Consider the following 144179-nt stretch of genomic DNA (forward strand, 5'->3'; position numbering starts at 1 on the left):
ACCAAACCTAGTTACATTTTCTAACAGGCGTTAGGGTCTATTATAGTGAGCCAAAAAAACTCAGATGAAAGAAACAAGGCTGAAGTATTTTAGAAGGTCATTGATTTGACTGATGTACTACCTAAAACCATTTTATCATGTCAACAAGGAGGCATACTTGGATCATTGAAACATACCCTATTTGTTTAATAAGATCACCTCATCAACAAGGAGAAGGCATGAAAGATACTTTGTCTTTACTAACAAGATCATGAGTCTAAGCCTCTATGACTAAGGCTGAGGAGTCTTTGGAAGTAGCCAAAAAGAAGTTCGAAATTATCTTTGTCTATTTTTAATCATTGGTCTGTGGAAGATACTGTACATATGAAAAAATGTTGATGTTTTAGCATCAATGACAAGGTTGGGGTATTTCATGTAACTTATGCTTCTATCTACCAGGTTCGATAAGATACATATCATATTGTTTAAAGGACTTTGTTAGCACATTATAGTGAGGAGATGTAGACCTATAAAGAGATCAACAAAAGCAGTTTGATGTTTGAATGAAAGGTATGTAGCATCAATGATTTTTGTTTGAAATCAAAGTTCCTTGGCCAAAATTCTTGAAGACTATGCCATTTCATCACCTATCAACGTATTTGTCAATGAGGACCTAATTTAGATCTAAGTATATAGTATGACTTGTATCAAAGTTTTTGGAGTTGTTGACTTCTAGTCCAATAAAGTAAGGTTGAATCTTAGCATGCCTTGAAGGTTGAAAAATCATTTATGCAAAATGTATCATGTAAGACTAAAACAATGATTGTAATCTACTTCTTAGTCAGATCATAGGATTACGACAGTGATTTGTTCTGTTGCCTTGCAAAAACTACGAAGGAATTCTTGAAGATAAACAATTATAATAGTTATGAATGTTGGAGTACTTTCACCTACAAGTCCGGTGATAAAATTCATAAGTGATATTCAATCATGTTCTTATTGTTAGATACACCTCTAATTTGAAGTATAAAAGTCATTTCAAGAAGTAATTCATATTGTGGCTTAAAGTAAGTCAAAGCCACATAAGGGAAACATGTGATCTATACACATGTTGAACATTTAAAGTGTGATATAATGAACTCGTGTTTTTTCTTTGGAGATGTTGCATTGTATCTCAAATGTGTTCAGAAGCAAGATATTTTGAAAGCTCTTGAAGTATTGATGTCAATTGTTGTGATAATAATAGGGTATTTGAGTACTAAAGGATGGGACCTATTTTATGAAATAGGGATGCTCAAGATCACTGTCACTAATATGAAGAAAGCACACCTTGATGGGGCAAGTTTTCTCTTGACATGACAAACTTACAATAAAGAAGAAGTCAAGTCTCCTTCAAGTTTGGAGACCAAAATTCTCTCAAGAAAGATGAGTCATGTATAGAACTTGATGTGTCCTTATTATTACTACTATGATGAAGTATAAACTACTTAGGTTCAAAGTCAATGCCTAGCTAAGAATACATGGCTGCTAGAATAACATTACTAGTAATTCTAAAGCATTATCTAAGTACGTTATGAGTCTGCCATATTTATCTCTTGATAATGACATCTCTTTGGAAGACCCCTGACCTTAACACATTTGCTTAATTTAATATCAAAATGGAATATCCTTGATTGTTTACTGAGGCATTAAGACTCTATGGTTTTTGGACATTTGGATATGGAAATGAGAATTGGCACATTACAAAGTTTGTTGGACTTGCAAGAGGTGTAAAATGGAACTAGGGTTTATCCGAGAAGACTAAAAGTCTTGGATGTAAAAATCCTAGGTTTGTAGATAAAACCCTAGATCTGGATTAACGTTTTCGATAAAAGAAGAAACCCTAGCTCATGCAAGGAGGTAATGACATGATGAGGAAAAGGTTGATAAATTTGCAAGATGAATGCAAGAAGGCTAAGATCAAGAGGGAGCTAACAAATTCCCGTGTATCCTCAAAAGATAAGTATATTATATCTCTCTTCCTTAATTATTATTGTTATTGTTTTACTATTAGTTAGCCTCGTGTATTTGTATCCTCTGCTTCGTTATATTTGTTCTTCCATGACCTCCTAGTGAGGATTGCATGTACATAGTGAAGGATGCCAAACCTTTGGCAACAAATGGAAGTAGTGGAAGAATGAATCAAATCTTCTGACAAGTGGAATTTCCCAGAATCAGTGATGTGTGTTGAGAGATACTCTACTAGATGAGATCCGAGCTCAGAGGGAGTAGGCAAATCAACACGTTTGGAGTATCCCTTGATTGTGTCGAAGAGAAGTCAATGGTGAATTCCAAATGGATCTACAAGATCTAGCATGTAGTAAATGGAAACATAGACAAGTACAAAGTGAGATTTGAAGGTTCTCCCATAAAGAGCGAGAGGATCATGAAAATACATTTTCTCTAGTTGATAGGATTTCAGTGGCATGAAGGAGTCTCTTGCTTGCAAAAAGTTATACCTCAAACTTTTATTGATGGATCAAGTTTGATCCTATATGATTTGTTTTTGACAAAAGCAAAAGGATTCATGTGTTGAAAGGAGCAACATTGGTAGAAAGATTTGTTTTCATAACAGAGGGATCAGTTAGGGATTCCTTACGAAACCTTATTCTAGCTTAAGAGGGAGTTGATCTCTGAGTTTGAGATAAAGGAACTAGATTTCATGCATTACCTCCTTGGAGAATAATACTAATATCCCTCATATATTTTTGGGATGATGGATTTCCATTGAGATTGTCAAGCTAGATAGTTGATATGCTACAATAACAAGAAATTTGCAGTGGCAAACGGAGCAGTCGAGATTGTTACAACATGATCTATTTCAGAAAGAGCACCTAGTTAGGGTAACCAGAAAGTAGTCGATCAGTTTATGGTTGATCCAAGGCATGTGGCTCGACATGTGTTGAAGTACCAACATGGTACAGTTGGTTATGGCACAACCAATTTTGGTTTGAGTTATGTCTCAAACAGTGAATTATAGCTGCAAGGATTCACAAATTCAGATTGGGCAGAGCGTGCAAACGACAAAAAGTTTGTTGGGACATTGCTTTAGTTTGGGCTCCGTTATGATTTATTGGATGAACAAGAAGAAGGCATCTGTTACACTCAATACTGCAGAGGCCGAGTATATTGCAACTTGATTGGAAAGTTGTGAAGCAGTATGGCTTCAGAAACTACTTACATGATTATTTGATCAAGTGCAGATGATGACCATGATAGGTTAAATAATAGTGAGGTCTAGTACAAAGACGTGGTACAAAATGGATCATTATGGCTCCAATATTATTCTATAGACAAGTAGATTGTCCCATAATGAAGTCTGTATACTTCTAGGACAAGCTTGGAATGATTAAGCATGTCTCAGCAAGAGGGAGTGATGAAATTGCAACATCAAGGGTAGTCATTTGGATAAGATTGACTAAGAGAATGGTCCAAAGTGTTGATGTGATAGCATCATGGACAAACATTCTCCCCGAGTCAAATATGTTGACCAAAATTAGGGAAAATGGTTCAACATAGGATAAACATACTTCTTATGTCAATTATATTGATTGCAATTAGGAAGAATGGTCCTAGAGGCCCAAAGTCACTCAACTGAGTGGGTGCCTCTCAGCATCAAGGTCATAACTCTCCAGATAGGTTGAGTGAGTTCATTTTGCACCATGCCATAATAAGTCATGTAGAGTGTGGCCTTTGGAGATTCACCATGTGTTAAAGATATTGATTGAAATGACGGTGAACCAAGAGTAGTTTGTATATCATGTGTTAGAGGGACCAAAATTATGGTGACTAGATGATGCTAATGATGTACCACGTGTCAGGATTAGTGACCAGGATTTTGGTGCACCATTTTTCAGAGGTATTGATCGAAATTATGGTAACTAGTTGATGTTGTTGATTTACCATGAGTCAAAGTTGTTGACCAAGTATTTAAATGATGATGATGTTGATGATGAATTGTTATAAAGTTTTCCTAGAGAAATTTTTCAACAAGAGAACATCTAGATAATCATTATGAATACCTCCCTAGCTAAGAGGGAGTGTTGAATTTTGTAGCTATGGTCGATCTTCATAATTCATATTTTGGCCCTTGATGTATATGTAATAATGTATATTGGACATGCTCTTCGTGTTGATTTTAAAAAGAAAAAAATTGAATTCTAAATTTAAAATTTTAGCCCCAAGAAATTTAAGTGGGCCCTCCAAGTCAACCTGCCCCTTGCCACAACTATTCATTCTCCAAAATCACTATATATATGCCTTTTGACTTCCTCCTCTTGGGAAATTCAAATCACCATATAACAAAGTATCTTTTGTGATGGAGACAAGGAATAGAAGACTGAATTTGACTAGAAGAAGACCAAGTTATCTCTCTCTCAACCTCGCAAGTATGGAATTCCTCTCTACTACTGAATTCGAATGTGTGACAAAAAGGGTGAATTTATGGGCATCATTAAGCAATAGGTCTGAGTTTCTATGGTACAAAAGTAGGATGAAATTCAACCCTAGCAAATCATACCAGGCTGAGTTTATTGGGAAAAAGTTTGACTTAACAATTGGGGAGGTTGACCAAGACTTTCTTATTGGTTAGTTTTATATTCCTTTTCACTAGAAGGATTAGATGTATCTCTATTGAATTGAATGATTTCTCTAAGGAAAAGGTTGTTGGGTTTTTCCCCCTTCCTAAGGTAAAATACTTGTGTTCTTGTTTGGCTGTGTTTTTACGATCTTACTGGCATTTTGTTTCTACTATCGAGATCTTCCGTGTAATTGTTTTATGATGAATATGAATGCAAGAAAACATTAACTAAATAAATCACAAGAAATAATTACCAGTTTAGAAGATCCTATGAAAAATCAATAGATTGAAGAAGACCTAAATATGGACGAGGTAAAAATAGAATGCAATCTAAATAGAATGACATAAGAATTTGATAGATGACATTACATTGTAGCTTCAAAAAGAGAAGGAAGACAAGATTCAAAAATGTCACTAAAAAAATTGAAGAAGTCAAAATCGAACTTTATAATGTCAAAGTTAAATGTGATAGGATTATCTCAAAAGCAAATAATATTGAAGAACAGGCACAAAGAATAAAAGATGCCATTGTATCTAAAAATAAGATGGATGACATGGGTGTGAAAATGAAGAAAAACCATCACATGCGAAACCATATTGACACCCTTATCACTACAAAAGTTTTTAAGAAAGGCAAGGAGATTGATATCAACATTACTAAGGGAGGAGATGGGATAATCAACAATATTCATGGAATATGACATCACACAACCATTATTCGACAAAATATTGGATCTATGAATGTATTGGGGCATATGAAGGATGTTCTCCGATTCTGTAAGGAGTTATTGTGTTATTCATCTCTCATTAGGGGAATTTTGAGATAAAAAATGGGTCTTGAGGAAAATAATATGATAATAGTCAAAATAATAAAATAAGTGATAAATTTTTAAAGGAAAAATAAGAAAAACTACTTTGTTTTTCTTTAATTGTATTTTCAACTTATATCCTTGAAAGTTCACTCACATTTCAAATATGGGCACTTATTGTATCTAGAACTAGATTTTGCATCCAACGAGTAACGACCCAACATACTTTTGAGTAGATCCACATTGAAAAACTTGAAAATACATGTTTTTCCCATGCATTTTCATTTTTTCTTGGTGCGGGTCTACTCATAAGTATGCAAAGTGGGTACTTGTTGGATGCAAAATCTAATTTTACATACAACAGATGTCTACACCTAAAATTTGCAAAATCAATAAATACATTTTTTTCATGTATTTTCAATTTTTCTTAGCCTGGATCTACTCATAAGTATGCAAAGTGGGTACACGTTGGATGCAAAATAATTTTGCATCCAACGAGTGCCCATAGTTGAAATTTGAGTAAAGAAAAGTCAAAAATACATTAAAAAAATAGTTTTCTTCTTTTCCCTCCAAAAATATTTACCCATGGGGATGACATCATCATCTTGAATCGTATTGGTCCTTTTAGAGTTCATTTTCTTATTACATTTTTCATTTTGTGGTTTATTTTTGACTTTAGAATTTCCCTATGCTTATTGGTCTTAGATTTTTGCTCCGTGCTCACATTAGATGTACATGGTGTGTATTTTGGTTTATTGTGTAATCTCAAGTATTTGTTACATAACACCCAACTTCATAAGCCAAATACATGGGAACCACTCATGCAAAGAGGATGGGATATGATTAAAAAAATTATGTTCATATGTTGACCTCTTATAGAGAGTTGTAAGGATAGATTGTGACAATTAAAGTGTTGTGTTTTTGGCAAAGAACCTGCTTACCATTCTAAGACAAATCATATTGTAATGCGGCACCATTTTATTAGAGACATGGTTAAAGACAAAGGTGTTGTTGGAGAACATTGATACCTTGAAAAATGTTGTGGATTCATTAACACAATTTGTGAGTATTGAGAAGTTTTCTTGGTGCAAGTCATCTGGTGCAAGTCATCAATGGGCTTGGCTTCCCCAAACAACTATTCAGTGGTTGTGCAAGTCCTATTGCAAAATGAGTGAGAGATTGTTGGATGTGTTGTGATCTTTGCATGTATAGATTGTGCACCAAAAGAATTGGGTTGAATACTATTGTAGAATGCCTATATATTGTATTGTAAATTACTTTTACTAATACAATGAGAAAGACGTGCAACTTTGGGTTCGTTGGTTTTTTCAATTAATGATTTCTAGGATAAATTTTTGTGTATACTTTATATATGTGCCATTGTTCCTTTCTATTTTAAACTTCTGTTAACTTTCTTGAATAGGTTTATCAAACACTTCAAGGGAGCTTTGATCTACTAGAGGTAGTGGGTTTGTTATCATTGACAACGAAGAAGATAAAGTAAGAATGTACATAAAATATGCAATTTGGAGGGGGGGAGGAGAATAATAAGGTGGAAAACAAAGAATGAGCCATCATGACCAAGGCCGTGAATATACCACTGATGTCATTTGGTTGGGGGAGGGAATAAATGTCACATGCATGAGTAAACAACAAGAAGATCTAGGTTAAGAAACTATAGCGATGATTGCCATTCTTCCTCAAAACAATGCTTGTTGGTGGTAGAGTCTAAGGCAACATGAATGGGTGCATACTGTGATATCTTTACCATCTAATACCTATAATTCAAGATATTGCTCAGTTGATCACTATTGGTGAATATGTGTGCATAAGCACTATGATGTTCAAATGTGTAGTGGCCCACATGTTGACAACACTCACGTTAAATCTTGTGAAGCTACTATTATTGTGTTGTCAAGGCTCAAAAGGGTGTAGATCAAGTGTATGATGTGCTAATGAGTGGCATTTTAATGAATCCATGAGTGTATTGAGCAATACATATTACTAAAGCAGTTACATGCACCATGTACTAGAGGTGGTACAACTAGACAATGTCTCATGGTTGAAATTTGGACTAGTCATGGCTTGCCAAATGTTTCTAATGGGAGTGTGCCTAATGTTGGCTGAAGGGACAAACTGCTAAATTGGCACACATATGGATATGACAATAATTGGAATGCATGCAAAAATAGTGCTTCAACGCCATCAAAAGTGGTAAATGATGGATTTGTTCATCGCCACCAATGGAAGGTAGATCCTCAAAGTGTTCTAATGAAGAAATGAATCTTAGGCTCATTATTATGCTTAATGTTGAGAAAGTTAAAATAACTTGGCACGAATGGGATATGTAATTATTAGTTAAAAAAACTATCATACTCATGGAATTTTTATTGGGTATGTGTAATATTATTTGGATGCCTATCTCCACATGCTTTACGTTGTGCTTGCAAGGGGGTTCGTAGGGGGCCAAAATCCCCTTGCGCTTGGATTCGGGGAAGTGCCCTTGGAATTTATTTTTTTGCGTGTTTTTTTGCACCCACTTTTGTTGGTTTTTGGGACACGATTTTTTGCTAAAAGTGGTTTTGTGGCCCATGATGGTTTTGTAGTTTCATCTAAGGAACTATGGTTGTATTCTAGATTGACGGTTTATGGATGTCGCAGGATATACATTGTATTGTAACGCTGTACAAAAAAATACATTGAATAATTCTTATCAGTTTTCCCGGTTTGGGTTTCCATGATAAAATCTTTGTGTTAATATGTGTGTTTGCCATTGCATCTTTTTCTATTTTAATTAAGAATCTGTTTACAACAATTAATTGTATAGGGGTAAAACCTACTCTTTCACAACGTGCATCGTAAACTAATGCATTGAAGTAGTGATCAAAATAATGCTAGTGGGTGATGAAAATGTAAAATGTGAAATAAGGATTATAGCGGATACAACTAGCTAGTGACATGGTCACTAGGTAGCCTTAAATAGAAAATAGGAATGAGAACTTGTTAGGGCATGTCTCTAAATCTACAAAGTAGTCACGATCTGAGTACTGTTAACTCATAGGTAAGGAAAATGTATGCTTTTGTCCTAAATGATATGGCGAGCTAGAGAGACCCAAAGGGGTGACATTGTAATGGCATATATTCGACAATAAAACAATAGTATTTATGTGCACATTAGTGCACAAACACTTGTGTAGAAGGTGGTGCATTTGCTACAATAAAATGCATATTTAAGTGTAAATTTACAATGAAACATATACTTAACTAAGTGCGAATTAGGCTACATAGATTTAGCAACTAACGATTTAATTAAATGTAGAAAATAACAAAACCAATATAACCATTTTGTAATTAAAAAAGAAAAAAACACATAGTTGAAACACAAACATAATAAGTCAATAAGGTGATGCCTTAGTGGTATATCAACAACAAAAAACTATAATAATCTAACACTTGATTTTCATTCATTGAACTTCTAACATGGATTATTATGAAGTATATAAAAAACTAGTACAAGTGCAAAATAAAAATAAAAATACAAAAGAAACTTACAATGAATAAGATTAAATAATTTGAGTGGCATTTGATCTCCGTTAATACATAGGGTTGATTATGGTGAGATGTTGAACCCCTCCTAACCATCAAGACATTAAAGTCTTAGAACATGCCTGCTATTTTTTTTTGTAAACTTGGTAGGACTACATCTTCATCATGTCCAATATATCACCTTGATTGGGACGAGGAATTGCGGAGAATTAAACTAATAACTTCACATTAAAGAATGCCTTAACAATACACCCGATCACCGTCTATCCAAGACCCCATATACAAAACATGCTTATCGTTAATTACATACAAATAAAACCATTAAACCTCACCTATAAACATATGCTTGATTATTCCTAAATTTCTAATAACCTATCTGGGAATATATATATATATATATTTTTGGATATAGAATACTGGTATAAAGCACCGAAAAATACTAAAACGAACTATATCAATACTTACAATCCCATCATTACGACTACACACTAACGTTCATACACGACAATTATATTGCAAACACGAAATAAATCTATGAAAAAAGTTTATTTCATTAGAAAGATAATTCTCTCACTGCAATTAGACACTCCTGTAAATCGAGATTATTAAACTGTTCACTAAAAGGGCAGTACTTATGTTTTTAGTTTCGAAATCCCTTTCCTAGTTACTGAAAATTCAGGTAGGTAATGACAGTGTGGAGTATGGGTGTTACACTATTTTCTCAGACGCCATCCTCGATTGCATGCCAATTCAGTGTAAACTGCGAACCTATCCCACGCCTTCAAACAAGAAGCATCGGCGTCAAGGTTGGGGATTCGAGGAGGGGCTGGGGAATTAAAAAGAGTTTGGTCACTCGATTCTCAGCTACCGGCAATGTCGCGCAAGCGCAAACGCAAGCGCAGTCGACTGCAGAGCAGCTTAAAGCCCAACTGGATGCTCTTCAAAGGGAAGCCGAGGAAGCAAGAGCCAGAGGTACTTCAATTTCTTAACAATTGAGAAACAGTTCACCGCTAATACCCTTTTTAATATCAGAATTCTAATACCCTTTAACGCTTGTCACTACCTGTCGTAGGTTCAATAAGTGTGTATTGGAATTTGAGTTCTCTCACTCCTTGGTAAAAATTTCAAACATAAATACCACCACCCATCTCACTCTTTTCATTCCTTGATTGTCTGAAGAAGTCCTTAAGAATTTCCTATATTCTGGATTGACTCTTTACTGCAGACGCCATTGAATTCATATTGGCCTTCTGATGAACAGACACTATTACTTATCTACTTTTTGTTGCCCACCTTGTGGGTTAGTCAAAAGCTAAGCAAGACATAACTAAGCTGGTCTGAACTCTAAGACATGTAGTCAATGTGTCTTTGGGTCGAAAGCAACTGGTACAGGGGAGTCGACTTCTTCTACTGACAATAAGCCAAGGCTACCATCCTTATCCTGTAAAATGGCAAGAAACCCACTGAGGATGGGCGTTGATGTGCTCCACTGCTACGATGATGACCTGAACAGGGCCGACTTAAGACGAAAATGGTATACCTGACATCGTGATCAAACATTCCAGTTAGGAAAAGTGCCGTTGTCTGCTTGAATAGCTTGTCAAAGAGCATGGGAGGGATTTGGGTCAGTTTCGAGTAGGTGACAGGCGTCTTCTCAATGGACCTTCTCACCTGAATTTGGTAGGGTGGAAACTTTGCACAAGTAGGAAGGAGAGAGACGAGCATGATAGTCTTTGAGTTGTCAGATGTCATGCCAACGTTAGTCCATTGCTTGCCAATCATCCGAAGGTAATTTGCTTAGAGCAGACGGGATTCACAGAGGACAATTCATTCTGGACAATGTTATAATTGTGTGCGAAGGCATGGAGTGGGCCTAGGCCTTAACACTTTCTTCATCAAGATTGACTTTTTGAGAAAGTTTATGACTTCATCAAGATTGATTTTTTGAGAAAGTTTATGACAAGGTAGAATGACCATTTATTCTCGTCATGCTTAAGGTATTGGATTTTGGACAATTCTTCCTCAGAGCTATCAAGACACGCTTCTCAGAGGCCTCTAATTGTTTTTGCATTAATAGATGTAAATGGGAGGTGGGGCTATTCAAATCCAACCGACAAGGGTGTCCTCCAGCCCCTACCCTATATATAATGGTGGTAGAGGCTCTGGACTATCTCATGTATCATAGAGAGGGCCAAGGCTTAATCAAAGGCATTCACCTCATTGATCAAGGTGATAGGCAGTTGGTTAATGGGCACTTTGCAAATGATTCATTCATCACGACCCTTGAGGACCAGAAATTGCTGGATAACACTAGACTACCTCGCGATTTTCTATGACACCTTAGGCTGTAGAATCTACTAGGCTGAAATGCAATGTTACAAGTAGAGGTTGCAAGACTCACCTGTCTGGCTGGTAGATCAAGGATGAGGATGAATCCAACCTGGCCAAATCTCCTTGTTCCTTGGTATCCTCTTTGCATTCTAAAGTTAACCTAAAGAACTTTGGAATGTGGTCATTTAGAGAGTCGAAAATAGATTGATAAATGAATGAAAAAGCCTATGGTGTTCGTTGCCAAATTTTAGATATGCATGATGGTGTTAGCAACCAATCATGTGTATTATACTATTATTCCTTTGATGGGTACCTTCTACTAGAGCATAACAGAGGAATGAAAATCTTCGCATAGCTTTCTCTGGGTTAACAATGAAGGAGGCAGAGGATTTCATTGAGTTAACTGGGATTTGTGTTGCAACCCTAGGGATTCGGATGTTATGGCCCTCATTCAAGTGCTACATGCTAAATGGGTGGTTTAAGTCCTAGAAGGGATTGAAGCCTAGAAGGGGATTCTAAGAATCTGCACTTGATCTGGAGGCTCCCTCAAAAAAAAATGTCATGGTGGTGCCTCAATCTTCAAACGCTTGTTATGACCCCGACCCAACTGAAAGTTAAAAGGCCCTTTGTTGCTCAAAGTATTTGGAAAGCTAGGGAGGCTGTAAAATCCAAGATAATATGGGCTATCATTTAATGATGACTTGTAGTAGCTGTTTCCAGTCTTGTTGCTTGAAGAGAATGCGGGCCCTTGGCACTTACATTTTTTGGACAAGGTCTCAACTCTATCTGAGACATTTTGATGCTCAGACCACAGATTGGGTATCTTGGTCTGATGAACTGAAGGAAAACCGAGATTGATTGTTTCTTGATCAGATTAAGGATATTCATGCCAACTCAGTTTATAAAGCTTGGTCACCAGGCCCTTCAAGTTTGGTGGAAAGGCTGTAAATGAAATCACACAAAGGCTTTCAAAAATATAATTTTGTTGATGACAGATGGTTCTGTCATAAATTCATCCTCGATGGTTGTTTGGATAAGATCTGGAGATCAAATTCTGAGCAAACAATGTTGTTGTTTCAGCTTCACATTGTCTGGAAGTTGCTTGTTGAGCCCAAGAAGGCTTTTTTATGCATGGTCTCTTATTTTGGGTCATTTGGCTCTTGGCAATAGATTGAATCACCTAGGTATTCCTTAGCTTAAATGTTCTCTATATGATAGACCTGAAAATGCCAAACATGTCTTCTGGTATTGTGCTAAGTCTGCCAGGGAATGGGGCACTAAGTTTTGTGGTTAATGCCTCTCTTCCTCCATTACCTAGAAAGCGACTGTCCTAGGAGATAAACTTACTCACACGGTATAGTTACGTGTAACATGGCAGGTTATGAGAATTGAAGTACTTATCCTCATGTGGTACAAAAGAAAATAATGCTATGGTTAATAAAACCAACTTGTTTAGGAGGTTTCCTAATATGATAGCCAGTAATATGTGCCAATCTATACATGTAGATTGTTGTTCAGGTCCAAAGGTTGAATTGGATGTGGTGCCTGTGCAACTCTTAGATTACTGGGGGGCACACCTTGCACCATGAGCAGGGAGTCACCTGCTGTCTCTCTAGCTCACTTGGCCTATTCCAAGCAGTCCCAACAAGTGGACTGAAGGCCCCACCACTGATCTGGCCAGGTTTTTCATGAGTGAAGGGAGCTCTGCCACAGTTGGTCTCTGTTAAAATTGGCAACTAGGGCCAAATTCCACTTTGGACAGCTCCTTTGGGGAAGATAATTACGACATTAAATTCCTCTTTTCGAAAGGGCCAAAATCGACCTAAAGATCATTGAATCTGGTTAAGGAGAAGTGTGATTTTGAATTTATAAAATTAACAAGGTCGGCCTCCTATATGTCGGCTCAATAAACCCAACAGTCACGTCTATTCAACCACATCGAATTGTATATATAGAGGAGCTTTCTCCCTGATTTTGGACACATCAACTTGCTGGAAAATATGTCTGAGGCAACCGTGGTCTTGGAGGAGGTCGAAAGATTGTTTGTGGGTTATCTTTTGCACTAGGGCTGAGTCTCTCCAAGTAGGACAGTCACAGCATATGAAGGTCAGGGCCGAGTCTCTCCAAGTAGGACAGTCGCAGCATATGAAGGTCAGGGCCGAGGTAACAAGAGGTGTTTGGAAGTCTGTTTGTGGGTCTGAAGTACAGCAGAGGCAGGCCGAGTCACATCTGGTCAAATCGGTGGATGGTTTGGGTTGTGTTCTCCCTGTTTAGATAGGCCGCAAGCCCTGAGATTATTGGAGGAGCACCGCAGGCCTGTTCTGGGCTAGTTGGAAGGGATGTTAGGCCTTATTCTCATAACAAAAGTCAAGCTACAGGCAGCCGGGGCAGGCAACAAGAAGGAGGCTAGCCACAGTGATTTAAGGCACTGTTGAAGGAAATTGAATGGGCTGATGTTGTCTACAATCAAGCCCTAATCAGGTTCCAGATCCACGGTTGTTTCATCATCATGTTAACCTGATTTGACTTTTGTGTTGGGGTTCATTATACTCAGTAAAGAAGGCCACACTAACTGGATTAGGACCGGGGTCCTTTTCAAACATTCTTTGTAGCTGCTTTGTCTGCTGTTGATCTCTGGTTTGGGCAGAATTTGTCAGCTATTGTTTAAATGGAAGATTCGCCTGGGCGGCGTCTTTGTCATTTGTATTTTTCTCTCTCTCCTTCTTTGTTGAACATTTGATATCAATAACAGGAAGATTTGATCAAGGATTTCCCCCATCTTGGGGTTTTTCCCTGGCTTGAGCCAATTCCTGTGTTCTCTTGTCTTGACTTGTCTCCTGCATTTATCGTTCATGTTCTTTCCTCAGTCACTATCATTACTATCATGTGATAATATTTTAGGAGATTGCTTAAGGAAATGGATTAAATTGAAATCAAGCTAACATGAAGTAACTGTTGTATGCAAAGAACATGTCAATCTAAAAATTAACATGGTATCAGAGCAAGGTTAGGACAAGCCCAAGCAAGAGATAATGCAATACTGCTGAGAAGCGTGATATTCTGCTTTGAAAGAATGACTCATCAGGTATTTAGCTGGAGTGAGAGATAGCACAGGAAATGTTTTCCTCCGAGATCCTTGCATTGACTCTGGAATTTTTTGAGGTTTCACTGTGACATGATTTTGCATAAGATAATTTGAGTATAAGAGTCTAGCAGTGATTTATATGTCAGAATAAGGGGCAACTCGAATTTTAAGCGGATTTGAGTTCGTCGAAGACTGACCTAATCGATCAAGAGGCCTAGTATTGACTTGATTCTTATATGCTGAAAAACAGTAAGGAGTATTGCTGGAATTGTTGTAATACCACTGTAAGAATGAAATGCTAAACCTGCCCGCAGTCCTGAAGCAATCATTCGGACCTCCTTAAGGACAAAAGTTTGTTTGTTTTTTATTTTTATTGTTTTATTGTTTTATCTTGGATTCTTCATTTTGAGCGCCTATCATTTCAAGTGGATATGCTCTAAAATAATTCGACCTGTGAAGAAGTAATAGTCCTATTATGATATAAGATTTGTTGCATACATGCAAGTGTATTAAAGACTCTAGGGGCTCTATCTACATACATTTCTTGACAACTATTTGACATCTACATGAGTCTCGACTATACGATGAGGAGACTTCAGCTCAAGCTGATCCGAGTTTCAAAGCTTGCAAGTAATTCTTATATGAGTTTTTTAATGGAAGATTACAGATCTAGGTATATAAATTCTTCTGTCCGAGATTGAGGACTCATTCAATCACCTTCTTCTGCCCTAGATCAGATCGACCTGTCCTGTGGATTGTACACTTGAAACAACCTCAGTACAGTCCGATATTCATCAGGCCTGCATTCTCTTGAATCTGATTTGAAGTTCTGAACCAGATTACAGTTTGTTGTTGTTTAAGGTTCTCATAAGCAGTTTTTGGAAATCTGTGGCCTCTCCTGTACACTCTGAACAAGGTATATATATGGTTTCAACCTAATTATTTGACAGACCCTAATTTGGTTATTTTAACACCTTGTTCTGTGCCCTAACCAGAGATCCAAGAGATAACAGAATTCTGATATCTGTGTATCTTGTTTTAAGTGTTACTCAAGTTTTGATGCTCATTACAAATCTGGTTTGAGGCATAATGAGTATAGCCATTTTGACCCTGTGGTAGGGCATTCCTTGGCAGACTATTAAACAGAAGTATGATAGTTTCATGCATGAAGATTTCACTGTTTGAAAGGCTAGTTGTCTAAGCATACATCCGATGTAGAATGAGAAGACTCCTCTGGTCCAAAGGTTTTTCAACAGACATCTTGATCTAGACTCAGTTCCCAGTAAGGCCATCTCAAATTTTAGCTCTCCCAGGACATGAATTGTGAGCAGTAACATCTCCAGAACTTTGATCTTCATAGTGACAAGGCAGAAAGCATACATCTTCAGGACATCAGCTTAGTTTGATTTCTGTATTTTCTTAGTTGAAGGAATTGTTATCAGTTGAAGCAAGTGTGTGGCTTCATCATTACCAATTTCTTTATTAGACGGTAGAATGACTTTATTGCAACGGTTGAGACAGTGTAAGGATGAGTACAGGTCAGAATTGTGACATCCAAGTCACAGATCCATTTCAAGAAAAAAAGTATCACATTCATTCTCATTACAGGACATTCATCCTATAAAAGGCAGAAAAGCTAAGATATTGAACAGCTTTCAAATCCCATCATGACTGTTACAATCTAGTTAATGATCTCTCCTTCAGAATTTGTAGGGTTTCTGAAGCAGCACATTTGGTTCTGAAAAGAGCAGCCTGCAAAGTAGTGATAGCAGCACCTTCAGCATCATGGGTATTTACTATTATTACAATAAGAGAACTGAAGATTGTGTAAGTCTGCAACGGAAGCACCCTTATTCAAGATTTTCTATGAATCAAGCACTCATGATCCTTAAAGCAAATATGAGGCAGAAACACCTTGTGATTCGAATCAATATTTGTTGTGGCTAGTTAGCAGAGGAGTTCAGAATGATTGTACTACATAACTTGGAAGTGTCTCTTGCTTAATGACAACTTCATGAACAGAATTGTATTTACAGAAGATGAATGTATTCATTGGTATGGAGAAACCTTGCATGGCTTGATATAGATGGCAGTAATATTCAATCTTGTAATCCTGTCTTGATGTCCTATATCATATGGTCTGTTAGTTGAACGGGCAGACCACGTAAGAGAGACTGCCCATGCATGCGATTTGAAGTTTGCTGCTTAATAAATCTTAAAGATGAGGAGCAGATTTATGAAGGCCAGGTTTCCAATTGGAGTAAGACTTCAGAGGGAGGCCTAGACACTTCTTGCCTGATGTTGTCATGGCAGCTGATTGACACATGGAACAAGGATCCATGGCAGTAAAAGTGTCAGGTTTCAGGTGACTCGTCGATTATATTCTAGCAAGATCACTTTCCCTACATTCAGAGGGAGTTATGGACAAGACATGATGATTATTGATGTTGTCTGTTTGATGACCCTCTCGTTTGGGTGTTGGCTTTCAAAGTCTAGATCAAGACCTAGCTCAAGGTCTGATAAGATTGTGAAGCTGGTGGTCTGAATATGTGTATCTTGTGGGATCCCTGGTAATCTTGATTGGATAGCTGCTTATTAAGATATCTCTGTAATACACTGCTGGAATCTAAGATTCCATGATTTTGATGCTGGATAGGTTGGTAGCAATGTTATTGGAACTGAACTGGTCATCGAACCAAAAAACCTTGTGCACTGGGAACCGGTCGGAACCCGAAAAAGAGGGGAAAAAACCAAATTACCCAGAACACATAAAATATTCATATTTTAAAGAAAAAACAGATATATTCATGTACATCCATATGAATCCAAATCATTTATACACAAATATGCAAAAGTTCTCATTTATATAGTAAGTAATAGTGCATATAACCAAAATAGCACTTAGTGCAAAACATCATTGAACCAAAAATGTTACAAATATCAAGAAGCAGGCTCTAAAAGGCCTTTATAGTCCAAAATAACATGCTAGATCATAGTATTATACTACAACCTACAATACTACAAGCTACAACTATAGCAAATCAATGATTGAATCATCAATCATCATCAGAATCATCATCCTTCTCATCCTCCTCTTCCTCATCTGAAGAATGAGTAGCATCCAAGTCTGCAACGGGATTATGGCTTGATTCCCTTGGCCTTGAAGTTGTTACTTATGCTTTTGATATACTGCCTCTGCATCCTGTGGAGGTGGGTCCAAGTCCAACCAAGAAAGGTCTTCATTGTCAAATGTTGGTGCTTGACTTTCCACAACCCATTCTAATGTTGGATCAAAGTCACCCAAGACAATGTTGCGTGTTTCAGGGGTTTTATTCAGCAATTGATTGCACCTCAATCCAAGGTTGTACTAAACAAAAACCATGTCATCCAACTGCTTTTGCTCCAAACAGTTCCTCTTCTTAGTGTGTATACGTTCAAACACATTCCAATTTCGCTTACACCCTGAAGCACTACATGTCTGGCTCAAAATTCTAATTGCGATTTTTTTGCAATTGAGGGCATTCACTACCAAATTGTTGCCACCAATAGGCTACAAAAAGAGGAAGGAAAAAAAGTATTAGCAAAAGAATTTGAAAGTTGAAAGTGGAAACTTAGACTCCACAATTGCAAAATTCAAATTGAAATCAAATGAGTAAATTACTAGGTTGCACGAAACGGGGAAACGGGTACGAGTTTCCGAAACGGGAAGCGATACGAAACGCGACCTCCCCAAATTTTGGAAACGGGGAAATGCGAATATATATATATATATATATGTGCAATCATAAAGCATTAATGATACATTATAATTTATTACATTTAAACATTAAGATTAAATTTACATCACATTTACTCATGAATGATCATATAATGAAAATAAAAATATAGGAAGATCCAAAAGCAACCTTTATTATATATCCAAAGACAAAATCTCAAAATCAGCCTTTATTTATATTAATATATGAGGCTGCAAGTACAATAAAGGCTATAACGCTGCAAGAACTATAGAGACAAAAGACTAATCCTCATCAAAAATAGAAGCAGCACAATGCTCAACAGTGGATGGTGGTGCTGAAGAAGATGATGCACCAATTCCACTTCCAGACTCGGCCTCAATATTCAGGGCAGCAAGAGAGAGCTCCAAATCAGGATTTTCTGCATCCACATCCCATTCTTTAGAAGGACCAGTGTTGTATTCTGGACCCCTACGAGATGCAAGGCGAAGGTTGGAGTGCACATAAACAAGATCCTCTGCCTTCTGTGAGCCCAACCTATTGTGCTTCACAGAATGAATAAAACCATAAGTGCTCCAATTCCTTTCTGCTGATGAAGAGCTTACCACTTGTGAAAGAATACAAATGGCAAGGTTTTGCAAATGTACACCATTTGCTCCATGACAAATCCACCACTTAACTGGATTCATGGTGCTTCTCTCCTCGAAAGATGATATATCTGCATAATCATCTATTCCTGCAGCAAAACTGGCAAATTCCTCCTTTACCTCCCTGTGTAGATGAGAAGGAAACATTCTCATAAGGGCTTTTTTCACCCCATTAGCCACCTCTCTATCCTTATGGGGTGCCTTCCTCTTCCCATTGCTTTGAGCAATAAGCTCCTCATCATAAAATTTGGGGTTCAAAGCATGTGCTAAAGTGTGCAATGGAGTGTTGAAATTGTTCCACCTATCAACAATGATTTTCTTGATCAAACCAGCAAAATGATCATCAACAAACAAAAGTTGTGGAGACTCTTGCGAAATGATTTCCATAGTTTTCTCAACCATGGAATCCATGCCATCATATACCTCTCCTAAGAAAGGTTGGTCAGTGTCAGCACTCCGGAGAAGCTCAAATGCAGGGGTTGTGAACTTTAGCAAGAAATCTACCTTGCTCCACCAATCCTCATCAAGGCACAATCTACGCACCATAGATCCCCGCTCTGAATCTGCTTGTCTCCACTCAATCCAAAGTTGACTCACCACCATAGAAACTAATGCATGCTTAACCTCAACAAGGCGGCACAACATCAGGAAGTTTGAGGCATATCTTGTCTCAGCAACTTTTAACAACTCCAATTTGGAGTACTCTCGAAATATGGCCTGAGATTGGTGGTGGTTGGTGATGAATTTGACAATCTCCCTTGCTTCCCCTGTGAGTTCCTTTATCCAGGAAACTTTGTTGTCAATCTCCTCTAAGATCAGATTCAGATTATGGACAATGCATGGTGTCCAAAAGATGTGGTCATACCTCCCCTCTATAATTAAACCTGCAGCTTTGCAAACAGTGCATTATCCGTGATAACTTGCACCACCTTGTTAGGCCCTATTCGTTCAATAGCTTTTATAATAACATCAACAATGAACCGTGCATCTTTCACCTCTCTTGAGCAGTCTTCTGCCTTGATAAACATTGCTCCTTTGGGGGAAGTGGCAATGATATTTATAAATGGTCTGCGCCTTATATTTGTCCAACCATCTGAGACTATGGTAACCCTAGAGCTACTCCAGGAAGAACGAATTGGAGCTAAAATTTCCTCCACAAGGTCCTTCTCATTTTTGAGAAGCTAGGTTCTGACATTCTCATAGTTGGGCCCCTTGTACCCTTGAGGAGCTTTGTTAACTGCCCTTATCATATCTTGCCAGTAAGGAGAGCGAACAACATTGAATGGGATACCACATGCATAAATGCACCTATCCACTCTGGAATCAGTTTCTTCTCTTGCTTGCACATTCACCAATTTAGCAATTCTGCTATCCTGAACTGAAGGGGATGCCCCTGGGCCTCTGGTATTTTTGGGTGTTGGTTGTTCATCTTGTTGAGTGGGACTGGCTCTCCTCTTTCTTGCTTCAACTACAATCCTTGGCTCAATGTTAGATGGAGCTTGAGTAAGGTCATCATGCCTTCTCTTATTACCATCCGCCTCATCTTACTCTCTCTGATATGCCCTCCTTGCCAATGGATCTGCTGTTTTTGTGCAACCTGAAATCCCCTGTCCTCCTCCATGCAATAGATGTGCCTTCACTCTTGGGTAGAGCCCTTGTATGAATTATTGCAAGGATTGCATCGCCATTCCCATCAGCCACCACCTCCACATTTTTGAATCTTCGTCACATGCCTCCAAAGAGGATAATATTTAGCCCTTGGTTTGGCCCTAGGGCTTGAACTTGCAGCTGCACTTTGGCTGGAAGCCATTGCTGCAAAAATAAATTTAAAAAACAAATCTGTAAATAAAAAACGTTTTTCATATTTTTGGCAGCATAAACCCTAGAAAAATTGAAGAAATAGTAGGAAAAAACTAACAAAATGAATGTAGCCGAAGCTACCCTAAAATGCTAAAAAAGAGGAGAAATATGGCTGTAGCTGAGCCAAATCTGCTGCAAAAATAAATTTAAAAAACAAATCTATAAATAAAAAACGTTTTTCATATTTTTGGCAGCATAAACCCTAGAAAAATTGAAGAAATAGTAGGAAAAAACTAACAAAATGAATGTTGCTTACCCAAATTAATTTTCTGTAGCTGAAGCTACCCCAAAATGCCAGAAAAGAGAAGAGAAATATGGCTGTAGCTGAGCCAAATCTGCTGCTGAAATCTCTTTCTCTTGCTGCTGAAATCTCTTGCTCCTGCTGTTGAAATATACTTTGCTCACTGCTCAAAACACCCTAGTTGAAACAACTGCCAGTCTCCAAGAGAAATGACTTGCTGAATAGTGTGATGAGAGAATGAGACAAACTTATCTTTTATAAGTTTAGATAGGCTTCTAGAAGCAGCTAGAAGTCACTAGATAACCTTAAAAATAAATTAAAAAACAAATTTAAAAATAAAAATAAAAAAAACACAAGTTAATTGGGAAATGTGGGTCGTACGGCCGTGAGACACATTTCCGGCCATACTGTCCACGTTTCCGTTTTGGGAAACGTGGCAATATGGCCGGAAACGCATTTCACGGCCGTATCAAACGCGTTTCCGAGTTTCGTACTAGTTTCCGTACGGAAACGAACCTTTGTACCACGTTTCCTGCAACATAGGTAAATTATTAATATAAGAATTTGCAAATTTTAATAATTTTTACATGGGGGACTCTTTGCTCTATTTCTTATAGCCATAGAAATTCCAAAGGTACCAAGACTCTCACTAAAATTCAAGAGCTTGTTATGAATTTGATCTTGAGTCTTGGAATTTGGGACCATGCGCTCAATGCATTTATACAATCCCCCTAAAACCTCCCCATCAACCTCAAAATTTGTAGTGTAATGGTACCTTCAAAATTTAGAAAACAAAAACATATTCATCAAGTCAACAAAACTAAAAGCTAAAAGCTAAAACTTGTAACTTATAAGCAATGAGAATTGAAATCCAAAATTACATACCTTGGATTTAAGTAGTAGCCGATTGCATGTAAAGGTCTATGCAGTTGTTTGTTCCATCTTTCATCAATGATTCTCCATAGAGGAATGTACTTTTGTCTTTTATCTCCATATGCTGCCTTGGCCTGATCCATGGCCTCATAAACAAAACCCATAGCAGATTTATCACTATCCACAATCCGCAAAACTTTGACAAGAGGCTCACTAAATAACACAATCTCCTCTGCCTTTGACCAAAATCTTTTGTCAAATACTTGGTTAACCATCTGTTTCCCTTCTGCCTTTTTGCTCCACTGAGATGAATTAAAACATCTTCCTCAAGTTTCCTTTTTGTTGAACAAGGGATTGCAACGAAAAGAAGTTGGTTGCAAATCGTGTGATGGTTGATCGAATAAGCTCTTTACCCCCTTGTGTGCTTTCTTGTAAGGTTCAAAACCCTAGAGTGGTTGTAGATGTACCTGGTTATGGATTTTGCATCTTCCACACACTTCTTCACCCACTCAATTTTGCCAATATCCTCAAGCACGAGGTCCAAACAATGGGCTACACATGGAGACCACCAAATGGTGGGGTGTTTTTCCTCCAACATCTTATGTACATGTGATTGCTACTCTGTGGAATATAATAAGAAAAAGAAGTAAACTGTTATAAGCATAGAACATACCATAACTTAACATAGTGTCAAAGTTGAGGTGAAGACAAAGCCCGAGCAAGAACAAGAGTAATCACCGAAGAGAAGATTGGCAAGGCTATCCTAAAAGAACTATGGGGTCCTCAACACTCTTTCCTGCCGAAGACAAGCTCCGTGAGAAGGCTGACTATCACGGATGGAAGATGTCTATTGATCTAACCATAGTTGCGGGGGAGCGCCCCCCCCCGAACCCGCTCCCGAATCGCGCTCCGGGCGGGAGTGGCTCGGGAGTGCGCTCCCAAAAAAAAATTTGCGTTCCTTGCCATTTTCGGGAGCGTTGCAGGGAGCGGTAGCTCCGTCGCTCTCGGAGCGATTTTTAACGCCCGGGAGCGATCGCTCCTGGGCATTAAAAAATTGCTCCGGGGAAAAAAAAATCCAATTTTTTATTTTATTTTTATTTTTTTATTTTTTTTGTTTGTTTGTTTTAAAAGCCCAATGGGCCTAAAAAAATTTCATTATCACTCCATTGAGCAAGAGCAAGAGCAAGAGCAAAGGAGCAAGAAGAAGCGAGGAGCAAGTGCTGAGGAGCGAGGAGCAAGTGCCGAGGAGCGAGGAGCAAGCCTGCAAAGGTAAGTAACTTAGTAATTTAGTTAGTTTAATTTAGTTAGGTAGTAATTTAGTTAATTTAATTTAGTTTATTGAGTTTAAAAATCATGAATTTAAATTAAATTAATAAATTAAATTAACTAATCCCAATAAATTAAATTAATTTGCAGATTCAAGAATCAAAACCCTACAAACATCAAACACCATGGACCTGACTATATTTCTTGGCATTTTCCTCTTCCTGGTGCCTTTTATGGTTATTATGGTGCTGGAGAGTAGGAAACGGAGGGGCCAAACTGAAGAGGGGGATGAAGAAGCTGGAGAAAGTCAAATTGGTGAAAACCCCGGTGAGGAGGAGTTGGAGGAGGGTGAACATGACCCTCAAAAAACTAAACAAGACCAAATTCCATTGTGGAAATATGTTAATAGGGCTGAAACAGGGAGAGGGGGTGGAACCACTAAATTTCATTGCCTCCATTGCAACACTGATTACACAGGTTCATACACCCGTGCTAGAAGACACCTTTGCTGCAAAAGGCCATGGGATGGAGACAAACAAATAGGAATCAAAACTTGTACAGCGGTGTCAGCAGCGGATAGAGCCAAATACATAAGGGAAGAGGAGTAAGCCCAATACAGATCAAAAAAATCAAGGGGTTTCTTTGAACCAAGCTCACAATCACAAAGAACTCCTTCAGCATCCTCCCAAGGCAGTGGATATGGAGGCACAGGGTCATCATCTTTAAGGCGTAGAACCATATCAGATTTCCTTGATGAGGGGTGTAGGAATGATGTGGATTCAAAGGTTTACATGTTTCTCTATGCATGTGGGATACCATTCAATGTTCTTCGCTCACCTTATTGGCAAGAAATGGTTTCTGCCATAAATGATGCCCCTAAAGGATACAAGAGCCCTGGGTATGACAAGGCAAGAACCGTTGGCCTTGATCATGAAAAAGCAAAAATATCACATTCTTTGAATAGAATGACAAGTTCTTGGACTGACCATGGGTTGTCCATTGTATTTGATGGATGGACAAATGTAAAAGGCAAGCCATTGATAAGTGTTCTTCCTGTGTCTGTTAGTGGTCCCATCTTTCTAACTGCACATGATTACTCAGACAAGTTCAAGACCGCCATCAACATTGCAGAAGCATTACTTGAAACGATTGAGCGTATTGGCCCATACAATGTCATGCAAGTCATCACTGATAATGCTCCTAATTGTAAGGCAGCGAGAGCAATTATTGAGGATAAATAACCCAACATATTTTGGTCTGGATGTTTGGTTCACACATTGAACCTTCTGTTGCATGATATTGTCAAGAACAAAAATGAACAATACCAATGGATTGGTGATTTGTACAAGAAAGGCAAACAAATGATAAAATTTATTACAAATCATAGCAATACCCATGGCCTTTTCCGCAGTCACTCGAGATTGGAGTTGTTGAAGATTGCGAAGACCAGATTTGGTAGCTATTACCTCACCTTCAGGTGCCTTTTGAAGGTAAGAGAGGCATTAGCTAACATGGTACCAAGTCCACATTGGCAGGTATTAAAGGAAAGGGCTACAAATGCAGCTGACATGGGAGGTTTTGAAATGGTGGAGGAGGCCGCTCTTGATGGTCAGTTTTGGACAAGTGTGAGGCAAGTATTGGATTTCACCAAGCCCATTTATCACATGATTCGGTTTGCAGATACAGACAAACCAGTGATTGGCGAAGTGTATGAGCAAATGGATACCATGTTGGGGGAAATAAAAGATATTGTTCATAATAGAGATCCCAACTTGTACAAACTGATTCATGATTGTGTGTGTGAACGGTGGAATAGGCTTAATCTTCCACTACATTGCTTGGCGTATATCCTTACGCCAAAATACTACTCTACATCTTGGTTGGGCCAACCTGCAGCAGGGGGTGGGGTTAGGACCAAACCCCATTTAGATCCAGAGGTAACTAAAGGATAGTTGGAAGCATTAGAAAAGTTGGTACCTGACAGGGAGGAATGTGCAGCTGTGCGCCTTGACATAGGCAGATACTTCAGTGGCACTGGTTTGTATGGTAACTTCCATGCAATGGACGACAGAGATAGATTTGATACTCTCACATGGTGGGAAACATATGGCGGCCACGGACTTTTGCCAAAATTGGCAAAAAAAGTTCTTTCACAGGTTGTAAATACTTCTTCTGCAGAGAGGTGTTGGAGCACCTACAGCTACATACATAATGTGAAAAGAAACAGACTCAATGAAAACCGAGCAGAAAGATTGGTTTATGTGCACTACAACTTAAGGTTGTTGAGTCATTACTGTGATCGGGCTTATGAGGATCCCACATATAAAATTTGGGACAATCACCCAGAGGATGACAATTTGGAGGATGGCATTGTACATATTGAAGAACTGGAAGAGGAACTTGTAAGGGATGAAGATGAAGCAGTTGCAACAGCCATGCCACTTCCACCTCCACCTCCACCATCCAGTAGCAGTGCTCGAGGTCCGAGTCTTGTTCCTTTGCTGTCGCCACCTCCATCTACACCCTCACGTGGAGGTTCTAGTTCTGGTCATTGGTCTGTGCGGGAGACTCCTAGAAGACCACCACGACCTGCTTATACTCCTGGAGACTCTCGTGGCAAGGGCCACTTGTAGATTTACAATTTACTTTTCTTTTTTAGTTTCTATTAGACTTTAGTTTTCATAACTGTTGAGTTTTGAGTCCTTGACTCTTGACTCTTGACTCTTTCATATCATAATGATATTTTTTGTAAACAATATATCACAGTGACAATGAAAATTTGAAGTTTGAAGTTGGGCCTTGGCAATTATAACTCATTGGTAATGATGTGAATTATGAATATGATGCTTCGTGAAAGACTAAAGTTGTTTCATTTCATTTCATTATTCATGTTTCATTTTATAAATTTATAACATTTCATATCATGTTAACAGTTAGAAGTTAGGACTTAGAAATATCTTAGATATTACTTCTTGTAATGGTTAAACTTAGCTTACAAGTACAACTTTGGTGATCAATGATGATAAATGTTATTGAATTTTCCATTTTGAAAGCTTGAAGTTGAAACTTTAAGATTGAATTTGATGAATCATGATTCATGAGACTCAATATGTTGCAGTTGTAATATGTATTTTACTAACTTGTGGACATGGTTGATGACGATTATAATTTCTAGATGATTGATGTGATATGGTTCAATGATCAATCTATGTTTTTTTATGTTTTTTATGTCTAATTCATCATTCTACATGTTTTTGTTGACATATATGTATCAAAAATTAAAAAATATAAAATATATATATATTTTTAAAAAATCGCTCCCGGATTCGCTCCCAAAGCGGGAGCTTCTGAAAATGGTCGCTCCCGCTCCTGTTTTCGTTCACGCTCCCTGCTTCCACTCCCGCTCCCAAGTAACATTGGATCTAACCCTAGAAGATCAAGGAGTGTTGGACCATGTAAGAGGCAATATTGTTGAGCCTCCATCAAATGCATCCGTTGCTGCCTGGAACAAATGGAAAAACGGAGAAGTCAAAACAAAGAAGATCATCCGGGACTCTATCGACAAGCACTTGGTGGCCTACATCTCTGAACTGGACACCTCCAAGGAAATCTACGATAGACTGGTGAGTTTATTTAAAGTTAATGATGCAAATCAAGTTTTGTTTCTTAGAAATAAGCTGAGGGAAATCAAGAAGGGTAAAGATGAGAGTATGCAAGCATACTTCTTAAGAATCACCGAGATCAAGAACGATCTCCTATCTATTGGGGAGACTATTACTGACAGAGAAATGGCACTCACGACTCTTGGAGGATTACCATTCGAATGGTACATGTTCAGGACTACTCTTCTGAACAATAATGTAATTCCTGGTTTCGAGGAATTAATGGCTAGATGCATTCAAGAAGAAACAAGGGTAGAAGAGCAAGAAATGCCCTTGCCTAAAGGTCCTCCTGCTGCTTTTTCTTCTCATGCTAAGAAAATAAATAATTTTGGGACTAAATCAAAAGGAAAGGCTGGACCTAAGGGTGGAAGAAAAGGACGATGTTACATTTTCAATAAAGCAGGTCACCATGTAAGGGAAGGCCCTGATCGAAAGGACTCTCACCGTGACGATGATCAAAATCCCTCTCATGGTAATCGAAGGGATGGAAAATTCAATAGCAAAGGTAAAAGGAATGCTGGAAATCAAGGAAGAGGACAACCATTCAAGAAGGCTAGAAATTCCAGGATGTATTAAATGCACCTAACCTCCGAAAGAACCTGGTGTCCATCTCGGCAATGGAAGACAAAGGCTACAAGGTAACCTTCAGCGATGGCAAGGTACGTGTATCGAAAAATAATGTTAAAGATGCCTTTACTCTTGGGTTTCATGTTGATTCATTATATCAAGTCGATGAAAGTCAGGTAGGTGTCATGTCTTATGACACATCTCTTTAGTCCAAACTTTGGCATTGGAGGTTTGCCCACCTTCATTACAAAGATCTACCCGATGTAAGACATATGGTAACAGGGATGCCCGAATTCCAAGTAGAAAAAGAAGGTGTATGTTCGGGATGTGCCGAAGGAAAGCTCAAAAGGGGACCATTCCCCTCAAGCCTAAGCAAGACCTCCGATATATTACAGTTGGTTCACTTAGGCATACTTGAGGTTGGCATTAAGAGGGAAACTACTACACCACATACTCCAGAGTAGAATGGTGTGGCATCGTACGATTGTGGAAGCTGTCTCTACGGGTAGATGATGTAACAATACCTTATGTGGAAGAACCGATGGATCCTATTTATCCACCTAAGCCTTCCTCTTCCAGGAAGAGGCCTTCATGGCTTAGGGGGTTACTTGATGACGCTGAAAGACATGCTGCACCTCGAGGAACCTTCCGTGAAAGTAAGAAACCCAACAGGTATCAGGGATACCTGACTAGTATGAGCACAATCATACAAAATGAGCCTTCATCATTCTCAGATGCCGTCAAGCATCAAGTATGGAAGGATGCTATGACCATTATGGAGAATGATGTCTGGGAAGTAGTTCTCAGACCCCAGGACAAGACAATTGTTACTTCAAAATGGCTTTACAAGATAAAGCTGCAACAGATGGAAGTACGGAATAGTATAAGACTTGTTTTGTTGCTCGTGGTTTCTCCCAGAAGGAAGGTATAGACTATGATGTGATATTTGCACCTGTTGCCAGATATACAACCATCTGCTTGATTATAGCCCTTGCGGCTTCACAAGGATGGAACCTACATCAGATGGATGTCAAGACCGCGTTCTTGCACGGTTCAATCAAAGAAGAGGCCTACGTGGAGCAACCCGAAGGATTTGAGATTTATGATCGAAAATCCATGTATGCAGCGTGAAGAAGGCTCTCTACGGGTTGAAGCAAGCACCCCGAGCATGGTATGAGAGGATCGATAGCTACTTGATGAAGCTGGGATTCACTAGGAGTGAAGCCGATCCTAACCTTTACTTTAAGGTTGAAGATGACAAGCCTCTCATACTGGTGTTGTATGTGGATGACCTCTTTCTAACAGGTGCATACCCTCTCATTCACAAATCTAAGAGGGAGTTGGCTTCTGAATTTGAAATGAAGAACCAATGACTTGAAGTGTGGTAGAAGCCAAGGGAAATTTTCCTATCTCAAGGAAAATATGTGGTGAAGATTCTAAAAAGATTTGGTATGGTGGATTGCAAGCTTGTGACTACCTCGAGAATCTTAAATTTCAGAAGTTATATGGTAGTGATGTTGGACCAGATTTGGGAAATGCCTCTGAGTTTCAAAAAATCATTTGCATTGATGTTCTTGGTGAACCTCCGTTCGAACATATGTTTTGTAGTTAGCATTGTGAGCTCATATTTGGTTGAGCTTCGCGAGATTGGTGCCAAGAATCTTCTGAGATGTCTTCAGGACACAATCTCTCATGGATTGATATACACTGCCGGAAATATGAAATGCATGATTATTCGAATGCTGATTAGGTAGGTAGTGTGGAGGATCACTGGAGCACTTTTTAGTGTTGTTTCTCTTTGGATTCTGCTTCGATATAATGGATGAGCAGGAAGCAGAAGTCGGTTGCTATAAGCACCGCTGAGACCGGATACATTTCTACGAGTATGATCTCGTATGAAGCTGCCTGGTTGGGGAAGCTCTTCAGTGAGTTGTTTGAACACATACCACTGTGATTCTCTGTAACAACCAGAGGTGGGATTCGATTATTGAGGAATCCCGTATTTGTCGATTGCTCCAGCAGATAGACATCATCTGGGATATGGTAAGTTGATGAGCAAAGAGGCTCCATCGCATTAAGATGATGTACAGGTCGACACACCTTGTCAAAGCCCCGAGGAAAGATCTAATCTGTGATTTTCTCAAATGACTTGGAGTCGTCAAGAAACCCTTGTACAAGGGTCCTGCATGTTGCATACATTGAGCTCTGGGAGCTCTGAGGGCTTGCGATTCTTATTGGAGCAACATACGACCACAGGGTGACTCACCCTCCCCTGGTGGTGCGCACTAGAATAGGATGATTCGCTCTCTTGTGGGACAAGATGATTCGCTCTCTTGTGGAACAAGACGATTTGCTCTCCTGTGTAGCAGGATGATTAGTTCTCCTGTGAGGCCTGGATTGATGTGTTCTCCATGGCGATTGTAGTAGGATTGATGTGTTCTCCATGGCGATTGTAGCAGGATTGATGTGTTCTCTTGTGAGGCTTGGATTGATGTGTTCTCCATGGCGATTGTAGCAGGATTGATGTGTTCTCCTGTGAGAACGGGATTGATTAAGTTCTCTTGTTGAGACATCCTACCCATGCAGTCTGGGACTCATGGGAAGTACCTCTTATCTGATCAATGAGTAGGGAAATGAAGTTAGGGACCATAGTAGTACCGATGGACGCATCATTGTATCTAATGTACTTCCTACGCTAGGATGACCTCCATTGATCTGGGATCAATGATACTAGTTTGGGACTAGTGGTAGGAGTGGTACATTCTATGACACTGACTTCGGGTCGGTTGTTACTGGTTTGGGACTAGTGGTATGCACTCTGAGACTGACTTTGAGTCAGTGGAGGATGTTACTGGTCTGGGACCAGTGGTAGGAGTTGTACTCACTATGACGCTGACTTCGGGTTGGTTGAGACTGGTCTGGGACCAGTGGTACATACTCTGAGACTGACTTTGAGTCAGTATGATACATCCTCGATCATTTCTTCTTCTTCATAATTCAGACAAAAGCATACCAGAGCATAACAGAGCAGAGCCGTACAGATCAGTACAGGGCAGAACAAGTCATAGCAGAATAGGCAAATTAGAGCAAAGCAGGGCAAGGGTCAGGCTGTACAGGGCAGTGCATTTGATGAATGAATAGTAACGACCGATAGACAAATTGCAGATGAAGTTCTCCCTAGTTGAGAGGGAGTGTTAAAATTGGCAATTAAGGCCAAACTTCATGTGGGTCATCTTATTCATGGCTGATAATATTTTTATTAGATTTCTCTCGTCGAGAGGTGTAGGATTGATATAAAGATCATTTGATTCCGATAAGTATTCATGGAGATATGAATTTATTTTGATTATGGAATTATTATCAAGCCGACCTACAACTCATGTAGGCTCAGAAGCCCAACAGTCGCATCTATTCAAACATCAACATTTGTGTATAAATACAGGAGGACTTTTCCTCATTTGCACTCACTCATCTCATCACATCTCTCTCTCTCTACTGCACAGAAAAGAGTCTCTTCTCTACTGCGCAGAAAAGGGTCTCTCTCTCACACATGTGAAGCCGGAAGCTGCTGAAACTGAAGCTGCAACTGCAAATCCAAACTTTGACCAGCGTGGACCATCAAACCTCCTCTTCTGATCTGCGCTGTAGGTTCATCTGAACCTCCTCTGAAGGCTGCAACTTTTGGTGGTGGAATCAAGTCGATCCGACGGACAGTTTGTGAGATATCGACTGCCCTAGTTTGAAGGAAGCTGCTGAAACTGAAGCTGCAACTGCAGAAGTGAAGTTTGACCTGCGTGGACCAGAAGATCTCCTCATCTGAACTGCGTTGTAGGTTCATCTGAACCTCCTCTGAAGGCTGCAACTTTTGGTGGTGGAATCAAGTTGATCCGACGGACGGTTTGCGAGATATCGTCTGCCCTAGTTTTGATGATGAAGCCGCTAATGCTGATGCTGTTGATCTAGGGTTTGCTACTGCTGATATAAATCAGATTTATTGTACCATTTCTCTCTGCTAAATTATTGAAGATAAAAGAAGATTTGATCAAAGGGTTTCTCCACGCATTGTGGGGTTTGTCCTTGGCTAGCCGCCACATCTTGTGTCTCTTGTCTTGGCTTGTTTTCTGTCGATCATTTAATGTTCTATCTACACTTTACTTTATGTACATGTGATTGCTAATCTGTGGAATATAATAAGAAAAAGAAGTAAACTGCTATAAGCATAGAACATACCATAACTTAACATCAATAGAACATTAACCAATGTTAGGGACCTTTATGCAGTTATGTTCAAATTTTATGACAGCAGCAAGTTAATTTTAATTTAGAGCACTTGAGGATGCAAAGATGAAATGCATATGAGTGCAAAAATGCAAATGAGGTAGCCTAAATGCTAAACTACTTTGCCAACACCAAAATCTCAATGAATTAGATTCTTTTAGATGTCAATGCCACTGTTATGATCAGACCTTACTATGCTTACGATAGTCATCAAATTTTCAAGAAACAAGCCAAATAGTGAATGCTCAAATTGCTCAAGTGACTCATGAATATGTTAGGAAACTTGTCAATTAATTTTATGTCACTTAGATGGATATTTTATTACTAGTATCAAATGTTTAGATGGCTGTTAGCAAAACAGTGAGGGAGTGAGGGTTTGAAGAAGCAAACCACTTGGCCTTTAGGCCTAGAAGATGGCTAGAAGACTTGCCCAAAACTTCTCCAATGGAGTGAACACTTGCAACCACCAATGTTAGCTCAAAATCCAATTGAAGATCGCTGCAACCACAATATGTTATAAGCAAAAATCATCTATCAACCCAATCCAATGACTGAAAAGAGGCAATGAAGGCAAGGATGTTGATTTGGGGTATCATCGAATGTGCTCTAGCCATGAAAATTGGTGGAGAGGCTAAAGCACATGAGATCTCCAAGACCCAGAAATGGTTTGGGCAGATTCTAACCGATTTGGGAGATATTAAAATAATTGATATTTTTAATGGAGTTCCTAAGTTTAAACTTAGGAAAAATAAAATATTAATGGGTATTAATATAAAATTGGGTTAGAATGTTCCAAAAGTCATGGATCAAGCCAAATCTAATCTTAGCCGTTGATTAGAGATTTAATCTTGGTCGTTGATGGACCAACGAGAAAAGTATAAGAAGAGGCTTGAGGGTCAGTTGGAGAACACACCAGAGTGATCAATCATTCTATTCTCTAGAGCTGTGTTTGCTAAGAGAGATAGAATTAGTGATCAACAACGAGGGGCAGTGAATAAATGTTGGAAATAATACTGAGAGGGGGGGTGAATCAGTATTATCTAACTCTTTTAATAAATCTTCCTTATTTGTTCTTTGAATTATTTTGCATGTCAGTACCATAAAATAATGAACATGAACAAAGAAAACAGATAGTCACACCAAAGAACACAAGATGTAAGGTGGAAACCCAATGTGGGTGAAAACCACCTGCTGCAATATGTCTCTATCTTCTTTCAAATTAGAAACTCCTTTTACAATGGTTATGTACTGGTGCAGTCCTTTACCAGTACGCAGGCTGCAACTTGCAGAGAGCTACAACTCTCTCTCGTTTTCCAGTCTCTCCTGGAAGGGAGCTACAACCCCCTACTGGGTATTAATATAAAACTGGGTTAGAATGTTCCAAAAGTCATGGATCAAGCCAAATCTAATCTTAGCCGTTGATTAGAGATTTAATCTTGGTCGTTGATGGACCAACGAGAAAAGTATAAGAAGATGCTTGAGGGTCAGTTGGAGAACACACCAGAGTGATCAATCATTCTATTCTCTAGAGCTGTGTTTGCTAAGAGAGATAGAATTAGTGATCAACAACGAGGGGCAGTGAATAAATGTTGGAAATAATACTGAGAGGGGGGGTGAATCAGTATTATCTAACTCTTTTAATAAATCTTCCTTATTTGTTCTTTGAATTATTTTGCATGTCAGTACCATAAAATAATGAACATGAACAAAGAAAACAGATAGTCACACCAAAGAACACAAGATGTAAGGTGGAAACCCAATGTGGGTGAAAACCACCTGCTGCAATATGTCTCTATCTTCTTTCAAATTAGAAACTCCTTTTACAATGGTTATGTACTGGTGCAGTCCTTTACCAGTACGCAGGCTGCAACTTGCAGAGAGCTACAACTCTCTCTCGTTTTCCAGTCTCTCCTGGAAGGGAGCTACAACCCCCTACTTCTTTTCTTACAAGGACCACTTTTCATAAATTTTCAAACTGGATCCATAAGCATCAAATGATCATCAAGTATAAGAAAATCACCCAGTCAACTGTAGTAACCAGATCAACAATAATAGAACCAAACCCAGAACACAGCAATGATAAACAGAGATTTCAAGAGAAGTAAGCAGCTTCACCCATGTACTGCCTGCTTACAGTACGCACCCTGCTCAACTGCTCGCCTGCTTACGTACGCACCCTGCTCAACTGCTCGCCTGCTTACGTACGCACTGTACTCAACTGCTCACCTGCTTACCTACGCTCTGTGTCCATTGAACTGCCTGCGGACCTCCGCACCTGCAACCCTTCTGTGCCGGCGTACCGGCGCACCTGCAACCCTTCTGTTCCTGCGTACTGGCGCACCTGAAACGCTTCGTTCCAGCGTATATACACACTTTTCTTTCACTGTACCTGCGTACCTTCGGGCACAGGTGATTTCAAGACTTCAAGAATAACCCAGACAGTCAGATCTACAGATCTGATCATGCGCCGAAGAGATCTCAATCCATCAGTAGATTCGCCTTATTTAGATCTAGACATTACTCCCAAGAGATCATAATATTTCAGATCTAGCTCTCATAAGATGTTCAACCCAAGCACATACCCAAGCCAAATGATCTCCTTTGCTTTATATAGGAAAGCTCTTCCTCAAATCATGGATCAATACCACGGGCCGACACCATAATAACACAAATACCGTCGGCTAAATACCAAAGTTTAAACATAAGAAACCCCACGTGTGCTTTTTTTTGCCTTGAAATGTGTGCACTGGGGGTACGCACCTCCTGAACGGCTGACCTGCGTATTAGGCCGCGATCCCTTCACGGTGTACCTGCGGGTACTGATCTCCTGCGTACTTCTTAATTTTCAACATATTGAGAGCCTTGCCACGGGAGTTGCCATCAAGTACAACATCTGTAACATATAGCCATACCAGAAACATAATGCCAACAATCTCCCCCTTTGGACTTGATGGCAACCTCACAAACTTCAGCTTCATTCTCCCCCTTTGACATCAAGGGCAAAGGGTTATGCTCCCCCTAAGAACATGTTCCCCCTGAATATGAACCAGATCTGCAGCGAAAAACCATAATCCACCATGAAAGAGATAGAGACATATTGCAGCTACTTCCAAGATCTCCTTCTGCACATCCTCCATAATGCCAACAATGCATTATATGCTCCCCCTGAACCTGTACCATCAATCAGAAGAGGTTCAGCAATAAGATGATGCATCAACAACCCCCAGCTTTTGCCTGAGGTATTCAAAAGTGTCCTTGGGCAATGGTTTGGTGAGAATATCAGCAACTTGTTCCTTAGAAGGAACATACTCCAACTTGACCTTCTGTTCAAGCACTTGTTCCCGGAGAAAATGATACTTGATTGGTATGTGCTTGGTTTTTGAATGCATAACAGGATTCTTTGAGATGCTGATTGCACTTGTGTTATCACATAAGATGGGGATTGGTGGTGTACAAGTGATTTGAAAATCCTGCAAAGTCTGCATCATCCAAAGGAGTTGGGTGCAACAAGATGCAGCAGCAACATATTCCGCTTCAGCTGTAGACAAGGCAATCGAACTCTGTTTCTTGCTGAACCAAGATACCAGTCTGGAACCCATAAAGAACGCACCACCACTTGTGCTTTTCCTGTCATCCACGCTTCCGGCCCAATCTGCATCTGTATAAGCATGAAGTGTAAGATCTGTATCTCTAGGATACCATAAGCCATAATTTTGAGTCCCTTGAAGATATTTGAAAATTCTCTTTACTGCCTGAAGATGAGTCTCCTTCGGATTTGCCTGAAATCTTCCAACTATTCCAACTGCATGCATGATGTCCGGTCGGGTACCTGTCAAATAAAGTAAACTTCCAATCATAGATCTGTAGGTTGGTTGATGTACTGCTGCAGATTCATCATTTGCACTGAGGCTACATCCTGTGACCATGGGTGTACATACTGGTTTTGCATCTTCCATACCATATTTTTTCAAAATCTGTTTGAGATACTTGGTTTGAGATAAAAAGATTCCTCCTTTTTGTTGGATTTGCAAACCAAGGAAATATGTCAGTTCTCCTAGCAAGGACATTTCAAATTCTTTCTGCATGACCAAGGCAAAGCTTTGACTCATAGCTTCTTCATTGCTCCCAAAAATAATGTCATCTACATACACAACAAGTATTAGCAATTTGTCATTTTCAACTTTTATATAAAGATTGCTATCTGCTGATCCTTTTGAAAAGCCTTGTTGATGAAGATATTTGTCCAAACGGTAGTACCAAGCCCTTGGAGCTTGTTTGAGACCATAGAGAGCCTTTTTCAATCTGCATACAAGATTTGGATCATTTCCAAGAATGAACCCATCTGGCTGTTCAATGTATACTTCTTCTTCCAAGTCTCCATTCAGAAAGGCTGATTTCACGTCCATTTGAAATACTTTGAAGTTTTGAAAACTTGAGAGAGCAAGGAACATTCGGATGGCCTCAAGTCTTGCAACAGGAGCAAAGGTTTCTTCAAAGTCTATTCCTTCTTGCTGCGCATACCCTTTACAAACAAGTCTGGCTTTGTTTCTAATTACTTCTCCATTTTCATTCAATTTATTTTTGAAGACCCATTTTGTTCCGATAACATTCTTATCTTTTGGTCTAGGAACCAGCTCCCAAGTGTTGTTCTTTTCGATCTGCTCAAGTTCTTCATCCATTGCTTTCACCCAACATTCATCTTTGCATGCCTCTTTCACATTTTGTGGTTCAGTAGAGGAGAGTAATGCCAAATAGCTTGAAGCTTCTGCAACTGTTCTTCTTGTTTGTACACCTGCTTCTTTCTGCCCCATAATTTGAGATTCTGGATGATTCTTCTGAACATATCTGGATGGAGTCTTTTCTTCTATTCTTGTTTGCTCCTCTGGTTCTTCTTGAGGTTCTTCTTCTTCATCATTCTGTCGTTGGGGGTAGCCTTCATCTTCTTCGATGTCTTCATGATGTACTTGCCTAGGAATGTATCCCTTCTCATCAACCACTACATCAATGCTGTCAACAATTCTGCCAAGTCTTTTATTGTAGCATTTGTATGCTTTGCTATGTGGAGAGTAACCAAGAAGAATGCCTTCATCTGCTCTAGGTTCAAGTTTGCCAAGCTGCTCATCAGTATTCTTGATATAGCATTTGCTCCCAAAGATTTTGAAGTGCTTTACCGAAGGAGTCCTACCACTCCAGAGCTCATGAGGAGTTTGAGTGCTGTTCACCCGGACATTTGTTTTGTTGAGAATAACAACCGCAGCATGTGCAGCTTCACCCCAGAAAGTTGCGGGAGTTCCTGACTCATCAAGCATAGCACGAGCCATTTGTTGGACTGTTCTGTTCATTCTTTCCACAACTCCATTTTGCTGAGGAGTTCTTGCTGTAGAGAATTCTCTTCTTATCCCATGTTCTTCACAGAAATCGAAAAATTCATTTGAAGTAAATTCCCCACCTCTGTCGGATCTGAGGCACTTAATTTTGTGACCTGATTCATTTTCAACCAAGGCTTTGAAGGATTTGAATTTTTCGAATGCTTCATCTTTGTGCTTCATAAGTCCTAACCAGACAAACCTGGAGAAATCGTCAATGAATAATATCAAGTATTCTTCTCCTCGAGGTTTTCTTTTCCTGAAAGGACCGCATGTATCTGTATGTACTAGCTCAAGAGGCATGCTAGCTGATCCTTCTTTCTCTGGAAAGTTAGTTCTGGTTTGTTTTCCAAACTGACATGATTTGCATATGGTGTTGTCAGGAATTTTGATATCTGGAAGATCGCGAACTGCCTGATATTTGCATGCTTTCCTTATTTGTGAAAAGCTTAGATGTCCCAACCTCCGATGCCATAACCAGTGCTCATCATCCTTGCTCAGATAGCATTGTTGTTGTCCTTCTTCAAATATGTACAGATTATTTGGAGTTCTTTTGCCTTTGATCACTGTTTTACCTGTATCAAGATCACGAACAAGACATCCATTTGATCTGAATATAACCTCGGTTCTTTGATCACACATCTGGCTGACACTTAGAAGATTATGCTTCAATCCATCAACATACAAAACATTTCCAGCCTTGACCTTTTCTTTTAACTGAGCAATGCCTTTTCCTTTTATAGTTGCAGGAGTATCATTTCCAAAAGAGACTTTCTTTCCCTTTTCTAGAGCAGAATAAGACTCAAGTTTTTCTTTATCACCTGTCATATGCTTCGAACATCCACTGTCAATGTACCATAGATTTTCTTGTCCCTCTGCATAAAATGCTATCCCACATCTTTCTGTTTGAGGTTCCTTTATTCTCCATGTTTTGGTGCTTGAGGCTTGTTCCTTTTTCTGCTGAAACCTGCTCCTGCATTCAGAGTCTTCATGACCAAAGTTATTGCAAATGGAACATTCAACTTCATTTTCAAGAACCGAAAAGTTGTTATAGGTCCTTTTTGTAATCCCCGTCATACTTCTTTGTTTTTGAGCTTCCCTAGTCATGATCGTTTTATATGCAACACATTGAGCTGCTTTGTGACCAAAGTTATGGCAAGAAAAGCATTGTCCATTGAAGAAACTTCTGCGGTTATCGAATCTACCAGCCAATTGATTGTAATTTCTATTGTCATCTATTCTTGAACCAAATTGAGAAGATTTTACCTGTGGCTGGTTGTAGCTTTTGTTCACCCTTAAGATGGATTGCCCCTGATAGTTTCTGTTTGTAATTCGTCCCTGCTTTACCTGATGATCTTCATTGTGCTTTTGCTCATTTCTTCTTGCTGCATCAAGATAACTTTTTGAGGTGGATGCTTGAGAAGTTTCTCCATTATAGCCCAGACCTGTCTTGTTTAGTGGAGACCGCTGCACATTGATAATCTCATCCAAAGTTTCAGATCCTTTGACAAACTTAAGATTAATAGCTTTTGTTTTCTCAATCTCTTTTCTAAGACCAACAATTTCACCTTCTAATTTTTCAAGATGTTTTTCTTTTTCATCAATTTGAAATTGTAGAGTATCAATGATCATATTCTTTTCTTCTATACATCTCTTGAGTCTAGTAATTTCATCATAAAGGTTATCCACATCTATGGCATCCATATAATCATCATCTTCAAATGCCATTAACAACTTATATTCATTACCTCATTCATCTTCATCACTGTTTGATAGACCATCACTATCTTCATGAGTGTAGTAGCTTTTCTTATTTGCATTCTGTTTCTTGTTCCATCTAGCAGGTTCCTTTCCTTTATCCTTATAAGGACATTTTGCAGCGTAATGACCTACTCTTCCACAAGAAAAGCATTTAAAAGGTAACTTACCTCTGAACCTTCCAGAACCCCTTTGAAGATTTCTGACAAAATTTGATTCTTCTTCTTCTTCTTCTGGGACGTGGCTTGCTTCATAATAATCTCCTTTGCCTGATGCCTTGAAAGCAGCTTCTCTTCTGTCTGATGGACCTCCCTTTCTCATTTCATAAGCAGTTAGAATTCCATGTAGCTGAGACATAGTAAGGATTCGTAGATTTTCCTTTTCTTCTATTGCAGATACTTTAGATTCAAACTTGGGAGACAATGATCTTAGAACCTTTTCAACCACAATAGCCTCTTTTATTTCTTCACCCAAATTTTTCATACAATTAACAACCTCATCTACCCGAAGAAAATAGTTAGCCACACTTTCATCATTATACATCTTGAGAGTCTCATACTGAATTCTGAGAGTTTGAAGTTTAGCACGCTTTACCTGTTCATCTCCTTCATAGCTCGTGACAATTTTGTCCCATATCTCTTTTGCGGATTTATAGTGCATTACCTTCATGAATTCCGATTGGGATATACATCCTAATAGAGTACTGACTGCTTTCGCATTTGTTTCATACTTCTTTTTCTCGGCTGCATCTGTAGGAGTGGTTGAAGGAAAAGCGTAGCCTGTCTCTACGATGTCCCAAACTTCTGTACCAAGAGATTGAAGATAGGCAGTAACTCTTACCTTCCAATAATTGAAGTTTGTCTCATCAAAAACCGGTGGCCTGATTGATGCTTCTCTCTCGTAGTTGCTCATGATGAACGATCTACCTTCAAGCGATCAAGCTTTTCTGAAGGACCGGCTCTGATACCAATTGTTGGAAATAATACTGAGAGGGGGGGTGAATCAGTATTATCTAACTCTTTTAATAAATCTTCCTTATTTGTTCTTTGAATTATTTTGCATGTCAGTACCATAAAATAATGAACATGAACAAAGAAAACAGATAGTCACACCAAAGAACACAAGATGTAAGGTGGAAACCCAATGTGGGTGAAAACCACCTGCTGCAATATGTCTCTATCTTCTTTCAAATTAGAAACTCCTTTTACAATGGTTATGTACTGGTGCAGTCCTTTACCAGTACGCAGGCTGCAACTTGCAGAGAGCTACAACTCTCTCTCGTTTTCCAGTCTCTCCTGGAAGGGAGCTACAACCCCCTACTTCTTTTCTTACAAGGACCACTTTTCATAAATTTTCAAACTGGATCCATAAGCATCAAATGATCATCAAGTATAAGAAAATCACCCAGTCAACTGTAGTAACCAGATCAACAATAATAGAACCAAACCCAGAACACAGCAATGATAAATAGAGATTTCAAGAGAAGTAAGCAGCTTCACCCATGTACTGCCTGCTTACAGTACGCACCCTGCTCAACTGCTCGCCTGCTTACGTACGCACCCTGCTCAACTGCTCGCCTGCTTACGTACGCACTGTACTCAACTGCTCACCTGCTTACCTACGCTCTGTGTCCATTGAACTGCCTGCGGACCTCCGCACCTGCAACCCTTCTGTGCCTGCGTACCGGCGCACCTGCAACCCTTCTGTGCCTGCGTACTGGCGCACCTGAAACGCTTCGTTCCAGCGTATATACGCACTTTTCTTTCACTGTACCTGCGTACCTTCGGGCACAGGTGATTTCAAGACTTCAAGAATAACCCAGACAGTCAGATCTACAGATCTGATCATGCGCCGAAGAGATCTCAATCCATCAGTAGATTCGCCTTATTTAGATCTAGACATTACTCCCAAGAGATCATAATATTTCAGATCTAGCTCTCATAAGATGTTCAACCCAAGCACATACCCAAGCCAAATGATCTCCTTTGCTTTATATAGGAAAGCTCTTCCTCAAATCATGGATCAATACCACGGGCCGACACCATAATAACACAAATACCGTCGGCTAAATACCAAAGTTTAAACATAAGAAACCCCACGTGTGCTTTTCTTTGCCTTGAAATGTGTGCACTGGGGGTACGCACCTCCTGAACGGCTGACCTGCGTATTAGGCCGCGGTCCCTTCACGGTGTACCTGCGAGTACTGATCTCCTCCGTACTTCTTAATTTTCAACATATTGAGAGTCTTGCCACGGGAGTTGCCATCAAGTACAACATCTGTAACATATAGCCATACTAGAAACATAATGCCAACAATAAATAGCAGAGAGGCAGAGTTGGTACCAGAGAGACAGCGCAGAGCCCGGAGAGGTTGACATAGAGGTAGCTGGGTGCTACACAGAGGCAGCCAGGAGAGGCCAGCGTGTGAGACACAAAGGTTCTAGGCTCTGACGCAGGAGCTGACGCTGAGGCTAGCAGAGCTGACGCTGAGGCTACCAGAGTTGACGCAGGGTCAAGAGGCAGCACTGGAGGGATTTCGTGGGACAGATTGGGTGCTAGTGAGCCAGATAGGGTGACGCAGTCCCTATTAGAGTGACACAGAGCAGTGGGAGCTGCAATTGTTCCTGTGGGATCATTCATTCGGTGATTATTCAACCAAAATATTTGTCTCCGAGGAGAGGTACTACTGCCGAGGGCATTCTCTATTGGGTGAGCCATTTTTGGCACCCTGGTTGTATTCTGAAAATTGCATAATAATAAAACCCTCTGAATAGTTGCACCGGTTTTTCCGCATTGGGTTTTTCCGGGGACATTGGTCCAAAAATAACGGTGTCACTTGTGTGCTTGTTTTCTCTCAGTTGATGATCTATAGATATTGATACTGTACTTGTGTTTATTTTTAGTATTTACACGGTAAATAACTTGTTAAGTAATTAAACAAGTAGGAAGAAATAAACCAGATAGTATAGGAAGAATTTCTAACAAGTTAAACTTAGAAATTCCAACAAAGGAGAAGGCAACGCTAGGCCTAGAAGGCTAGCATTAGGGCTAAAGAGGGCTAGAAGGGCAGTTATGGAGGGATCAAGGCCTTAGGAGGCCACAGATGAGAGGGAGGAGGAATTGAGGGTTTGCGATAGGGCGAAGGGAGGCCCAATAAGGGCTGTCGCAAGGGAAAGCAAGGCCAACAGGCCTGCGACTTCAAGGAAGAGGCACCGACAGAGGGTTAGAGGCCAAATTAGGCATGTGGGAAGGGATAGGTAGCCCAAAAGGGCTTGCGACAGAGGCTAGAGGGCTTACAGTGGAGGGACAAGGCCAGCGAATGAGGCCTAAGGTATTGGGAAGGCTTGCAGCCAGCCCTAGAAGACCCTAAAGGATGACAACTAGGGTAACTAAGGCCATGACAAGGCTAAGGAGACCGAAAAGGGCTAGAGGCTCACCAAGGAAAGAGAAGAAGGCCATGGCTAGGGAGAAAGGGGGGTATGCTAGTCCTAGAAGGCCTAAAAAAAATTTATGAACCCCTGCAAAATTTCAAATTTGCTTCAGATCTTCGAAATTGCCCAAAAATTGCCACAAGACTGCTTCCAAGGGTTAGCAACTTCCTTCTTTGCTTGGACGTTGAGCTTGGAGGAGGACTAGAGGGTGGATCTTGCCTTCCTAGGCCTAGATCCACCTCTAAAAACCCCAACAATTTTTTCTAGCGGCTAGAAACCCTTGAAACCCTTCCAAAATTTCAGATTTGGCTTGATAGGTTACCTGCACAAATGAAAATAAAATCCCCCCAAAACCCCAAAATATAAAAAATTCAAAATAAACCGCAAACCAATGTTTTAAGACTCCGACTCCGACTCCGACTCGGCCGAGGATCGACTCCGACTCCGACTTCGAAACGGTAATGACTCGGCCGGCTCGATTTCAATGACTCGGTCGTTGTAAAAAATACATTAAATATTTATTTTTTTTATTGAAAAACATAATTTTAAATATTTTAAACATAATTTTAAAGATTTTCATTCATGTTTCCAAAGTCCAAACACACAGCATTATAATATAGATGGAAGACAACATATGATCAAAGTAGGCTCATGAACCAATCCATTATATCAAAATGGTACCTAATGGCAATACATAGTCAACTGTCATACATGATCAAAGACTCAAAACAAAATACAAATAACCAAGGAGGCTAGAAATGGCCTCTACAACAAAAGTAAACTGTGATAGTGACCAGACTCCAATACTAGTACTACTGCAGCACTGCTAGCAGCTACACTACTACTGGCTAGTAGCTACTGCCAGAGGAACCAAGATCATCTCGACCAATCTCTGGAGTCTGGATCATCATCATCAAAACAGTGAAAAAAATATACAGTAGCTCTAGGTGTCAAGGTAAGGGTTTCAATTTGTATTCCTTTGTGTGTTCCAAATTTCCAATGGAATTTGTTTGGGTAATTCTTTGAGTATAATTTCAGAACTTTATTGTATTTTTGATCCGTTGGCGTTGTTTTACCTTGAGTCTAGGGTTATTTTAAATTTTTATCCTTAAGATCTGTTCTCTTCCTTTTTCCCTTGTGATTCGGTTGGGATTCCTTTTCAATTGCACACCCAAAATTTTATTACAGACCTGCTCCAAAGAACTCGACATCCACTAACAATGAACTACAGGACTTATGCTTGACTGTGGATAATCATTTGCACTGAAGACTCAAGTAAAGTGTTTAGGGCTCGGACATGTGTAGTAGGGCTTGAGGAAAAGTTATATTAACTGCAGATTTTAGGCCTTATAACCAGCAGCATAGTACTGTTTAGGTCCTTTTTGCATTAATTTGTTTTGTAACTTTGAGTCTCTTAGGTATTCTGTTGAGTGCAAGAGTAGGCCCTCATCCAGGGCATCGTTTGACATTTCAATTGTAATTTGGAGTTGGACGATACCTTATATATAGAATCTAGATATCAGATTTACTAGCTGTAATAAGATCTGTACATTAAACAGATATGAAGAACCTGGGCTTATTTCAAAGGGATTGACCACTGGTATCTTCAACAATGATAGTGATATCAGCCCTTTCACTCTTCAGCTCAGAAAATCAGTGCATAACCATGTCACTCCAACAATGGACACGATCTGAAATAATTGTGGAATGAGGAAACACATACAGCAAAACTCAGCTCCCTTCACACTTGAATAGTCAACAGTGATAATAGATATATGGCAGATTTCGATTCCATATTAAAACATATGTGACTTAAACTGCATTAAACAGTTTGGAATCCTTAAATTGCATTAAACATTTGAAAAATACCAAAAAAATGAATTTTTTTTATGTCTTTTATGCCTGCCCAGCCGTCCCCTTGTGACTCGGCCGAGTCAAATCGGATCCGGCCGGGTTGACCGAGTCACACATGACTCGGTCAACCGGACCGGTTACTTGGCCGGGTCACTCCTCCAGCAATCGACTCGGTTCGACTCGGTCGTTTCGGTTTCGAAACGGCCGGTTTGTAAAACACTGCCGCAAACCCCAATTGCTGCAAAACAAGGGTTAGAAAAATATTTTACAAAATTATGTATACAAAATATTTACAAAAGTACAAGGGTTGTAATTTTATTTTTTTTGCGAGAATAATATATATTTTTTGAATAATGACAATGGATCAATATATTTTCGAAAGTTAAAGTATTAACCAGTCTTTAGCGAAGCAAGAAAATCATCTAAAAATTCCTAGAGCCCAAACAAGGTTGTCTCTTCTCCAAAGTCTATGAATTTGGAGCCCAAGGGTCAGTGTACCTGCAAATATCTATATATTTTCTCAAGCAAACTTATTAGATCATATGGTGAATTAGATCACCTAAGATAAAGCCAAAAGTTAACAATAGAATGTTCTTATACCCGACAAATGAAATAACGAGTTTTAAAATTTTTAACACAATATAGGAAAGCACATAACCAGTACGTACCACAGATCAATGGATGAAGAACACCATGAACTGAACCCCAAAGTCTTTTTATTATGACATCAAATGTTCCCTGCGGACCAACGGCTCAATACCAGCATTACAAAATTACATCATCCAGAATCATTATGATTTGAGAAGCAAAAATGACTTCTATTTTTTTTTGTAAGCTTGGTAGGACTACATCGTCATCATGTCCAACTTCTCACCCCGATCGGGGGGATAGCACAAGATTTGAACCCAAGACTTTCGGTTCTGTGAGACATCATTTCCACGACCATTGCCGATTGAGCTACCCCAAGTGGACAAAATGGCTTCTATTTATGGAGAAACCCTCCAAGTGGAAAATAATGGCTAGTTGGCTTGATTCCCGTCAAAATAATCTCAACCGTTGATAAAAATTTGATCATCTTTTAATCTCTGCCATTGCAAATATTTATTTTAAGGAAAATTTCGAATTTTTCATAAAACCCATATTTTATTAATCCAAAATTTAAATTTTTGGATTAATTTCCTCAAAATTTTGAATTTGACTCAACAACCAAGGTCTAAGGGCTTAAGTTTTCTTAAAAAATCCATTTTTGCCTTGGTGGGGGACCTCCAAAAATTGATTTTTTTTTTACCCACGATTTTTTTGGTCATTTTCCACTTGGAGGAAATTAATTTCTAAAATTATTTTTTGACTCTAAATTAATTAATTTTCTGGCTTAGGATTTAATTTAATTTTAGCAAGAAAAAATAATGAAATCGACACAAGAGGGGATTAATTATTTTTTCCACCCTCAAATATTTTAGCTATGGTGTCTAAGTATGAGGGACCATGCACTAAAATATCTTTTACATTAGATATTACAAATTCAACCCTCAAAGGGGGAATACACCTTTACGTATAGATCCTCAAAATAATTACCCATTTTTGTGACACAATATAATCTAGTAGACCAAGTGATTTGTAATAAAATAATTTAACGAAATAGGTTAAATTATTCCCAAATCATTTTTACAAAGACTTGATATAACACTAGGACTCACTTAGGATTTTGTCAATAAATCCCACCCTAGCTTTGGGGTTTAAGTTGGAGGAAAAACTCTGTTTATTATCTGTGTTTAGACACACACAACGCGGTGAGGTTAAAAAACCTCCTAGGATGAAATTCGTCGCCAACATCAAAGGCTTACCCAGGTGTTGTTACATAATTAAATGGTCATACTAGCATCATTTACATTATAACTTGCAAAAATTGGGTTGACAATGACATAACAACTGACTGGTTGATGGTTCTGATCGTTGAAAAATTTTGTACACTGCTTCCTTGCACTTGTGACAAAATGGGTGTAACAGAGTCCACATTTGTCCACTGGGTCCACAAGGTGTTAGCCTCCCCCTCCCCTTGTCCACACCTTGGGTTGGGCCTGGAACGATGCCCTAGAGGTTGATGCAACTAAAAAAAAGAAGATAAAAGCATAATTTGGCCACATACAAAAAGAAATGTACCACAAAATGCAAAAGATGGTCGGGACAATAAAATTTAGCATGTGAGCAAAAGCTAAAATGAGCTCTACCCCTCATCATTAGGCCATCACCTTGGTTCCTAGGGCCCTATGAGTGCCCCTCTCATCTGTAAGGAACCCATGATTGTCCCAACCCCTGGTGGGCAATGAACTGCCCCACCTGAGGGGGTAGTCACTGCTACGTCATACACATCATGCTCTCATCCCCCCCCTTGAGCCCCATGTAGTAAAATTAAGAAAATTCAATAAAAGACAAAGGACATATGAAGAAAGGGTGTAAAAACAAAGGCCCGAGTAACTCATGTACCGCGATTTCTCCCTCGTGCATTCATTCACCCCAGGTATGGGATTTCCCCATCATGGTTGCCCTTGTAACATGGCATGTGGCTTGGAGCCTCCCCAATTGCTCCCACTCCATTCCATCACTATTTCACATGACCCCTGCCATTTGATGGATGTACCATGGACCTGTCACCCCCTAAGAGGTTGAAACCACCTAATAGGGTCCTCCATTAACCTCTCTTGTCAAGGAAGGAAACATTTGGGCATGTCTAAAGCCCCATTTGGAAGGGCATACCACTATGTAGTGTCCACTTCTGCCCTTGATTAGTGAGCTTAGTTACTTAATTGCACGAATGAATTATTGTATTAGAAGGTAAGGAGACGAATTGGATCTTATACAGGATTGCAGGTGGGTTTTTGTCTTGGACTTGAACTCCCTATACGGGATCCAAGCCCTCCAGAGGGTCATAATGACACTTGTAGGGTGAGTGTTGAGAGCCATGGGCCTCCAACCATACAGAGCATTGATTGCCACACCATGGGATTCTTCAGCACCACCACATTGCTTGTTTGTGCCCCAGTTATACAGAGATGATGATGCACTTGGACCACATTGCCCAACCGACTACACATTGCACTCGACACTTGGCAGCTGATCCAGGGCCCAGAGGAGGTTTTGTCTTTCCTGGGGAGACATGGGAGGGCATGTGTCATCTTCTAGCCCTCATTGATGGAGCATCGACTTGATCTTGAGCCACTTGGAGACCCATGAGACCCATTTGGAGCCCAAACAAGGGTTTGGAGATGTTTTGCAGCATTTGGAGGGCATCCCCCTCTTATTCATCACTTTTGAGGCCCTCACCCTCATCCTCAGCACATAAGGCCTCAATGCTAGCATTGGAGAGCACTTTGTATGGGCTAAAGGAGAAATAAAATAATAATTAATGTTAAAGCTATCTTGGTTGGCTTGTAACCAAGGGTTTGCTACCTCATTTGACACATTAGGGGCTTGCACTTTAGAAATTCAAATTCATTAGACTTGTATAAATAAGAATGTCACTCTCCCATTTGAACTTATCACACTTGGGATTTTCGCATAAGATATTAGAGATTTCAGACTTGCAGTTTGGTGAAGGATTTGGATATGGATGCATTTTAATGTTTGGATCTATTCGCTATATTTCTTGGAGCCTCAAATGAATTGTTGATGGATGGATATACTTCACATTGTCTTGTAAGTGCTCTTTAATGATATGTTTCTGATTTTCACTATGTCTAATGCATGGAATATTGTCTCTTGATGAAGTTTTGTGCCCTAGTTATTGAATGTGGTTCTAAAATTATAATCTTGGGAAATCTTTGCATGTGTTACTCATTGATAATTTGAAAGTTTGAAACAAATGTTCCTAGTGGATATTAATTGCATTTAATCCATGAAACTCCATTAACTTGATTGAAGAGGGTAAATGCTTGAAGGGGTAGTTAGGGTTTCCTCTTTAGGCCTCCTTGAAGGGTGATTTGATCAAATCAAAGTTCCCATAAATCCAACCTCCCAATGTTCTAGGCACAAATCTGGTCCCTTGGTGGTCACCCTTAAATTTTCTCCATAAAATTCTTTTTCTTTCTCGTCCCTTAAAGATAAGGAGGCCCATCTAGGGCTTGGTGCGAAATTCTAGGGAGGAGGAATTTTTGAATTTTGTTTGGACATAATTCTTCCTTTGTGTCTCCTCTTGGAGTCTTCAAATTTTTGTGCATTTCTCGTGGTGGATTCTCCATGTATTTGATGCCCTAGTTGTCACACCAAGAGGGAACCCTAGAAGCTAATCCTTCAACTTAGGGATTTCTTTGAAGGCATTTTCTTTAGTACTTGTTGAAGTATATCTTACACAGCCTTTTCTCTTGCCTACCTTGACCTTAGATGTGCTCGTATATCGTCATATATCTCAACCCTAGGTCATGCGTAGCCTTCTATTACAAAGGGGTTTTTCGTGGAAAGCCTTACTAGCTTCTCCCAAAGCTTGCACTTTATTGAGCCTTTCCATTGAATGAGCTACCTTGCCTCACTTGAAGCTTATTTTAGAAACATCTATCACAAGTGAGGAATATTGGGACTCCTCCAGTTGGTGAAAATCAAAAGAAGAGTAGGGGACTTAAGCTGTGGTGATAGTGGGCCTCTTTTTGAGGGTGTTGTTGTGCCCTCTAGTTCTTGACTCTCTACAAGACCTGCTAGTTTGTGTAACAACATTTTTGGTGTCGTTGTCGGGGACACAAGACATCTGTCTTGTTCCTATGCTACATCATTGATATCTCTTGTAGGCGACTCTGTTGGAAGAACGAAGCCCTAGTTCTTCATACTTCAAAGACAATGCTTGTAGGGTGAAGAAACATCTATCAAGGCACCTTTGAATTCACCTTGGCGACTCCTACACAATTGCATGTGCAACCTAATAGGATGTCTTTTTTTGATGAATTCCTCGCCTTGGACATCACTACCATCCTTGGGTACCCTAATCATGTTACTTGGAACATTATACATGAGGTGCCCAAGTTTGATGGTGATCCCCTTTCTGCAATTAATCATGTAGCAAGATTTGCTGCATATGCCTCAAAGGCTGAAGTGGTTCACCACGATGTCCTCATAATGTTATTCATGAGATCCCTCCATGGTCATAATTCATGGTTACATAATTACAAACCCAGGAGCATCTCATCAATTGAAGCATTCTTTGATGGCTTTCTTAAACATTTTCATAATTGCCAAGTATTAGCTATTCAAGAGGAAGCCTTCATTGAGCATGAGGAAGATCTTGGAAAAGATGATACCACTCCCCCTTGGACATTGACATTAGTGATTACTTGCATATTGAGGAAGGGAAATGGGAAATTGATCACCATCGTTTTGACAAAGACCCTATTTATGATACCGATGATGATATTGACAGGACTTTCGTCTTGCCTTATTATCAAGATGAGGTAACTATTTCCCAGCCATATGCTAAGAATGGTGGATTGGCGATGCCTTTCCCTTTTCAATATGATCCTCATGATGAATATAATAGTTGTAATGATCTTCCTTGCCAGCCACATCCTTTTCCTTTCCATCATGACCTTAGGGCTATGAAGTGTGACATCTTTAAGAAGGACCATGATGAGGATGATATGCCTGAGGTGGCCCTTCATCGGAAGCTCATGAGCTTGATTATCGATATCTCTATCTTTTGGATTGAAGAGAGAATCCAATTTGTTGTATCCCTTTCTTTCCTCTTCATCCATAATCTTCTGTATGTGGTCACCTTATTTTCCCACCTCCCACCCATGTGACCTAACACACCAATATCATGATTGCCATGTTTAATATATCACAATGAATCATAGGGGCAAGTGTTTTTATATTCATCTCATGATATGTTTGTTGCATTGGCTATATGCTTACACTTAGCATTCACATAATGTAGCCATGCATGTTAGAGTAGGATGCATTGCATATTGATTTTTGCATTAGAATCTAATATCATGTTATATTCTCATCCTAGGTTAGGTGCATTTAGATTAAATTTGCATTCTAGAGTAGATTTTATTTCCTGTTGATTTTATGGACTAACAAAAGCATGGGTGATCAAAGGATGCCATTAAAGCATGCTGCCCCGTTAATGTTGAGATTCTCTATATGTCGTGCAAAAGTTAATGTCAATGTTGAGATTCTCTATATGGTTCAAACTTAAATGAACGAGACTCACCAAGCTCAATGTAACTTAAATTTCTATTGATTCCTTGCGAATTTCCATATCATCAGTGCTTTCCAGAAGTGATACTCCTAAAGTGAGCCACCTAAACCTCTAAAAAGCATTTTAGGCAGCTAAATCTATTATGAGCTGTAATGTCCTAGGGTAATTTTTTGCCCTTGGGGTTTCTAAAGATGGCTAGGGTTACTACTTTTCCAATGCAACAGAGGTAAATACACATTCGTACAACGGACACTCATTTCACAATAGTATGTAGGCATGAATATAATATGCAACAGCAATATAATTCTTCAATGAAATCCCACTGAGCTAGGGCCGACTACCCAATTAAACAAAGCATATATTCAGCCAAGATGCACAATATAGTTCTAACTATATTAGACAGTAATTATGTTTCTTCAACAAATCCACAGAATTTAGGATTGGCTGCCCACAACAACAAATGTATCTAAAATCCACCAGTACAACACTGCTTACGATAACCACAATTTTGGAAACTAGACCCCACTGCAACTATGCTATCAAATCAAATCCAGGTGAGCTATACTGAATCTAATATGCTATTCAGGCTTACTGCATGGTAGTCTGGCTGTCCTCAAGATAATCCACAGAATAGCTGTCTGAACTGCCTTTCCTGAAGGTACCACAACTTAGAAAAGTAGCCCGTTGAACTTGCTGTTCAGGAGGTTCGAAATAGGGTGTCGGTGCCAAACAAAAAAATTTGGCCCTGCGGCCTTATTGTGCCTTTGCTGTCCTTGGCTAAAGCCTAAGATGGATTGCCTTTTGCTGCCTTGATGGTTTGCCACAGAATTCCTTCAGTCAATTTCATTGATCAAACACACCACAGAAAATCCTGTTGTTCCTAAGACAGAGCTGTTGACCATTAAAGTGACCACAAAAAGCTTCTTTAAGTGATAAACTTGAGCTGCTCCAAAGAATATGCTGTGCCAGAACAAGAAAAACGGGTGTCTAGGTAGGGTGGGATCAACCCACTGAAACTAGACAAGGGATTAGCTAGGTTGGGATCACCTCCACAGAAACTAATCAAGAAGAAGGGGTCTTAAAACCCTCAGCTCAAGAAAACAGAGATATCCTAACCAAATCGATGATGCCAAAATGATTCCAACTCTCCTCTATTTATAGATTTTCTCATGGGGTTCACTCTAATGTGAGGGGTTGCAAGTGCAACCCTCAATTTGGGATTTTTACCCCAGCCAACCCAAAAATTTCCCAATGTTGCCCCAAACATTGGATAATTGGGTTTTCCCCCTTTATCAAGACTATATCCTACAGGGTTGGATAGGCTGCTTCGTCCTTCCGTAGGCAATTAATCTATAGGGGACATTACATGAGCTAGCTTCCATACTATGTTCTAACGAATTGCCATTGCACATTTGAGCCATCCCCTCTATTTTTGCTATATGTCAAACTCTTTGACTACGTCTACAAGCTGTTGACTTTTGTTGACTAGGGTAACTCTTGATCGAAACTGACTTGTAACACTTGAACATTATGCTGTGTACTTGTGTCTCCAATAGTAACTAGAATTCGTTCTAGAGAATATCTATGTGATCCTTTTATAATGTTTTTAGTTTGATTTGCTGAGAAAATATATGTTAACTAGATTCTGGGATGTAGCAGAAGTTAATAATGAATATTCACAATTTGGAGAACAATTGCTCCAACCTACAATGGAATAATTGAATAAGATCATTCTGCCATGTCATCTCTTTATGAGATTTCAATTTATGCTGAGCAGGTGATGGTAAACCGATAAAATAAGGAAGTGCAAATACTTCCTGTTAAAGATTTGTTAGGCAGGAAAATTGTTGGAAGTAGACCATGGATTTGATTGATCAGATAATGAAAATTTGAAATATTTGCACATGTAGTATCATGAATCCTCTTGTCAAGATTATTAATCAGAAACTGGAGGTGCTTGACCCTGTCAAAATAATATGTTGCCTTGCCATACTTCAGCAAATTGGATCTTGGACATGGTCATTGTGTATCCGTATGGAAAGGCATTGCTTATCTAATACAGAGCTTTTGGCCTAATTGTGGGACTAATGAACTAACACTCTGCTGATATTGAGAGATCCAGTATGAAGACTTTTTATACTGTGCAAACACACAACATTTTGGTAGCAAGCTCATTGAGAATAGATTACAAGTTTAAGGTATTATCTTCAATTTTAGGTTTTCTCTGAACTGTAGGGTTCAATGTACTAGCAAGCGTGGTTAAGCCACAGTCTATTGTGCTCTATATATGATATTCAGAAGAGTATAATGGATAGAACAATATTGTATATATCTTTAATGATTCACAATTATAGGACAATACCATACTTCAGAAAAACAGATTTCATTACTGTGGATGGCCATTATTTATTAGCGTGTGTATGTTTCTGAATAATTATCTACTTGTTTCTATGATATATATGTATGATTTTGCTTTCTGATTTCTAGTCTTCTATCCTATAACTAGGTTTTCGTTTCCTTCTTCCTGGATCTTTTGTCATGTTACTTTCCAACAAAGTCATCAGATTCAACTAGGGACATGACTCATTTTAGCCAGAGATTTGGGACCATAAAAAGATACAAAAAAATGTATATTTTCAAGAAAAATAATTTTTTTTTTACATTATACATGAAATATTACATTTAATATATCATATCTGCAAATACATTGAATAGATTCCAAAACACCTATTGACAAAACATAAACAAGACTTAGTTGACTGGGTTGACTTGACTTGATAACCTGGCAGGTCATTCAGACTCTGTAAGTTCAAGTAGACTCAGCTGGGTCTGGTAACTATGCTTTTCAGTACCTGCATTCCATTAGCCCATCCAGCCATCCCCATGCTTTCTGTGACGTGCATTTATAGTGGCCATTGAATTCCACAAAATGATGTTTCGCTTAGTCACTTCAATTTGCTATTTTACATGAATAATACTCAGAACTATTTATTTTCCTTATCATTTTTATACTGTGCTGATTCAGCAAACCGTGCAAGATCTCGATTTATGAGGTTAACAGAAGCTGTGGACAAACTTAAACTCCAGGCTGCTGCTAGTGTAAAGGCTGGCAAGGAATCTTCTGCAAGAGAAATGCTTCTGGAAAAAAAGAAAGTGCTGCAAGCTTTGGAGAATTGTAAAAACCGTGTGGAGCTTCTTGATGAGCTTTCGACAAAGCTTGGTGAGGTGTGCTATTTCTGAATCACTCCAATATTATTGCCTATTGCTTACATATGTGAAACATGTAGCAGCACATGTTTTCTGTTTTAAAAAAAAAATCTGGGATTCAAAATTTCCTAGCACCATCCAGATTCTGATTGAAGTTAGAACTACTTTTTTTGGATTACCTCTCTTTGTTCTAACTTCTCACAATTCAGACTATTGAAGTTTATAATCTAGTTTAGTACCCCACATGAATATTTGGTAAACTCCATTATACAATAGTAACAATTCGTGATATGGCATTTGTTTTTTATTATTATTTCTTTTGCTAATCTGGAAGAAAACAGAGAGTTTGGAAATAAGGTAAAATTTTCCATTAAGTTGGGATTGCAAGTTCTATGACCTTTTAGAAAATTTACATCCAAAACTACAATTTTCTTCTTTCTTCTCAAAGATATATAATAGGTTGGTTGAAAAGCCATACATTCCAGTCCTTTATCTTCATTTACATGCCTAGCATATAGTGTCAGACAGTTGACATTCTAATGTATAATTTATCGTGTATCTAATTTTTCTATGCTCAACATCAGTATGCATCACACACCGTTAATGTGTATAAGGGATTTGCCTTCTCAAAACCTTTGGAGAGAATATTGCCATATCATTTACGAGATGTTTTTTCCAACAGATATTATCAGATACCATCGTGCACCTCATGGTTGAATATGGATCATGGATGTGAAGATCAAGTTTATAAATCAAACTTGATCATGTTTCAGTGGGTAAAATCATTATGCTATCTTGAATTATGCATTTTAAGCAGAAAATATCTTGGAGTATTTTTTGAGCAGAAATTGATGCTCATTTTATGTCTTATGATCATGTTGCCACAAAAATCTAGTAGGCCTTGGAGAGGGGTACCCTACAAGGCTATAACTAGACGAAGTGACAACAATGGGGTAGTGGCCCCTATCACCACAACCAAAGCTCCTTGCTCTTTACAGATTTTCACCGCTGGGAGGAATCCCGGTATACATGAAGGTCACCTAATGGATATTTTGGGTTTAAGGTGACTCAATGAGGCCTTCTACAAGAAAGACACAATTTAGGCTCAAGGTCCCAATAGGAGGAAATTCACTTTCTTCATAGAGGTCTATTAGAGGAGGCACAAGACCTAGGGCTTGATTAGTAGGTTGAGTGTTGGTGTGGCGAAAGGTCAAAGCAAGAAGAAAAGGGTTTCAAACCAAGATATTCAACGAGGCCAAGGCACATGAAAACCTCAAATAAGCCCCCAAGTTGAAGCCAAAACCTAGCTAGGGTTGGCTTGGGGCTAGTAACTAGGGCAACGGAATTTATGGATGAAATTGAAGTGAATGTCTACCAAAAGAAGGGATTTTGTGGTGACCACTTTCCTCTTGGCATTTGGACTCTCCAACTCCGAAAATTCCCCTTCCCTAAGAATTCACACCAAGCCCTGGCTTGGCCTTAAAGGGTCGAATTACGGCAAAGAGAAGAAAGAGAAAAATTTATTGACAAAAGTTAAAGTGATCATCAACAAAGAATGGCTAGTGCCTTATTCTTGGGTGGATGGAGTCTATGAGTTGACTGAATGACCAAAAGTTGCTAAGGAGGAAGGAGTTTCACTGAATGACCTATGCAATGAATCAAGGAGTTTCATGGGAGAGCTAATCAAAGTTCACCACTAGGATTATCATTCACATGTTATTCAACGAGTAATGCATGCAATAATGAATACTTTTCAATAGATTTTCAACAAGTTAGGGCACAATAGCCAACCCTAGATTCAATGTATTCCATACACTAGACAAAGAAAATAATATTCAACAATAAAATTACTTACAAGATAACATGCAAAGATTCCATCAATTGATCCAAGACAATAGCTTTAAAGACAAACGATTTGCTCCAAATATCAAAATGCATTCATAGATCCAATCTCTTGTGAAAATTCGGAAACCAAATCCTATTGCAACAACTAGAAATAATTCTCCTAATTGTTAAATTAAATTTTAACAGTTTATTTACTATTTGCTATAGCAAACACTGAATCAATCACGGTGCAACCTACACAAATAAAACTACGGAAGAAATAAACGCTTGGAAGAAATACTAGCACACATACATAAATTTACATAGATATTTTTGGACCGATGTACCCAAAAAGACCCAACTTGGGAAAACCGGTGCAACGGTGAGGGTTTTATTTATTATGCAGCAGTGAAATTTGAGTACATCTATGGATGCCCAACTAGCAATCCAAATAGCAAGAAAATCTACGTAAAATACTAAAGGGAATTACCCTTCTCCCACTGGCAATCTCTTGTTGGACTTTCCCTATCAAAACTCGGCCTCCTGGAACACTCTGTTAGCCTCTGCACTTCTTTGCGTAGTTGGATGTACGACTTGCTCTAGACCGGGCTGAAATGAAGTCGTTCTGCTTCTGGATGCTGAGAAAATCGCCTCTTCGACCCTCTAGGACTCCTTCCCAGCCTCTAGAACTGAGAAAGAATTTTTCTCCTCACCAAATCGATTTGCTGACTAAAGCACTGCGTAGTCCCTCAGCGCTGCCTCTCTGGGGTAATTCGACTCGCTGCTACCTCCCCGGATCTGCAAAATCTTTCCTCCGACTCACTGTCCCTGCCCCTCAATCACTGCTTCGATCTCACTGGCTCTCTCTCCAACCACTGATTGTTGCTACTTTAGAAATCGATCTGCTCATGAAATCGAATTGCTCAAGTGATTTCTCCAAGCCCCATCGACGACTTCTTATAATCTTTTGTTGAGACGTCATCGGCCAAGATTAGATATTAATCGATGGCTAGCATTAACTTGAAGTCGATCTGTGTGAGTTTCTGGAACATTCACACCTTAACTTAATTAATTATGATTAATTAGTCATATTCCCTAAGTTTAGACTTAGGAAATATTTAAAAATTGACTAGTAATCTAATTAAGTCATTTCTAGGTAGAATTTCCAGAAATTATTTCTGGGTTTTGGAGATCTCATGTATTCTAGCCTCTCCACAAAATTTCGTGGCTAGAACACATCCGATGCTACGAAAACTAACATCTCTACCACAAGAAAAGAGGGCAGGAATTCTCTAAAGAGGCAAAAATCTCCAAGTTGTGATGATCAACGACAAGAAGCATCCCTCCTCTATTTATATGAGGAGTCCAAATTCTAATTTAGCATATTAGCCCCCTTAAATTAATAAAATAATGTGCCATAACATGCTAGGCCACAAGCCAACCTAGTAGCTCATGAAATAAACTCAAAACAACCCACATGTGTGAGTCGAAATGGTGATTATGCTGATGTCATGCTAGCGTAAGCCTCTTCTAGGCAAGCATTGAGGACTAGCAGTGCCATGAAGCGTGTAGAAGCCCTCTAAAATCATCCTCTAGGGGGTTGGCCCTTAGATCCCTGACAATCTGCCTCTGTGGACCCCAGTTTTGGTTTTGGGGCACAAAAGTTGTCTCATGGGTCTCCAGGTGGTCAAAATACTTGTCTTTGCTCCAATGTTGAGGGCTCTCAAGCTGGTGCTAGTCCTCTTGTGTTTCAAGGTATGAGATTATCCTCCTTTGTGCCTTGGAATTAGCTTCCAACCCTCATGAGTGCTAAGTCATCCAGAGGCATGCTTAGTCCAGGTGCATCATCCCATGAAAGTCATCAATGTAGGGAAAAGTGTTGGAATGCTGTGGGTGCTGGAGGTTCCCATGGCTATGTGCGATGCTCTAATGCTGCTTAGAGACCCATGTCTCTCAATGCCTCACTTGTGGATGCTAATATGCTCCTCTGAAAGAATTGAGCCCCAGTTAATTTGCCCAAACCATGCTGAAACTACCTAACAATTACACACAATATCTTGTGCTAACATCTACATTATCATGTACATTCAATCATTTTTACATCTAAGTGAACCAAGCTTGCAAGTAGTGGGAAATTTGACACTTCAAGCAAGGCTTCCTTTCCAAAATCAAAGCTTTGAACTCGAAATAGTGTTACCTCCCTAGGTAAGAGTGGTTATAGACCACCCTATTGGGTGTTTCCAGCCCCTAAGGGGAAATGACATGTCCTTGGTCCACCCTTCAATCGATAGGTGTCATGTGAATAATGATGGAACAAAGGGGGGAAGACTTCATGGCCAAGTGCCATGGTCAAAGGGATCAACTATGATGGGGGTCCTCATCTCGAGTCTATAGATGTCAAGAGGGAGCAATTGTGGATGCATGAGTGACCAACTCGGCCTTTGTTTTTCCACCCCTCTTGTGTGTCTTTTACTTTTTCTTGATTTTTCTTTGTATTACTTCTTGTATCTCAAGGGTTAGAGCTTGCTTTGTATGATGTATAGTAGTGACTACCCCCTTAAGGGTGAGGCAACTCATTGCCACCAGCAGTTGGGACATGTAAGGGTTCCTTCTCATAATATGATGAGCAACATGTGCTCAGGAACTGGGTGATGGCCATAATGAGTAAGGTAGAGCTCATGCTAGGCTTTTTGCCCACGTGCTAATGTATATGCTGCACCATCTTTTGCATTTTGATCTTCTTTTGTTTTTATTTATGGCCATCATATGCTTTTTCTTTTTCTTTTGGTTGCATCAACCTCTCGGGGCCAAGTTCCAGGCCCTACATAAGTATGAAGATTTGTGGCACAAATCCTAGAGAACCAATGGTCAGTTGAACCCAAAGAATGGAGGTGGAATATGGGGCTCATAATGTAAGATGGAAAGTTGTATGGAATAGGCAGAGATGGGACTATGCTACCTTAATCGTGGTTTCCCAAATAGTGCCCTTCCTATACCCATTGGACTGTTAGGGAAGGCCCATGTGAGTTTCTAGAACATTCACACCTTAAATTAATTAATTTTGATTAATTAGTCATATTCCCTAAGTTTAGACTTAGGAAATATTTAAAAATTGACTAGTAATCTAATTAAGTCATTTCTAGGCAGAATTTCCAGAAATGATTTCTGGGTTTTGGAGATCTCATGTATTCTAGCCCCTCCACAAAATTTCGTGGCTAGAACACATCCGATGCTACGAAAACTAACATTTCTACCACAAGAAAAGAGGGCAGGAATTCTCTAAAGAGGCAAAAACCTCCAAGTTGTGATGATCAACGACAAGAAGCATCCCTCCTCTAATAAAATAATGTGCCATAACATGCTAGGCCACAAGCCAACCTAGTAGCTCATGAAATAAACTCAAAACAACCCACACGTGTGAGTCGAAATGGTGATTATGCTGATGTCATGCTAGTGTAAGCCTCTTCTAGGCATTTATTGAGGACTAGCAGTGCCATGAAGCGTGTAGAAGCCCTCTAAAATCATCCTCTAGGGGGTTGGCCCTTAGATCTCTAATAATCTCCCTCTGTGGACCCCAGTTTTGGTTTTGGGGCACAAAAGTGATCTCATGGGTCTCCAGGTGGTCAAAATATTTGTCTTTGCTCCAATGTTGAGGGCTGTCAAGCTGGTGCTAGTCCTATTGTGTCTCAAGGTATGAGATTATCCTCCTTTGTGCCTTGGAATTAGCTTCCAACCCTCATGAGTGCTAAGTCGTCCAGAGGCATGCTTGGTCCAGGTGCATCATCCCATAAAAGTCATCAATGTAGGGCAAAGTGCTAGAATGTTGTTGGTGCTGGAGGTGCCCATGGCTATGTGCGATGCTCTAATGTTGCTTAGAGACCCATGGCTCTTAACGACTTACGTGTGGATGCCAATATGCTCCTCTGAAAGACTTGAGGCCCAGTTAATTTGCCCAAGCCATGCTGAAACCACCTAACAATTACACACAATATCTAGTGCTAGCATCTACATCATCAGGTACATTCAATCATTTTTGCATCTAAGTGGACCAAGCTTCCAAGCAAGGCTTCCTTTCCAAAATCAAAGCTTTGAACTCGAAATAGTGTTACCTCCCTAGGTAGTAGTGGTTAATAGACCACCCTATTGGGTACTTCCAGCCCCTATGGGGAAATGACATGTCCTTGGTCCACTCTTCAATCGATAGGCGTCGTGTGAATAATGATGGAACAAAGGGGAGAAGACTTCATGGCCAAGTGCCATGGTCAAAGGGACTAGCTATGATGGGGGTCCTCATCCGAAGTGTATAGATGTCAGGAGGGAGCAATCGTGGATGCATGAGTGACCAACTCGACCTTTGTTTTTCCACCCATCTTGTGCGTCTTTTATTTTTTCTTGATTTTTCTTTGTTTTACTGCTTGTATCTCAAGGGTTAGAGCTTTATTTGTATGATGTATAGTAGTGAATACCCCGTTAAAGGTGAGGCAACTCATTGCCCACCAGGGGTTGGGACATGCAAGGGTTCCTTCTCATAATATGATGAGCAACATGTGCTCAGGAACTGGGTGATGGCCATAATGAGTGAGGTAGAGCTCATGCTAGGCTTTTGCCCACGTGCTAATGTATATGCCCCAACCATCTTTTTCATTTTGATCTTCTTTTGTTTTTACTTATGGCCATCATATGCTTTTTCGTTTTCTTTTAGTTGCATCAACCTCGCAGGGCCAAGTTCCAAGCCCTACCCAAGTATGAGGATGTGTGGCACAAATCCCAAAGAACCAATGGTCAGTTGAACTGGGAGAATGGAGGTGGAATACGGGGCTCATAATGTAAGATGGAAAGTTGTATGGAATAGGCGGAGATGGGACTATGCTATCTCAATCGGGGTTTCCCAAGTAGTGCCCTTCCTATACCCATTGGGCCGTTAGGGGAGGTCCCACTGGCCTAGGATGAAAAATCAAACCCCCATTTAAGGTGAGAGAACAAAATGACAGTCAAAACCCCTCCTTTTAGGTTAACCCATAATCCATGCCAAATGCCCAAAATACAAAAAAGCATAAGCACCCGATTTCAAAATGAATAAAGCACCTTTTGATTGGAAACCCACCTTCCAACATGCGCTCTTGCCAAATGGGCGAGGGAACATGTGACTGATGTGGGTGGCGGAGATATGAATGGAACATTATCATTGACTACTAATGGCTATCAGGGGCTGCTTGTTGCCAACTAAAGAGATGATAGGAGAAAAAAATTTCCCCTATGGGGTCACCCACTTTTGTTGGGTAATAGATCATATTTAGGAAAACTGCATATCTATTTTTAGATGCACCAATGATACCCTATCCATGATGAGTTGCATGTTGACATTTGTCCCTCAACTAACTAAAATTCCATTGTGTTGGTGAGCCAATGGTGAGGATTGTGTGTGTTAAGGAACTCAACAAAGCTCAATTTTCTAAAGGCATGTTTTTCAATGGTTGGAGCCAGGTGCAAGTCTTTGGTGACTTTGATGGAATCTTACCTTTTGTCATGACAACTTAGTTGAGGATGAGCTCCATGTTGTTTGAGAATGTGAGATCCATCCTTCACAGGTCACCTACATGGAGCATTGTGATTTACCCTTTGAGGAGTTGGGCACACTTAGTGAGAGAAAGCCGCTTGTAAATAAGTATTCACAATAATAAAAAAGGCTATCATCATTAGTAATCTTCTAACCATAATGGCTGCTAGTTTGATGGGATCAATTTAAGCCTAAGTTGCCAGAAACACCCCTCCCAACCCCTAAAAACGTTGTTTAGCGTTTCGGAAATGGAAACAAAAATGATTCGCCTTTGAAACGCCATGGAAACATTTCATAACTGTTTCAAATTTTTTGAAATGGAGGATTTCATATTCGATTCGTTTTTGGAATTTTTAAAACTTTTTTAGATCCGTTTCCAAATTTCAATTGCTAAATGTCGGGAACGAGAGGCATTTTTTTCACTGGGTAAAGTTAGTGTTGAGAGCCTGCCCCCTTCTTAACCTATGTATCACCCATAAACCCTATTTTCATTCGACTTGTGCCATTTTGTTTAGAGTGACTTTTGTAACATTTGGAGTCATTTCTAGAGGCATGACAAAAAGACAAGTGTTTCAGGCATCAACATTCATTTTTTATTTTTCTGCATCCTTGGCCTTTCAAAGTGCTGTCAATTCTAGTCATCAAGAAAAATTCAGCAATTATAGTGATCTTTATCCTCTTTGGAAACATGGGATCCTACTTGAACATAGTCTTGGTGGTGGGTCTTGGAAATGGCAATGCACTCTCCATAAGAATAATTGAAAGGGTTTTTACATGAATGAAGGCACACTTGTTGCATGAAGAAGGGAATAGGGTTAATGGTTTTCAAAATAGCTCTAGCACATCAAAGGGCTCCATATGAAAAAACATAATGGTGCTTACGGATTTCAGGGTTGTGTTTCCGTGCTGTCATGTTTCCATGTGTCTCTATTTCAGATAAGGCTAATGTTTCAACATCCTGAAATTGTATTTTGGCAAAACTGCAATGTTTTAGCTTCCATGCACTATGCCTAAGCTAAGTCTCTTTTCTTTACCATTTTCCAGTATTTCATGGATACAAAAGCTAGGTTTTTAGTGGTTTATGACATTTGAAAATAACAACATTGTGATTGTTTGTGGCTCTTCGACAATACCAAATGAAAATAATAGCCAAAGATCCTTCAAATATGTCCAAATTTCCAATCACTAATGACCCATAATCACTAATGATGATGACAATGTTTATGCTGAATTGAAGATGATGATTTGTTTATGTTGAATTCATGATGATGGTTATGTTTTTTTAAATATGGAATCTAGATTCCAGATTATGAATGGTAATATGAAATTTTATTTTGTCTCTCTCTCTCCCACACACACACAGATATATATGTCGTTTCCTTGCCATATTGTATCCAAATGTTTTGAAAAATTTCCATACCCGTTTCAGGCCGTGTATCCGTTTCAGTGCAACTTAGATTTAAACATCTTTTGACTATTTGCCTAAGCACTAGGGTATTTATTTATAGAGGCCACTTCTCAACTTCATTGAAGGAGACTAATTAGGTCATCTACTTAACATTTATCAAGTACATGTCCAAGTCATTTAGTTCTTTCCATCCATGATCAAGACCCCTGTTGAGATTCACAAGAGAGAGAAAGGATTGGATGGAACCAACTAGCAAACTTTAATTCTGCAATAAAGCGAAGGAAAGCAACACCAGGGAACCAAGAGAATGGCAACCCTAGAGAGAGAAAAGAAATCCAAAAGAAGTGAGCTAGAGAGAATTAATTAAACCACAAAAAGTGCATGATGCTTTATACTGCCCATAGACTAATTACTTTATGAAGAATAGAAGAATGATGACAAGATGTGTGAAACTACTAATGAGAGCTGTGTATATATACAACTTAAGATAGGGTGTTAATGATCCAATGGTGAGGATGGTGGTGTGTTAGGAAACTTAACAAGGCTTGCTTCTCTGAAGGCATATTTTTTAATGATTGGGGCTAGGTGCAAGTGCTACGTGACTTTGATGAAATATTACCTTTTGTGATGGCAACTTATCTGAGCATGAGATCCATGTTGTTTGAGAATGCGGGTTCCATCTTTCATAGGTCACCTATATGGAACATTGGAATTCACCCTTTGAGGGGTTGGGCCACACTCGTGGGAGGACGCTGATTGTAAGGATGCATTCACAATAATAAAAAAGGGACTATCTTCACCAATATTCTTCTAGCCACAATGGTCATTTGTTTAGTGGGATCAATTTGACATCTTTTGACTATTTGCCTAAGCACTTGAATATTTACTTTTTATAGAGGCTCCTTCTCAACTTCATCCAGGGAGATTAATTAGGTCATCTTCTTAACACTTACCGAGTACATGTCTAAGTCATTTAGTTCTCTCCATTCATGATTGAGGTCCTTGTTGAGATTCAAAAGACAAAGAGAAAGGATTGGATGGAACCAACCAGAAAACCCTAGTTTTTCAATAAAGAGAAGTAAAAACAACCCCAGGGCACCACGAGAGGTGCAGTGCTAGAGAGAAAAATAATCCAAGTTTGCTAGAGAGAGAATTGATTCAATCACAAAAAAGAACATGAATTTATGGTGCCCATAGACTAATCACTTTATGAAGAATAAAAGAATGATATGAAGATGTATTAAATTACTAATGAGAGTTGTGTATATATGCACAATTCAAGAAAGTGTATTCATGATCCTGTTGCCACTTGTCACACACACCTAAGTTAGTGAGAAAATCCATTAACCCCACAAGGTTTGGTTAGTGACAAATTTAAGAGATGGGGTTGTCACCTATTCCCAATTCTCTCTCCATTTAAGCTCTCTCCTAGGTAAGCTAAGAGGGGTGGTCCCTAAATGGAAAACTAAGTTAAAAAGGGTGTGAGGTTTCTAAGAGATGTTAGAGTGGATTTGATTACTTTTAAGATTATGAGCAAATATGATGAGCAATATGAAATGAAATATATGACCATCAACACATGAATCAAATATTTGCATACATAAAACCAATGCCTTCAATATTGCTTAAAACTAAGTAATACTTGCTCAAGAAAAATGAAGTGTTTCAAATTGAAACACAAGTAACCCTGTCAATTAAACACAAGATGTTAGCAAGATATGATATCACATGACAGATATAAAATTTGCTTTCAAGAAATGCTTTCAAAATATATAATCGTTCACAAATACAAAGCATGTATGGAAACAACAAATTAAACTTTACTTGCAAAAGTGAACAAGATGATACTTGCCTAAATAAGATAATCAATTTAAGACATTTGCATCAATGACAAGTACATGAAATAATTTGCAAATAAAATGTGTTAGCATGAAATGCACTTAAACTAAGATTAAATGCAATTATCTTGGTTAATTTTAATCTAAATGCTTAGTCTAGATGTGACATTTCTTTCGAATGTTTTCAAACAAGTATCTTATGTATGTTGTGGAACGGGTCCAAGGAAAGACAACCAAGGTTATATTAACGATACCTCCCTTTGATTACTCAACACACCTAATGCCTCTGGCGTTGCAGAGATTGTACCTTTGACGACTGTAAGGTCACCATGATAACTACATAAGAGGGTTTATATCCCTAAAGTTGATGAAAGAAAGGGGTCCCTAAGAGATGTCTTTCATCAAGCTTATGCTTGGAGGTAAATTGAGTTAAAATGCAACTATGCTAATATGCCTAAATGAGATGCAAGTAAGTTTATTAGTGCTTGTAAAAGGGAATGCTTCAAGCAAATGGAGATATGATCAATGAGATAACTTAGATAATTGCTCAAAATTGTACAAGATACAAGAACATAAGCTTCATAAGCACATAAGATTGTAAGTTGTTCAAAGTAAGTGTTTTAACAAATGATATATCAATGATCAACCAACTAAAGCAATGAAATGAAATGACGCTTCAAAGTATGATATGCTTGCAAAGTGAGCAAATAACTTTAAAATAAATGAGCAAGTAATAAATGAGCCTATAGTGAGGCAAACATGAAGCAAATTGTTAAACTAAATCAAACTTTGCCACATGAATTGAGATGCTTGCATATAATGAAAAAAGTTGCTCCAAAATGAAATTTTCAAGTTGTAATTAAAAGCAAAACTTCAAATGCAAGACATAAAATGGAAACTAGTAGCAAAATTAAATTTAAAAAGTTAGATTGTGATGGTGAGATTGTGTTAATTCTTAAGGCATGTACATGTTAGTTTTTGGTAGCATCGGAAGTGCTCTAGCCTTGAAAATTGGTGGAGAGGCTAAGGCACATGAGTTCTAAAGAACTCATAAATTGTTTGGTGAAATTCCACCTAGATTGTATTTTATTAAAATAATTAATATTTTTAATGGAGTTCCTAAGTCTAAACTTAGGAAAATTAAAATATTAATGGGTATTAATCAAAATATGGGTGAAAATGATTTAGAAGGCGGATCAAGTCATGTTTTAATATTAGCCATTGATTAGAGACTTAATCTTGGCCGTTGAAGACTCAACAGGGAAAGCATAAAATGGAGGTTTGGGGTTCATTTGGAAACACACAAAGAGAGATTGAGGAAATCGATTTTTTGAGGTGAGAAGTTCTCAGGAGGAAAATCAATTAGGGAGATCTTGCAGCTAAGGGGCAGAGAGAATCCGAGAGAAGGACTTTCTGGAGAATATAGAATAGAGAGGCGGAGAGAGCTTGCAGAGAGTCAATGCAGTGGCCGAGAGATCTGACGTAGAAAAGCTGCCTGTCATGCAGAATCCAAAACTGCCGAAACAACCGAAACTATCAGAATTGCCGGCACAGCTGGGAGAGATGATGCAAAGGCAACGCAGTAGCTGGGAGAGCTGACGCAGAAAAGCTGTCTGTCACGCAGAATCCAGAATTGTTGGAACAGTCGAAACTGCCGAGAATTGCCCGAAACTATCAAAGAGCTGACGCAGAGGGCAGAGAAGGTGAAGCAGGGTTGACGCAGAGCCAATGCAGAAATAGCTGGGGTTAGCCAGTCTTGTGCCGGATCAGTCGAAATTTTGCCGGGTGAAGTGAGGTAAAACTCACTCAGATTTTCCGCTAGTGTTTTCTCTGTAAAGGATTGCTAGATGAGCATCCTAGATTTGTATTCAGATATTTCTCCTACATAATAATAAACCCTTAGAACTGTTGCATTGGTTTTCTCACATTGGGTTTTTCCGGGTCCTATTGTATCCAAAAATAAGTGTCCTATGTATCTTGTTCTTTGCTCTGTTTTCTATTTCATAAGATCAAATATTTAATTAGTGTAGGTTGCAGAAGTAATTTGCTTCAGTATTCAAAAGAATAACTTGATGAATGTAATTTAAAAATCAAGTAGGTGAAGTAGATTCAAATTTGTTGCAGTAGGAGTTGCTTAGAGTCTAGGAATTTTTACATGGTATTAGAGGATTGATTTTGAAACAGGGAGAGCAGATCCAGTACTGAGAAGTGAGGTTGAACGCTGTACTTGCTAGCGATTCGAATCCCCTTGGAGGGATTGCGCAATCCTTGCGGGAAGCAGATCCGAGGAAATCTCTCTCTAAGTGAGACAACAGAGAGGTAGCGATTTCCAGTTCGTGAGTTTGCAGAGGTAGAGGGAGTGACACAGAGCCGCAACGCAGTGCTTGAAGGGCACAATTTTTTCTGGGGTAGAAATCTGTTGGAAAAGAACGAAGACACATAGAAGGGGAATTGTCTCCTCAGAGGACTTTCAACGAAGGAGTCCGAATCTTCACTTGCTAAACAACAGTGGAGAAGGGCAGTTTTACACCAACAAGGAGTGCGTAGGCCGGTCTAGTGCTATGCAGAGGAGAGAGGAGGTCATTTGACATTTGGCAGAGATGGCAGCCACATCTCTAGGAGGGAGGTGGGGAGATTTAGAGCTGTAGTTCGAAAGAGATACAGACGAGCAGGATCCTCGAGGAGTCCACCTCTTGGATCAATTCCTTGCTACGGGAGCCCAAGTTTCAGCAGCATCGAGATGGAATTAGTGTCAGATGATGCAGTGGAGTGTTTGGAGGACAGACACAGTAGCTTGGGACCAGACACTGATCAACATAGAGCAAGGTTGGCAGTAGTGCAGATAGCACAGTGCAGAAGTCAACAGCAATGCAGAAGATTCAGAGGGTCAGTGACAGTCAGATTCCAACATTCATTGTATTATGTTGAACACAGTTAAGTTCAACTAATTTTGGATGTTTTTCAGTTGCTTCTCTCAGCAACTGAGTTGCAGTACGGATGCAGTGTTAGCAGTGGCAATGCTAGCAGCATAGCAAATGCAACATTTGAGAGGGAGCTGTAGTACAGATGCAACAGTGGCAGTGGCAGTGTCATGGGAAATAATACAGTAGTAGAAACAACACAGTGTTGGTGGCAACAATAGTGGAGGAAAGAGGTGCTTCAGAAACAGAGCAGCATGCAGGTGGACATTGTTGCTAGAGCACTTTCCTCGCTAAGAGGAAGTGTTAGTGTTTGGTAGCATCGGAAGTGCTTTAGCCTTGAAAATTGGTGGAGAGGCTAAGGCACATGAGTTCTAAAGAACCTAGAAACCGTTTGGTGAAATTTCACCTGAATTGTATTTTATTAAAATAATTATTATTAGTTGAATTGAGGCTTCTGATCCACAATAGTTGAAAGAATAATTTCGGCGTAAATCACATGTAGACAAACATTTGTCGATGCGTTTCGAACCAACTAGTGTGGTTCATCGTCAGGACAAGTTGAAGGAACAGATCCAGCTTAGCATGATAAATAGTCCGAGCAGAGTCTCCGACGGCTAAATTGACTAACGGCTAATTTTGACCTTAGGGCCCAGGTCTAATTATTTTAATATTATTATTATTATTATTTATTTTAATTAATTAATTAATTTAATTATTTTTTTAATATTATTTATGGAAATAAGTTAAATTAGGTAAAAATACATAACTAACTTAATATTAATGGTTGGTTTAAAAAGAAATTTAATTATTTATTTAAATTAATTATTAATATATATATATATATATATATATATATATTTTTAATATTAGGTTAATAAGATAAAGGTTAGGATTAAAAGTAAAATAATATCAATGGTTAAAAAAATAAAAAATAATAAAAAATTAATTAATTAATTAAAAATAAATAAATAAATAAATAAAAATAAAAATAAAAAATAAAAATAATAATAATAATATTACTAATTTATTTATTTATTTAAATTAATTCATAATTATTATATATATATATATATATATATACATATTAATTAAAATCATAATATTAGGTTGTTAAGTGACAAGTAACTAATGGTTAGATTATTTTTAATTATTATTATTTATGGAAATTAGTTAAAAATATATAAAATAATTTTAATGGTTGGTTAAAGAAGTAATTTATTTTTATTTAAATTATATATATATATATATATATTCTAATTAAAGTTATAATATTAGGTAATTAAGATCAAAGTTAGGAAAAATAATTAATGGTTAGATTAAAAAGATAATTTATTTATTTACTTAAATTAATTAATGATATATATATATATCAACACCATTCGCAAATCCCTCCAATCGGTGAAAGATTCTATTAACCCTAAAGACATGAAGGGTGTCTACTTGATCCCTTGTTCTTGTGGGACCCCCTATATTGGGGAAACAGGGCGCTCCATCCGTCAAAGGATCTGCGAACATGCGGCCGACCTGAGACATGGGAGATCCAAGTCTTCAGCATTAGCTGAGCATGTGGAAAAGACCAAGCATCAGGTGTGTATTGAGGAGGCCAAGGTTGTTGCCAAAGTCGCTTAGTTCCACCATCGTAAATTGAGGGAAGCTATTGAGATTGAAAAGAAGCCGAGCAATCTCAATAGAGATGATGGCTGGAAAATCAGTAGGTGCTGGATTCCAGCACTCTCTTCTTAGTCGGTTTTTCTGCCCCCTCCTTCTTTTTTCTTTTTTTTTTAGAATATATATGTATATATGCAACATTAACAATATTTAATAAATAATTTAATTAAATAAATAAATTACCTTTTTAAAGCTAACCTTTGAATTATTCTATTTATTTATATAGTATTTTATCCTAACTTTATAAGTTTTATTATAAATTATATATACATATATTTGATTATTAATAAATAACTATTAAATTATCAACATTATTAGCGTCTGACTCCTCTACCCGCGATCGAGTAAACGGGCTAGGGTTCCTGACATCCGCGCGCCCACTGGGCCGCTGCGCCTTCTGAGTAGCTGATCCGCGCAGCCATGGAGCCCTCTGGGGCCTCGGATCCGCCTCCTCCCCCGGAGGTTTCAGCCTTCAAGGAAATGATTGCCAAATGCAATAAGCGCCCCTCTTCTGCAAGCCAACAGAAATTTGTGAAAAAGATGGACACCATCCCCTCGGTCGTCCTTCCAGAGGAAGAAACCTGTAAAGCTGCTCTAAATCTGTCTGAGCGCGGCCTCATAGGCCAGTTCACGGGCCTTTGGCCCTCTCCCAAATCGGTGGAGGACTGGACCCAAAGGAACTGGAAGCCGCTCACCAAAGAAGGAGTCAAAAGCTATTTCGTGGGCAAAGGTTTCTTCGTCTTTGTCTTCGATAGTGCAGAGGACAGAAACTTGATTTTCAGGAACGGACCTTACTTCATGGGGCCGCAAGGTCTTTACCTCAACAAATGGTCGCCTGATTTTGATCCAGCTCAGGACGTTCCTACGGCAGTCCCGGTCTGGGTACGCCTCCCCCATCTCCCTCTCCATTGCTAGAACCCCAAGTCCCTCCAGATCATCGGAAATGCCTTAGGCAACTACATCGATCAAGCCCCAAGGAAAGATCAATACTCCTGTGCCCGCATTTGCGTCGAAGTAGACCTAGAGGAGGGCTTACCGGAAGCCATCAAACTCATAGTAGCAGGATGGACCCATGTCCAAGAGCTCGATTACGAACAGATCCCATTCAAATGCAGACATTGCCATGGCTACGGGCATTTTGCCAAACACTGCAAGAAAAAGTCAGAAGATCTTCCAGAGAACCAAAACGGAGAGCAGTGGACTCTAATCCAAAAAAGGAAGGGCAACGGGAAAGGCCCCCTGAATGATGTACCAAGCAGTTCCAACCACACCCAAGGCAACAACCCAAATGGCAAAGAAGACAGTCAGAGAGCGGCAGCTACAATAAACCAGGAAACCCTGGAACAGCCGGGATCTCCCACCAATACACAAGATGGAGGGGAAAAGACATTACCTGAGGCCATCCAAGGAAGCCCCTCAAACCCCACATACGCAGAAGTCACAAGGAAAAAACCTATTGATAGTTCAGGGTCATCGGAGGATGAGATCTTCGAACAACCCATCAAAAAAGTAGGCAGAAAATCTCGCAGAGAAGAAAGGGAAGAGGAGGCTGAAAGGCTAAAAACTCAAGGAAGCCAGCCCACTATTGAGATGTCCATCGGAAGAAATACAAGGAACAGGCCTCCTAAGGGAGGCTCCTTCCATTTCCCAGGTAAATAATGCGCCTCGTCTCTTGGAACTGCAGAGGTCTGGGTAATCCCGCGAAAGCCGAAGCGATCAAAGATCTTCTCAAGATGGAACCCTCAGACATCCTCTTGCTCCAAGAGACAAAGATAGAGGGGAAAGCCCTCTTGGACATCAGTCAAAAGAAATGGAAGAAAAATGCAGGAACAGCAGTCAGCTCAAGAGGCTCTTCTGGAGGTCTTGCAACTCTCTGGTCAGAGGATCTCTTCCAGCTGAAAAATTCTCAAGAAACTCAACACTGGATCTACACAGAGTTAATGCACAATCCAAGTAAGCTATCCTTCTCCCTTTTCAACCTTTATGTACCTGTGTTATATTCAGAAAAAAGAGATTGCTGGACCTCCCTCATAGCCTTCCTTGAACAGCACTCCCCCAAAAATATCATCTTGGCAGGGGACTTAAACATCGTTTTAAAACATAAGGAAAAAAGGGGAGGCACCCACAGCAGAGACCCCTTCCTCCCTATGGTCGAAGGACTCATTCATGACTGGGACCTTATTGATCTCATTCCAGCGAAAGGGCTCTACACCTGGACCAATAACAGGGTGGGAGCGAACCATATATCTGCTCGTCTGGATAGATTCTTGGTTCAGGACGCTCTAATGACAAAAAAGATCATCACTACCAAAATCCTCCCTAAACTGACTTCAGATCATAAGCCTATCCAGCTCTCTCTAGAAGACGAAGAAGAATTGGGCCCCATCCCATTTCGCTTCAGCCCTCTATGGTCAGAAAGAGAAGGCTTTTTTGATACAGTGAAAGCAGCTTGGAGCAAACCCTTCTAAGGATCCCCCAGCTACGTGTGGGAGCAAAAACTCAAAGCCACAAAGCACGCCCTGAAGGAGTGGATTAAAAAACCTGCTCCAAATCCAACTAGTAACCGAAAAGAAATGGTGCATACCTTGGAGGAATTGCAAACAGATATGGAAAACAGAGATGTCACCCCAGCACTGCTGGATAAAGAAGTCAAAATCCAACGCTCGACCTTTCAATCCTTTCGGTTAGAGGAGGAGTACTGGAGAATCAAATCTAGAAGCCTTTGGTTGAAGGCGGGTGATAGGAACACCACCTTTTTCCATCGACAATATCGGGCAAGACTTTGCAGAAATCACATCTCAGAAATAACAACAGCAGAAGGACAGACCTGCAAAGGGTTTAGCCAGATAAAAGAGGCAGCTGTAAATCACTACAGTCAGCTTTATACTGCCGGAAATCAAGGTAACGAAGAGGACATGGAAGACTTCCTCTCCAATATCCCCCCTCTGGTCAGAGCGGAAGACAACATCGATCTCAACAGGCCCTTTACGGAGGAAGAAGTTATAAAAGTGATCTGGTCTATGGACCCAGACAAGGCCCCCGGGCCAGATGGATTTACCATCCATTTCTACAAAATGTGCTGGGATATCATTAAAGCAGATCTACTAAAGATGATTAAAGGATTCAGAAATAAAGCCAAGGTAGGGGGAGGAACCAACTCCACATATCTGGCTCTCATCCCTAAAGAATCAAACCCTGAAACCTTTGCCCGATTCAGGCCTATCTCGTTGTGCAACGCCTCTTATAAAATCCTCGCAAAGCTCCTTGCAAACAGGCTCAAGCCCCTCCTAAACAGACTTATCTCCAGCAATCAAGGAGGATTCATTGAAGGTAGGCACATTCTGGACAATGTCATACAAGTTCAAGAGATCATTCATTCAAGCCAGAAATGAAAAGAAAAGGGGATGCTGATCAAACTCGATATGGCAAATGCCTTTGATCGAGTCAACCGGGTCTTCCTCTATAAAGCTCTTCTTGCCTATGGCTTCTCCCCCCTCTTTGTAGCTCTCATCAAAGCCTGTACTGACTCCCCTTGGATTGCCCCCCTTGTCAATGGCCGCCCCACCTCCTTTTTCCGAGCCCAGAGAGGCCTTAGGCAGGGATGCCCTCTCTCTCCCTTCCTTTACATTCTGATGGCAGACTCTTTCAGCAGAAAACTCTCAGTAGAAAAAAGAAGCAGGCTCTCTCCCAGGCCTCAAACCTTCCATCTTCTCTCCTGCTCAGAATCACGCTCTTTTTGCTGATGACTCTCTCCTTCTCGGAGGAGCCTCTCCTAGAATTGCTAAAGTTTTTGATGATGTCCTAAAAAGCTACTGCAGGGCCACGGGAGCCTCCATAAACGAAAGGAAAAGTGAAGTCTTTGGATGGAACATCGATCAACAGGAGCTTGCAAACATCTCTGCTATCCTAGGCTTCAATAGCCAAGCCCAATGGGAGACGATAAAATACCTTGGACTCCCTATTATCAATGGTTGCAACAAGAGAGCACTGTGGGCCGAAGTCATCAGCAAAATTAAGACAAAGAGTACAAGCTGGGGAGGATACTGGCTCACTCCTGGAGGTAAGGTCATCTTGATCAAGTCTGTACTCTCAGCTTTACCAATTTACCAAGCTGCATTCCTTCTTGCACCAAAGCAGGTGACAGACCACATATCCAAATTGATTCGCGATTTCCTTTGGCAAGGAGGGAAAGGGAACATTCACAAAATCCACCTGGTGAAATGGGAGCAGGTGAAACGGCCTTTCGCAGAAGGAGGACTGCAAATCAGGGATCCTGCCATGGTCAACTTGGCATTGGGTGGAAAAATTCTATGGAATTTATACGAGAAACCTAAACATCCAGTTAGCGAAATTCTGAGAGCAAAGTATGCGCATAAGGTTCCGCTCCGAAACCTTCAGGCTTCCCAAATAATCAACGCCTCTCAGGTATGGAAACTCTGTAACAAAAGTCTGAATTTCTTCAAAGACAGAGTCTATAAAATCCCCGGCAATGGTAAACACACCAAACTGTGGCATGATCGCATTATGGACAGCGCCCCTCTGTCAGAAAATGAGGAAATCGATGAAATAAGGCAATGGCTGGAGCGCGCTGGAATCAACAGCGTTTACGATCTCTCAAAATGGGACAGTCATGGCGCATGGACCGGATGGGATTTCCACGGTATACCAAGTCGCCTAAATCAGCAGAGGACTGTGCTCGAGGAGTTGTTGGAGGACGCAGCTCCAGTGAGCAGATGGTCGAAGGATAGATGGGGTTGGGGGCGCTCAGGAATTTACTCATCAGCGGCAGCCTACAACGCTCTCTAATCCATTAAGAACAGCAGCAGAAAACCGAAATTCTGGAAGAAGATATGGGAGCCCCTCGCTCTACCAAAAGTCAATTTCTTTTTTTGGACCCTGGCTCACAATAAATTGCTAACCGGAGAAAATCTGATGAAGAGAGGCATAGTGGGGCCTCACAGATGCGTGCTGTGCAGCAACAGTGAAGAAACATCCAAGCACCTATTCATGGACTGTAAGTTCGTCAAAGAGGTGTGGCGCCTTATCCTCCATGACTTCCAAATCACTGTTCCCTCGTATAATTCTGTAGCAGATCTATTCGATGCTTGGAATCACTGCTACCCTCACAAAATCCCCAGCAAATCTTTTTGGAGGAAAATCTGGATAGCCATCCCCAAATTCACTTGCTGGCAGACCTGGCTGGCCCGGAATGATCTGATCTTCAACGGAAAAGAACAAACTCCTCTAGCTGTAGCTGCAAAAGCGAAATCCCTTCTCTTGGAAGCTGCCCAACAGCAATACACTTCTGCTGATCCATTGCTGCTTCCCGAAGAAGAAAGGTGGCTGAATTATCTCTCCCCTCACCCCCGGAGGTTGCTCTCTACCCCTCAAGCAGTGAACCCAATCTGGAGAATAAGAGAAACGGAAGAAAATTTTCAGGCATGGTGGAAAAAACAAAAAACAACCACGATCTTTTTTGATGGTGCCTCCAAAGGCAATCCCAGGGCTGCTGGGTCAGGTGGGGTCATTTACGACAAGGCAGGAGTCAAAAGAGACACTTTCTCCTGGGGCATTGGGCAGAAATCTAATAACCAAGCCGAGATTCTAAGTCTTCTTAAAGCCTGCCAAATTGCTAGAGATAGAGGGGACAAAGAAATCCAAGTTTTCGGAGATTCCGAGCTCATAATCAAAAAGTTGAATTCGGAGAACTCATTCACCAATGCAAGTCTCAACAAAACTCTGAGCAGATTGAAGGAAGTCCTACTAGATTTTGAATCCTACAAATGCTTCCACATTCTCAGAAACCTGAACAGCGAAGCTGATATGTTGGCAAATAAGGTTTGTAATCTAGGGAAAGGCCAAATTCTCATAAATGGGGAAAGTGCCATCCATCCATGTAACCCATGAGGACTAAGCAGTATGCACCATGGAATAGTATTAGATGCAGTGTAATGATGGCAGCATTGGCGTAAGACCAAATTTCTTCCAACATAAATAAAGATACACCCGTTTCAGTTAAAAAAAAAATAAATAACTATTAAATTACTTTTTTAAACTAACCTTTATAAATTATTATTAAATTAATAAATGAAAATTCTCAACCTATTATTATGATTTTAATATACATATATATATATATATATAATTATCATTAAATAATTTAAGAAAAAAAAATTATCTTTTTAATCTAACCATTAATTATTTTTCCTAACTTTGATCTTAATAACCTAATATTATAACTTTAATTAGAATATATATATATATATAATTTAAATAAAAATAAATTACTTCTTTAACCAACCATTATAATTATTTTATATATTTTTAACTAATTTCCATAAATAATAATAATTAAAAATAATCTAACCATTAGTTACTTGTCACTTAACAACCTAATATTATGATTTTAATATATATATATATATAATAATTATGAATTAATTTAAATAAATAAATAAATTATTATTATTTATTTATTTATTTTTAATTAATTAATTAATTTATTATTATTATTATTATTATTATTATTAGTTTTTTTTAACCATTGATATTATTTTACTTTTAATCCTAACCTTTATCTTATTAACCTAATATTAAATATATATATATATAATTTAAATAAATAATTAAATTCTTTTTAAACCAACCATTAATATTAATTTAGTTATGTATTTTTACCTAATTTAACTTATTTCCATAAATAATATTAAAAAAATAAATAAATTAATTAATTAATTAACTAAAATAAATAATAATAATATTAAAATAATTAGACCTGGGCCCTAAGGTCAAAATTAGCCGTTGGAGACTCTGCTCGGACTATTTATCATGCTAAGCTGGATCTGTTCCTTCAACTTGTCCTAACGATGAACCACACTAGTTGGTTTGAAACGCGTCGACAAATGTTTGTGTACATGTGATTTACGTCGAAGTTATTCTTTCAATAATTATTATTTTTAATGGAGTTCCTAAGTCTAAACTTGGACATTAAAATATTAATGGGTATTAATCAAAATATGGGTGAAAATGATCTAGAAGGCGGATCAAGTCACGTTTTAATCTTAGCTATTGATTACAGACTTAATCTTGGCCATTGAAGACTCAACAGGAAAAGTATAAAATGGAGACTTGGGGTTCATTTGGAAACACACACAGAGATATTGAGGAAATCTATTTTCTAAGGTGAGTTCTCAGGAGGAAAATCGATTGGGGAGATCTTGCAGCTAAGGGGCAGAGAGAATTCGGGAGAAGGACTTTCCAAGGAATACATAACAAAGAGGCAGAGAGAGCTTGCAGAGAGGCAACGCAGTAGCCAGGAGAGGTGACGCAGAAAAGTTGTTTGTCATGCAGCATTCAGAACTGGTGGAACAACCGGGAGAGCTGACGCAGAGGCAGTGCAGTAGCCGAGAGAGCTGACGCAGAGGCAGTGCAGTAGCCGAGAGAGCTGACGCAGAAACGCTGCCTGTCACGCAAAATCCAGAATTGCCGGAACAACTGAAACTGCAGGGAACTGCCAAAATTGTTGGAACAACTTGAGAGCTGATGCAGAGGGCAGAGAAGGTGATGCAGGGCTGACGCAGAGCCAACGCAAAAATAGCCGGGGTTAGCTAGTCTTGTGCCAGATTAGCTGGAATTCTGCTGGGTGAAGTGAGGTAAAACTCACTTAGATTTTCCGCCAGTATTTTCTCTGTAAAGGATTGCTAGATGAGCATCCTAGATTTGTATTTAGATATTTTTCCTACATAATAATAAACCCTCAGAACTACTGCATCGTTTTTCCCGCATTGGGTTTTTTCGGGGACTATTGTGTCCAAAAATAAGTGTCCTATGTATCTTGTTCTTTGCTTTGTTTTCTGTTTCATGAGATCAAAAATTTAATTAGTGTAGGCTGTAGAAGTGATCTGTTTCAGTATTCAAAAGAATAACTTGATGAATGTAATTTAAAAATCAAGTAGGTGAAGCAGATTCAGATTTGCTGCAGTAGGGGGTTCCTTCGAGTCTAGGAATTTTCACAGCAAAATGAAAACTAAGAAAACAATGCAAGATCAATCTACCCACATGTTTCTCCTTTTAAATAAGGAGAAAATGATGCCTTGGGTGAAACCCAAGCTCCCACAAGAAAAACGAAGCCTCTTTATTAGATTGTTACAAAGATGAGAAACCTTCCAAAAAGGTCTCAAGTAAAACTTCAAGAGGAATATTTACAACATATGAGGCTTTTCAAGCACTAGACTTCCTTCTTGAAAGTTAGAATTAGAAACTAAAGTAAGTACAATAAGAGTGCTCTCAAGATTTGAAGATGTTAGGAGTCTCTTGGTATTCCAAAACTTGGCCTCCAATGGTGAATGAAATTTTGCAAGAGAGGAGCTAGTCTTCTATGCCCACGGCCTCCTAGAAGATGAACTTTGAAAAAGCTTGGGAGGTCCTACAAGAAAATGGTTAGAGTTTGAGTGATTTTTCTTCAATACTCTTGTCACCAACACTCCAACTTAGGGTTGCAAAATCAAGAGACAATTAGTGTAGAGAGAACATGTGAAACAAATAAATATAATACAAATAGTATACAAGAAACCAAATCAAGTGATGGGGGTGAAACCCATCACTTGCTTTAGTTTAGAAAATGCTCTCAAGTAGCTAATATAAAATTGATGAAGCACTATTTGAAAAGATTTTGAAATATGAAATGTTTGCTTGTATACAAGCTATGTCCAACGAATCTCTACAAAAACACTTTTCTGTAAGATGAACTATGGAAATCCAAATAACAAATGAGTGTTCCTTTGAAGATGTTTCAAGAGTGGGTTGGTCTCCCAAAGACTTCCCCTCACGCTTGATTTGACAAAAATAATTCTACTATAATATTCCAATCACACATTAGTCCATATAGATTTAGATAAGCAAACAATGAATTGAAACTTCTAGAAATTTATGTGAAAATAAACTAGAACTTTCAATATCTAGAGTCTACTTCCAAAATCAAATGCTAATACAAGATAACTTTGCACTAGCAAGTCTACAAGAGTATATGGAAAATGAAATAACTCAAAGCATAAATAGAAGAGATTATACCAATAGCTCACAATGCACCATGCTTCAAAGGAACAACACCCATGAATGAACCCCCAAAAGCTTTTTATTGAAACTCTTGAAAAATGTACAAAGCAACAACACTTCCGCAAGCATAATAGCTAGTAAACAAAAAATATAAAATGAGAGCTCAAAGCTCTATTATATAGAAGAATGGGAGCAAATCCCAATGAAAAACCATGTGACAAGTGTGATGATGACAATCCCAAGGCTCCTTCATGCAATTCGATTTCCCCCAAGTGGCCATTTGAATTCCTCTAGAGAGGTCCACACAATTCTTGAGGAGGAGAACTTGTTATTGAAGAAGGGACATGTGTATGTGGGAGTGGAGTGGTGGGAGACCACTCTCCACTTATCTCTAGTGGAACTCCATGTCCAAAGCCCACCAAAAGATGACTCTTCAAGCAATTTCGAATTCCTCTCTTCATTAAATGTGTTTTCCTTAAGAAATTCGTGGTCCCGTCCATGGAAATTCGATTTCTTAACATGTTTTTTCCTTAAATGAAGGAGTCCACATAACCTTGGAACTTCACTTTGACTCCTCATTGATTTTCCACCTCATTTCCACATCATTTAGCATGTGTGGATATTTATTTTTCTCTATTTATTTAATTGCTAGCTCAATTTATTGCCACATTTTCCACTAGATTTAGGAAGAGTGGGTTTTGAGGGTCTAGAACACTTTTTTTACTCTTCAGAGTGTGTCATTGTAGAAAGTTGAGGGTGGGAGGTGTAATTTTAAGCACACATACGTCATACAACTTCTATAGACATCACTTATTACATATTACATTTAGATTTTATTCAAATTTTTATCTCGTGGGAAATTAAAAAAATTTAATAAATGAGCCCTAGACCTAACAAAATTCCACGAAATTTTACGAGTAATATACAATGACTCTAGACACTAGGATTCACCCAAGGCCTCGCCTTCAAGCCATTCTCCGGCTTTGGGGGTATGCTTGGAGGAAAAAACTCAATTAAATTATTAAGTTCTTGGAGGAAAATGATAATTAACCAAGTGAAAAAAAACTCTTAGAGTAGACCCACTTGATGACAAGGTCCCAAATTACCTAGGCCTGTTACGTAACTCAAACTCATCATACTAACATCACTTTACATCACCCTTGTAGGGCTTGTGGAATCTGGGTACAATAGAAGAAGATGAGAAGAAATAGAGTTGGAAAACTCTAGTGATATGATGATTTCTGATGGTACAAATAGTCTTTGGTACATCCTTGGGTATGGAGTCTTAAAATCTTCAGGTGCCACTCTAGTGGTCAACATTTGGCTCCACATGGGGATGCATGCTAGATAGGAAGTGATAGTATGCAAGAACCTGGAATCTGCATCCACCAACAAAAGACATATATCAGTAGCATCCATTCAAAATATCATCATATGAAATCAAGTATAGAAATGAAGAAATGGAAATTTATTCTAAGAGCATAAATGACAATTTATTCATGAAATGAAACTAGTTAACCGAAATGACAAGGGATAAAGTTAGAAATACAATACAGAAGATGCCCCATGGCATCAGATATTCTCTTTGTAGAACAATTTGAGCAGTTATCCATAGACAGGTAGCTCAAGTGATTCTCCATCTAAAGTGCTCAAATGGTATGAATTCTGTCTAACTTCTTTCTTGATAATGTATGGTCCAAGCCACAAACTATCAAACTTGCCATGGTTTCTCGACTTTTCATTCCTGCGATCCCATAACAAAACCTATCATCGTTAGAAAAATTTCTATTTCTAGATGATTTGTCAAAATTTCTTTTAACCTTCGATTGATTTTTACAACAATTTTCAAAGGCTTTTCTCTTAGTTTCATCCAATTCTACAATTTGGTCAATTTTATTTTGCACAACATCTTTTTGAGATGTAAAGCTTTGTAGAATTTGGTATGCTGGTAGCCTTAAGTGCACGGGAAGGGTGACATCCAAGCCATAAGCTAACTCAAAGGGACTCTTTCACGTTGAACTCTTCTTTGTAGTCCTATCAACCCACAAAGGATATTTAATTTTGCTATCCCATGCCCTTTTGTTATCCCCTACTATCTTCTTGATGATGGTGATCAAATTTTTATTATTAGATTCAGCTAGGCAATTACCTTGAGGATAATAGTTTGATGAATGGGATAAGACAATACCATACTTAAAGCAAAATGATGAGAATTCAGCAAAGCTAAAAGCCTTGGCATTATCAGTTGTGATCTTGGCAGGGACACCAAAACGAGTGATAATCTTATCTTCAAGAAAATCCATCACTACTTTGTTGGTGGCATGTCTTGTAGGGATGGCTTCTACCCATTTAGTAAAATAATCAGTAGCAGTCAAAATCCATGAGTAGCCATTACTTGAATTTTCATTAAATTTCCCTATAAAGTCAAGCCCCCAATGTTGGAAGGGAGCTTCCACGACCACAGGCTGAAGAGGCAAAGAAGCTAACTTTTGCTTCCCAGTGAATAGTTGACAAGCTTGGCAACCTCTAACATACTTGTGCACATCAGAAAAAATGGAAGGCCAATAATAACCAACTCTTAGGATTTTATGGGTAGTAGTTTTAGCAACATAATGCCCTCCACAAAATCCTGAATGAAACTCAGTGAGAAGTTTTTTGGCTTCAACTTCATCAACACATCTAAGTATCACCCCCTCTGGATTTCTCCAACCCAGACCATCCTTCATAATGCAATACTTAGTTGCTCTTAGCCTTAATGCTCTTCTTTTATGGCCAACTAGATGGCTAGGACATGATAAATTTTGCAAATAATAAATAATGTCTCTATACCATTCTAGTTGGCTTAAAGTTTGAAGTTTCGATGAAGTTGATTCCAAATCATTTTGACAAATCAATCCTCACGCCTTCTCATTCCCCTCAGTCAAGCTTTTCGCCAACCCTTGGCCTGTTACAAGCTTTGTGGGTCTAGTATCTAAATCATATTCTTGAATCGTTGAGACCCACCTAGCTCTAGTTCCCAGGCAATCTGTTTGAGTTAAAATATCTTTCACAGCAGAGTGTGGAATGTTGTCGCCCGAATTGTGCAGGCACCATGACAACCGCTCAGGGAGTGGGCTGTCACTCTGATCCTCGCCACTCCATTCTAGCTGTCTCCCAACCACTGGCTATGGGGGCTAGTCCCTATGGAAATAAGGTGAAGGAAAACAAGTTGGGAACCATCTTATTTGGGAGACATGGATGAGTGCCCTAGCTACTTGGTTAAATTTAGCAAGTTTAATGATTATATTAGATTTTAAGTATGAGACCAGTGCCTTATGTAGTCACAATTCTTGCTTAATGTGAATTAATACCAAGTAATCGGATGGACCTACTGTTTGAATGATCAACTAGCTTATATGATATGCAAGTCCTAGGGTCTATGTGTGATGCAGTGATCGTGGTTAATTTTAATTATATGCCTAGTCTAAGTAGAACCTTTCCCTTAACTGTTTTGAGAAATATTACTCAAAGTAAGTTGTGAATGAAAGCCAACAGGAAGCAGGCAATGGCTTGATTAACGATACCTCCCCCTGTGTTCCACTCACCCTGTACCTCCGGCACTGCAAAAACTGTGGCTTTGACGACTGCAAGGTCACTATGTTAACTACTAGGAAGAGTTGAATCTCTCACGCTAGTTTGAAAAGGCTTGCCCTAAAAGTCTATCAACCTAGTTTATGCTAGGAGGTAAGTTTTTAATGCAAGCTAGATCCTAGAATGCTTATGCAAGATGATCTTGAGTTAATATTGTTTATGTTACTTAAGTACTTAGTGTGAATCGTCTTATAGAAAAAGTATTTAACAATATTGAGATGACAATCTTAAACAAGATAAATGCTAACAGATATAAGTGCAAACTTCAACTAGAGATTAATCTACGAGATGCTTGACCATTTCAAAAAAAACTAAAACACTTATCTAGTAATGATTATCCACAAGATGTAAAATGCCAATATTTCAACAATGTTCAATACCGCTTAGGATAAACCAAACACCACTTTTAAGATAACCAATGAAAAACTTAGATGCCAAGTGCTTAAGATGATCAACTCAAATTCCGAAAAATTAGAGAAATGATTCAATGAAATATGGAAATTTTTAAATTTGACACATTAGAATTCCCTACTGCATTATCTGGTTTATTATCTCCTACTTGTTCATTCCATTAACAAGTTATTTATTAATATAAATACCGAAACAAACACAAATGCAACCTTCACACGTATACATATCAACAACTGAAATAACTGAAACAATCACACAAGGGACACCATTATTTTTGGACAATCGTCCCCAGAAAAACCCAATGCGGGAAAACCAGTGCAACAAATATGAGGGTTTTATTATTATGCAGTTTCTGAATACAACTAGGGTGCCAGAAATGGCTCACCCTTCAGAGATTTTCCTTGGCAGAAGTACCTCTCCTCGGAGACAGATATTTCGGCTGATCAGCAACCGGATGATTGATCCCACAGTGTTAAAATTGGAAACTAGGGCCAAACTCCATGTGGGTCATTTTATTTATGGCAACTGATATTTTTCTTGGATTCCTCTCATTGAGAGGATTGATCTAAAGATCATCCAATTTCGATGAGTATTCATGAAGTTATGAATTTATTTGTGTTATAAGACAATTCGTCAAGGTCAGCAGCAACTAAACAACACCCACGTGTGCTCAACGTTTTAGTATAGAAGGAGACGACTTGAGAGTCATTTCACACACACTTCTCTCTTGATTTTTCTCCACTTTTCTTGGGTTTTAGTGGAAGAGAAATCTAGGAGTAGAAGCCCTAAACGCAGTCCTAACGAGGATGATCTAGCTCTCAACCCAGCTATGGAGGAGAGATCTAAATGCTTTCCTAAAGAGGCCATGACACCTAGCCACAGTCAAGGAAGGATCTATCTACGCTAATCTAAAGAAGACTCACACATGTAGTCAAGGAGAGTTAGGTGCCCAAGGTAATAAGGGATGATACAACAATCCTATATGCTGTCCTAACCTGGCTGTTAGGGAGGCCAAGGAAATTTTGGATAGCATGATTTGGAGAAGACATAAGAAGGAGAACTCGCATTTTGGAGAGATCTTATGTTCAGGTCGTAGGTTAGTAGGCACCTCAGCGAAGGAGAAAAGGCTAGGTCTGTAGCCTTTTCATGATTGTTTTGAGGGCTACACAACCAAGCAGGAGGGCTGAGTTGTGTAAGGGAGATCTGGGCTACTTGTGACAAGTTTGAGGGTTGTCTTCCTGTGATATAGGGTAGCGGTTGCTACAGAAAGAGACTGAGGCCTATTCTGAAGTAATCAGAGGGCTAGTTAGAGAGTCTTGGGGCTAGGAATTAGCCTTAAGGACAATGTGTTGGAGCAACAAGCTTAGAAGGGAAGACCATAATTGTAGGAGGCCTTAGGAGCTGATTGGAGGGGTCTAACAAGGACTGTTAGGAAGCCCTAACCAGTTTGCTGCAAACATATCAGACCTTAATACAGTGAGCTAAGGCGTGTTGTCTATGACATCTCTTGTAGGTGTTGGATCCTAGATGAGGATCAGTTTGAACCAGATTGTTGGGTAGACTATGGGAGCCAAATTGGCGGTACATAGTGGTATGGTACATCGGTATTTAGTGCAACAAATTCATGGCGCTGCTATGGAATGTCAAAGCACAATGGGACAGCCATGACATTGTGCAACAATGGCATAATGGGACAACCATGACATAGTGCAGCAGTGGCAGAATGGGACAACCATGACATTGTGCAATAGTGGCACAATGGGACAGCAAGCATGTGCAACATGGTGCTACACAATGAGGTACAACATGATGACAAGATGCAACACAATGACAGGTGAAGGAGTCACCTTGGAGAATCAGTTGAAGTAGCATGTCTTCAACTGATCTCACGTATCATCTTGTTAGAGATGATCTATGCTCTTATCTAGATAAGTCAAAGTGTTGACTTCTATTGTAAATGTACTATCTCTCTCTCTCTCTCTGCTGAGCTATTGAAGAACATATAAGAAGAATTGATCAAGGGTTTCCCCACATTGGGGTTTGTCCCTGGGTAGTGCCACATCTTGTGTCCTCTTATCTTGGCTTGTCTTCAACGATTTATGTTTATGTTCTATCTACAGTTTACTTTAATGCTGATGTGATTGTTAATCTGGAAAAGATATTGAGCTAACTGTGAAAATCTAAATAAATTGCTCTAAGCATAAAACATACCTAAACTTAACACACAACAACTCGACAGTTCCTTAGCTGGGCAGCGAAAGCTACTCCAAGATTCTCTTTGGAACTGCGTCACACTCTAAGGACTGCGTCACCCTCTTCTGCTCTGCATCTACCTCTGATGCCTCTACGTCAACCTCTTGGCCCTCTACGCCTTCTGCGCTGGCCTCCTCAGCCTATGCGTCAGTCTTGGCTGCCTCTGTGTTAGCCTTCCAAGGCTTTGCGCTGTCTCTCCGACACTTTCTCTACCTCTCTGATATGTATTCTCGACCTTCTGCAAAACTGCTCCTCGCTGCAACAAATCACGAACTCGATTTTTCAGCAAACCCTACCCTAGAAAATCGAATTTTTGATCAACATGGTGTGTCTCCAACTGACCCTCAAGCCTCCTCTTATACTTTTCCTGTTGACGATTCAATGACTGAGATTAAGTCCCTATCAAGGCTAAGATTAGATTTGGCTTGATCCTTGTTATTTATAACTTTCTCACCCATATTATATTAATACACAATAATATTTTAATTTTCCTAAGTTTAGACTTAGGGTCTCATTAAAAATATTAATTATTTTAATATCTCTCCATCCGGGTGGAATTTTCCCAAACGATTTCTGGGTCTTGGAGATCTCATGTGCCTTAGCCTCTCCCCCAATTTTCATTGCTAGAGCACATCTGATGCTACCAAAAATCAACACTCCCTCTTAACAAGAAATGTGCTCTAATAATGCTTCAACATAGAAACATTACATTGACCTTCCGCATCGGTACCTGTGCTGATGCTTGGCCTGCTACCTCACATCCTCTGCACTGTTGCTTCCTGTATTGCTGCCCATGACACTGCCACTGCCACTGCTATATCTGTACTGCAGCTCCCTCTCAATCAGTGTTTTAAAACTGGCCGGTCTGAACCGGTAACTAGTCAAACCGGTCGATTAGCAAGCCCATTGGGTCAAACCGGTTTAAAAACCCGGTTTATCTCCTCATTTCGCCTTTTTTTTGCCCTGACCGGTCTTAACGCGGCCGGTTTAGGACGGAACTGGCCGGTTAGATGCCATGGCCATGGAGGACTCACACAACGATTTTTCCAAGGTGCTTAGGGTGTTTTGGAGAGAAAGTAAGGGTCCTTTCCCTCCAAAAACACCCTCTCCAAGCCTTTAAAAGGCCCTTCTCCTTCTCATTTGTCTCATACATCTCATTTGGAGTATTTGTGAGTTTGCTTGGGAGCTTGGAGAGTGTTGCATTTTTATTGGAGTAGTCATCTTGGAGGCTTGGAGTTGGAGTTGGAGCTATTTTGGAGATAGTTTGGAGCTGTCAGTGGAGTTGGCATCTTCAAGAGAAGGCTAAGGAAGCTAGTTTGCATTTCCAGGTAATGATTTTCACTTGAAAATTCCTCATTTCACTATTGTCCATCTGTTAAATTTTTTTTAATGTGTTATAAGCTTCTAACTTATATCATCTATGCTATCAAATCTTTAGTTCTATGCTATCAAATTTTGTAGGCTACATGTGCATTTGTTTTCCTAAATTTAGCTTTGGTTTTCCATGTTTCTTAGCTGCAATTTTTTTTTAAATGGCAGATTTCTTTGCAAATTGTAATTATTTCAAGCAAACATGGCTCCAAAAGGAAAGGACAATGCATGGGCTCATTGTGATGTGATTGATGGAAAAATGATATACAAATTATGCCATAAATCTATTGGAGGTGGGGGTATTCTTAGATTGAAACAACACTTCGCTGGGGTAAGAGGCCAAGTAAAGCCAGGTGATGCACCAAATGCAGTGTTAAGTCCTATTAGGGCAAAATACATTTCCAAGCTTGAAAAGTTTTATGAGGATAAGGCTAGGGAGAAGGCCATCCAAGATGACATTGCAAGGAAGAGGGAATTATTAGAAGCCATGAAAGAGAGTGGGTATGATGATTATGAGATTCAAGACTCCTCTTCTATCCCTTCCACCAATGACCCCTTTCACTATGTCCATCCTTCTTTTGGCCAACTATCAAAAGGAACAAAGAGAACAAATATCCAAAGTTATTTCTCATCCTCTGCGAACATTGCCTCTTCTAATCCCACTTCCTCCCAGCCAAATCGTTAACCCACTTTGGATCAACATTGGAAGAAACAATGCAAAGAAACTTCTCATCAATACATTGCTAGATAGTGGTATGATTCAGATATCCCATTTAATGCTGCTCTCTCACCTTATTACCAAGCTATGTCAAACTCTGTTATAGCTGCAGGAAAGGGCTTCAAAGGCCCTAGTATGCATGACTTGAGGGGAGCTCTTTTGCAAAAAAAGATTTCTTCCATTGATGAGTATTTGGCTGAGTATTTAGGTTAATCGTTGAGAACATGTTGTTCCATCATGTTAGATTGAAAGAACAGCACTATCATTAATTTCCTTATTTCTTGCCCTCAAGGAACCATGTTTTTGAGATGGGTTGATGCATCTGATAATGTGAAGGATGCAACCCTTCTATTTGAGCTTTTGGATGAAATTATTCAGGAAGTTGGGGAGCAGAATGTTGTGCAGGTCATCACTGGTAATGCCTCAAACTATGTTCTTGCTGGAAAGATGCTTGAGTCCAAATATAGGACCATATTTTGGACTCCTGCTGCACATTGCATAGACCTCATGCTTGAGGACATAGGCAAAGTGGAGTGGGTAAAAAAACTATAAAGCATGCTAAGTGTATTACAAAATACATTTACAACCACTCATGGGTATTGAACCTAATGAGGAAAAACAATGGGGGCAAAGAGCTTGTTAGGCTTGCAATTACGAGATTTGCAACTCACTTTCTCACGTTGCAATGTCTCAATGGTCAACATAAAAACCTGTAGAAAATGTTTTCTTTTGATGATTGGATTGAATCTCGATGGGCTCATAGACTGTTGGAAGACAGTAATTCCAACCACCCGCATTAATGAAGTTAGACTGTTCTAGAGAATACAACAGATATTTCAAAGTGCAGGTTCTAGAATTTGTTGACAAAATGGGCAAGCTTCCTGAAGAAGCCACTGCCCCATCGAACTCCAGAAGTTTCTCTGTTGTATATAAATATCTGTTCAATCAGCAAATGAACAAACATGGACCCTTTAGCAAGAAGACAAAAATGAAATGTTTTATTGTAAGCCTCGCTGAGACTTAGACCAACAGACAAAACAATTAAGAGTACAGTGTCTTTTTTAGTGTGCTATAGTATATTTGTCATATGGTTGGAATTAAGGGGGAGTGTTGGAAGACAGTAATTCCAACCACCCGCATTAATGAAGTTAGACTGTTTTAGAGAATACAACAGATTATAAAAGTGCAGGTTCTAGAATTCGTTGACAAAATGGGCAAGCTTCTTGAAGAAGCCACCACCCCATCGAACTCCAGAAGTTTCTCTGTCCTGTATAAATATGTGTTTAATCAGTGAATGAAGTTCAGAATTTATAAGTTCCAAGTTTCTATGTTTATGTGTGAGTTGTATAATCTCTAATAGACAAGATGGCAAAGACACCAAAAAGAAAGTGTTTGACAATTATTTTTGGAAAAGGTCTGTAGAGCTTGTGAAAATTATCGAGCCCCTTGTTAAGGTGCTAAGGATGGTGGATGGGGAAAAATTGGCCATGGGCTACATTTATGAGGCTATGGATCAGGCAAAGGAGCAGATACGGGCAACTTACAAGGACAGGTTAGCTAAATATGGCCGTATATGGGAGATCATTGATAACAGATGGAACAATCAACTCCATCGTCCTATACATGCAGCTGGGTATTTTTTGAACCCAAAGTATCATTATAAAGCTCGGCTAGGAGATCTGCAGGATGGGGAGGTTAGAGCTGGATTGACTGATTACTTGAAGCGCATGGTCCCTAGCCATGCTGGCCAGTTGGAAATACATAGACAACTTACTGTTTTCAGTATGGCAAGTGGTACCTTTGGCAAAAACTTGGCAAAGATGGCAAGAGATGTGGATCAACCAGGTAAGCGATTCCAATTTCGAATTTGTTTTTCTTTTCAAGTTAAAATTGTTTACAAATTTACAATTCAAATTATCTATAAATACTTGTAATTTGTAAATAAGTAATGAAATGAATTGAGTTACTAATTAATGTCTTTTTCTTTGCAACACATTGGTGGGATTCATTTGGCAGCCAATGTCCTCAATTGCAAAAGTTTGCAATTAGAGTCCTGAACCAAACTTGTATTGCTTCAGGTTGTGAGCGCAATTGGTCTGTTTTGAGCGCATACACATGAAGAAGAGAAACCGTTTGTAACAAAAACGGTTAAATGATCTTGTCTTCGTGCAATACAACCTTCAACTAAGAAGGAACCAAATTATGAACAAAACACTTGATCTAGATCCCATTGTGTTGGACGATATTGATGCAACATCATAATGGGTGGAGGAGACTGAAAATCCTGTGTTTGATGCTGATTTTGATATCGACATGGTATTAGCGGGGGATGAAGCAGATTTGGTGGTGGCATCAAAACCAGGATCAGTAGCGGCATCAAGGAAAGACAAAGAACCAATGGAAGGCACTAGTCGTGCAGGTCGACAAACTTGTGCTTCCATTAGGTCCACTACTTTTGTTATTGGTGGCATTGCTACTGAGGTTGCAGATCAGGCTGAGGCATCCTCAGACTCTGAACCAGATGATGTCTATGTAGCTCTGGATGAAGATCCTGTGTCTAGTAGTGGTGATGAACTTGATGATTCATCATGTGTACACTGTAGACTTGTAGTAGGCCAATGGGCTCATAGCTTGCAACACTGTTTTTGGACTTTATAGGCCATTTAGAGCCTCATTGCGTATGTATTTTACTATTTTGTCGATGATATGTATTGCACTCAGTGCCATTTTGATATATTCACCTTTACATGGTATATAAATGAGCAAACTTTGCATATTTTGTCTCTATTGTCTTGGATTCATGGTTTTAAATCTTAAAAGTTGTTTTGTTTCATTAAAAATTAATTTTTTAATGTATTTTTCTAAAACTAGTTCGTTTAGACCTGACGAGTCTCGGTTTGAACGGTTCCGGTTCGAAACCCGGTTCATTAGGTGGGCCAGTCTGGTCACCGGTTCCAGTTTTTAAAACATTGCCCTCAATATGCTGCCCATGCTGCCCCTAGCACTGCCACTACTGACTGCTGCACTGCAACCCAGTTATCGAGAAGTAGGTAACTGACTTCTCCCAAACACTGACATCCAGGTCAGTCTGGAAGCCTCGTGATATTGAAGCTGCCTCTGCTGCTAACCCGTGCCCCCTCTGCTGCCACTACGTTGCTGCAAACACCTCTGTGTGATAATTTTAGGTATGTTCTATGCTAGAGCAATTTATTTCAATTTCTTTTCCACATTAGCAATCACATCAGCATAAAGTAAACTTTAGATAGAACATAAATATAAATCGCAGAAGACAAGCCAAGAGAAGAGGACACAAGATGTGGCTCTAGCCAGGGACAAACCCCAATGTGGGGAAACCCTTGATCAATTCTTCTTTTATGTTCTTCAAAGTTCAGCAGAGAAAGTGAGAGAGATAGTACATTTACAATAGAAGTCAATCACTTTGACTTTTGATATCGGCATGAGATCAGTTGAAGACATATTGCTTCAATTGATTCTCTAAGGTGACTCGTTCACCTATCATAGTGCTGCATCTCATCTATTTGTTGCACATTACCGTGTGACACCTTGCTGTACTATCACGTGTTGAACTTTGATAACTGAGCTGCTCCAATCTTCATGTTGCTCATCATGCTGCATCTTCCATGGTCTGCTGCATCTTCCATGGTCTTATTCATCATCAAGCTGCTCATGCTCATGATCTCATTCATCATTATGCTACCCATGCTCATATCATCATGCATCATTATGTTGCCCATACTCATTTCATCATGCTGCTTATTATGCTGCCCATGATCTCATACATCATGCTACCTTCCTTCGGAGACAGATGCTCCGGCTGTTTCGGCAGTTCCCGGTAGTTCCGGCTTTTCCGACAGTTTTGGCTTTTCCGGCAATTCCGATAGTTCTGGCATTTCCGACATTTCCGGCTTTTCTGGCTTTTTCAGTATTTCCGGCTTTTCCTGCGTTTTCAGCTTTTTCGACAATTTCGGCCTTTTCGGTAGTTTCGACTTTTCCAGCAATTCCGGTAGTTCCGGCTTTTCTGCCTTTTTCGGCTTTTCCAGCTTTTCTGGCTTTTCTGGTATTTTCGGCTTTTCCGGCAATTCCAGCTTTTCCGGCAATTCCGGCTTTTCCGGCAGTTCCGACTTTTGCAGCGTTTCTGACAGTTCCAGCTTTTTTGGCTTTTCCGGCTATTCCGGCTTTTCCGGCAGTTCCGACTTTTCCTTAGGATCTCTCCTCCTACTAAAACCCAAAGACAAGTAGAGAGAGGAAGAGATCCAAGTGTGTATAGAAATGACTTGAAGTCCTCTTCTATTTATTCTAAAAGGTAGAAGTTGAATAGACATAGCCGTTGGGCTTTTGAGCCTACATAAGTTGCTGGCCGACTTAACAATTTGTCCATAACATAAATAAATTCATAACTTCATAAATACTTATCGGAATCGGATGATCTTTAGATCAATCCTACACCTCTCAATGAGAGGGATCCAATAAAAATATCAGCTGTTGTAAATAATATGACTCACATGGAGTTTGGCACTAGTTGCCAATTTTAACACTCCCTCTCAACTAGGGAGAATTCCATCCGGTGATCCATATTGCCAACTATACTATCTCTGCTATTAGTCCCCTGCACTACTCTGCTTAGCTCTGCTGGCTTTGCGTAGCTCTGCTCAGCTCTGCTGGCTCTACTTAGCTCTGCTGGCTCTGTTCAGCTCTACTGGCTCTGCTAGCTCTGCTGGCTCTACTGGCTCTGCTCAGCTTTGCTCAACTTAGCTCTGCTGAACCATGAAGAAGAAGAATTGATCGAGAATGTGTCATACCATTCTCCATTGACCCGAAGTCAATCTCAGAGTGTGTACCACTGGTCCCAGACCAGTCCTCAACCGACCCGAAGTCAATGTCAGAGTAGGTAGAACTCCTACCACTAGTCCCAGACCAATACTCTACTAACTCGAAGTCAGTCCCAGAGTATGTACCACTAGTCCCAGACCAGTGCTCAACTGACCCGAAGTCAGTGTCATAGTGGGTACAACTCCTACCACTAGTCCCAGACCAATATCATTGATCCCAGATCAATGAAGGTCGTCCTAGCATAGGGAGTATGGTAGATACAGCGATGCGTCCATCAGTACTACTATGGTCCCTATCCTCATTTCCCTGCTCATTGATTAGATGAGAGGTACTTCCCATGAGTCCCAGATTGCATAGGTAGGATGTCTTGATAGGAGAACTTAATCAATCTTGTCCTCACAGGCGAACTAATCATCCTGCTACACAATCGCCATGGAGAACACATCATCCAGGTCTCACAGGACAACTAATCATCCTACTACACAATCGTCATGGAGAACACATCATCTATACCTCACAGGAGAACTAATCATCCTGCTACACAATCGTCATGGAGAACACGTCATCCAGACCTCATAGGAGAATTAATCATCCTGCTACACAAGAGAGCAAATCATCCTGTCCCACAAGAGAGCGAATCATCTTGTCCCATAAGAGAGCGAATCATCTTTTTCACAGGAGAGTGAATCATCTTGTCCGTAGGGGAGTGAATCATCCTGTCCCACAAGAGAGCGAATCATCTTGTCCCACAAGAGAGCTAATCATCTTGTCCATAGGAGAGCGAATCATCCTGTCCCAGTGCACACCACCAGGGGAGGTTGAGTTACCCTGTGGTCGTATGTTGCTCCAGTAAGAACCACAAGCCCCCAGAGCTCCTAGAGCTCAATGTATACAACATGCAGGACCCCTGCACAAGGGTCTCTTGACAACTCCAAGTCGTTCGAGAAAATCACAGATTTGATCTTTCCCCCGGGGCTTAGACAAAGTGTAGCGACCTGTACATCATCTCATAGTGATGGAGCTCCCTTGCTCATAGACTTACCATATCCCAGATAAGGTAGTATCTGATGTCTATTTGCTGGAGCAATCGTCGAATATGGGATTCCTCAATAATCGAATCCCACCTCTAGTTGTCACAGAGAATCACAGTGGTACAAAATTCTCACTTGAAGAGCTTCCCCAACTAGGCAGCTTCATACGAGATCATACTCGTAGATATGTGTCTAGTATCAGCGGTGCTTATAACAACCGACTTTTGCTTCCTACTCATCCATGATATCGAAGCAGAGTCCAAAGAGAAACAACACTAGGAAGTGCTCTAGTGATCCTCCACATTGCTTGCCTAATCAGCATTCGAATAATCATGCAGTTCATATTTTCGACAGTATATCTCAATCCATGAGTGATTGTGCCCCGAAGACATCTCAGAAGATTCTTGGCACCAATCCAGTGAGGTTCAACCAAATATGAGCTCACCATGCTAACTGCAAAACATATGTCTGGAAGGAAGTTCACGAAGAACATCAACGCGAATGAGTTTATGAGATTCAAAGGCATTTCCCAAATCTAGTCTAACATCACTACCATATAACTTCTAAAAGTTAAGATCCTCGAGGTAGTCACAGGCTTGCAGTTCACCATTCCACATCTGGAATCCAACTCCCTCTTACTTCTGCAAATGAGAGGGTCTGCACCTGTTAGAAGTAGGTCATCGTCATAAGGTGCTAGTATGAGAGGTCTATCATCCACAACCTTAGGGTGGTTTGGATCCGTTTCACTCCTAGTGAATCTCAACTTTATCAGACAGCTATCGATCCTCTCATACTATGCTCGGGGTGTTTTGCTTCAAGCCATAGAGGGCTTTCTTCCACCTGCATATGCGAGATTCCTGATTATCAATCTCAGACCCTTGGGTTGTTCCAGACCTGTGGACCTGCTACATGAGGGGAATGGTCCCCTTGTAAGATTTTCCTTCAGTACATCTCAGACATGTACTTTCATGCTCCTTTTGAATTCAGGCATCCCTGTCACCATTTGACTCACAGACCTTCGGTGCTACGTGACAATGGACATGGTCCCTAGTGGACTTCCTGCAATTTGATACAACCCTGAACTCAAAAACATCTTTGAAAATTCTATTTCCAAACATGTACCTTTCCATCGATGAGTGCCACCCTGAAACCTTTGACTTCCATTTCCAAGATGGACACCGGGTTTTTCTTGCGATCAGGTACATAAAAGTGATTCGGGGTTCCTTGCTTTCTTTGAAGAGTCGACCATTTCCTTGATGACCTGCATTACCTTCGGACACTCCTTCGCATAATGGCCGAACTTATTGCAACCAAGGCATCCGCCTTTCCTTCCACCCTTAGATCCGAACTTCCCAATGAAGTGATCTTTAGATGGGCCATCAAAAACTTCCGCTACGCCATTCTGATAATATGTTTTGCTTCGACTTCACCCTTTGTGAACTTAGAAGAGAGATGTGGAACCCATTGATCCTTTTGTCTTGTCCCTATTGTCTTTGGTGATTGTTGTTTCACTCTTGCTTGGGCATTGTCTTCACCTCAACTCTGATACCATGTTAATTTTAGGTATGTTCTATGCTAGAGCAATTTATTTCAATTTCTTTTCCACATTAGCAATCACATCAGCATAAAGTAAACTGCAGATAGAACATAAATATAAATCGCAGAAGACAAGCCAAGACAAGAGGACACAAGATGTGGCGCTAGCCAGGGACAAACCCCAATGTGGGGAAACCCTTGATCAATTCTTCTTTTATGTTCTTCAAAGTTCAGCAGAGAAAGTGAGAGAGATAGTACATTTACAATAGAAGTCAATCACTTTGACTTTTGATATCGGCATGAGATCAGTTGAAGACATATTGCTTCAACTGATTCTCTAAGGTGACTCGTTCACCTATCATAGTGCTGCATCTCGTCTATTTGCTGCACATTACCATGTGACACCTTGCTGTACTGTCACATGTGTTGAACCTTGATGACTGAGCTACTCTCATCTTCATGCTGCATCTTCCATGGTCTTATTCATCATCAAGTTGCCCATGCTCATGATCTCATTCATCATTATGCTGCCCATGCTCATATCATCATGCATCATTATGCTGCCCATGCTCATATCATCATGCTGCTTATTATGCTGCCCATGATCTCATACATCATGCTGCCTTCCTTCAGAGACAGATGCTCTGGCTGTTTCGGCAGTCCCCGGTAGTTCCGGCTTTTCCGGCAGTTTCGGCTTTTCCAGCAATTCTGACAGTTCCGACATTTCCGGATTTTCCGGTATTTTTGGCTTTTCCAGCATTTTTGGCTTTTTCGGCAGTTTCGACTTTTCCGGCAGTTCCTACTTTTCCAGCTTTTCTGGCTTTTCCAATATTTCTGGCGTTTTTGGCTTTTTTGGCAATTTCGACTTTTTCAGTAGTTCCGGCTTTTCCAGCTTTTCTAGTAGTTCTAGCTTTTCCGGCTTTTTCGGCAGTTCCAACTTTTCTAGCTTTTCTGGCTATTCCAGCTTTTCCGACAGTTCCGGCTTTTCCGGCAGTTCTGGCTTTTCCTTATGATCTCTTCTCCTACTAAAACCCAAAGACAAGTAGAAAGAGGAAGAGATCCAAGTGTGTGTAGAAATGACTTGAAGTCCTCTTCTATTTATACTAAATTGTAGAGGTTGAATAGACATCACTGTTGGGCTTCTAAGCCTACATAAGTTGTTGGCCGACTTAACAATTTGTCCATAACATAAATAAATTCATAACTTCATAAATACTTATCGGAATCGGATGATCTTTAAATCAGTGCTACACCTCTCAATGAGAGGGATCCGATAAAAATATCAGCTGCCGTAAATAATGTGACACACATGGAGTTTGGCCCTAGTTGCCAATTTTAACACTGTGCCTCTCGTACCGCTGCAACCTCTGCTGTGCTGCCTCAGACTTCTGCACTCAAGCACTGCCTTGCTGCTCCTCTACACTTTGCTCCACCCGACACCTGTCATCATGCTATTGTCGTTAAGGGCTCTTGTAGCTAGATGTGATCCAAGAGTTTGGGCACCTCAAGGATCCTACCCTTAGTATGTAGTCCTCCTGACTACAACTCGATGTCTCTCCACCTCTTCTCTGGAGGTGCATGAGCACTCATGGCACAATCGTCATCAGTCTCGATCTTTTTCTCTACCTTAGCTGGAGCTACCTTTGAATCCGAAGCCTCTGTGAAAATTCTATCACTGCAACAACTGATTTACTTTTCTACTTATTTCATCATAAGTTATTCATGAAATTACTTCAACAAACATTGAATAAATACTATTGCAGATATCACATCGTAATACAGAAACAAAAATATGCACACATTGACACAGTGATTTGGACTAATGTCCCCGGAAAAACCCAATGTGGGAAAGTCAGTGCAGCAAGGGAGGATTTTATTATTCAACGATTTTCTTGTACAACAGGGTGCCAAATTGGCTTACCCACAGATAGACAAACTTTCAGCACTTTTCTAAACCTAGCATAGCCCCTACTGACCTCTGTTACAGCCTGAAACCCTCTGCGTCATCCAGAAACCCTCTGCGTCAGCCTATTGAGGCTCTGTGCAGCCTCTTTGGGCTTCTGCGTCACTCCTGTAGCCTCTGCGTGGATGACGTAGGCCCTTCTAGCTCTGCGTCACTCCTGCAGCCGCTGCGTGGATGACACAGGCCCTTTTGGTGCTGTGTAACGTTTGCTGTCTCTGCGTGGCTTCCTTTGGCTCTGCGTCTGCCTCTTCTGCATTGATCTCCCATCTCTTTGTTCTGTACTTGCTACCTCCTGACTGCTCTCTAGACTACTGGTTCAATTTCTCAGCAAACCTCGCTCCAGAAATTGAACTAACTAGTCTCCCTTAGTGTATCCTCCAAGTGCCCCTCAAGCCGCCTCTTATACTTTTTCTGTTGACATCTCAACGGTCGAGATCAAGTCCCTAATCAATGGCGAAGATTCGATCTGGCTTGATCCATGTCTTTTTGGACCGCTCTAACACAGATTCATATTAATACACATTAATATTTTATTTTCCCTAAGTTTAGACTTAGGGACTCCATTAAAAATATTAATTAGTTTAATATCTCTTGATCTGTTTAGAATCTGCCCAAACTCTTTCTGGGTATTGGAGATCTCATGCCACAACCTCTTTACCAAATTTTGTGGCTAGAGCACATCTGATGCTACCCCAAATCAACACTCCCTCTTAGCAAGGACTGTGCTCTAGCAATACTCCTTACTGAGTATTACCCTGATCATCCGGCATCGGTACCTGTGTTGATGCTAGGCCTCCCTGCCCAACATCCTCTGCACTGCTGCATCTTGTACTGCTGCCCATGGCTCTGCCACTGTCACTGTTGCATGTTGTACTGCTACCCATGGTTTCGCCACTGCCACTGCTGCATCTGTATGACAACTCCCTCTGCATCCGTGTTGTTGCTGGTCCTTTCTCCCAACACTGCAACTCCCTCTGCATATGCACTGCAACTCCCTCTTCATTCGTGTTGTTAACACACTACTTCTGAAAGGGGTTCTTTACCATCCCCATCTTTTCGCTGAAGTAGTCAAATTTTGACTTTCCAAGTGCCTTGGTGAGGATATCTGCCACTTGTTCCCCGGTAGGAGTGTAGCTCAATTGTACAACTCTACGTTGGACACAATCTTTGACAAAGTGACATTGGATATCAATATGCTTTGACCTATCATGAAATACTGGATTCTCAGAGAGTTTGATGCAACTCTGATTATCACACATGATCCTAGTCGCCTCCATATTTCTTCTGAATAGGTTTACCAATAGTTTTCTAAGCCATATGGGCTCACACGAAGCTGTGCTTGTTGCCATATATTCTGCCTCAGACGAGCTCAGAGCCACAGACTTCTGTTTTCTTCTGCACCAGGAGGTTATTCTTGATCCAATGTTGAAACAGTACCCAAAGGTACTTTTCTAATCCATTGAACTTCCTGCCCAATCTGCATCAGTAAATCCACTCAACCTGATATCCTTCCCCTTGTTGTATAAGAGCCCATAATCAACTGTTCCCTGTAAATACCTGAGAATGTGCTTGGCTGCTGCCTAGTGAGCCCTCTTTGGTTCCACCATGAACTGACTGAGGGTGTTGACAGTGAAGCAAATATCTGGCCTAGTATTGACTAGATACATCAGAGACCCTATGGGCTGTCGGTATAGGGTGGGATCGACATCCTTGTCTTCCGATGTATCAATCTTCTTCCAATTGGTGATCATTGGTGTAGCCATAGGTCTACAGTCTCCCATCTTGAACCTTTTCAGAATTTCTGTAGCATACCTTCCTTGCCCAAGGAAGATTTCTCCTTTTTGCTGCCAAACTTCCAACCCTAGAAAATAGTGCATTCGTCCCAGATCCTTCATATCGAACTCTGTGGCTAGATTCTTCTTGCAGTCTTCAATGAGTCTGGATGATCCTGTCAGGAAGAGATCATCCACACATAATACTAAAATAAGTGGCTCACTCTCTACGACCAGATAGTAGAGATTTGGATTTGCATCACTCTTGACAAACCCCATCTTCTGCAAGTAGCCATCTATTCGACCACACCATGCTCTTGGTGCCTGCTTCAGCCCATACAAGGCTTTCTTCAGTCTGCATACATGAAACTTCTTCTCATGAGTTTCAAAGCCCTCTGGTTGTTCAATGTATACTTCTTCTTATATTACCCCATTCACAAATGTCGTCTTGACATCCATCTGATGGATCTCCCATCCCATCTGGGCTGCAAGAGATATCACAGTCCTAATAGATGTATACCTGGCTACCGGGGCGAAGGTTTCCTCATAGTCAATCCCGTCCTTTTGAGCATACCCCTTAACCACAAACCTGGCCTTGTATTTTTCAATACTACTGTCCGCAACATATTTGATCTTGTAGATCCATCTTGAACCTACCACAGATTTGTCCTGAGGCCTTGATACCACCTCCCAGACATCGTTTACCATTATGGAGTTATACTCCACCATTGCATCTAGCCAGACCTGATGTTGAGGTGCCTCCTTGAAGCTGGCAGGCTCTCCATCCCGAGCTACTAACGTCTGATACCTGTCTGGCTGTTTCCACTCCCTTTTACTGTTCCTTGGCTCTCTGATGAAGTTCTCTGCACCATGCAGAATCTTACGAAGTTCCCTGATGGTTCTTCCTCTACCAACAGGTGCTTCTGTTTGCTCGTCTTCCTCATCCTGAGAATCTTATTGATCTGAGGAAGGATTCTTCACTTCCGTTGGTTGAAGAGGCATGACCAACGGATCCTCTTTTAACTGCTCCTTGGAAGGCATCTCGCGGGATCTTCTGAAGGCTCTGTCCTCCATGAAATTTACATCTCGTCGTACTACTACCTTCCTGCTCCTTGGAAGATAGATCCTGTATGCCTTAGCGTTCTCGCTATATCCTGCCAGATACCCCTTTTCTACAATTTGATCCAACTTCTTCCTCTTTTCTTCGGGTATGCGACAATATGCCAAACTCCCAAATATCCTGAAATGACTGACTTCAGGCATCTTCCCAGTGAAGACTTTCTTTGGAGTAATCTTGCCCAATGCCCGATGAGGAATCCTGTTCTGAACATAGACAGCTGTGTTGCATGCTTCTGTCCACAGGAATTTTGGCATATCCTGATCATACAGCATGGCCCTAGCTGCTTCTATAATAGTCCTGTTTTTCCTTTCTACCACCCCATTCTGCTCCAGATTGTAGGGAGTTGTCCACTCTCTTCTGATGCCCTCCTTAGCGCAAAAATCAGTGAAGTCCTTATCGACATATTCTCCACCATTATTTGAGCGCAAAACTTATATTTACTTACCTATCAGATTCTCCACTAGAGCCTTAAACTCCTTGAATCGACTGAAAACCTCATCCTTGGTTTTCAAAAAATAGATCCAATTTTTCCTCGAGTGGTCATCAATGAAAGTAAGGAAATACTCGGCACTGCTGAGAGCTTTGACGGACATAGGTCCGCAGATGTCTGAGTGTATCAATCCTAGTACACTCTTGGCCCTGTGGTTGCTCCTAGGAAATTCTGCCTTGGCATACTTTCCTAGAGTGCATCCCTTGCATACATCATCTCGTTCCGTACTCAGATCTGGAACTCCTATTACAGTGCTCCTGAGAATTCTCAGAGCTCCATGGTGCAAGTGACCCATCCTTCTGTGCCATAGTTCGTTCAAGTCTTTGTCCCCATGATTGCCTAATAGTGCCATCGGAGATTCTAGTTGTAATCTGTACAACCGATTCCTTTTGATTCCGATCTGCACTTTCTTTTTCCAGCTTGGGTGTTTGACGTATACCTTTTCCTTGATGAAGTAGATGTCATAGCCCTTGCCTTGTAGTTGTGACACGGAAAGTAAGTTCATCCCCAATCCTGGCACATGCAACACATTTGTGGCACAGAACCGCTTTCCCGATTCTGTCTGAAAAACTATGGTACCCTTTCCTACTGGAGTACACTTTGCCTTGTTCCCCATGGTTATTTGAAAGTTCATCTTCTCCTCTCGATATTCTGAGAAACACTCCCTGATTCTCGTCATATGCCACAAGGCTCCACTATCTAGATACCGTACTTCTGATGATGCAGCACTAGTCATGCATGCCACTTCTTCTTCCAACCTGGAAGCCAACATAGAGAAATCGAAATTTGTCTATTGTGCAATCTTCTAAAAATCTACGTGAGTCCCCTGAGGTGGATGCCTCTACATCGTGGTCTCGACCCATAACTGATTTTCCCTTTTTGCCTCTGATTACTTGCTCTAATACCATGTGAAAATTCTATCATTGCAACAACTGATTTACTTTTCCTACTTATTTCATCATAAGTTATTAATGAAATTACTTCAACAAACATTAAAATAAATACTGTTGCATATATCACATTGTAATACATAAACAAAAATATGCACACATTGACACAGTGATTTTGGACTAATGTCCCCAGAAAAACCCAATGTGGGAAAACCGGTGTAGCAAGGGAGAATTTTATTATTCAGCGATTTTCTTGTACAACAGGGTGCCAAACTGGCTTACCCACAGATAGACAAACTTCCAGCACTTTCCTAAACCCAGCATAGGCCCTACTGACTTTTGCTACAGCCTGAAACCTTCAACGTCAGCTTGAAACCCTCTGCGTCAACCTACTGAGGCTCTGCACAGCCTCTCTGAGCTTTTGCGTCACTCCTGCAACCTCTGTGTGGATGAGGTAGGCCCTTCTGTCTCTATGCAATCTCTGCGTCACTCCTGCAGCCTCTGCGTGGATGACGCAGGCCCTTCTGGCTCTGCACAGTGTCTGCTGCCTCTGCGTGGCTTCCTCTTGCTCTGCGTCTACCTCTTCTGCACTGATCTCCCGTCTCTCTATTCTGTACTTGCTGCCTCTTGACTGCTCTCCAGACCACTAGTTCAATTTCTCAGCAAACGCCACTCCAAAAATTGAACTGACTGGTCTCCCTCAGTGTATCCTCCAAGTGCCCCTCAAGCCTCTTATAATTTTTCTATTGACATCTCAATGACTAAGATTAAGTACCTATTCAATGGCTAAGATTTGATCTGGCTTGATCCATGTATTTTTGGACCATTCTAACACAGATTCATATTAATACACATTAATATTTTATTTTCCCTAAGTTTGTACTTAGGGACTCCATTAAAAATATTAATTATTTTAATATCTCTTGATTTGTTTAGAATCTGCCCAAACCTTTTCTGGGTATTGGAGATCTCATGTGCCCCAACCTCTCTACCAAATTTCGTGGCTAGAGCACATCCGATGCTACCCCAAATCAACAGCCTCTCCCTTGTTTTTCTTATTGAGACACTGGAATGCATAATGTCCTAGCTCTGTACAATGGAAGCACTTAACCTCAGAGGCTAGAGCCACATCCTCCTCCTCCTTCTTGATTCGACCTCCCTTGCCATTACTCCCTGCCTTGGTCATCCCCCTGATCTCTTCCTGGCGAAGAGCTGCCCACATCTCCTCCCAATCGAGGAGAGTAGCCTTGCCCAAAATACTTTGGAAAAATGTCTCCCACTCCTCAGAGACTGCATTCAGGGTAGTCCTCACCATAAATTCTGGATTCGGTGTAGGCCCCACGAAAATGAGCTGGTCGCAAATCTCCTGCAACATGAGAAGGAATGGATCTATTTGCTCTCCCTTTTGCATCTGATATGACCACTGCTTATTCTCCAATAACATCTTCCGCTGCACGGAAGAGCCCTGGTATAAGGTGGTCAGGGTGTCCCACATCTCTTTTGTTGTGTTCTTCTCAGCAATATGTGGTATGACATGATCTTTGACGCCACCTAGGATCATTCACTTTGCCCTTGCCATTGCATCCTCATACTTCTCATTCTCAGCTGGGTCAATTGGGATAGCCACGATTTTCAAGGCATAGTCCTTGATGTGATGTCGATCCAGGACTGCCAGGATCCTGGCCTTCCAGATGACAAAGTTGGAAGCCCCGTCCAACCTGTCCTGATCCCTTAGTCCGTTCACTGCCATTTCATCTCCTCTTCTGGACTCCCTCTGAGTCTCGACTCCCCTCCTGGAAATCTCCCTCTAAGTCCTGATTTCCCTTTTGGAAATCCTCTGGCCAACTGTCGAACCGCCCCTCCAACCCTCCTGCAACTGCAACTCAGATCTGGATTCCTTGGCTAGACATCCATCAAGGTAGTGACTTCCTCTACCTTGGCTTTGCCTCCTTAGACACTGTTCTGCTTCGACAGAAACAGCGTCCCACCAGCTCAAATCACAATCTGCCCACAACTCCCCAAGCTCCGACAACCAAAGAAACTGAGCCTTTTAGGCTCTACGCAATCCCAACAAAGGTTGAATCTGCTCCTCTTGGACACAACGTCAACCCTTCCTGGCTGAGAAAGATGACCGGGCACTACATAGGTCTGATTTGCCCCTCTGCCTCTACGCTGACCCTCCTCCTGGCTCGAAATGATGAAGCAGGGTCTACGTCACTTCCTCTCTTGCTGCTTCTGCTCTGGAACAACATCGTCTCTCGAGACAGTTGCTTCTGCTGCAAATTCTGCAAATTCCTCCTGCTGGCGTCTTCAGTTCTCCTGTGATCTACAATGCTATGATACCATGTGGAAATTTCTAAATCTAACACGTTAGAAATCTATACTGCATTATCTGGTTTGTTATCTCCTACTTGTTCATTCCATTAACAAGTTATTTATTAATATAAATACCAAAATAAACACAAATGCAACCTTCACACATATACAAATCAGCAACTGAAATAACTGAGACAATCACACAAGGGACATCGTTATTTTTGGACAATCGTCCCCGGAAAAACCCAATGTGGGAAAACCGGTGCAATAGATATGAGGGTTTTATTATTATGCTGTTTTTGAATACAACTAGGGTGCTAGAAATGCCTCACCCTTCAGATATTTTCCTTGGCAGAAGTACCTCTCCTCGGAGATAGATATTTCAGCTGATCAACCACTGAATGATTGATCCCCCAGCAACTTCGACAGTTCCTTAGCTGGACAACGAAAGCTGCTCCAAGCTTCTCTCTGGAACCGCGTCACCCTCCAGGGACTGTGTCACCCTCTTTTGCTTTGCGTCTGCCTCTCAGCTCCCAGTCTGCGCCACGAAAGTTCCTCAGTGCTGCCTTTTCAACCCTGCTAACCTCTAATTCCTCTGCGTCAACCTCTTGGCCCTCTGCGTCTTCTGTGCTGGCCTCCTCAGCCTATGCGTCAGTCCTGGATGCCTCTGCGTCAGCCTTCCAAGGCTCTGCGCTGTTTCTCCGACACTTTCTCTGCCTCTCTGATATGTATTCTCGGCCTTCTGCTGAACTGCCCCTTGCTGCAACATATCACTAACTCAATTTCTCAGCGAACCCTGCCCCAAAAATCGAATTCTTGATCAACTTGGTGTGTCTCCAACTGACTCTCAAACCTCGTGTTACTTTTCCTGTTGACGATCTAACGATTGAAATTAAGTCCCTAATCAACGGCTAAGATTAGATTTGGCTTGATCTTCGTTATTTAGAACTTTCTCACCCATATTATATTAATACACATTAATATTTTAATTTTCCTATGTTTAGACTTAGGGTCTCATTAAAAATATTAATTATTTTAATATCTCTCCATCTGGGTGGAATTTCCCCAAACGATTTCTGGGTTTTGAAGATCTCATGTGCCTTAGCGTCTCCACCAATCTTCATGGCTAGAGCACATCCGATGCTACCAAAAATCAACATGAAATGCCAAACATAATGATGCTAGTTAGGTTTCAAGTATTAGATCAACTTATACCAATCACAAATTAGATCTTTAGAGCTTAAGTGTAGGTGTGCTTTAGGTGCCAAATTCAAAAAAAATGCAAACTTAGAACAAGACACAAATGTTAGATCTCATTAATCAAATTAGTAGTAACACTTCAGAAAATTTCAGCACTTATTAGTGTTGTGACAACGTTAGAAAAGTCACTCTAGATTATAGAATTTGTCCAACACATAAAGCATAAAACTTTCCAATGACCAGCAAATGTAAATCTAAGAGTTTAGCTTACTTTATGATGATATATTCAGCGATATTTCAGATCTGTAATAAGTTATTACAACAGTAAATAAATTACAAATCAACAAGCTAGTAATGCTAAAGACAATGCTAAGAACACCCAAAAATATGAAAATTTCACTGAAACTGAAAATTTTAAATTTTTGACCCCTTTTAAGTGTATGATTTAGAAATTTCAGATCTGAAATCTTCAATTATGCAGTAAATTCCAGAAAGAAGAAAAATAGATCTAGGCTAGATCTAGGGTGCCCAAGTGGCCAAAATTTTAGGAAAATGAAAATTTTGCAATTTTAAACAATTTTGACCAATTTATATGTGATTTTAGGGCCTAATTCTCACTGATTTAACTGCTGTTATAAAATAGAGAGAAAACAAGGGTTTAGAGGTCAAATCCTAGGCCAAAGACCTTGTAGATGCACTTGCCCAAGTAGCCCAAAATTTTATGATGAAGAAGCCACCTGAAAATCAACCTTTTGGAACTCAAAATCTACAAAACCACTAAGGAACTAGTCTCAAAACTTTAGATGAGGGTTTAGGGCCAATTAGGGCAGAAAAGGGGCAAGAAAAGCCAACGCTAGGCCAAGGAAGGCCAACGTTGAGGGAAGAGAGGCTTAGAAGGGTAGATCAAGGGTCAAGAAGGTGAGAAAAGGCTGGAAAAGGACACCGCTTGAGGAGGAAGAGGCTCAAGGGCTTGACGTTATGGGTTTAAGGGCCTAAAAGGCCATGTAAAGCCTTTTAGGGCTACCGTCTAGGCTTCCAGAGGGAGCCCGAGGCCCCTTTAGGCCATGAATAGCCCTCAAATGGGCTTAAACCCTCTGCATAGGGAGAAAGGGAGGAGGTTGAGGCCTTAAGGCCTCACAAGCAGCCTCAAAGAGTCCTAAAACTTGGACGCAAGAGGAGAAAAGGTTGACGTAGGGAGGAGAGAGGGTAATATTGTCCCTAGGAGGGCTAGATCCAGTCCTGAGAGCGCTAAAAAGAAAAACCCTTGTCTCAATTTTTTTTTTCTCTTATAGATCTAAATTCTGCTGCAAAATCCCCAGTGGGTAGCCCTGAAAATTTTTCGAGAGAGTAGATCTTACCCTCAAGGGCCTAGATGTAGCTCTTCTTCCACTTGATCCCTTGATCCAACCTGCAAAAATGGAAAATACAACACCCAAACCCCAAATATATACAAAACACTTAAAACCCAAGTTAGAAAAAATAATTTACAAATTAGATTTACAAAATTATTCTACAAATATACAAGTATACAAGGGTTTTGAAAAAATAATTTTTGAGAAAAATATTTTCTTATGGAGTTTTTTCCTTTGATAAATGGCTAAAAATACTTTAGAAACCCCAATGTATACTATAGCCTTACGAAGATTTAATCCACCATACAAATATTTGAGATCCAAACAACAATGATTCTTGCCCAAGTTTGTGAATTTGGAGGCCAACGACTGAAGTCTCTGCAAACACTATGTATTTTTCTCAAAATTAATTTGTTAGATCACATGGGGAATCAAACCACCTAAGATTAGCTCAAAACTATCAGTAGTATGATTTTATCTCCGTTTAATGAAAAACAAATCTTACCAATATTAGCACAACATAGAGATGCCTGTAGTCAGCACATACTACAAATCAATAAGCAAGAACACCTTGAATTGCACCCCAAAGTCTTTATTATGATAGAAAAATAGTTCCCAGTGGGGCAATAGTTACAAATATGCTTCAACAACAATTTTCTAGCCAGAGATCAAGATGCTAGATCCTCAAATGACTCTCTAATTTATAGCTAAATCCTCCAAGTGAAAAAATAACGACTAGTTTCTTTGATCCTTGTCAAAATAATCTTGGCCGTTGATAAACACTTCAAAATCTTTTAATCTTAGCCCTTGATTTTTTTTATTTTTGAGCAATTTTCAAATTTATCATTTAATTATTTTTTTTATTAGTTCAAAATTAATTATTTTGAGCTAATTTCCTAAAAAATTTGACTTTGACTTAACCACCAAGGTCCAAGGATCCAATTTTTTTTGAAATATACAATATTCCCTTGGTGGAGGACCTTTAAAATTTGATTCTTTTAAGACCCACGAATTTTTCCACTTGGAGAATTAATTTTCCTAAGACAACCTAATTTGGCTCTAATTAATTAATTTTCTGGCTTAGAGTTTAATTTTATTTTGCCAGAAAAATTAATTAATTTACACGAGGGGATTTAATTATTTTTCCACCCTCTAATACATAAGATTTTACATTTACAACCCTTAGAGGGGGAATACACATTTGGCCTAGACCCTTAAGGCACATACCCCATTCGTGACACAAATATGATCTAGTAGACCAAGTGTTGCAATAAAATAATTTAGCCAAATACCTTAAATTATTCTCAAATCGCTTTTACATCACACTCGACTAAAACACTAGGACTCACCTAAGACTTTGACAATAAGTTTCACCCTAGATTTGGGGTTTAAACTAGAAGGAAAAATCTCTTCTAATTAACCGTGTTTAGAAACACATGTAATCAATGAGGTTAAAAAACCTTCTAGGATGAAATTCGTCATCAAAATCACAGATTTACCTATGTTGTTACATATATTCAAGGTTTTACTAGGATCATTAACATTACATAATTTGCAAAATGAGTTTACAGTGACATGTAGACTACTGGTAGATGACCCAATCTTGTTGAAAAAATTTGGCACTTCCGCTTCCTTGGAACTTTGACAAAATGTGTGCAACATGGGACAAATGCAATTATTTTAGAATATCCCACATAAATTCTAAATTGTTTAAGAGACTTGACTAAGGCATAAGCCTGCTTCTCCATGGTACTATACTTCAACTCAGAGCCATCCACTTTTGAAGAAGCTGTCAATCATAAAAAATGGAAGGATGCCATGAATGAAGAATATCAATCTATAATGAAGAATGGAGTTTGGGAGATCGTGCCTAGGCCCGAAGACAAATCTGTGGTAACTTCCAAATGGATCTATAAGATCAAACATGCAACAGATGGAAGTATTGACAAGTATAAGGAAAGATTTGTGGCTAGGGGTTTCTCTCAACTAGAAGGCATCAACTATGAAGAGACATTTGCTCCGACAACAAGGTATACAACTATACGTTCGTTGGTCTCTTTGGCAGCATCGATGGGATGGAACATCCATCAAATGGATGTCAAGACTGCATTTTTGAATGACACAATTGATGAGGAAATCTATATAGAAGAACCTTTGGGATTTAAAGTTAAAAGACATAAAGGCATATGTTTGCAGATTGAAGAAGGCATTATATGGCCTCAAGCAAGCACCAAGGGCATGGTATGCTAGGATGGATGCATACCTACAGAGATTAGGCTTCACAAAGAATTCTGTTGATCCAAACCTTTATATTAAGGTTGTTAAAGGAGAACCGATAATCATTCTTCTGTATGTAGATGATCTTCTCTTGACAAGTGTAAAAGGTCGAATTGTAGAATGCAAGAAGCAACTAGTAGCAAAATTTGATATGAAAGATCTAGGGCTTATGCACTACTATTTGGGACTGGAAGTCTGGCAATGACCTAATGAGCTCTATCTAGGTCAAGTATGTGATCAAGAAGTTGAATAAGTTTGACATGATGGATTGCAAACCAATGACAACCCCGATGATCACAAACCTGAAAAGACTAGGGAGTTTCGAATCAAGCCCTGTGGATCCTTCCAGGTATAGACAACTGATTGGCTCACTGATGTACTTGGTGAATGTTTATTTCGGGTAGCATCGGATGTGCTCTAGCTCCGAAATTTTGTGGAGGGGCTAGAACACATGAGATCTCCAGAACCCAGAAATCGTTGGAGAAATTCCACCCGGATGAGAAGTTGTTAAAATAATTAATATTTTTGATGTGTTCCTAAGTCTAAACTTAGGAACAAAAATATTAATATTAATAAGAATATGGGTGATAAGCTTCTAAGTGATGATGATCAAGTCTGTTTTAATCTTAATCGTTGATTAGGGACTTAATCTTGGTCGTTGATTCATCAACAAGAAAAGTATAAGAGGAGGCTTAAGGGTTAGTTGGAGAGACACTTGAGAGATCAAAGAGTTTGATTTTTCTGGGGCATGGTTTGCTGAGAAAATCGAGCTAGTGATTTGAGTTGTAGTGATCTAGTTTGGCCTGATGCCCTTCATCCACTGCACTGTTGCTTCCTGTACTGCTGCCCATGACTCTACCACTGTCACTGCTACATCTATACTATAGCTCCCTCTCAAAATGTTGCCTCATGCTGCCCATGGCACTGCCACTGCTAACTGCGGCACTGCAACTCAGTTGCTGAGAAGTAAGCAACTGAAACTTCACACAAAAATTGACTGGATGCCTTGTGATGTTGAAGCTACCTCTGTTGCTAATCTATGCTGACCCTCTGCTGCTATTGCGCTGCTGTAAATTGCTCTGTGCCTCTCGCACTGCTACAACATCCACTGCACTGCCTTAGACTTTGGCAATCTAGCTCTGCCACTGTCTCTCCATCACACCTCACTCCAGCCGATACCCCTCATCTTGCTACTGTCGTTAAGGGCTCTCGTAGCCGTATGTGATCCAAGAGTTTGTGCACCTCAAGGATCCTACCCTTCATGCAATCCTCTCGACTATAAATCTATGTCGGCCCACCTCTTCTCCAGAGGTGCATGAGCACTCATGGCATAGTCATCATCCTCGCTTTCCTTGTCAGCTTTCGTTGGAGCAACCTTTGAGTCAGAAGCCTCCCCCTTGCCCTTCTTTCGGGGGCACTAAGTGGCATAATGTCCCAGTTCCCCACATTTGAAGCATCTGACCTTGGTTATGTCCTTCTTCTTTCTCTTCTGCTACGCTTGTAGTCCCAATGATGCAAGAGTTGCATCCTCCTCCTCCTCCTCCTCCTTGATCTGGGCTCCCTTGCCGCTACCCCCTGACTTGGTCAACCTCCTGATCTCTTCTTGTCGAAGAGCTGCCCACATCTCCTCCCAACTGGGGAGAGCCGCTCTGCCCAAGATACTTTGGACAAATGTTTCCCAGTCCTCGGTGACTACATTCAGGGCAGTCCTGACCATGAATTCAGGATATGGTGTAGACCCCACGGAAGTCAACTGGTCTCTAATCCCTTGAAACCTGAGGAGGAAGGGATCGATCTCTTCTCCCTTTTGCATCTGGTACTGTCTCAACTGATTTTCTAATAGCATCTTCCGCTAGATGGAAGTGTCCCCTGGTACAAGTTGGTCAGCGTCTCCCACATCTCCCTTCTTGTTTCTTTCTCAGCAATGTGTGGTACTACATGATCTTTGACCCCATCTAGGATCATGCACTTGGCCTCGTCTGGGCCTCCTCGTACTTCTTTAACGGATCAACGTCGACCAAAACAACAACTACTTTCAAGGCATAGTCCTTGATGTGATTTTTGTTCAAGACTGTTAGGATCCTGGCCTTCTAGATGACAAAATTGGAAGCTCCATCCAATTTGTTCTGATCCCTCAGTCCATTGATTGCCATCTCTGCTCAACAAATATAGGACAGGTTCTCTTCTCCCTCCCCTACTATCAATCTAGCAAGACTTGGATCTGGATTTCTTTGGCGCAAGAAACCCTTTAAGGAACAATATCCTCTCGACTCCCTTTGAGTCTTGATTTCCTTCACGGAAATCCTCTGGCCAAATGTCGAATCACTCCTTCCCAATCCTCCTTTGCTACTGCAACCCGGATCTAGATTTCTTTGGCTAGAAATCTGTCAAGGCAGTGACTCCCTCTACCTCAACTCTGTCTCCACAAACATTGTTCTGCACCAACAACAACACCGTCCCATCAGCTCCACTGATCGAATCTGCACTGCTTTTCCAGCCCCGACAACTGGCTGAATTGAACCTCTTAGGATCTACGCTGGCCCAAAGAGCTAGCTGCTAACGTAGTCATTGCATGGGCTCCTCTCTGGCTCTACGTCACCCTCTGCAGGCTCGAAATGCTGATGCAGGCACTGCGTGAGCCTCTGTGTCACTCCTGCAGTTGCTCCTCTACCTCTGAAATAATGTTATCACTCGAGACAACTGCTTCTCTGTAGCAAACTCTCTGGATCTCTCCGCAGGTGTCTTTAGTCTCCTATGATCTGTAATGCTCTGATACCATGTGAAAATTTCTGAATCTACACATCAGAAATCCTACTGCAATCATTGGTTTATCATCTCCTACTTGTTCTTTACATTCAACAAGTTATTTAATTATTTAAACAGCGATGAAAACACTATTGCAGAGTACACATACATACAGATCATGAACTGAAATAAAATGAGACAATCACACAAGGGACACCGTTATTTTTGGACAATCGTCCCCGGAAAAACCCAATTCGGGAAAACCAGTGCAACATATAGAGGGTTTGTATTATTAAGCAGATTTCTGAATACAACTAGGGTGCCAATTCCGACTCACCCAACAGAGAATAAACCTGGCAGAAGTACCTCTATCTGGAGACAAATATTTTGGCGAATCCAACAACTAGATGATCAAACCCCACATATGACAATGTTGTCCCCAGTATTGGGCAACGATGGCTGCTCCAAGCTCTGCACTAGAACTGCGTCACCTCCTCTAGGAGTTGCGTCACCCTCTCAGTGAGCCTCCCTTGCTCAAAAGTCGATATGCTAAACCGCTGCTCTCTCTGCCCCATAGAAAACTCCAGTGTTGCCTCTAAGGGATTGCTTCAGCCCCTCTAGCTTCTACGTCACCCTCTCTGGAGCTGCGTTGTCTCTCCTGGTGTTGTTCTGCCTTTCTGCTATGTATTCTTGGCCTTGGATTGAATTCCCTCTGCCAAACTACCCCTCTCCCTGCAACTTAGATCACTAGCTCGATTTTCTCAGCAAACCTCGCCCCAGAAAAATCGAACTCTTTGATCTCTCAAGTGTCTCTCCAACTGACCCTCAAGCCTCCTCTTATACTTTTCCTGTTGATGAATTAACGACCGAGATTAAGTCCCGAATCAACAGTTAAGATTAAACCAGACTTGATTCTCATCACTTAGAAGCTTCTCACCCATATTCTTATTAATACCCATTAATATTTTTATTTTCCTAAGTTTAGACTTGGGAACCCATTAAAAATATTAATTATTTTAATAACTTCTCATCCGGGTGGAATTTCTCCAAACAATTTCTGGGTTCTAGAGATCTCATGTGTTCTAGCCTCTCCACAAAATTTTGGAGCTAGAGTACATCCGATGCTACCTGAAATCAACAGGGACTATATAATGTGACCATTGATTTTGGCAATGTGGTACTTGAGAGAGTTCACAATGCCACTTAGTGAGCAAAAAACGTACTGAAGTAGAAGGAGAGGGCATGGGAGGGGTATGGAATGTGGTGGTGGAGGAGGTTTAACAGTGTTGGTAGCAGGAGGGGCATTAATTCTTTCAATAACAAAAGATGAAGGAGAACCTATCTTAGTGTTCATTTTTTCTCTGAAAGTTTACTTTTAGTGATGCCATCTAAATTGACTTGGGATTGATGGGTTACATCCATAAGTAATTTTAGATAGGGGACTATAATGTGACCAATGATTTTGGCAATGTGGTACCTAAGATATTTCACTCCACTTGGTGATCTATTGTAATATTTATTATAATGGATATAAGCTATCTATCTATGTACATTTATTTATTTATCAAATGTTCAGGCACTTCTCATTCCAAGAATGGTACTCAAGGTAAACCTTAGATTCTTCAGGGCATAACGCTAGGTCAACAACAGGGGTCAAAGCTGTTATAAGAATATACTCATTATGAGTTCAACTTATCACTTACGGAAAAAGAATGTGGGTAGGAAAGATAACACTCTATCCCATGACCACTTGGGCTAGAGTCAATTGACTCTCTATCTCTCCCTATAATAATAATAAATTAAACTAAGAGACAAAATCTAAGCTAAGGGACACAAGCTTTCACCTTTGTGAGTAGTCAATGCTTGTCAAGTATACTATCACAAGGTCCATTGTACAACTCACTTACTCATTATCAATTATATATGTTACCCTACATTTATTTCTATTATTTAATTTTCTTATGTTGTATATTTTCCCATAAATGAACTATTGTTCATTACATTGGTATCAGAGCCCTATCTAGGGCACAATTGCAATGTTTGGCCACAAAATTTTCGAAGTTTCTCCGATCTCAATCTTTGGCCACAAAATTTTTGAAGTTTCTCTGATCTCAATCTTTGGCCATAACTGCACAGACATTTTTTCCATTGCCAAGAGTTAAAGAAGCAACATAAATAACAAGAGAAAGAGTCAATAAGCATGTGTTGCATTTGGAAATCACAGCTGCTATCTTGAAAAATAACTATACCACTGCTACAACAGGAAGATTTTCAGAAATAAAAAAATTTAACTGCTATGTGGAAATAGTTGCTAGTTTGCTGTCATAATATGCCATCTAGGAGAGATAACAACAACAACAACTGTTTGACATTTCTGAAGTTTCCATCATACAGCACTGCTATTTCTTGAGTAGAGGTTTAAAAGATTACAGACAGAAAAGACGGATACATGAAACTACTATAAGCTGACCTTGCCAGAAAATCATTGGCAGTACAGGTTTAACCAAGGCACAACAATTCTCGTAATCACCTCAAGCTTCAATGTCATTTTGATCTGCAAAATTCTGCTTGTTGACAGTAAAGAAGGAATAGTATACTATTTGTAGCTATGAAGCTATGTGAATGATTAAAAGGAGAATTAGAGCAACTTCAAAGAAACTTTTATTGTCAGGTAGATCAAAATATTTTTTCATAAATAAAGTCAATCATTTAACACAAGAAGTGGAATACTTTCAATATGAAGCGCATACCCTACAACTTAAATTGAATGAGCAGGTTAACTGGACAAATAATTTCAGAAAACAACTATAAGAATCAAATGAAAGTAATTCTCACTTGTAAGTCAAGCATCGAGCACCACTCCAAAGATATTGCAATCTATTGTGACGAAAAATTACCATTGGAGAATCAAGAGCTTACGAAGAAACTCAATAAGAACTCATTAGAGAAAGACAGAAAATTCTTGCCTAGGGAATTATTATTGTTACCATTATTAGATAGTATTCCTTTTGTCACATGTGCTCCCTTTATTGTCATTTTGAGCATTCTTACGGACTCCAGGCCCATCGGCACCTATTCTCATCCACAGTTCTCAAAGTAATTTCTTTCCACCTTTATCCGCATCAAAAGAAAATTGTTCAAACTTAAACACATTCCTATGCTCCTCCTTAGTTTGTCACAATTATGTTATAATGCTTGCTAAATATATATCCATAGCGTTCTGGTGATAACCTGAAGAAGCAATTTGAATGATGTTGAGATTGAAGAAACTGTGTATCATTGTGTTTCTTTGTAAATTACAGGGTCAATGCTACAAGTGAAATGCAAATTAATTTTCCTTCCCTCCTGAAAGAATGCTAGAGCTTTTTGTTGTTTCTAAAGTTTATTCATGAATGCATACTTTGTGTAATGATTAAAGCTGCTGTTAATGTTATCTGTTGTTTTTCATCGCTATCTTCCACATTTGATTGTTTATTGATAACAGGCAATCTCAGTAAAGGAAACCCAATTAATTAAAACCATAATGTCTACACGTTTTGACATGGATATTGAAAAAGAGACTGAGGGACCAGTCAGAGTTGTCTCTTCCAAAGAAGTTGCATCTTGTGCCAGAGAAAATTTAGTAGAACATTTCAGTTTGGATCCAGGCAGCAAGGATACTAATATGGATGAAGTTCTAAGAACTGCTGTGAATGATGCTGGTGAAAACGGCAACAAGATAAATCAGAAAGTAGACACCAAGGGCCTTTTGGCAAAAAGAGAGAAGATCGAAGATGATTACTTCCATGCAATTTTCAAAGGGATTGACTCATATCAGAGCTTCTTAATTTACCTTGACGAACAGGTAGCTGAAATGGAGTCAAATTTGCATACATTTCTCAAATTTTCAAGTTTGATACTTGAGGATGAAGCAGAGAGGTCGACAAATCAAAAGGTGAAGACAACAGTGGAAATCCTCGAAGCATTAAAAGATGTGAGAACGAGGTATATTGATACATATTTTTTTGTCAAAATTTCTTTAGTTTAAAAGACATTTGGGTTTGCATGTAGGATGTTTGAGACCGTAATATTTGTTTGTATTTCCTTGATACTTGAGAGAGAGAGAGAGCGAGAGAGATTATTGATCCTTTTGATATGTGCAGAATTGCAGCTGCAATGGGAAGTGAAGAAACATCTTTATGAATGTTTGAGAGCTTACGTCTTGATTCAGTGAACACATTCCCAGCATGAAAATACAGTTAAATTTTCATGTCCTTCAAAGAGTCTTTATGAGTAGACTCAAAATATGGACTTGATAATGGTTTCTATGAGTATTATCTGTTTAAATTCAACTGTGATGTGTTTCCTGAGCCAAACCGATTGCATCCTGTATCTACCTCCCTTTTACAAAACCCATTTGCTCTTGTGAGATAATGGTGGAAAAATAGGCTTCAATTTGCTTGCTACCTTCAATATAATCTTATGGACATAATTGCACAGAGAAATTGACCTGAAGTTGTTAGATGTTGGTTCAGAAACTTTTGGAATAGCAGCTGTAAAAATGGAGTTAAATGCCCTTCGAAGACATCGAGAAGTTTTGGATCACTCCACCGCCCTGAGCAGATCCCCTTTGACAATGTCACAGCAACTGAAATAAATCTATCGAGGGAGCATTTGGGTTGGGGGATTTAACATACTGGGATGATTTCATAGCTTCAAGAATTTCATTCTATGTTACTCGCTTGTACAATACTATATTATGCTCATCTGAGATGATTTCATAGGTTCAAGAATTTCATTCTATGTTACTTGCATGTACAATACAATATTAGGCTCATATGAGATCCTCTGAAACTGGATTCACTCTTAGAGGGCCACATTTTTGAATCTGTCAAATCTGATACGATTTGACCTAAATCGTGTCCCCATTTCGTGACATGTCGTGTCCGATTGGGATATTATCGAATCCGGATCGTGTCCCGAAATCAGGACACAAATCCAGAAAACTGGGACCCGTGCGGCCATAAAAGGGCGGAAATGCCTCTTATTTGCATCATTTGCTGTCATTTCTTTTGCAATAGGTGAGTTGTGGGTTTGCTGTGAGGAGTTTCGAGCAAGAAGCCAAGGGTTTGGAGCGTTTTCAAGGAAATTCAAGCAACAGGTAAGTGCGTTTCCTCTCTATTTTTTTGCATTTGTATTATAGCAGTGTGTATATGTATTTCTTTTACAAATTTGTGCATGTTTTGTTTATTTTTTTACAGTGTTCATGGCTCAATCAAGGGCAGCAGATAGGGGGCAAAGGAAGGGGAAGAATGTCCCCACTGGAGATGCCCCTCCTCTCCCAATTTCATCAGAGTCCGCTGCAAGCAATGTTGAGGGAAGGTTTCCTCCTAAAGATGACATTGAGAAATATCCCTTGTGGAAATATGTCGCAAGAGAGGATGGGCCAAGCAGCAAAGTGAAGGGAGGAGGCAATGTGAATTGGAGATGCAACTTTTGCCACAGTACTTTCACAAGCACATATTTTTGTGTGAAAGGCCATTTGTTGGCTTTGCCAAGTTGTGGAGTTGGAGCTTGTACACAAGTCCCTTTACAAAAGAGGAAAGAAATGGAAAAAGAGTTCACTGATGGTATGGCAAATGTGGCTGCAAAGTAAAAAAAACCAAGAATGATGACCCCTTCCATTTTTGAGGAAAGGTAACAACAAATTTCCATTTGATAGTTCTAGTGGGGGACAAGCAGCAAAAAGAAAGACAATTTCACTTGGTCCAATGGACAAGATTTTTCAAAAAGAGAAAAGAGAAGAGCTTGATCTCACCATTGCCTTTTTTTCTATCAAAATTTCATATCCTTTAATGTTGAATGCTCACCTCTATTTATTGAGATGTGTCGAGCTCTAACTCATGGGGCTCCATCATGGTGTTGGAAATAATACTGAGAGGGGGGGTGAATCAGTATTATCAAGCAATTTACCAAATCTTCCTTATTTGATCTTTTGAATTATTCTTGCATATCAGTACCATAAAATAATGAGCATGAATAAAGAAAATAGACAGTCACACCAAAGAACACAAGATGTAAGGTGGAAACCCAATGCGGGAGAAAACCACCTGCTGCAATATGTCTCTATCTTCTTTCAAGAAATTCTTTTTACAATGATTTTGTACTGGTGCAGTCCTTTACCAGCACGCAGGCTGCAACCTGCAGAGAGCTACAACTCTCTCTCGTTTTCCAGTCTCTCCTGGAAGGGAGCTACAACCCCCTACTTCTTTTCATGAAGAATCAAATGATCAACAAGTATACAACAGATACAGTCCACTACAGATATCAGATCAGTAATTACAGAAATAACCCAGAACACCTTATGAACAGAAATATACAGTCAACAGATCATCTTAAGACAGGGACGCATATTTTCTTTCTGTGACCTGCGACTGGACGCAGTCTACCTTCCACTGTTCTGCGTGCCGACGCACTGTTCCTCTATGCTTTGCTGCGACCGGCGCACCCAGAAACACTATCGCGCCGCGTCTTTTGCTTCAGAGACGCACCCAATAACACAGTCGCGCCGCGTCCTTTGCCTCAGAGACGCACCTGAGCCTTTACTGTACTGCGTCCCGGCGCACTTTCCCTTCACTGAACCTGCGTCCCTTCAGATATAAAAGATATGAGGACTTCAGAACCAACCCAAACACTCAGATCCACAGATCTGATCATGCGCCATAGAGATCACAGTCCATTAGAAGATTCGCCTTCATAGATCTGGACTAGATCTCACCAAAAGATATTCAACCAAGATGATACCTAATCCAAATGAACTCCTTTGCTTTATATAGGCAAGCTTCTCCCCAAAACATGGAACAAAACCACGAGCCGACACCATAGAAACACAAAACCGTCGGCTAGATACCACACAAGAAACCCCCACGTGCTTTTCTCTGCCTTGAAATGTGTGCACTGGGCGGACGCACCTCCTGAACGGCTGGCCTGCGTCCCTGGACGCGGGTTCTGTATGGTATACCTGCGGGGACGCACTTGCTGAACATATTTCCTGCGTCCTTCTTGATTTATCACCTGAATGGGTTTGCCATCAAGGACAACACCTGAATCATAATGCCAACAATCTCCCCCTTTGGACTTGATGGCAACCATATAATCTTCAGCTTCATTCTCCCCCTTTGACATCAAGGGCAAAGGGTATGCTCCCCCTATGCTCATGCATCTCCAGATCTGTAACCAGAAATCCATCATGAAGGAGATAGAGACATATTGCAGCTATTTCCAAGATCTCCTTCTCCATAATGCCAACAATGCATTATGTGCTCCCCCTGAGCCTATACCACCAATAGGAAGATGATCAACAGTAAGATGATGCATCAACAACCCCCAGCTTTTGCCTGAGGTATTCAAAAGTGTCCCTGGGCAACGGTTTGGTGAAAATATCAGCAACTTGTTCCTTAGAAGGAACATACTCCAACTTGACCTTCTGTTCAAGTACTTGTTCCCGGAGAAAATGGTACTTGATTGGTATGTGCTTGGTTTTTGAATGCATAACCGGATTCTTTGAGATGCTGATTGCACTTGTGTTGTCACATAAGATAGGGATTGGAGGAGTACAAGTGATTTGATAATCCTGCAAATTCTGCATCATCCAAAGGAGTTGGGTGCAACAAGATGCAGCAGCAACATATTCTGCTTCAGCTGTAGACAAGGCAATTGAACTCTGTTTCTTGCTGAACCAAGAGACCAGTCTGGGACCCATAAAGAACGCACCACCACTTGTGCTTTTCCTGTCATCCACGCTTCCGGCCCAATCTGCATCTGTATAGGCATGAAGAGTAAGATCTGTATCTCTAGGATACCATAAGCCATAATTTTGAGTCCCTTGAAGATATTTGAAAATTCTCTTCACTGCTTGAAGATGAGTCTCCTTTGGATTTGCCTGAAATCTTCCAACTATTCCAACTGCATGCATGATGTCTGGTCGGGTACCTGTCAAATATAGTAAACTTCCAATCATAGATCTGTAGGTTGGTTGATGTACTGCTGCAGATTCATCATTTGCACTGAGACTACATCCTGTGACCATGGGTGTACATACTGGTTTTGCATCTTCCATGCCATATTTCTTCAAAATCTGCTTGAGATACTTGGTTTGAGATAAAAAGATTCCTCCTTCCTTCTGTTGGATTTGCAAACCAAGGAAATATGTCAGTTCTCCTAGCAAGGACATTTCAAATTCTTTCTGCATGACTGAGGCAAAGCTTTGACTCATAGCTTCTTCATTGCTGCCAAAAATAATGTCATCTACATACACAACAAGTATTAGCAATTTGTCATTTTCAACTTTTATATACAGATTGCTATCTGCTGAACCTTTTAAGAAACCTTGTTGATGAAGATATTTGTCCAACCGGTAGTACCAAGCCCTTGGAGCTTGTTTGAGACCATAGAGAGCATTTTTCAATCGGCATACAAGATTTGGATCATTTCCAAGAATGAATCCATCTGGTTGTTCAATGTACACTTCTTCTTCCAAGTCTCCATTCAAAAAGGCTGATTTCACATCCATTTGAAATACTTTGAAGTTCTGAAAACTTGAGAGAGCAAGGAACATTTGGATGGCCTCAAGTCTTGCAACAGGAGCAAAAGTTTCTTCAAAGTCTATTCCTTCTTGCTGCGCATACCCTTTACAGACGAGTCTGGCTTTGTTTCTAATTACTTCTCCATTTTCATTCAATTTATTTTTGAAGACCCATTTTGTTCCAATAACATTCTTATCTTTTGGTCTAGGAACCAGCTCCCAAGTGTTGTTCTTTTCGATTTGCTCAAGTTCTTCATCCATTGCTTTCACCCAACATTCATCTTTGCATGCCTCTTTCACATTTTGTGGTTCGGTGGAGGAAAGTAATGCCAAATAGCTTGAAGCTTCTGCAACTGTTCTTCTAGTTTGTATACCTGCTTCTTTTTGTCCCATGATCTGAGATTCTGGATGGTTCTTCTGAACATATCTGGATGGAGTCTTTTCTTCTATTCTTGTCCGTTCTTCTGCTTCTTCGTGAGGTTCTTCTTGAGATTCTTCTTGAGGTTCTTCTTCTTCATCATTCTGTCTTTGAGGGTAGCTCTCATCTTCTTCGATGTCTTCACGATGTATTTGCCTAGGAATATATCCCTTTTCATCAACCACTACATCAATGCTGTCAACAATTCTGCCAAGTCTTTTATTGTAGCATTTGTATGCTTTGCTATGTGGAGAATAGCCAAGAAGAATGCCTTCATCTGCTCTAGGATCAAGTTTGCCAAGCTGCTCCTCAGTATTCTTGATATAGCATTTGCTCCCAAATATTTTGAAGTGCTTTACCGAAGGAGTTTTACCACTCCAGAGCTCATGAGGGGTTTGAGTGCTGTTCACCCGGACATTTGTCTTGTTGAGAATAATAACCGCAGTATGTGCAGCCTCACCCCAGAAGGTTGCGGGGGTTCCTGATTCATCAAGCATAGCACGAGCCATTTGTTGGATTGTTCTGTTCATTCTTTCAACAACTCCATTTTGCTGAGGCGTTCTAGCTGTAGAGAATTCTCTCCTTATCCCATGTTCATCACAGAAATCGAAAAATTCATTTGAAGTAAATTCCCCACCTCTGTCAGATCTGAGGCACTTAATTTTGTGACCTGATTCATTTTCAGCCAAGGCTTTGAAGGTTTTGAATTTTTCGAATGCTTCATCTTTGTGCTTCATAAGACCTAACCAAACAAACCTGGAGAAATCGTCAATAAATAATATCAAGTATTCCTCTCCTCTAGGTGTTCTTTTTCTGAATGGTCCACATACATCTGTATGTACTAGCTCAAGAGGCATGCTGGCTGATCCTTCTTTCTCTGGAAAGTTAGTTCTGGTTTGTTTTCCAAACTGACATGATCTGCATATGGTGTTGTCAGGAATTTTGATATCTGGAAGATCGCGAACTGCCTGATATTTGCAAGCTTTCCTTATTTGTGAGAAGCTTAGATGTCCCAACCTTCGATGCCATAACCAGTGCTCTTCATTCTTGCTTAGATAGCATTGTTGTTGTCCTTCATCAAATATGTATAGATTATTTGGAGTTCTCTTTCCTTTGAGAACTGTTTTACCTGTATCAAGATCACGAACAAGGCATCCATTTGATCTGAATATAACCTCGGTTCTTTGATCACACATCTGGCTGACACTTAGTAGATTATGCTTCAATCCATCAACAAACAAAACATTTCCAGCCTTAACATCTTCTTTTAAAGGAGCAATACCTTTTCCTTTTATAGTTGCAGGAGTATCATTTCCAAAAGAGACTTTCTTTCCCTTTTCTAAATTAGAATAAGACTCAAGTTTTTCTTTATCACCTGTCATATGCTTCGAACATCCACTGTCAATGTACCATAGATTTTCTTGTCCTTCTGCATAAAATGCTATCCCACATCTTTCTGTTTGAGGTTCCTTTATTCTCCATGTTTTGGCGCCTGAGGCTTGTTCCTTTTTCTGCTCTTGTACCTTTCTTTCCGGAAACCTGCTTCTGCATTCAAAGTCTTTATGTCCAAAATTATTGCAAATAGAACATTCAACTTCATTTTCAAGAGCTGAAAAGTTGTTATAGGTCCTTTTTGTAATCCCTGTCATACTTCTTTGTTTTTGAGCTTCCCTAGTCATGATTGTTTTATACGCAACACATTGAGCTGCTTTGTGACCAAAGTTATGGCAAGAAAAGCATTGTCCATTGAAGAAGCTTCTGCGATTATTGGATCTACCAGCCAACTGATTGTAATTTCTATTTTCATCTATTCTTGAACCAAATTGAGAAGATTTTACCTGTGGCTGGTTGTGGCTTTTGTTCACCCTTAAGCTGGATTGCCCCTGATAGTTTCTGCTTGACATTTGTCCCTGCTTTACCTGATGATCTTCCTTGTGCTCTTGCTCATTTCTTCTTGCTGCATCAAGATAACTTTTTGAAGTGGATGCTTGAGAAGTTTCTCCATTATAGCCCAAACCTGTCTTATTTAGTGGAGACCGCTGCACACTGATAATCTCATCCAAAGTTTCAGATCCTTTGACAAACTTGAGATTAATAGTTTTTGTTTTCTCAATTTCTTTTCTAAGACCAACAATTTCACCTTCTAATTTTTCAAGATGTTTTTCCTTTTCATCAATTTGGAATTGTAGAGTATCAATAATCATGTTCTTTTCTTCTATGCATCTCTTGAGTCTAGTAATTTCATCATAAAGGTTATCCACATCTACAGCATCCTCATAATCATCATCTTCAAATGCCATTAACAACCTATATTTATTACCTTGTTCATCTTCATCATTGTTTGATAAGCCATCACTATCTTCATGGGTGTAGTAGCTTTTCTTATTTGCGCTTTGTTTCTTGTTCCATCTAACTGGTTCCTTTCCTTTATCCTTATAAGAGCATTTTGCAGCATAATGACCTACTCTTCCACAAGCAAAGCATTTGAAAGGTAGCTTACCTCTGAACCTTCCAGAACCTCTTTGAAGATTTCTGACAAAATTTGATTCTTCTTCCTCTTCTTCTGGATCATGGCTTGCTTCATAGTAATCTTCTTTGCCTGATGCTTTAAAAGCAGCCTCCCTTCTGTCTGATGGTCCTCCCTTTCTCATTTCATAAGCAGTTAGAATTCCATGTAGCTGAGACATAGTAAGAACACGGAGATTTTCTTTTTCTTCTATTGCAGATACTTTGGATTCAAACTTGGGGGATAATGATCTTAGAATCTTTTGAACTACTAGAGACTCCTTTACTTCTTCACCCAAATTTTTCATACAATTTACAATCTCATCTACCCGAAGAAAATAATTAGCCACACTTTCATCATTATACATCTTGAGAGTCTCATATTGAATTCTGAGAGTTTGAAGTTTGGCTTGTTTTACCTGTTCATCTCCTTCATAGCTTGTGATCATTTTGTCCCATATTTCTTTTGCTGATTTGAAGTGCATTACCTTCATGAATTCTGTTTGGGATATACTTCCTAATAGAGTACTGACTGCTTTTGCATTTGTTTCATACTTCTTTTTCTCAGCTGGATCTGTAGGAGTAGCTGAAGGAAAAGCATAGCCTGTTTCTACAATGTCCCAAACTTCAGTACCAAGAGATTGAAGATATGCAGTAACTCTTACCTTCCAATAATTGAAGTTTGTCCCATCAAAAACTGGTGGCCTGATTGATGCTTCTCTCTCGTAGTTGCTCATGATGAACGATCTACCTTCAAGCGATCAAGCTTTTCTGAAGGACCTGCTCTGATACCAATTGTTGGAAATAATACTGAGAGGGGGGGTGAATCAGTATTATCAAGCAATTTACCAAATCTTCCTTATTTGATCTTTTGAATTATTCTTGCATATCAGTACCATAAAATAATGAGCATGAATAAAGAAAATAGACAGTCACACCAAAGAACACAAGATGTAAGGTGGAAACCCAATGCGGGAGAAAACCACCTGCTGCAATATGTCTCTATCTTCTTTCAAGAAATTCTTTTTACAATGATTTTGTACTGGTGCAGTCCTTTACCAGCACGCAGGCTGCAACCTGCAGAGAGCTACAACTCTCTCTCGTTTTCCAGTCTCTCCTGGAAGGGAGCTACAACCCCCTACTTCTTTTCATGAAGAATCAAATGATCAACAAGTATACAACAGATACAGTCCACTACAGATATCAGATCAGTAATTACAGAAATAACCCAGAACACCTTATGAACAGAAATATACAGTCAACAGATCATCTTAAGACAGGGACGCATATTTTCTTTCTGTGACCTGCGACTGGACGCAGTCTACCTTCCACTGTTCTGCGTGCCGACGCACTGTTCCTCTATGCTTTGCTGCGACCGGCGCACCCAGAAACACTATCGCGCCGCGTCTTTTGCTTCAGAGACGCACCCAATAACACAGTCGCACCGCGTCCTTTGCCTCAGAGACGCACCTGAGCCTTTACTGTACTGCGTCCCGGCGCACTTTCCCTTCACTGAACCTGCGTCCCTTCAGATATAAAAGATATGAGGACTTCAGAACCAACCCAAACACTCAGATCCACAGATCTGATCATGCGCCATAGAGATCACAGTCCATTAGAAGATTCGCCTTCATAGATCTGGACTAGATCTCACCAAAAGATATTCAACCAAGATGATACCTAATCCAAATGAACTCCTTTGCTTTATATAGGCAAGCTTCTCCCCAAAACATGGAACAAAACCACGAGCCGACACCATAGAAACACAAAACCGTCGGCTAGATACCACACAAGAAACCCCCACGTGCTTTTCTCTGCCTTGAAATGTGTGCACTGGGCGGACGCACCTCCTGAACGGCTGGCCTGCGTCCCTGGACGCGGGTTCTGTATGGTATACCTGCGGGGACGCACTTGCTGAACATATTTCCTGCGTCCTTCTTGATTTATCACCTGAATGGGTTTGCCATCAAGGACAACACCTGAATCATAATGCCAACACATGGTATGTGCCTTCTGGTTCAGACAAGCTTAGAACCACATTGTTGACAAAGGCAAAAAAAGAGATGCAAAAAATGCTTGAGACCATTAAAGCATCATGGCCAACATTTGGGGTTAGCATTGTTTCTGATAAATAGACAGATCTAGCACGACACCCACTCATCAACTTCATGGTGTCTCCCTTGAATGGTCCAGTTTTCTTGAAAGCAGTGGATACACTTGGAGAATACAAGGATGCACAATATATGGGTGAGTTGTTTATTAAAGTTATTGAAGATGTAGGTGTTGATTCTTGTGTGCAAATTATTACAGATAATGCAGCTATCTGCAAGGCTGCTTGCATGATTGTAGAAGCTAAATATCCACAAGTGTTTTGGACACCTTCCATTGTCCATTCATTGAACTTAACACCAAAATACATTGCTTCTAATGTGCGTTGGATTGGTAACATTGTTGAGGATGCACGACATATCCGTAACTTTGTACAAAATCATACAAATGCCCTCACTATCTACAAGGAGTACAACAATCTATCATCGCTGAAGATTGCAGATACACAATTTGCCTCTTCATTCATCATGTTGAAGAGGTTGAGGGAGGTCAAGACCACTCTTGGGGCCATGGTTATTTCAGAGTTTTGGTCTTTTTGGAGAAAGACAAATCAAGTAGCCTCTAAAAGAGTGAAGGACATAGTGCTAGATGATGCTTGGTGGGAGAGGGTAGATCTAATTATTCAGATCATGGACCCTATCATTTCTTTGTTTCGATTTGCAGATACAGACAAACCCATCCTAGGAGAGGTTTATGAGGGATGGGATTCCATGATTGAGTCTGTGAGGAGCATTATTCTACAGAGTGAGTGCCTCGAGTACGAGACATCGCCAAAGGCCTTCTGTGGTACTATACAGGATATTCTTATCAGTAGATGGGACAAGAATTGCACACATTTACATTGTTTGGCTCACTCATCGAACCCAAAATACTACAGCCATGAGTGGCTGAACTGTGGCCTTCCTGCAAATTCCCTCCTCACATGGATGGTGAAATCTCACAGGGGAGGAAAGATGCATTAAGGCAGGTTTTTTAGGATAGAGCATTGCTTGATGAGGTGGAGGATGCCTTTGCAAAGTTTTCCACTGGCACTGGTCGATCTGCGGGATATGATGTGATTAGAGACAGGGGGGCTAAGAAGCCCTATTCTTGGTGGGCAAATCATGGGGCAACAAGCCCTCCTCTACAGCAGTTAGCCATGAGGCTCATGTCTCAGTTGACTTCATCCTCTTGTTGCTTGAGGAATTGGAACACATATGGGAATTTGTATAGTGTTAAGAAAAACAAGCTTGAGCAGTCTAGGGCAGAGAAAATGGTGTATGTGCACACCAACCTTCGCCTTATTTACAGGCAGAGGAAAGAGTGGTTGAAGCGAAAGACAAATATGCGGGATGTCCTTCCTGATGATATGGGTCTGGATAACAATGTTGAGTTGGCATTGGCCAACATGGATCTCAATGATCTAGTGCTAGAGCCTGTTATATTTGATGATGGTGATACTATAGAGGGGTCATCCTCCACACCAGCAGATGCAGAGATGACTTTGGATACATGGGAGGAGAAGGATGCAGAGGAGAGCAGTGGTGACCATGATGATGAGGACAATGATGTTGATTTTGATGATGACTATGAAGATGGATGACTCATGAGTCATAGCTACCTACTACCTTGAGGCTTGTATACTTGTAGTTGTTTTGTATTTTCTATTTTTATTTACCATTGGCATTGCACTACCTATGTAACACATTTTGATTTTGATGACTTAATTAGAAAACCACAACTGTCAGTGTCTTTATCTTACTATCTTGTCTTTCTCCTACTGGATCATTGATGAATTGAGTATGTATTATGATTTATCATTTATGAATTTAGAATTTATGATTCATTTATTTATCATTTATGTGACATGTATTTAAATTTTGTATGTACTATGCATGCTATAATGTTACTATCTTACTTTGGAAACAATAAAACTTACATCTAGATGAAGATCTATGTTTGAAATTAATGAATTTGTATCATCAATGAAAATTTGTGTAAGAAATATCAAATTTTTAATATATATATATATATATATATATATAACGTATTCGAACGTGTCTTGTTCCGGGGTATCAATGTGTCCGAATCCAACACTTGAATCCCGAATCCACGTGTCAGGTTACTTAGCTGAGATCCTTCTGTCACAGTCTAATGATCTCAAAAATCTCCCTGATCCTAACTCTTGTTGGCTTAGAGAAATGTTATATAGCCATTTGAGCAATACCCTCATGAAATTCTTGATGAACCTCCATTTATCCTTAATGCTCTAAATGGTATTTGTTGCCATTCTGGCCTAGAGTAGCCATGTGATAGAAATTTGTATTCATACCACCCCCCTCAAGGCACTGAATTCTACTTTTGGCTTTCCACTTTGCTTTGTCCTAGGACAAGAGTTTTGCATTGTAATGTTCCCTATGAATTGATTGCCTATGGAAGGACAAAATAGCCTATCTAACGCCATAAGCTATAGTCTTGATAAAGGAGTAAAACCCAATTTTTACAATGTTGGGGTAGCATTGTGGAAAAGTTGTATCACCTGGGGCAAAAACACCCAAAATTGGGGGTTGCACCCACAACCCCTCACATTTTGGAGCCCATGGAGAAATCTATAAATAGAGGGGAGTTGAGATCAAATGATCATCATTAAATTGAATCAACTATCTCTAATTTTTGTTGATTTGTGGTAGCATCGGATGTGCTCTAGCCATGAAAATTGGTGGAGAGGCTAAGGCACATAAGATCTCCAAAACCCAGAAATCGTTTTGGGAAATTCCATCCGGTTGGAGAGATATTAAAATAATTAATATTTTTAATGGAGTTCCTAAGTCTAAACTTAGGAAAATTAAAATATTAATGGGTATTAATATAAAACTGGGTGAGAAGGTTCTAAATGACGAGGATCAAGCCAAATCTAATCTTAGCCGTTGATTAGGGACTTAATCTTGGTCATTGAAGATTCAACAGGAAAAGTATAAGAGGAGGCTTGAGGGTCAGTTGGAGACACACCAATAGATACTCAGTATCTCAAGGAAAATCGATTCTCAAAGAGAAGAAGATCGATTTCAGAGGGAGAGTTGCAGGGTGGAGGAAGAGGGGGGATTAACAACAGTGTTGGGAGCTCAGAAGAAGTGACGTAGGGACTCGGAGAGACAGCGCAGAGGGAGACGCAGATCAATGCGGGGATGACGCAGAGAGGGACCAGAGCCACACAGAGTGACGCAGTAGAGAAAGGAAGATCTCCATGGTGTCAAAATGTCTCAGAGAAAAGTCTCAGGTGTTTTCTCCCAGTGTCTATGTAATTTTTTTCTGTAAAAGCGATTGCTGCAGAAGATTAATAGAAACCCTCCTACACTGGTTTTCCCGCATTAGGTTTTTCTGGGGACAATTGTCCAAAAATAATTGTGTTGATGTGATTGATTCTTGTGCATATGTTTATTTCTATATAATGGTGTGATATCTGCAGTAGAATTTATTTTAATATTTACTGAAGAGATTTCATAAATAACTTATTGGGAATAATAAGTAGGTGAAATAAATCAGTTGCTGCAGTAATAGAATTTATGTTTAGAAATTTTCACAATTTTCTTGAGCCTGAGGCTCTAAGGGTTTTAAAACCCCTTTTATTTCTCTACTAATTTCAGCGGTGAAATATTCCATCCTAGTTAGTAATACCTATTTTTGTCTTTTCAACGCTGTTCTAGCAACAGGAAGATTATCTATCTGAAGAACATAAATTTTTTGGTGGGAACGCTAGGGCAAGGCAACCAAATTTTTCCTAAAGCTAGACAAGCCTGTTCTGAAGCATAACAAAGGCACAATTCCTAAAACAGAACGAAGTGCCTCGAGGCTGAGTCTATACGATGTTACCCTGAGGCAAATACAAAACAATTCTTCTGATGCAGGCCAAGACATTTCTGAGGTTAGACGTGATCTTCTAAACAATTTCTACTTCATTCTGAGGCACTGTGGCTTCTTTGTGGCTGGGTTATAGAGGCACTATAGCCTCGTTGAGTCAGAGCTTGACTCCCTTCTGAGGAATTTTTTGCCTCCCTGAGGCACACTCTGTACCTTCCCCTGAGGCATCTTAGTGTCCCTGGGTAGAACTCGGGCCTTCTTCTTGAGGCGAGTCTAAAACAGTTTCTGAGGCAACATTGATCTGAGGTTAGTTGGTGATCTTTCTAAGGAAGTTCAGTCCTTTCCTGCGATTTTGCTGAAGCAGTTCAATTATAATTTGAGGCTTGGGATCAAAAAGATCTTTTCAAGGACTTTCTGTAGCATTCTAGAGACAGGTTTCTTTAACAGTTTTGTATAGACAATAGGAAGCTCATACTCTGTATTCAGTTAGTGGGAATCTGGTTCATTTTGCAGACCAAACTAAATTGGTGGAACATTGGTTGAGCACTCGTTTTCTTGGACAAATCAGTCCTATTCATTATGGAATTGCATATTGTTGTAAACTGATTTTAACTGCCTGTTATTGTCATTTGCAAATTGGTATATTTTATGAAAAGTTGCATGCATTTGTGTGAATGTATGAAACCTATTGATGTTTTGTTGAAAATCCTAGCTAGGGAAAAAGAAGCCCTAGGAAGAAAATTTTCCCTAGGCCACTATAGTGGTATCGGAGCCGCACGTCCTGCCAGCTTGAGGGATTACGATGAGATCTAGTTTGTGGGTAAGTGACCAACACTCTTTCAAATCAAAACAATAACTTCTCCCAAAGTAGTCATGAGGGATTGGAAGGAATTTTGGTTTAGTCCCATCACTGATCTTCATAGGTATCTAGTTATAAAACAAGTGCTTGAGGAAGAGAAGGCACACCCAGGTCAGTGTATGTGGCTATAACCCCTTGTAAATAAAAAATATCAATCTCTTGAACTTGGTGATAAGGGCATGCAGCAGAAAGCAAGCATAAGGAAATGGAACAATTTTTGGCCTAGCTGCAGGGAAAACAAATCAGGTGACATTGGTGGCGAGCCCAAGACAGAAAAACAAAGTAGAAGAGAAGTTGAAGTAAGGGCAAAAGCACACCCAAATGATCGGTTATGGCTATACCCTCCTATAAGGTATAAAAGAGATTAATCTCTTGAATCTAGTGGTAGGGATGAAAATACTTGAAGCAAACAAAGTTCCTTCTTCAAATTAATTACTCTAGAAGACATGAAATATCAAGAGATCCATGAAGATACAAATATTATATATTAAATGTGAATAAGAATGATGATACAATGAGAGTGAGAGGCTTGCTTATATACCAAGCAGGTGTCTCTTCATGGAGAGTCATGTCTCATTTAGACATGACTCTTCAACCTAATTACTAATTAACAAATCATTATTTATGATTATTATAATTTACATTATTTTACATTATTTCCTATATATTTATTCATAACATTGCCTTCCTCCTCAAAATGATTTGTCCTTAAATTTTTTCGATGAAAAAGGCTTGATCTCTTTTTCAGCTTCAAATGTCTTCTCGTCTCAAAACAATCATCTTCGTCGTTACAAGTTGATATGATCTTCTAAGTGACAAACAAAATTGCCGCACTAAGAAGGGATTAGATCATCCTAGATCAATCTTCTATGAAATATTTTGATCACTGGAATTTTGTAACGACTTGTCATCATAGGACTGCATTGAGGTTACATCACTATTCTCTGGAACATCAGTTTGTTGTTTCTAGTCTGAATGGTCCCCATACATGGCCTGTTTGAGTTGTCTACTCTCATGATTCAGATGTCAATAGGGAACTTTTTTGGTTTGATTTTCCCTTATTAAGTGTGGAAATTTTTTTATTAACTTCAGGTGACAACGTTGTTGAGTTGGTTACAGAACCTTCTCTTGGGGTGTTTATCATCTTAATTGCAATATCTAAGTGTGTCTTTTCTTCAACTAGTTTGCATTCTTCTTGAGTTATGATATTCACTGGATCAGTATTCGTTCCCTTATCTTCAACTTGGACTGTTACGATTGGAGATTTCGATACTTCTTCTTGAGTAAATTGTTCTAACTTGTCTTTTAATGCTTTCTTATCATCCTTAAGTGTCTTAATTTGAGTGAGTAGACTTTGATTATGGTTTCTCAGACATAAAAGTTCTTTGGTCTCTGATTCATCAACCTTATTTTCAATGTTTATACTTTTGGCTTTTTCATCTTTTAGATCTTTGATTTGCTCTAATAATTTTTTATTAAGGTTCTTTAAACGTAAAGTTTCATCTTCTTGTTCTGATAAGTGCTTATTGAGTTCTTTCTTTGTGACCTTAGTCTTCTTCACTTGTGCAAGTAATTTTTCAACGTGGTCCTTGAGGCAAGAGATTTCTTCATCCTTTTCCATTACTTCCTTGTAATGCATATCCACAAGATTTTTATGTCCCTATTGTAATGCTTCCTTGTTTTGCTAAAGTTTGGCTATTTTGCCTTTCTCTTGATCTTCTAACCAATGTTGCGAACATTGGCATTGGGATAAAATTGGCAAGGGTCCAGAAAACCAAAAAATCGTAAAAATCGGGAAAATATCAGTGAAAAATCAGCAAACATCAGCAAACTTAAGATACCATAAAAATATTTTTAAAAATCGGCAAACATCAACTAAGCCAAAAAATCGTGATTTCGAGATAAAATCGGAATGTTATCAAGATGTTCGCAACACTGCTTCTAGCTGCAATTTGTTAGTACACTAGGTTACATTGTTTTGTAGGAGTGATGATGGGATTTCCACTTGTAATATGGATTCTGTTTTCTTCATTTCCTTATTAAAATCAGCTTGTCGTTGCTTATATATTGCCATTAATTGTTTCATATCTCTTGCTAATGATTGTTTTTCTGTATCACTTAGACATTCGACTAAGTTAAAAGTTTTGTAACATTTTATGCAAACAACGTTTTGACTTTTGAATGACTCTTTATAATTAGTGTATCATTCTGAACAAAAATGACATCTTGAAAAGAAACCCATATTTTTTCTTCAAAACCTTCAAAACTTTATTATTCCTTCGGACTTAGTATTAATCCTTAACGAATTCTCCTTTTATGTTTTTTGACTTGGAATATCCCTTTGCTCTTCTTACTTCAACTTTCTTTTTGCTTCAAAACTTCTTCATTCAATAATCCTCTTTACCATATATTTTCCGTTTTATAATATATCTTCTTACGAATAAAAACCTTATTTTTTTTTTTTTTGGCAATTTAACTCTTTTTTTAATAAATTCAAATTGGCCTTCTATAACGCTTTAAATGCTTATATAAATTCCTTATAATCCCTTGTATACAATTCCCTTTATAACTCTTCAGCTAGTACTTAGGGTATACTTTTCATGAAAAGACTTGTTCAACTATATAATCTTTTTTTTTATTACTTTTTATTGTTATTCCCTTTTTTGCACCTTTTTAATATATATATATATATATTTCTCTTTTTTCTTTTTTCTTCCCAGTAAGAGGTACCTTTCTTCCTTTTCTTTAACAAATTATATTTTATAAATAATTAATTTTATAAATGATTAATTTTATAATTAACTATTTATATAATTATTAATTAATTAAAAAAATTGTAATTTCATATATATATATATAAAATATGAATTAACTATATAATAAATTATATAGTTTTAACTCAATGTATATAATGAAATGTCTTTTTAAACATGAAACGATGTGGTGGAGGGATGCTGACAATTTTGATGGGCGACCGAAGGCACGACAACTTTAAATGATGAGGAGACAACGAGATCAGTGTCAACTGTCGGGAGCGGTGTTGACAGGGATAAGCGAAGCAAGTTTTGGCTGTGGTGCTTGGGCGTGTCGGCTTATTGCAACAGCAGTGTCGTTGTAACTGTTCTAGCGTGGCAGCAATTATTACAGACTATGGATGCAACGATCGAGCCTAGATATGGGAATAGAGGAAAATGGATCCACGTTGATCAGCAGTAGGCAACCGTGACAATAAGTAAAACAAAACTTTAAGCCAACAAAAAACCAGATCACGGTTGGGACGACAGTTGGGAGAAAGAGACCGGGGATAGTGGTTGTGGCGGTTTAGGCAGCTGCCGCAGAAGCTGAGGTGTTGTCAACAGCTAGGGAGAGATAGAAAACAACGATGACTGAGGCGTTGTCGGTGACAACCCTGGCTAGGAAGGCTACCCTTCTTTATTTTTATTATTTTTCAAACGTTTAATTTTTATAATAATTATTATTATTATTTTAAATTTCTTTTATTTATTTTTTCCCTTTCTTTTTCTTAATTAATTCTTTATTCTCTCCTTTTATATTCTTTCCGCTTTTTGTTTGTTGTTTTTTTAAATGATATATCTTCTTCTCTTTTTAAACAATATATATTTCTTTCTTTCTTTTTCTTTTTCTTTTTTTATATAGGTTTATTTTTCTACTTGATTTTTTTTCTCCCTAATATTTTTTTTTTAATTTTTAAATGGCCAAGGGCTAACTGGTGAATCAACGTCAGAGAAACCCAAGCTTGATGTAGCGAATCACTTCAATTATTTGGCAACAATGTTGACGGATGTTAATAATTTTTAAAATAGGTTATTATTATTTTTCTTTATTTAATGTATTTTTATAAAAAAAATTAACTTTTAAAAATAACATATATATATAGAAAAAGAAGGCGAGGGGTTTCAACCACGAATCTAGCTTGAACTTGCATGAAACTCTAACATGCCCGGGCTCTGGTTAATGATCTCCCATGGGAAATGGGAACAGGTTAGCAAAGTGCTCATGATAGGTTTCATTGTTTGAAGATAAGCAGGTGTTAAGCTTCCTTTAAGGCCCTGTCAGGCATTTGTTTTCATGTGGGCACAAGTTTGCTACCGGTCAGAGGGTTTCCGTCATAGAACCGTTCTCCCATCACCTTAGCAACTTGCTGTCGCGACCCCTCTGCAGGCAGAAGGTTTTTGTGTGATACCCATGGTGGTTCCAAGGCTGGGGTTTCTAGTGCTACCCGCGGCGGTTACAAGGCGTTTCCAAGACAGTTTCACGGGGTTTGACCCGGTATTCTCGCGTTGTCCCAAGACATAGTTGGTCGTTTTCACTTCTTTCAAGTTGTGGTTAAGGGGGTTTTGTTGCATGAATGGAGGAGGGATACAAGGAAGAAATAGTAGATTATTCTTCAGACAGTCTTACTCACTCCGACATCTGGGTGGAGTCACGCCCGTTGTCCCAAGTTAGTCTTAGACCGGCTACTCCCATCCCACCGGAAGATCAGGTAAGCGAGCGTGGGTCAGAGATGGCCGACATGGAAGTGTCACTACAGGGACTAGACCTCTCTCAACTGGTCGTGGCGGTTACGAAGGGGTTTATAAACCTCGTTGAAGGCACCAACTCTCCTTTCCTCTCAATTTCGTCGCCCTCAGAACTATTAACCTGGAGTGGGTAGAACCAGCACGCAGATGGTTTTTCAATTAGAGAGGGTTTCCCTGTTATAGGGTCGGAAGGACTAGGTCTCAGCACAAATGCCCCAGCAGATACACAGGCAACAGAGCACATCCTTGCTAGCAGGCCCGAATCCTACTCGGAAGCTTTCACAAATTTTGCTCCTAAAAGCAGCGCTCCGCCCTCGGGGTTTTTTGAAGGAATAGTGAACAAGGAAGTGGAGGGGGATGTGACCCATGCCTCAGACTCGGATAGAAGCTCGGTGGAGATTGAACAACAGAGACCCTTCGACCTAGGCCTAAAGGCGAAGACTAGTAAGCAGTCCAAGCATTCCAAAACAAGGGAAAGGGGCCGTCTGCTCATTTTCGGGGAAGGAATCGGCATGGACAAAGTAGCATTGACAACGAGTACAGTGTTGGTGGGCGAGTCCGAGGAAGAAACTATACATTGGGTCATTTGAAGAGATGGACCATGGAAGTATGGGGGAATGTATTGGAACAACTTCCCACGGTTTTGGCAATGTCCAGGGGTTGGTTTTCCCTAATCTTCTCAGAGTCGAACGATGTGAACTAGGTGTTGACTCACTACTGGCATTTGGAGATGACCCCGATCGTCCTCAAACGTTGGACACCCCTATTCGACTCGGAGAAGGAAAGCCTAGGATCAGGGCCGATATGGGTTCAACTGCCGGGTCTCCCATTGCAATTCTGGTTTGAGGATATTTTTTAGGTGATTGGCGATGACTTGGGCACATACCTTGATCATGACAGATCGTATATGGACTTGGGGGTCTTGGCAATGGCTCAAATACTTGTTCACCTGGACACAAGAGAGGGCCTGGTGGAAAGCTATCGCTTTCAGATGGGCGATATTATCCGTTGGCAGGAACTGGATTATGAGGGCATTCCCTTCAGGTGCTGGAGATGCCATGAGGTTGGCCACCTTTACAAGTCATGCCCCCTGGTCATTGGGCAAAGGCCGAGTCCCCCGAAATGCTTTACAGTAGCCTGCACTCAAACAAAGTTGGGGATGGAGGAACTCAACGCGCTACAGGGCATCTCGAGGAAGGGTCTGGACGGGTCGTCTTCTGTGCACCCTGAGTCGGACAATTGGACCACGGAAGCCCCAATTACTAGAGAGCGCGCCAGGGAAAACTTGGGTTTTTCGGGTACCTCTTCTCCCCTCCATACTCAATTTACAAATGAATGTATGTTAACTATTTCTGCATCTACAAATTGTAATTCGAAATTTGCTTCTAATATTGTTAATCTAAGCCCCGTCATCTTCCCTGTGGCTTCTGCCCCTGCGCCCATCCTGAATTCCCCCTGCTCTATTGTCCATAAAAATCTCTCTCGCAACCCCTCTGGGGATTCGACCTCTGGCTCCTCTCACCGTTACAACTTGCGCTCCAATCCACCCTCCCTCCATGCCTTTGGACTGGATGAGGACCTGCCCCCTCCCCTTCCTCCCAAGGTCCCCCGGGGCAGACAATCTCGTCTCTCAAAAGCAATCAAAAGGGCCAGCCTTGAGGTGGCCTCAGGAATCCAGACTCCCATAGACCAGGTCCTTAGAGCAAAGGGGAACCTTGCAAAGGTTGACCCATGAAAGGCCTCTCTTTCAACTGCAGGGGTTTGGCCAGCCCAGATTAAAAAATGGCGTTGAAAAGATTGTGCTTATCAGGAAATTTGGATTTCCTTCTACTGCAAGAAACCCTAGGTGATGGTCCCTCTGTACATAAAACACTAAAACCCTTCCTGCCAGATTGGGAGTTCTTCTTCTTGGATGTGAGAGGGCGTTCGGGGGGTTGTGCACTAGGTTTCAACAAAAAATCAATTAGGATCTCAAATGCCTGGGGTGGAAAAGGTTTTCTGGGAGTTGACTTCATTTCCACCACGCTCAACATCCCCCTAAGGATTATTAATATTTATGGACCATGTCAGAATCGAGAAGTTTTCTGGGAGAGACTGTTTCAGGCGGACTTTATGCAAGCTGAGAACCTGATCATTGGGGGAGACCTTAATTTCTCACTTGGGTTGGCTGAGTCATGGGGTCATAGGGTCCAATCAGATGCATTAACGGGGTTTTTTGAAAATCTGTTGGATGACCATGACCTTATAAGCATTGATTCGGCTCGCATCATGCCAACCTGGAGGAATCACAGAACGGGGAGGATGCCCTGGCACGACGGCTAGACCGATTTTTAATCAAATCTCCCTTAACAAATCAACTAGCACATATTCGTCAATGGGTTGGTTCGGGGGGATGCTCAGACCATTCCCCGATTTTCCTGGAAATCAAGGATGCAAATCTCAAACCGGGTTCCCCATTCAAATTCAATGCAACATGGCTTAGCGAGGAGGATTTTCATGTTTTGGTCAAGGATTGTTGGACTCACTGTAGTCGGGAACCTGGTCCGCCCCCAGCGACAGTCATATCTCACAACCTAACCCATCTAAAAGAAAAAACTATCAGCTGGATTAAGGCCAAGCTGAAAAGGGATGAGGAGGAACTAGTCAGGATTGAAACAGAGCTAAAACATCTTGAATCATTGGGCCTGAACAACTATGCCTCCCTACAATCAAAGGATCATCTTATAAATCTAGAAAAAGAAAGGATCAGGCTGTTGAGAAGAACCGAGGAGACCTGGCACTTAAAGAGCAGAGCTTTATGGTTAAAGTCGGGTGATGAAAACACAAATTTTTCCAACAGTTTGCCAGGGGCAGGAAAGTGATTAATACAATCTGGGAACTGAAAGACCAAAATGGAAGAGATGCCAACACTTTTGCCCAGCTTGCGGATATGGGAGTTAGGCATTTCTCATCCATCTATAAAATCCCAAGGGGAACAAATATAGCTGAGATCCTTCGGGTTGCGGAAGTTGTGCCTCGGTTTGTTGAGGATGAGGAAAGAGAGGCACTAAATCTACCGATCTCTTTGGGGGAAATGGAAGCAACATTAAAAAGTTTCAGCAAAGACAAAAGCCCAGGGCCGGATGGTTGGCCCATTGAATTTTACACCACATTCTTTGATCTCATTGGGCAGGACCTATTGTTGGCCATTGAAGACTACAGAACAACTGGAAGGATGTCAGAGGCTTTCAATTCTACCTTCATTGCCCTCATCCCCAAGGTGGACAAGCCCCAATCTTTTGATGACTTTAGACCCATCTCCCTCTGCAATTGTGTCTATAAGATCACCTCCAAGATCATCGCCCTTCGTATTAAGCCAATCCTCTCCAGGATGATCTCAAAAGAACAATTTGCTTTCCTCAGTCACCGTCAAATTCATGAAGCCATAGGCATCGCTCAAGAAATGCTTCACTTGATTAAAACTCTCTCCAAGAAAGCTTCCATCCTTAAAATAAATCTATCCAAGGCATTTGATCGAGTGAACTGGACCTATTTACAACTCATGCTCACCCATATCGGTTTTCCTCATCAATTCATGAATTGGATAGGTTGTTGTTTCACTTCTGTTTCTTTCAGTGTCCTAATTAATGGGGTGGCTTCAAACTTTTTCCATGCCAAGAGAGGCCTCAGATAAGGTTTCCCACTCTCCCGATGTTATTCCTTCTGATTATGGAAGGCCTCAGCAGACTCTTAAAATCAGCAAGATCAAATGGAACCCTGGGAGGGGTGGATGATGTTCATATTTTCCTAAATGGCTCTTATCGTGATACCTCTTGTTTCAAGTCAATTCTATCTTTGTTTTGTAAAGCCACAGGTATGGAGCCGAATTATGAAAAATAAACTATCATCTTTAGCTCCTGTCCCCAAAATGAACAAAGATTTGCCTCCCAGCACTTCAGTTTCATCAAACAGGTTCTAGATTCAGGTCTAAAATATTTGGGATTCAGACTAAAGAAAAACAGGTATCGTATTACAGACTAGTCGTGGCTGCTAGAAAAAATCGAAACATGAATAAATATATGGCAACAGAAATGGTTCTCCCATGTTAGTAGGCTCACCCTAATAAAATCAATCCTTGAGGCAATACTAGTCTACTAGATGTCATTGGCTTGGATACCTAAAGGCATCCTTCGTAGAATCCAACAGATATGTTGCAGATTCCTCTGGTGAGGTCAACATGTTGGCAAAACTTGTGCATGGGTTAAATGGGAAAGGATTGCAAAGCCCAAAAAATGGGGTGGATGGGGGCTAAAGGAACCACTAGACTTTGCAAAAGCCCTCGGAGCAAAAATGGGATGGCAAATCATAACCACAAACAGCCTGTGGAAGGAAGTTGTATACAACAACTACATCCACCCCATATCAATACTAGACTGGCTTCGCAGCACTAACCACAACATCATGGGGGCTTTGAGCATCTGGAAATTCATTGCCCACTCCTTTGACATCATAAAGCAAGGATTATCTTGGAAAGTGGAGGATGGTACTCAGATCAGAATTGGCACTGATGCTTGGGCTGGAAGTGGGAATGCACACATATTGCCCAGAGATATGCAACATGACCTAATGGCAGTGGGGATATCTCAGCTTGCCCATATCACGGCAGTGGGTCGCCCAACTTGGCCAAATTTGCAGTGGCTGGCCTTTGAGAATGTGGGAATAAACGAAAGATGGAGTAGGGAATGGTTGCGGTTCATGGGGGCATTGTAGGAAGCTAATGTCCGAATCACTTATAGGGAGGATGAACTTATATGGGCAAAGGATCCCACCGAAAAATATTCCCAAAGGCAGGTTTTGCTATGATTATGGAGACTCAGGCAATGGGGGAAACCTGTTGGTGGTGGCAGCATATCTGGAAACTGAAAGCCCCCCACAAATCTCGACTCTTCATGTGGGGCATACTCTCAAACAAAATACCCACTAAGCAAAATTTGGAAAAGTGTTGCCTCCATGGCCCTTCTTGTTGTTGCCTATGCAAAGTGGATTTGGAAGATACAGATCACCTCTTCCTTCAATGCCCGATTTTAGTCGAAATTTGGAACTTCATCACTTTGGCACTCTCAATTCAAACCCGTTGGGTAGGTCAGAACATAAATGAGGCTTGGCAGGCTTGGTGGTCGAGTGCTGCCACACAAAAAATAAAAAATCTGCCTCTCATTGTATGCTAGGGTATATGGCTTAAGGATTTTTTAGGATAAAAACATCTTGGGGGCAGCCACATGCAATCATATGTTGGCCATTTTCAACACGATCCCAGAGGATCTGATTCAACGTCCCATTAGAGTTATCAATCCCGAAATCGTAGATAGAAGCCAGCCATGGGCCTATTTTGACGGCTCGGCTCAACCTGAGGGTTGTGGTGGGGGGTTGTTCTGCATTTAAATGATTTGGTCTTTTTCAAAATTAAAGTGGGGCTAGGGAGGGGCACAAATAACTATGCTGAACTAAACAACCTTAGACATCTCCTCCTTTTTGCCAAAGAACAACAATGCCACAGAATTCAGATTTTTGGGGACTCTCAGCTCATCATAAATTGGATCAATGGGACCTATAATTGTCACTTGCACACACTCAGAGATTTGGTGGAGGATGCTATATACTTAAAATCTCAGTTTGAGTTTGTTGTCTGCTCTCATATCTACAGGGAAAGGAATGAAGTCGTTGATCTTCTTTCCAAAGAGGTCGCGCAGCTGATCAGAGGACACTGGTTGATTCAGGAGTACAGGGATAGGGTTTTTTTCTAGATCTACCACAGACCCTTCATTGAAGGGGCAGGATACCTTCAGGAATGATCTATGAGATCATCCTAATTGATTTTTGTTTATATTGCAGCTGTTTAACCAGTTTACAGACTTATGGCCCTAGTTTGCCATTGACCCTTCATGTTTAATGAAGGATGATATGTAAATATTATTTTTGTGCTCATGACTTTTGGACTGAAAACTTTCTGGATAGTAGTGAAAGCATTTCTCATATGTTGGCATACAACATGTAATTTTCTTAATTTTTAATGACAATTACGCTTTTTCCTCGAAAAAAAAGGCATGCTTGTATACTTAGGAAGATGCCCCTTCATGAATAGTCATGTCCTTAGAAACATACCTCTTTAATATACTAATCATTATTAACTATTAATTATTATTTATCTATAATAATAACATTGCCTTTCTATTCAAAAATCTTTGTCCTCAAAACCTTTTGTTGATAAGGCATGTTATATGTTGCTTTGTCTTGTAATCTATTTATATCTTTTGGAGTTCTTTGAGTTGTCATCTTCAATGATACAAGTTGATACGATCCTTTGAGTAGTATACAAAAGTGTCGAACTGAGAAGGGATCTAACCATCCTAAATCAATCTTTTATAGAATCTTGTGATTACTGGATTCTCTGGATGATTTTTTATCATAAGACTGAATTGAGCTGACATCAATAGTCTTCGAAACATAAGCCACTTGTTTGTGGTCTAAGTGATATGGATTTGCAGACTGGTTGAGATGTTTGTTTTTATGATTTGGGTGTCGATAAGCAATTATTGTTGTCTAATTCCCCCTTATCATGTTTGTGACAATTTCTTCATTTACTTGAAGTATCTTATTTCCTTCACGTACTAAATTCACTTGGATAAATGTTGGATTTTCACTTGAATTTTTTGTCATTTGATCTGCAAGATCTGAATATGTTTTTACTTATACTAGTTTGTTACTTATACTAGTTTGTCGTCTTCTTGAGTAGTGATATTGAATGGATCGATATTCATTTATTTTTCTTCAACTTGGACTGTTACATTTGAAGACTTCGATGCTTCTTTCAAGATAAGTTCTTTTAATTTATTTTTCAATGATTTTTTAACCATTTTCAAGTTTCTTAATTTGAGTGAGTATACTTTAATTATGATTTTTGAGATGTAAGAGTTCTTCCATTTTTTATTCATCAACCTTATTTTGAGTGCTTTCACATTCAAGCTTTTCATATTTAAATCTATGATTTTTTCTAATAACTTTTGATGAAGGGTTTTTAAGAACAAATTTTCTTCTTCCTTTTTCAATAGACTCTCGTTGAATTTCTTTTTAATACATTATTTTTCTTCTTCTAATTTTTTTCTTTGTCACTTTAGACTTCTTGATCTTCGCAAGTAATTTATAACTATGGTCCCTTAGACGCAAAATTTCTATGTTATTTTCCATTGATTCTTCGTAAAATAGATCTTCGAGATCTTTATATTTATTTTCTGGTGCCTCATTGTTTTGTTGAAGTTTTGTGAGTTTTTCCTTTAATCTTTTAATTTGTGTCTATGTATCACTATGATATTCCTCTAATGTAAACAATTTCCAACATGTTGGACAAATTGTTGTGTGATTTCTAAAAACCGAAGAACACTCAAATTTTGTTTTACAAAATGAACATATGGTTCAAAACATAGAATTTTAATTCATTATTTTTTTAACAAGGATTGATACCATTTTGTTTTGTTGATAATTTCGTCAAATGATGCTTTGATTATAAACTTTATATATCCTTCATTTGATTTATTCACTTCTTCAATATATCTTTAATATTTAATTGCAATAAATAACACTTTAATGCCAAAATTCTTCAATAATCTTGTTTTCCCTTTATGATATAATGTTAGCTCTTAAATCTTTAATAATTAGAACTGAACCGTGATATAATTCTTTTCTAATGCCTTTTCTAAAACAAGGTTTTTTTTAAATAATCCTTTTATAACTTTGAGCAATCTTTCCTTTTTATAAATCTATCAAAAGTAGTTTTAATGTTATCCCATACAGTAAAACAATAATTGTTTATTAATATTATTGCCTTTAAAATCCTTCACAACTTTCCGAACTTTTAAATAACCCTATACAATTAAATAACCCTTGATAGTATGGTTTAGTTATATTTTAACCTTGTATTATTTATAATGGAACAATACTTAGAGTATGAATATAAGTAAGGGTCGCAACGTTTCATCCTGCTACTCATATTTGATAGTGCCTCGTCGTCCTAGAATTTTGACGTCACAACCTCAAATGGTCATGATGGTAAAGGGTTGGTTTGAATTGCAATCACAGAGAATTGGATGGGATAATGGCAAGAGAGTGGATGTCTATGGAATGAAATGACGACAGTGGGTGACTAACGGTGGTGACTGCTACGATGGTGACAACTGTTATGATGGCAATGATGTGGAAGCAATTTGCTGTAGCGAGTGACTGGGCGTGGTTGCTGCTAGGAGCGGTCAATGTTGGTGGGCACCAGGGCGACGATGGAGACGACTGTGAAAGTTTGTGGTAACAAAGTTCGATGGTGATCAAGGGAGTTTGTGGTAGCGTAAGACTGCTATGACAAAACCTTTTTCTCTTTTAATTTTTTTCTTTGACCTTTATATATATATTTCTTATTTAACCCTTTAAAAAACAAATTTTGGGACTTTATTATTATTATTTGTTAAATATATATCCTCTCTTTTTTGTGACTCATATATATATATATATATATACATGGCCAAAGGCTTGATAATGGAATGGAGAAACTCCAAAAAACTTTGTTTGGCTAAAAGCCTCAATCGAACGGAAATGAAGTTGATGAAGAATTGATCACCAAAAGCCAGGATCAAAGAACATAGCTTTGATACAATGGAATGAATAAGGTTCACATATCTAATAGAATATTCAAAATATCTAAAGTCTAAGAATGTCCATCACGGGATGAGTAATATATTTATATAAAAAATATTAAATGTACAAAAGATATGATATTATTACAAATGAGGCTCGCTTATATACCTAGGTAGGTGTCCCTTCATGAATGGTCAAGTCCTTAGAGACATGCCTCTTCAGTATACTAATAATTATTAACTATATATTATTAATTATTTATATTCATAACAATTGCCTCATTTTCTATAAAAAAATCCCAAGTGAGAATTTTCTTTCTTAAAACTAGCCACATGAATATTTTTTTACTTCAAAGGAACCTTGACAATGTTAATGTACCTAGGATAGTTAATATGGGGTACCTAAGGAGGTATCTAAGGGGATAATGGATGCAATTTAGTCATAATCATGGAACAAGCTCACTTGGTAGTTGGAGGGTAATAAATAAGTCAACCAGTTAGTTAAAGGAAATAACATAATAATAAGGAGTACTTGGCATAGACCCCTAGGAATATTTATGAAGAAGAATAAATAGACATGAGTATCATTATATTGAGATATGTTTGATTATTTGTATTGTAGCAAGCATGGTTTGTGGAGTGATTCCTTCCATAAAGAGTAATTGATGGTGGTACGCTGCCTTAAGGGATATTATTTATATTCTTGTGTTGTATATGGTGTGAATGTTTTGGTATTTTTGAAGTTAAGAGATTATTCTTAAGCTTAAGGGCTTATTTTATCTTTTATATAACTAGGATCACTACACGTGGTATTAGAGTTTTTTTGAGCTTGAAGTGGAGTTATTATTATTTGTTTTAACTTTTATAGATTTCTCAAGGGAAAAGGAGGATGACAAAATTTAGATTGATTTCTAACAAAAAAATTGTGCAAAATATAAAGAAAATAATTGTAGATCTAAACTCATTTTAATAAAATACTGAAATTTGGAGTCTCGGAAGTGTAGTTGCCATTGATTTAAAATCAATTGTTTTGGGGTTTTTTTGATGTCAACGGTCACATATGTTGTAGATATTTTTTTATAGTGCACTATTTTTAGTTACACCAATGCTAGTGGATGTATAATGGCCATGGAATTTCATAATTATGGTGCACAAAGGAGTGCCATAATAAAGTAAGTTATTCAAAACCCTACTTTTATTTTCAATATATAGTAAGCTGTATGTTCTTTACAAAAAAATTGATGGCGCTAATATTGAAGAATATGTAAAGGATGTAAATTCATTATGGCAACATTGTTTAAGGCTTGGGATATGCATCGAAAGACAATGCTACCATATGGTGTGATTTCCTTAACTTGAACAAGCTAAAGGTACTTTGAAATGAAGCATATGAATAATTATATTTAGATAGGTGATCTCATGTTAGGAAGAAGGATAAAGAGGGCACCAAGGGTGTGTCTTCATGCACAAACTTCTTATCATAGTTTAATAGATGTATTTGCTAGGACAATGTTATTATTTCCAAAAAGTATAGTAATAAGCATAATTCTCATCAATGTAAAGTATAGTAGAGCGCATGGGTTGAGGGTGATAATGTTCAATTTCTTAAAGATTTGGAGATTACCATGGATTAATATGTGTTGCATTCAGGTTTTCATGTTATAGATAGGGATGATGTGGATATTGTTTTGGGATATCTTTGGATGGACTTTGTTGGTATAGTTAATATTAATGAATAAAATAGGTTTTTGAAGCTTTAACATGAGAAAAATAAAATTACATTGTAGGTTATTTCTCTTACTAAACAAGAAGGGCCCAACAAGTCATCTAAAGAAGTTCTCACAGGGAAACTAATTGCAGACATATCAAATGAAGAGTCTTAAGTTGAATCAAAAGAAGAGCCTATAAAAGCACATGAAGAGAATCCTTGGTAAGGGCAGTAAAAAGAATAAGAAGCTAAGAATATAATTGACTCAAAGGAAACACATTATGAAGAGTCCAACAAAGAAGAATTGATAACTAAGGTTGTTGTATATCACCAACCACACCACTTGAAGAAACAATAATGATTAAGACAAGGGCGTGAACATAAAAAACTTATTATGGACCAACACAAAACTTGAAAGGAAACCATTATGGAGGCATAAAGAGGGTTAAAAGCAACGCAAGGAGATCAAATTAGCACAATGACGACATGAACCCAAAGAAACTAAATTCAAGATCAATGAGGCAAGACCATAGTTGGACCCCATGTCCACGTTTCATTAGGTTGGATGGATGCTCGTACATGGCACTAGTTGACTACATTGCTTAAAATGTCATTATATGGCTTCTTCCCATGTTTTGGGGATGAAACATTTAAAGGAATATGGAAATGTGATGTGATGTACCTAGGAAGGATAATATTGGGTATCTAGGGAGGTACCCAAGGGGATAAGGAATATAATGTGAGCACAATAATGGAAGGAGGCCATTTGGTAGTTGGTGGGTGATAAATAAGTCCTCTAGGTAGTTAGGGGATATAATATAATAATAAGTGGTAGTTGGCATAGACCCTTAGGAATACACATTAGTATCATTGTATTGAGATGTGTTAGATTGTATATATTGTAGCAAGTGTGGCTTGTGGAGTGATTCCTTGTATAAGGAACAAGTGATGGTGTTTCCCTACATTAAGGATTCTTCTCTATATTATTATGTTGTTTTTAGTGTGAATGTCTAAAGTTAAGGATTTATGTAATTCCCCAATATCGATCCTTGATTTAGTATTGTGTATGTAGATAACAAATGGATAAGCCGACAAATGTAAGTTGTAATTGGACGTTGAATAGTAATAAAAAGGCTCATCATCGATTGTAGAGGAGAAGGATAAAAGAATGAGGATCTATGACTTCACGAGAGGGGAAATGGAAGGGGGGTATGTAAGCTAAGGGGAAAGAACCATGGTAAGTGACTTAAAAAAAGTCCTTACACCCTTAATTATTAATTAATCATTATTTTTATTAAGTTGTTGAGGGGTTAATGCATCAAGGTGGTATGTGGGTCTCCATGATGATATGTGGCCCCTTCTTTCTAAGAAAAAATGTGTTATACCTTTTTCTCATGAAAGAAAATTAAGGGGAGTTCAAATTTTTTTGGGTGTTCTTCAAATTATCAGAGTTGCACTATCAAAAATGTGAACTACCCTATGAACTACCA

The 144179-nt window shown here is 39.6% G+C and overlaps 1 protein-coding gene across 1 annotated transcript; it reads left to right on the forward strand.

The window, feature by feature from the left end:
• Positions 1-9497: 9497 nt before the first annotated feature.
• Positions 9498-114269, forward strand: LOC149169578 (uncharacterized). The gene is made up of 4 exons (XM_089428729.1): positions 9498-9924; positions 53115-53314; positions 112977-113476; positions 113635-114269. Exons 1-4 carry the CDS (start codon positions 9639-9641, stop codon positions 113672-113674), a joined length of 1026 nt encoding a protein of 341 aa, XP_089284855.1. The 5' UTR covers positions 9498-9638; the 3' UTR covers positions 113675-114269.
• Positions 114270-144179: the final 29910 nt, after the last annotated feature.

This window comes from Pinus tabuliformis, chromosome 4_2, assembly GCF_031772625.1.
Source record: "Pinus tabuliformis cultivar Carrire ecotype Pingquan chromosome 4_2, CPIR1, whole genome shotgun sequence".
NCBI classification, from domain to species: Eukaryota; Viridiplantae; Streptophyta; class Pinopsida; order Pinales; family Pinaceae; genus Pinus; species Pinus tabuliformis.

Coding starts and splice junctions, on each gene's coding strand:
- LOC149169578 (XM_089428729.1), top strand. CDS start 9,639: ATGACAGTGTGGAGTATGGGTGTTACACTATTTTCTCAGACGCCATCC. Junction 9,925..53,114: donor CGAGGAAGCAAGAGCCAGAG/GTACTTCAATTT, acceptor GTGCTGATTCAG/CAAACCGTGCAAGATCTCGA. Junction 53,315..112,976: donor TTTCGACAAAGCTTGGTGAG/GTGTGCTATTTC, acceptor TATTGATAACAG/GCAATCTCAGTAAAGGAAAC.